The sequence below is a fragment of the Onychomys torridus genome, chromosome 1 (assembly GCF_903995425.1).
Source record: "Onychomys torridus chromosome 1, mOncTor1.1, whole genome shotgun sequence".
In the NCBI taxonomy this organism is placed as follows: Eukaryota; Metazoa; Chordata; class Mammalia; order Rodentia; family Cricetidae; genus Onychomys; species Onychomys torridus.
The window spans coordinates 180,085,370-180,229,548 of NC_050443.1; the positions used below are offsets into that span (position 1 = coordinate 180,085,370).

Sequence of the window (144,179 nt, forward strand, 5' to 3'; positions counted from 1 at the left end):
CACAGCCAGCTTGTTGGGTAACCCTGTATCCCAGCTAAACCAGAAGTCACTGGGATGTTCTCACCTGAGCTGCATATATGCCCCAGGCCTGGTGGAAGGAGGGGAGCCTGGGAAGGCCCCTCTTGAGATCCCAGCAACAAGGCTAAGGAGAGAGGCAGCATGCACTCCAATAGGGCCCTGCATGCCCTGTCTGCTAGACCTACCAGAGCACTCAGCCTCTTCCAGCAGCCACCAGGGACTCCATCATGTGGACCTGGCATTCTGTGTCCCTCTCAGCCCTGCCCCAAGTCTTCCTCTGTAAAGAGAGCTCAGGGTACAGTGTCATAATTGAATAAAAAGGTCACCCAAAGTGCAAGTCTAATTTTGCCCTGAAATGAGAAAAATTAAAAGATGACTTAAGAATTAGTCTTCAAGCAGGTTGTAGTGTCACACACTTGTGATCTCAGTACTTGGTAGGTGGTGACAGTAGGGTCAAGTAATCAAGGCAGTCTGAGCCATATGAGACCTTGTCTTAAAAAAGAAAAAAAGTATTCAATTAGACATTATAGAAACTGGAACCTGAGACTTGATCCAGCATCTTTGTCTCCAAGAGGTAGGCTTGCTATGCACAACTGAGCCATAAGGAGAGAGGGGCTGAAGAGTAGGTGCTGGGGCTACTACACATGTACAGAACCAGAACCTCAGCCATGAGTAACAGGCAAGGAAGCCACACCCTCATAGTGACAGCTCTGCACACAGGAGCTCAAGAGCTCTCTTCTTTGGCCAGTGAGAAAACAGAACAGCTAGATGGCTGGGGTCTTGGCCAGGCAAGACTAAGGCTTGAGACCCAGCTCTAGGAAACACAGCTGTCACTGGGTGGAATAGCTGGGCAGGCCAGACCTCAATTTGTGGGAGACTCTGGACTCTCGCAGTAAGATGATCTTAGATGCCTGTAAAGGAAACTTGGGTGGAGGTGCAGCTGGATCACTGCAGTCTGCCAGCAGGATCTTCAGGGAAAGGAGTGGTGAGGTAAGGTGGCTTTCCCTATTTCCCTGACCTCTCTCAGGCTTTCACCCTTATATCTAGCTCCGTGTTTTTTTATTTAATAAGACCATTTAGAAATTCATCTACACAAGTTCCTGTTTCCTCGCGCCTTATATACCTTTCTGTGTCCTGCCACATTACTTCCTGGGATTAAATGCATGTGTCCTTCTCAAGCAAAGATGTGAGATCTCAAGTGCTGGGATAAAGGTGTGTGCCACCACACCTGACTCTTCCCAGTGAGGCCTTGAATTCACAGAGAGCCAAAAGATCTCTGCCTCCTGAATAATAGGATTAAAGGCATGTGCTACCACTGCCTAACCTCTGTGTTTAATATAGTGGCTTTTCTGTTCTCTGACTCCCAAAAGTTTATTGGGGTGCACAGTATATAACCCAACCACAATGGGTTTATTTACTTATTTTTGTTTCAAATGCTATTAGTTCCCCCATAAGACTCCTGAAATTAAATGTCACTGATCATAAGAGGTGTTTCCTCAGCCCCAAAGATTAAACATTCAATAACTAAAAGCCATTGCCCATACTCAAGGATAGGCCTTGGTAGAACTATAATAAGATGTGGGTGATTTTGATTACCATGACAATTGCCTAATCCAGTACATAGAAGATGCTCAGTAAACATTCATTGAGTTAAAAGAAAATAAGACTCTAACTTTAACTTTCCAAAAGAAAGTTAAAAAGCTATGTGAATAATGGGCTATGGCTAGACAGCATAGTAATTTGTTTTTTAAACACTTACAGGAAACTGCTTTCTTCTAAAGAAAAAAGCCTTCTTCTATGCCTGCTGATTGTAGTTATGGTCATTTTCTGCCAGTTCTGGGCAGGGTGTGTCCCCTGTGCAGTGGAGATTGAGGGTGGGGTCACACAGCTCCGGTTTGCCCAGCTCCCTTCAGCATTCCGTGCTCAGCACCAGGAAAGTGATCCAACTGCTATGTCCTCACTCGTCAAAGCTCTCTAGGGATGCAGACACCACTGTGCATTATGCATAGGTATGGAGAATGGAGCAAAAGAAAGCAACTTTTAGCACACAGCACCATGTGGGGACATGTGGCACACTGTGAGGAGGACAAGGGCACAGGGCTTATCATTAAGCTCTCATTAATAGCCTGTATAGAGAACTATATACTGCTCAGAACATACTGAGACCACAGCGGCTCCTCCCTGTATTATGTGGCTGGTGGTGGGTGGGCCACCTCTGGCTGTCATTAAAGCCTACTGTGCAGGGAAAGAATCTCTGATTGGGGCCAGTCACCTGCCCCTTCTTTACCCCCTTGGCCTGGCTCCTACCCTGAATAAGATGTCCAGTCTTCTGAAAGCCAGGGACACTCTGCATGGTGGACCCTATCCAAGGCTGCAGGCCAGTCCTGTGAGCACCTGCTGTGTTGGCTGCCAGTATACTCTGGCTGCTGCCTGGAGTTGGGAAATGTGTTTTTCACCTTGTCAGGAAGCAGGGCAAAAGCAATTTACAATGGTCAGCCAGAAGCGACACACAGCTAGAGGTGTTTGACAGTTCATTAAACAGTGTGGACCAAGGCTTCCAGACATGTCCACACTGTGCATTGGCGTTCACTCATCCAGAATTGGCAGGGGCTGTGAGAAGACTCTTGGGGTTCTTTGCTGGTGAGTGATTAAGGATCAGGGGATCATAGAAACTCAATCTCTGGGCACTGCATTCTTTCCTCACCAAGTCATAGAGAAGCTCCGTTCCTTAGAACAGCAGAGCAGGACAGTGGGGTCTTTATATGGAACTATGAAGCCATTAAGAGAGATAACTTCTGTTGATTGATGGATCTCATTTATTGGAAAGTCTTTCCCATAAATGATACCACCCAGCAGGTCGTCTTTTGCCCAGGATCATTTCTATTTCCTTTTTTTTTTTTTTTTTTACCATGAGTCAATGCCAAGGGCTCCCTCAAAAGAAGCCTTGCAAGAAGCCTCCAAGTAGTCTTCAAATTCTCTGTCTCTATAACTTTTGAGCTAACTAAATCTGTTCTTTATGATACACTCAACTTCAGGAATTTTGTTGTTACAACACAAAGAGGGCCAAGACAGGGAGCAGCCTAGAAAGTGTCGCCTTTGTTTACAATGAGATTGGCAAGTAGCCGTCTTTAGATGCATTTATTCATTTGCTCACCCTTATCAGAACTGCTCTGATATGGGTAACAAAGACCCCACTAATGGGGAATGAGTAATGTGGGAAGCAGAAGCCCCCAGAAGCTTTTCTAGGTGTCTCAGGATACAGAGCCTACAAGCGACAAAAACCAACTCATCTTTCAAAGTGAGTGAAGTAGGAAAGGCATGGGTACTAAGGAAGAATGGCAGTCACTAAGGACAAGGCAGAACTGTAGCTTTCAGGAGTGCCAGTACCAGACAATGCCAGGATCTTCACAGCAGGAGTCCAGCAGTGTCCACTCCTGGCAAGGGCTGGCTCCTGCTATTGACAGAGTTCAGCCCCTAAACAGCTGCAGCTCCAAGAGAGAAGCCAAACTGGCTAGGATCACATGTCTATCTGCTGGTTGAGAGAGGCAGGTCCCCTTCACCAATCATACCCACATAGCTATGTGAATAGAAGTACTGCCAATTAAATGACATGAAGGGCAGGGGAGGCCAACTTCACTCCAATGTTGGTGTCCTCTACCATAGCTAATTTCTTTTATTGAAGCACAGAGACATGGAAATGTGGTGGTATTGTGTTCCCCGAAATATTGTGCACCCTACTAAACTTATCTGGGGTCAGAGACAGAACAGCCACAATATTAAACATAGATGATAGGCAGTGGTAGCACACACCTTTAATCCTAGCATTCCAGAGGCAGAAATCCATCTGTTCAAGCATACAGCTAAGCATGGTGACTCACGTCTTTAATCCCAGGAAATGATGGTAGAAAACAGAAAGATATATAAGGCATAAGGACTAGAAACTAGAAGCTTTGGGCTGGTTAAGCTTTTAGGCTTTTGAGCAGCACATTTCAGCTGAGATTCATTCTGGATGAGGACACAGAGGCTTCCAGTCTGAGGAAATAGGATCAGCTGAGGAACTGTCAAGGTGAGAAAGCTGTGGCTTGTTCTGCTTCTCTGATCTTCCAGCATTTACCCCAATACCTGGCTCCGGGTTTGATTTTATTAATAAGACCATTTAAGATTCATGCTACATGAGAGGTCAGAAAGGTTTGATGACTTACCTGGTGAACTAACGGTAGAGCCAGAATCCCAGTGTGAACCTGACTCTAGGATTGGCCCTCCATGTAATAATGCCCTCCCTCTCCTAAGGAAGCCTGACCTTGGCCTGTACTTCGTGCCCTGTGCTCAGCAATCCATGACTAGCCTTTCCAGGGTGTGCTATTTTCTGGCACTGGACCTTAGTAGTCTCTGGCCTCACTGAAATTGTGCTCTGTACAGTCCTGTGGAATGCCTCTCCCTCCATGTACCCACAAAGTCTCAGCAGTTCGTGTTCCTGGAGTTGTGCCCATGCCAATGGATACCCACATGCTCCAGAAAAGAATTTGACATCACTGCTGCCATAGTTGCTGTTATAACAGTGACAACCACCGCTACTACTGTTTCTGGGATTGCCATTTCATAACTAGTTACTATTGCTAGCACAATGGAGACCCTGACAGCAAAAGTGGCTACCACAGTTAACTAATTTTTCATTCTATTGGGTATGACAAATTTAAATCAATAGTTATATACATTTTGATTGCCTTTGAAAGTTATAAATTTACAAACTCAAGTTCCATTTGCTCTTGGGATACCATCTTACAAGAACTCCAGTTTGTAGTAAGACTCGTTAAGGGAATGGCTCAGGGGAGCGCTTACCAACCTAAGACGAACGCCTGTGTGGCCTGAACAGGTAGGTGTCTCCATGACAGGTAGGGTGACCTGCTGACGTCCCATGCAATCTAAGTCAGAAGCTCATTTTTTTAGTAAAAGGGGTGGGGGGAACCTGTAGGTCCCTGGCCCTTGTTTTGGGTAACTGTTGCCTTGCTTGCCGACCTTGACCTTGATATCGTCCCTATGCTAATTCCCTGCAAAATTCCACCCTCCTGAATGCTTAAGGGAAGCTCCTTGTCTGTGTATCCAGTTTAGATGCAAGATTGTAAAACATCAGGAGCAGGGGTGGGGATTTAGCTCAATGGTAGAGCAGTTGCCTAGCAAGCACAAGGCCTGGGTTTGATTCTCAGCTCCCCCCCCCAAAAAAAATAAATAAATAAAATAAGGTTCTCCCATTGTGCTGTAAGCCTGTATTTAAGACATCCTCCCTCCTTCAATAAACGGCATTCAAAAAGAAGAAGAAAGAAGAAAGAAGGAGGAGGAGGAGGAGGAGAAGAAGGAGGAGGAGGAGGAGGAGGAAGAGGAGGAGGAGAAGGGATCAAGATCATGATGGGGAAACCCACAGAGACAGCTGACCAGGGCTAGTTGGAGCTCACTGACTCTGGACTGACAGCTCAGGAACCTGCATGGGACTGAACTAGGCCCGCTGAATGTGGGTGACAGTTGTGTGGCTTGATCTGTTTGTGGGGTCCCTGGCAGCAGGACCAGGACTTATCCCAGGTGCATGAACTGACTTTTTGGAACCCATTCCCTGTAGTGGGATACCTTTCTTAGCCTTAATACAATGGGGAGGGGCTAGGCTCTCCTTCAACTTGGTATGCCAGACTTTGTTGACTACCATGGGAGGCCTTAACCACTCTAAGGGGTGGATGGGGGTAGAGTGGGAGGGAGGTAAGGATGGAGAACTGGGGTTAGTATGTAAAATGAAAAAAAAATTAAAAATAAATAATTTAAAATAAAATTTAAAAAAAAAGCAACTTGGGAAAGGAAGGGTTTATCTGGCTTGCACTTTCACATCACAGTCCATCATCAAAGGAAGTCACAGTTGGAACTCTAGGCAGGGAACTGGAGGCAAGAACTGAAGCAGAGGCCATACCAGAATGAGGCTTTCTGGGTTGCCTCTCATGGTTTGCTCAGCCTAGTTTCTTACACACCAGCAGCACCTGTCCAGGGGTGGCACCACACCCAGTGAGTGAGGCTATCCCACCTCCGTCCTTAAGACCCCACAGACTGGCCTACAAACCTGATTTTATAGAGACATTTTCTCAATTAAAATTCCCTCTTCCGAGATATGTCTGGGTTTCTGTCAATTTGACAAAAAAAAACAACCAGCATAATATGTAGCCAAAAATATCCACACATTTAAAAAAAAAAAAAAAAAGTACTCTTAAAGCTAGGAAATAGAACCCCAGAATAAGTTTCTCTGTTGGTTTTTAAGCTATTGTCAACAATGGTAAAGACTGTTCCTATATATTCAGCAAGATCAGATTATTGACACCAAAAAAGCTGAAAATGCATTATCAAGTATTTGAGAAACACCTCAACAAACCAGGCAGTTGGAACTGAACATTTCTTCTAGAAAGCATAGCTATTTTACATCCTAAGGTATCAGTAAGTGAGATAGCTTTTTCAGGCATAAAACAAGCCACTAAGCAGCCTCTAAAATCAAGCCTTAAGATAAATTTACCTTAGAACCAAAACATTGAGATCTTTGCATAAAGACTAAAAGAAGGAGTTCCAGAAATAAAACATTTTTAAGGGCTCAAAGTGTAGTTCAGTGATTCTCAGCACTACATAAAAAACAAAAATCCTTCAAAACTAACTTTTTAAATTTTTTAAATGTTTGTGTCTCATTAATTTTTTTAGTATGATGTTTTCGTTTACAAGTTTTGAAATAATGAAGTGTGCTAGCTAGTTTTGTGTCAACTTGACACAGACTAGAGTCATTTGAAAGATGGGTACTTCAGCTGAGAAAATGCCTCCATAAGATCAGGCTGCAAAAAATCCTCTAGAGCATTTTCTTAGTGATTGATGGGAGAGGGCCCAGCCTATTTTGGATGGTGCCATCCCTGGGCTAATGGTCCGGGTGTGGTGACATATTGTATACCCTACTAAACTTTGCCTGAAGTTCAGAGGACAGAACAAGTCATTGGATTAAACATAGAGGCCAGGCAGTGGTGGCGTATACCTTCAATCCTAGTACTTGGGAGGCAGAGATCCATCTGGATCTCTGAGTTCAAAGCCACCCTGGACTATATGAAATTGACTAGTCTAGGAGAGAAAACAGTGCTAAGCAGTGGTGACACACACCTTTGATCTCAATACTTGGGAGTTGCATGCCTTTATTTCCAGGACTAGCAAAGTTGAGACAGGAAATTATATGGGTGGGTGGAGAAAGGTATATAAAGCATGAGGAGACAGAAACTAAAGCCTTTTCAGCTGAGGAAGCTCATTTGGCTAGAGGCCTATTGGCTGAGGCTCTTTCAGGCTGAAGAGAGGGTGAGGTAAGAGGTGGCTTGCTCTCCTTCTCTGATCTTCTGGCAAAGTTTATTAGGGTATACAATATACCACCCAATATACCTGGGTTCTATAAGGAAGCAGGCTGAGAAAGCCATGAGAAGAAAGCCAGTAAGCAGCAGCCCTCCACGGCCTCTGTATCAGCTCCTGCCTCTAGGTTCCTGCCCTGCCTGAGTTCCTGCTTTGATATCCTTCAATAATTGACTAGAATTTAGAAGTATAAGCTATAACCCCTTTCCTCCCTAGTTGTGTGAAAAAAGTATGACACAACACACATATCTACTTACCCCAGACAGGGATCCCAGGACAGACCTGTAAGAGATTAGTATCTGCTCAGGACTTCCAAGAATAAGTTCTCAGAACAAAAGAGATTTATTTGCCCTAGAGGGACAGAGGACAGGAAATAAGAGACAAAAGACAGGAGATTGAGGACAAGGGAGAAGGGGAAGGGAACAAGGGAGAGGGGGCAGGGGTATTTGTCCTGGAGGGGAACAAAGGATGGTGTCGGACAGAGAGGAGATAGACAAAGCCCATAATAAGCAAATGACAGTTTATAAATGTAAAAAGGGGAAACCCAGTGTTAGGATGAGGTGTTTAATTGGGCATGTTAATTAGGTGAGCCCAAAGGGGCTTTTGACTGATGGGCTTTGATAGCTGGAGGAAGTGGCCAAATAAGGGAATAGACCTTGGTGGCTAGCTTTAGGAATGTAACCTAGCAGTTTTGGGAAAGGCAAAGGTAATGGGAGAGAAAGGCAAGGCCTGCCAGAGCCATGTGCTCAGTGGGCTAGTGTCCCTTCAAGACCAAAGTACAGATACCACCAAAGTCCAACTTGGTGAACCAGTGAGTTTTATTGGAGTTACTTACAGAAGTAGAATGACAGACAGCTGCAACACCAAGGTCCACTCCAGCATGGGTGACAGTTCACAAAAGCTGGGAAACCTGGAGCACACTGCACAGCCTGCAGACAGCTCAACAGGCTGGAGACTGTCCTTTCCAAGTGACTCTGGTCTAAACCTCTTCTACTGTTGAGCTGGTTTCTATTTCTTCCAGGCAGCTGGTCTGATCAGTCTTCGTTGCATCCTCCCCTCACCCCCAGCTTTTTTTGTAGCTTCACTTGTTTGAATCTTCTTTGCAGCTTAGCCCTTTCCTCTGAGGGGGGACCCTTAGCTTTTATTGTTTACTCTGGCAAGGGGGGGACCTAGGGAATCTGGCCAGTTTTAGGGACTTTCTGAAGATACTTTGAGTTTTTACCTTTTTGTTTAAAGAGCTTCCCTGCAGGATGGAATGTTTTAATCTTGGAGGAAACTGCTACACACCACCAACTTGCTTGATTGGTGTTTCAACATAGCAACAGTAACCCTCAAGGTTTATAAAATAGTTTGTGTGTCCAAATGCATTCTGTGTACATATGCAACAGTTCAAAGTCATCAGGGGACAATGCTGGGTGTGGCTCCCCGTCTTTCATCTTGTATTTTTGAGATGTGGTCTCTGTTTACCACTATAATGCCAGGCTAACTGGCCATCAAGCTTCCAGGGATGATTCTGTCTCTACCTCCCATGTTGCTGTAGGAATGCTAGCACAGACAGCTTTCATAGGTCCTTAGCAGTCAGACTTTGGCCTTCACACACACATAGCAAACTCTACTGGGTGATCTCCTCAGTGCCAAATCATGTTTGAATCGCATGGCTCTCACTTAAATTTTTAGCACATCCCTTTAATCCCAGCAAGAGGGAGGCAGAGGCAGGTGGATCTCTGAGTTCAAAGCCAGCCTGGTCTACTGAGTGAGTTATTGGACTGTCAGGGACCAGAGAAACCCCATCTCAAAAAGCCAAAAAATCAACAAAAAATACCATTTTTTAAATAAAGAATAGTCTTAAAAGATACAAATACCACCCACAATAGTTCAAAATATTCTCTTTTTGTGTGTTTATGTAGCAGTATATGAGTACATGTTTAAATTTAAACAATTTGGGGGCAGATAGATGGCTCAATGTTGAGTGTATACTCCTTTTGCAGAGGACCTGGGTTTGGTTCCTAGCACAGACATGAGACAATTCAAAACTGTAACTCTAGCTAAGTGGTTCTCAACCTTCCTAATGCTTCAATCCTTTAATACAGTTCCTCACGTTGTGGTGACCCCAACCATAAAATTATTTTTGTTGCTACTTTATAACTGCAATTTTGCTAGGTATAAATCACAACTGTCTGATGCAACCCCTGCGAAAGGGTAGTGACCCACAGGTTGAGAACTGCTCTAGTTCTACATTAGGGGTTCTCTCCTGGTCTCTGCATGCACTCTATGCACATGGTACATACAAACTAATGCAGGCACACACATACACATAAGTTTTGTTAAAAAATATATCCATAAGTACACACACTAAACACTCCATGGAGCACAAAGGCAGGTGACAGCATGTATAGAGCATTTGTGTCTCATGATTATGTCCTTAAAAGAAAATTCTCCATTCCTAGGAGTGGGGAGTCATACTGTCTTTTCTGTGCTGTGCTTTTAAATTTAATTTTTAGTCCATCTGGGCTTTCGTTGATAAATGGTATGACAGCAATCAATTTAATTTTCTCTAGCAATTTTCAATGAATAACTCCTCATAGCCAGAATAACTCTTAAAAGCCAGTGTTAATGTATGCCTTCATTCCTATTTTTACCCATTTCCCATCACCCTGTCTATGTTTATACCATTGTAACTGTATTAAATTTAATTGCATTTTTGAAAAATATGATGTATCTTTTTGGTACAGCAAGTTCCTTCTATTTTTTTCTTCTTTCAGTGGGCATTTTCCTATTTTCATCTGTTTATACTTCCATATGAGGTTTTAAATTATATTAAAAACAAGACTTTTGGTCTTCGGAATGGCTTTGTATAAATTCATATATTAATCCAAAAGGAAATGGCATGTTTACAACTGTCAAAATGTTCTTATTATCAAAAGCTTATAAGCTTCTGGGCTCCTCCACCAAGGAAATCATGCCCATTATATATATGCCTACAGCACATTTATACACATACCACGTACTCTAAAGCACATGTGCACATACTACACCTACAGTACATTCATACATACTTTATACATCCACAGTACATGTGTACACATATATTACCTACAGCATGCATACACACACTACCTACAGGACACATTCATACACTGTTCACTACATCTACAATACATGCTTACATAAACACTATATACACCCACAGTTCATGTCTACACACACACTGTAATGCCTAAAGCACATATAAATAGTCACCGATCTAAAGGTTAAGGCTAACTATGTCTGAGTTGTGGCTCCATGTCACAGAGTGCCCTGTAGGTGGAACTGAGCATCCATGTTACAACAGTGAACCAGGTACCACAGCCAGGACATCTACATAAAACTTATAACAAAACAAGTTTAAGGACATATGTACAAGATTTATTTTCCATTAACCACAATGTTTTAGTAAGAATATACACCTAATACAGAAGAGTGATTCAAAATCCATTAAACGTTTATAAGGAGAGCACAGGCCAGCAGCTTTATGCCCCAGCACAGTAAGCGCTTTAGTCTTGTTCTGTGAATGAGTGAGTGGCAAAGGACAGTACCAGACTTGCCATGCCTTATGACAAGTGGTCGGGAGACTGGACAGCAATGCTGTGCTGGTGGGTGGCAAAAGCTTTTGCCTGCAAGTGATCTCCAAATTTTGTGTAAGCATTTGTTTGAGCCACAGTTCCTCAGGACTTGACATTAAATAATTTCTCTACAACTGCATGGCTGTACCATTGACAAATAAGACTAAGAGGAGCCAAGGGCACTGCCAACCTTTCAACCAAACACACCCTAGGAGAGCATCCAGTCTTGCTGCACTTAGTACAGTCACAATATTTAAGACACACAAGAACCAATACAAACTATTTTCGAAACCACTCAACTCCTAATCCCAGAGTCATGTGGACGACTTTCCCAGAGGTGTAACCCATCAGCACTCTTCTAACAACGAATCAAGCCTGAAACGAAGGTCTTTGCAGCAGAGCACAGATCTGTAAAATAACAGGCCCTTCAGTGAGGTGGCAGACCCAAGCCACTGGCTCTGGAAAGAGGTTCAAGTTAAGGTCTCAGCTAGTGCGGAAGGAGGAGGCAGTGACCGCAGTTAAGCAGCAGAGGGACCAGAGAGGAGGTGTTTCCTTTGGGAAAGAACAGGTACCTCCTTCCCAAAGTCCTGGGGGTCAGAAACCAAGGCAAATTTCTATGTGGTAATGAAAGCACAAGAGCCATTTCTCTATGGACTGCTGCAACCCCTGGTCAAAATGAACCTCATTTTGCACACTATTACTGAAAGCACTCATCACAACAGAAAAGGTTCTCTATACTTGCTTCAGGTGTCAGTTAATTGTATCACATTCCAACCTTGAATTTTAACATTCCCTTAAAAGACCTACACATGGATAAAAGCAAATATAATATTCCAAGCTAAAAGCTCAAGGGATACACCATAAAAAACAAACAAACAAAAAACTCTAAATACTCTAACAGCTGGATAGCTAATACCGGGTTTTTGTTTTGCTTTTTAGTTGTTTCTTATTATCTCAGCTTAGTATACTCTATGAATATACATTCATAGAATAATGCTTAGTTTAATGTTGGCTGCTTAGTAAACAAATGAATCTTAGCTCAAGGGAAATTCCTTCTGCATACTAACTGGGGGAATAATACCACTATGTGAGAGAAGAAACAGGAGAAAAAACAAAACAAACAAACACAACCTCAATAAGACAGCAAAATCTGGAAGGTTATTTACTCTATTTACAGGGAGAATCGGGAGGTTGTTTAAACACTAAATGCTCCTCTTTCCATTACCTGCAAAAACCAGTTTTGTTTACAAGCTCACCATGGCCTTCGCTAGTATGAAGCCTCTCGTGCTGATAACCTTTGATGCTGTTTGGTCTATACAGAGTATATTGAAGTGAGGAGTGTGCAAACTGTTCCTGAGGAATCATTCATGTGTGCAAATTTGCAACCTGACAGAAAGCAAACGGGGGGGGGGGGGGGGGGGCCGGCGGCGGCACGGGAGCAGCTACGCAGATCTAAGCACTAGAGACATGTATGTAGTGTCATGACCAAGGGCACCTATTCCTCTGCACTCAAACCAACTTCATCCCAGCAAAAGAGAGAAAGTGAACCAGAAAAAAGGACTTTTCCAGAAGTTTCAGTAACACACACTTTGTGGCTTTCTTTTAAAGGCCTACTTTTAGGCAAATGTACACACTTGCCAGTTTAGTCAAATCAACTGCATTATACTGACTGGCTAACCAATCTCCACCATTTGGCCTTTGAGGATCTGATTAAGAATGTAGTCCTCAGCAGGGGTAGAAAAACTGCACATCTCACTGGCAAGAACACATGAAAAGAAAGTGTTTTCTGGAAATACAAAGTGGGAGAGAGCAGATTTTATTTCCTCATAGTTGAGGACTACAAATTCTGTCAAGATTTCAATTAATAAGCAAAGCCAATTTCACCTTGAGTGAGTTTTACAAACTATGCTTTTCAGTATCAGTACAGTTGTATCCAGCTCTGACTCAGAATTTCATAGGCTTTCCTCTAATTTGTGCTAACACAGAATGCATATGATTATATCTCCATTAATTTAATAACACAAAAGCACACACTTTAATGCCAATTTATGTAATATGATGCTTGTATAGGGAAAGTTCTATTGGAGAAAAAAAAGAGAGTACTCTCTTCCAGTGGAGGTGGGAGGGTATAAATTAAGACACTGAACTACTTACTTATGTCTCAAGAAATGTTCCAACTTTACTATTGTCAAAAATATTAAAGCCATGTAGGAGAAACCAGTATCAAATTACATTTACAACCTTGTGGTAAGCATTCCAACAGAAAAGTAAACTTTGGGCTTCTTGATAAAATGAAAATTTCCCTTGACATTAGAGCAGAAGAAATTGAAAGGCCTGCCTGTCCCTGCTCAGGGTTCTTCAACATAACCCAAATAAAACGAAGCCAATTAAAGTCCCAACAAACTACCAACTGCAGAGAAGTACCCAAAAGAGCCAAGCTGTCAGCTCTTACTATTCTTCCCCTAGACCATCATTTACAAATCCAGGACTGCTACCGGGCAACATTCTTGCCCCCAGTGTACCATTTCTAACTCTTCTGCCCACTGAGTTCGAAGTAGTAGCCTGGGGAGGCATTCTCTGAAGGGTCAGAATTACTGTCAGCTAAAGTCTGGTAGCACAAAGCCAAGGCTTACTTCACAGTCAAGCAAAACTGAGAAGAAAAATATTTTTCCCTCATCATGCCTATGTTTGTTTACCATTGAAAAACAGCTAGAGAAAGCTTCAGACTTTTGTGAAGATGTAAAGAGCACTGTTGGTGTAGTGAAACAGACAATACAGCTTTATCACAGCTGAAGGAAGCCTTCAAACACCAGTGCAAACTCTCCCCTGCTGTACTCAAATATCAAACATGATGTTTACAAGATGCAGGGCAGAATTGACCTTTTACAAATACTAAATGCACCCATCAAAACGAGATGGACCAAGAACTATTTACCATTTTTGGCTTTAACTACTATTTCTCCCTAGAGGGATCCAGGTAACAGCTCCCATAGTTGGGTAATCTCTACAGTATCACAGACCAGGACTCCACCCACACTAAAGACTGGTAAGATCAGGTGAGGTGCCGGCAGAAAGGAAACCACTCAGTAAGAGTTGGTCCCCATGAGAAGTGGGACAGAAGGGTGAATTCTGATCTCTGTCCATTTTCTCAATCAGGTCCTGCTACAAAGCCACACCAGAGACCGTGGTAGGCCAGTCTGGGATATCAACTTCTCCAGGAAGCATTGTGAGTTTGATAACAGAGTCACACAGTTGCAAAGTGCACAAAGCTCAAGGCACAGAGTTAAAAACATGAACTGATGGGGAAGTTACAGTGAAAGCAATTACTAGCATTTTTCTCCATTAAGACTAATGCTAAACATAGACCAATTCTGAATTTAAAACAGATTGTTTGGGGCATGGGTGAACACTGTATTGTAACATCTGCTTGGTTTTAAAGCAAAGATATCTTGAAATGAGACACCATGTGCCAACTCCACAAATGAACAAGACAAGTGCTTAAAAAATAATAGTAAGATTCTATCGTTCTTGTATTTTGGAGGAAGCTGATTTGCATGTTGGGCTTCACTTAGCAATGGCCGCTCTCCAAGACACTTGCTCTGTAGATAAACTCATTAAAAGATTGTCCCATTTCAAAATCACCCCCAAGTCTAGCAGCAATTGTTTTTTGTTAGTTCTTGTTTTTGAAAACTGAAAATCAAAGAAAGAAGTGTGGCATCCTCTCTGAGAACAGCCTTTTGACAGAGCTCCTGAGTGGTGCAGGCCCCACTGTGCCTGGAACAGTTTCTGCAGCTCCAGTGTCTTCTCTCCAGGAGAAAAGTACTTCAGCAGTCACTATCTATATCCCCTGGAACTTGCACAAGCAGACGGACTGTCTGAAAAAAAAAAAAATCAGACAAAGAAAAACCATGAGAGACAGAGAGCACTCTGTTCACACAAAGCTCTATTTCTCTCCTGATCCCCATCTCCTGGTGTGTTTATTTTAAAAACTTTGGAAGATAACACAGTTCTGAGAGAACTGAAAAGGAGCCAATATCACCAGGAACTGATCTTGAGGCATTATCCTAAAGAATCTTGGTGGTCTCTTGGCACCTGCTTAAGCCCACGGCCAGAATGACCCCAACTTTACAAGCCACACTGTGCCATCTAGACCACCACCCCTACTCACATGGTCTCCATACTCATCCTCAGACGCTGGCCCACATCAAAAATCCATCAAAACAGGAAAGAAGCATTATCACTTACTATAAGCCAACTCATCCCCAGCTCTTTTCCGGGACTGGTCACCTCTAGGGATAAGAAAAGAGTTCAAAGAAGTCAACAAAACTGACTGGTTTCTTTACATACAAAGCCTGCAGAAATAAATCAATGTGATAGCAGCAGAAACAGCAAATGCTTCAGGTTCTAACCCAACAGACTGTTTAAACAGACATTAAACATCAGCTGAGTCATTTACCCCGAGTATTCTTACCTCAGGGGTATATGTAGCCTGTTAAATATAGAAAGTTATTAAATGAAGGATCATCTATAAAGATAGTTTACACTGAGTACTAGAAAGGTACAAACTAAAATATGTCTTTGACAACAACGATGGATTCTGTTAATATTATCTCCAATATTCTGCACATACTAGTCAAACTTTAAATATCAAAAAGAGGGGAGTTAAAAATCTTCCCCTCATGCCCCAAAGTGAGACTCTCAAAGCCTTTAGAAGTCAGAAACTGAGGTACTTGAAGACCCTCGAGTGGAGAGCACAAATCTTCAGATATAGTGCCCAGCCTAGCCTCACAGGCCTAGAGGCAGTCAAGTTCTGTACTACAGTTAAGAGAAGAGTGGTTGTGAATAGGCCTTGCCTCGCATGAATCACACTCTGACGTTCTGGCTTCAGACACTAACCCAAACTCCAATGCTTAACCAATGAGCAATAATGGCTCCACTTACTTGCTTCTCAGCCAAGGGTACAATCATCCCTCCTTTCTGAAATACTTTTTTCTTAGCTTCTTCTGACCTTCTCCCACCCACTGTTGGTGTCCTTTGTTGGCTCTGCTTAACAATGTCATAGGCCACCTTTTCTTCTCCATACACATTCTTCTCTCTTTTCTAAGATGCAGACCATATCAGTCTGTGGCTCTGAGATTTACAGGCAGCTCTGATTTCTCTCTGAGATCTGTAGGTTCAGCATTCTCATCATTAAATACACACTGAAATTTACCATACCCAGAACATAATGTCTGTTCAGCTCCATCCCCAAACCTTATATTATTCTTGACAAAGAGCCAGAGTGAGCTTATATAAGGTATAAATAAGATTACTTCACACCTCTGATTAAAAGTCTTCATAACTTTTCATTACAGTTCAAAATCAATTCCAATTCATTTCTCAGCCAGTGTCATGGCTCTGGACTCTCTCTCCCACCTCATTTTCCACCCCTTATTACCTCCACTCACTTTTGGGGTGATTATCTTTTTCTGTTTGCCACTCTCTTCCCAAGGGAGTCATATCCCCTTGGAGGCCAACACCATATCACTGATTACCCTCAACTCTAATTCACTCTCTAAATACTCTTCACAGTGCTTTTTTTTTTTACATGAAATTGTACATACTTTTACAAGTTTATTATTTGTTTGCCAAAAGTAGAGCACAAGTACCACAAAAGTGAGGACTTTGCCTGTCTTGTCCACCCTGGTGCCTCAGCCTAGCACATAAGAGACACTGGAAATGTATCTGTTGAATTAACAAATTGGTTAATAATTCATAATCTCAGATAATTACTAAAATGCTGATCTGAGCATCCCACATTCCAATTAACCAAACAATAAAAACAGTATCTGATTACTAAACCAATGCTAATTTTGAAATACTGTAAGATTTTGAATAATTTTCCAGATATTCCAAGTTTATTTTTTCTCTCATTTGCTTCTAACAAAGACATCTCTTGCTAAGCTAAGGATCCTTGATGGTTGGCAGAGAGGTCATGATACATGACTGAGAAGTATATGATTCTTTACAGTGAGCATCTAGAAAAAAAAAAATCCCACTGTATTCTCCAGGAACAGTCCTGAGAAGCCTAAAAAGATATCCAACTTTATGCCCTACCAAAGCCAGCAAAGCGACTTATGTGGTTATAATTCTGATTAAAACTGAAGATACAAAACTTTATATCTGGAACCTCTACTTCTAAACAAAGCATCCAATCCTACTTCTTCACTGGTTAGATAGAAACAGAAGATGTGCAAGTAACAGGGGTGAAATGCAGATGTGAAAATAGCAGGCATAAAGAAAGTAGCTGTTGTAGATGCACAATACTGATTTGTGAAGTCTGCAGCTGTACAATGTGCTCTGCTATGAAATGAAAAAGCTCAAATTCAGGAGCCACTCTCTCAGCTAAAAAACTAACAAAAAACACCAGTATCTTTACAAAGTTCTACTGTATTCCAGAAACCAAGGTCACTTCTTCTCAGACGGAACATCTTATTTGCCCTTGTAAAATGTCTGGTGGGACTCTAAGCTGGCCTGAATGGTACACTCCAGGCCCAAGGCTCATGTTTTCTGTTTCCCAATAAGCTTAATCTCCACAAGGTAATTTCTGACAGCACACACCAACCTATCCCCATCTCCAATCAATACAATTACCCATAAGAAAGAAAGATCATGATAGGCTGAGCTTTCATATGTCTATTCTAGTTTTGAAATAAGTCTTCCTTGTACTTCATGCATCTAAAGATCTACTGCAGAGGATAGATCTGAATACATTTGCATACTATGTAAAAACATTTCAAAGACTTTGACACAAAATGAAGAGCTTGGAATACCAATAAAGAATCACAAACTTGGTAAAATAAAACTCACACATTACTGCTCATGCCCAAATAGGCAGTAAAAGAGTTATCTGATAGCCGGTATATTTTGGGTTTTTCTTCCCTTTCATATCAGTGAATGTTATTTTTTTCTAAAACAATCCTAGCTAGATAATGACTAAAGAGAACATTAGTGTGATAGGGTATTACACGGAATGCCCATGACACAAGCAGAGACAGGCCTTTTACAGAGGCGAAGCATGGCAGTCTTTTCTGATAGGTGATTAAATAAGCCTAAAAATGGGTTATAGGATATCTGCTTTGGCAGGGCCTACTCTGTTCAAAGTACCTGTCAGAATCCTTTAGAAGGCAGAGTTTAATCCTCACAGTAAATGTGTCCTACACAGTGTTAACTATAAAAGTGGCTAGATTAAGTTTGTGTTATAAGACATTTCAATTTTACTACCTTTTGGAATACAACCTAATGTTTAAAACTCAGCCAGAAGCTGTTTTAAAGAACCCCATTATAAGTAATAAAAATTCTAATTTACACAAAAAGCCCAAGGCATTTCCCTGATCCCCTTGGCAGCACAATACTACAATAGTTCTTTCAAAGCAAAAGAAATACTGCATGATGGTGCTTCCAGGGTCAGTTACTCATCTCATCTCAACCCAAGTCTGACTTAAAAGCCACAAATCCAGCAGCTCCACGCCCTGTTCACTTGTTTTAGTGCCCACACTAGGGCCAAGAGACAACTCTGGAAGAACCTCAACAGCTCAGTGACAGACACAAGAGCAGGTTTTAAAAAGGCAGAACTTTAAAGGGGGGGATTAATAAACTAATGTCTAAAATTAATTATTTTGCATTTATTGATAGGTATTTAGGATTGAAGAGATAGATCTGTGGTTAAGAGCACTTGGCTCTTGCTGAGGACCTGGGTTCAGTTCCTAGGACCCACACGTTGACTAATAACCCAATCTGTAACTCTAACACTAAGGGGATCCAATTTCTTTTCTGGCCTCTGTGGGCTCCTGGATATGTGTGGTACATATAAACACATAAATCTTTTTAACAGTGAAATAAAAGTATCTAAGGCAAAATTTAATTATAATTCAAACTACATTAGTCACAAAAACCTTTACCTAGTATAGTTACACAAAAATGTAAAACCACTTTCTCGTGACTGAAAGCAAAGCCAACAGATCAACTGAGGAATATTATCTTGGACTAGGAGCTAATATCTTCCCTATATAAAGAGCTTCTAGAAATCAAGGAAAAGACTAATAGAGAGCAACAACAAAGGACATAAACAAGCAGCTAACAGAAAAACAAATGCAAACACATGCTCAGCTCAGAAATGCAGATTTAACTTATTCTGAGTACACTTTTTTAAAGTACAGTTATACGTATGTACACAGTATATGTATGGATACAAAAAGCATATGCAAAATGGCAGTATTAATCACATTTCCAATTATATCTAACCCTTGACCCAGCCAAGCTATTTCTGAGATACACATGCAACAATCACAGAATAAGGTATGGCTTTTGGTTTTCCATTGCAGCTCTGTCTATATTACCAAACAATTACTAGGGCCTAGTTAAGTAACTAGTTAAGTCAGTACACCGTCTAATAGTCTAATATAGACACATAGCTGAATATGTGGGGGGAAAAGAATAAAAATAAGGGAATACTTTAAGTTTACCTGTATTTATACTAAACAACAACAACAAAAAACCCACCAAAAAAACCACTAGAAAGAATCACAAAAACTAACAATAAGGGTTACTTAATGGATTGGGGTAGACAGTGAGACAAGTTTTTAAAATGAAAATGAGAAGGAGGGATTCCTGAGGTTCCATCTCTAGCTAAAGAGCTATTGGCAGTTGATGGATGCTAGGGAAGGCGGAGTTACTTTTCTTTGGGTGTGGGACTGGCTGCAGACAGGCTGCCCATACCCTGTACGTAACCGTACACTCATGTACATAAACAGCACTAATTGGACTCTGGATTATTTTAAAAACAAACAAACAAGAAAACCATGAAGTTGAGAGGGAGATGTACCGAGGAGTTGGGGGGGGGGGAATAATAGGAAGATGGATATAATTAAGATACATTATACGCTTGCATGAAATTGTCAAAGAATAGGGCATTAAATAGCTTTACTCTATACACAAAAAATTTTAATAATGGGAGATACAGGATGCCTCAATCTCAAAGAGAAAAGCCATCTACATATATTCAAGCAACACCCATCTGCACTGACACTTCTGATGTAAGCTACTAGGGAGAGAAGTAAATGGCCAGTGGAATTCTCAGTGCCCCCACCACCTTACGACTACAGATGTCACCAAAACCACAACCCCAGGCAAAAATAAAGTCCAATCTGTGGGCTGACAAACAACAACAACAACATTTCCTTTCTTCCCTAACCAAAAACAGATTAAGTAGGCAACCACGGCAAGGGCTGTTTTGTTTTGTTTTGTCTGTTTTGGTATGTTTCTGAAATTCAGTTTGGACTCAATTTTTTTTTTTAGAGGAATGTCCATCTCTGTCCCACCAAATCAACATTCAATTTATTGCTTGGGTCTTCTTTTTCATAAGTTCTCTTAATATTAGGAATTCAGATACCAGAAGATACAGGAGACAGATAAACAGAAAAATTATGAAAATATAAGTTACTAGCGTGTCCTTGGACTTCCTAACTTAAGCAAGTACCACAGGAAATTACCAGACCTTTATATTATTTCATTTCTATTTAAAAAAAAAAAAAAACTGTACTTTCTATGATTTCTCTGAGGTATGGTCATAAAAAGGAATTGTGTTGAGGAATATTATTTTAAGGTATGTTACTTTTGTTTATGTTGCATTTGTTTAACTCTGTGAAGCTTTGTTGCTGTGCCTGTCTAAAACACCTGATGGTCTAAAAAAGAACTGAATGGCTGATAGAGAGGCAGGAGAAAGGATAGTGGGACTGGTAGGCGAAGAGAATTAATAGAATGAGAAATCTGCAAGGAGGAAAAAAGAAAGAGCCAGAGAAGGAGGAGGACATCAGGGGCCAGCCACCCAGCAACATAGCAAGCCAGGGAGTAAGAAACAATGAAAGGTATACAGAAATAGAGAAAGGTAAAAGCCCCAAGACCAAACATAGATGGGACAAGTTAAGTAAAGCTGGATAGCAACAAGCCAACCTGGGCATTCATAATTAAGAATAAGCCTCTGTATATGTATCATATTTTCTTTATCCATTTTTCAGTTGAAGGGCATCTAGGTTGTTTCCAGATTCTGGCTATTACAAACAATGCTGATATGAACATAGCTAAGCAAATGCCCTTGTGGTATGATTGAGCTTGGGTATATGCTTAAGAGTGGTGTAGCTGGGGCTTAAGGAAAATTGATTCCCAATTTTCTGAGAAAGCACCATATTGATTTCCAAAGTGGCTGTAGAAGCTTGCATTCCCACCAGCAATGGAGGAGAGTTCCCCTTGCTCCACATCCTCTCCAGCATAAGCTGTCTTCTGTGCTTTTGAACTGAGCCATTCTGACAGGTGTAAGGTGGTATCTCAGAGTCGTTTTGATTTGCATTTCCCAGATAGTTAGGGATGTTGAACAATTCCTTAAATGTCTTTCAGTCATTTGAGCTTCCTCTGTTGAGAATTCTCTGTTTAGTTCTATAGCCAATTTCTTAATTGGACTGTTGGGCATTTTGATGTCTAATTTCTTGAGTTCTTTATATTTTCTGGATATCAGCCCTCTGTCAGATGTGGGGTTGGTTAAGACCTTTTCCCATTCTGTAAGATGTTGACCATGTCCTTTGCTCTACAAAATCTACTCAGTTTCAACAGGTCTCATTGATTGTTTCTCTCAGTGTCTGTGCTAATGGTGTTATATTTAGAAAGTAATTTCCTGTGGCAATGAGTTCAAGACTACTTCCTACTTTCTCTTCTATCAGGTTCAGAGTAACTGGATTTATGTTGAGGTCTTTGATCCACTTGGACTTAAGTTTTGTGCATAGTGACAGATATGGATCTATTTGCAGCCTTCTACACGTTGACATCCAGTTATGCCAGCACCATTTGTTGAAGATGCTTTCTTTTTTCCATTGTACATTTTTGGCTTCTTTGTCAAAAATTATATGTTCATAGGTGTGTGGGTTAATGTCAGGGTCTTCAATTTGATTCCACTAGTCCACATGTCGGTTTTTATGCCAGTACCAAGCTGTTTTTATTACTGTAGCTCTATAGTAGAGCTTGAGGTCGGGGATTGTGATGCCTCCAGAGGTTGTTTTATTGTACAGGATTCTTCTGGCTATCCTGGGTTTTTTGTTTTTCCATATGAAGTTGAGTATTATTCTTTCCAGATCTGTCCAGAATTGTGCTGGTAATTTGATGGGGATTGCGTTGAATCTGTAGATTGCTTTTGGTAAGATCGCCATTTTTACTATGTTAATCCTGCCTATCCATGAGCATGGGAGATCTTTCCATTTTCTGACATATTCGTCAATTTCTTTTTTCAGGGACTTAAATCTCTTGTCATATAGGTCCTTCACATGCTTAGTTAGAGTAACCCCAAGGTATTTTATATAATTTGTGGCTATTGTAAAGGGTGATGTATCTCTGATTTCCTTCTCAGACTGTTTGTCTATTATTATACTACTCAGCAGAGAAAAACAATGACATCATGAGGTTTGCAAGCAAATGGATGTATCTAGAAAAAATCATGCTAAGTGAGGTAACCCAGACTCAGAAAGACAAACATGGTATATACTCACTCATAGTAGGATACCAGATGTAAAACAAAGATGATTAGACTGCTACTCACAACTCCAGGGAGGCTACCTAAAAAACAGGACCCTAAGAAAGACACAGGGATCACCCAATGACAGAGAAATGGATGAGATCTACATGAATAACCTGGATGTGAGTGGGGGTAATGAAGGGCAAGGTTCGAGGGAAAGCTTAGGGGAGCAGGAGATCCCAGCTGGATCAGGAACAGAAGGGGAGAACAAGGAATAACAGACCATAATAAATGAAGACCACATGAGAACAGGAAGAAGCAAAGTCCTAGAGAGGTCCCCAGAAATCCACAATGATACCTCCACTGTAGACTACTGGCAATGGTTGAGAGAAAGCCTGAACTGACAGAGTCTGGTGATCAGATGGCCAAACACCCTAACTGTTGTGCTGGAAGTCTCATCCAATAACTGATGGAAGTGGATGCAGAGATCCTCGGCCAGGCCCCAGGTGGAACTCCAGGACTCCAAATGTCGAGAAAGAGGAGGGACTGTAAGAGCGTGCATTGTTGAGACCAAGATTGGAAAAAGCACAGGGACAAATAGCCAAGCTAATGGAAACACATGAATTATCAACCAAAAGCTGTGGAGCCCCCAACTGGATCAGGCCTTCTGGATAAGTGAGACAACTGAAAAGCTTTAACTGTTTATGAGGCCCCCAGGCAGTCGGACCTGTCCTTAGTGCATGAGCTGGCTGTTTGGAACCTGGGGCTTATGCGGGGACACTTTGCTCAGCCTGAAAGGAGGGGACTGGACCTGCCTGTACTGAATCTACCAGGTTGAGCTGAATCCCCAAGGGAGTCTTGGCCCTGGAGGAGATGGGAATGGAGGGGAGGGGCTGGGGGGAAAGCAGGGGCGGGAGGGGGGAGTGCTGTGGGATGTTCTGTATGTCAAATGTGTTGCTCTGATTGGTTAAAATAAATAAAGTGCTAATTGGCCAGTAGCCAGGCAGAAAGGATAGGTTAGGCGGGACAAGGAGGAGAAGAATTGTGGGAAGTAGAAGGCTGGGTAGAGAAACACTGCCAGCCGCCGCCATGACAAGAAAGATGTAAGGTACTGGTAAGCCATGAGCCACGTGGCAACTTATAGACTAGCAGAAATGGGTTAATATAAGATATAAGAACTAGATAGCAAGAAGCCTGCCACAGCCATACAGTTTGTAAACAATATAAGTCTCTGTGTGCTTACTTGGTTGGGTCTGAGCGACTGTGGGATAAGAGAGATTTGTCCTGACTGTGGGCCAGGCAGGAAAACTCTACATACAGGGGGAGGACAGGGGAACCCATGGCTGATATGTAAAAATAAAACACAAATATAATTTAAAAAATGAAAAAAAAATGAATAAGTCTCTGTGTGTGATTTATTTGGGAGCTGGGTGGTGGTGCCTCCCCAAAGGAGTAAAACAAAAACAACAGAACTGCAAACATTTTAGAAAAATAAACACATACACCAAAGATAAGAGAAGGGAAAATCTGGACATTTATAAAGAGATATTCTAAAGAACATTGAGATTTAGAGAAAACATGACAATAATGTTTTTCATCGTGTTCAGGATTAATGTTAGAGACTCCAAGCTGGAAGGCCTTGTCCTACCTAACTGTCCATGCTTCAAAAAGTACACAGAAATGAACAGCTTCCACTAGTCAGCACACAGTTGAAAATGTCCAGACAAGGAGTCCACAGCCCCACCTCTCGGACCGTGATTCTTGGCACTCTCTCTAGCCAAGCTAGGGAAATGCGCTATATTGTTGTTAAAAGAAAAGCCAACGTGCCTGGTAAAACCGTTCTGTATAAGTTCTCTTTGAAGCTTCTGATCTTGAGCAGCATATTCAGAAAGTTCAGATTCCACAGCTGGAGGCAGAATGTTTGGAATAAACTTAGAAAACAAAGTCGGAGCCATCTGAACCCATTCTGTGAGGAGAAACATATGATTCATTAATAATAACAAATGAAAAAGCAAGTTTCTTATTTAAACAACAAGAATATATATTAAATCAAATTTAAAAAAAATTAGTCTGGCCCTATTTTGGTGAACACACAGACACAAAAATTTCTTTCTAAAAAGTATAAAGAAAAATGGATATTTTTACATTATTGATTCAAGAAAATCGAATAAAAATCTATAACCTTTTAATAGATCTTGTAAAAGATGTGGGAAAACACAAAAGAGAATACTAGGCAATTCAAAGTGGAAGAGGATGTGGAGAGAAGCAGCTTGACGGCAATACCAGCTCTACGAGCCATTAATTCAAACAACAAACTAGTCCTAGAACACAGCACTTCAAAGGAAATAATAAGTATAACCCAAAGAGAAAATAATCCAAACACAGGCAAGGAGGTGGAGAACCAGTTAGTGCTTTGGAAATAAAAATCTATTTTGATTCCTGTTAAATTCCAGCTCTGTGTGGGAGGAGGAACACAACAGTAAAAGAGAATTACATGGTTATCAAGAGAAAGACCAACAGAATAATCTACAGAAAATAAAAGGGCAAAGAGAGGCCATAGGAATGTATTTCCACCAGACATAACAAAAACTTATATTAGAGTGTTTGTACCAATCAAGTTTAGAGATGAGTAAAGACAGGAATGGGCTGGGTGGTGGCGCACACCTTTAATCCCAGCACTCAGGAGGCAGAGGCAGGTGGACCTCTGTGAGTTCAAGGCCAGCCTGGTCTACAAAGCGAGTTCCAAGACAGCCAGGATTATAACACAGAGAAAGCCTGTCTCAAACAAACAAACAAACAAACAAGACAGGAATGGATTATTCGAAGAAAAGGTCTGCAGTATTACATAGGCTTGATAATATTAATATTAAATTAATTATTCAAGGAAAAACACACATGCATATGGTCCTCCATTCAGAGATGGCACTGCTATCTGGCCTTCCATGAGCACTACTGAGCCTTTCCCAAGTACTTCAGGTTAGAGCTTTCAAAATGTCCCCATTATAAACGTTCTAGCTGTTTATACTGAAAAAACAAACAAACAAACATGAAAATGCCAATGCTCTGTAAAGCCAGTAAGCCCACTTTAAAAACTGCAATCTGAATCTGAAAGCCTACATTTTTTATTCTGTGTGGTGGTGGTCAATGGCAAGTAAAAAGTAGAAAAAACGATGTCCAACTAGAGAAGAGCTAACTGAGAGGAAACTGGCAAGAGCTGGGAACACGCAGGCCAGCCTACACTTCCCTTTCAGTGTCATGGCAAACACTGTCAGTGGTCTGCCCCTCCAGCATGTAGCTTTAAAAAGAGTCATTAGAGTGTTCTGGAGAATGACTAGCAAATCTCTCTGAGGCTCCAGAAGCCAAATCCTTTCATCAGGTGGTATAACTTCAAGTACATTAAAATAAAGATAATGAAACAAAAGTGTGTATGTTAGACGAAAAGAGGCAGAGTAAGGTTGCTGCAGCTGCTTCTAAAGTGAGTTTCTAAAAACTCAGATGGAAACTTAACATTAATGTCAAGTCCACCAATTGCCAGTGGGTGAAGGCATGAATCTAAGGCTGAAAACCTACCAAGATGATTGAAATGTGGCACACAAAGACTAACATTATTGGGGACACCTGTGGCAGAAGAAGCAGCTTCTATGTTTAAAATTCGGTTTTTGTAATATTCCAACCTTAATCTGTCAGATGACTAGAATTTTACTAGACTAGGAACATAATGGGCACTGGCAAGACATGGAAATGTCAAAACATGTTTAATAGCGTCTCTGAAAATGCCTAGGGCAGCAAAAGGTTAGTCAGTGATAAAATTCACCTTTTGAAAAGGACAATTCTCAAATACAGAATTCTCCTCACAAGGAGTATAAATCCTATTACAAGAGCTCAACCTGGATAAAACAGCATTTAGATAAACAGGCATCTCCAATTTTTTTCTACCTATAGTGATTAGCTTTATTCTGTAATTTTGCTGCATGTGTGAAAGGCCATCCATGGCTGATAAACCTGCCTACTTAGGAGGCAGAATTTGTCATACTACACTGGAAAGACTTCTAAGATAAAAGAAAAACATCATTCATAATCTAATGTACAAAAAAAAATTCATGAGGCATCTTAACACTACAGGCAAATGAAATCCAAATATCAGAAAAACTAGAAAAAATAGCTTACTAGAAAATGTAATAAAATATTTTTGTAACTTTATAAAAGTAGTTACTTTATACAAATGATTTCTGTTAAAAAAGAATAGAACTCAAGACCAAAGCCAAAGTTAGCTAATAAACATGAACACTCTACAAGTCACTAATCATTTTATAGTAGCCTGAGAAAGAATAATTTCTTATGGTGGCACACGCCTTTAGTCCCAACACTTAGGAGGCAGAGGTAGGCAGATCTCTGAGTTCAATGACAGCCAGGGATATAGGGAAACCCTGCTTCAAAATAATAATAATTTCTTGAATCTGCTTCCTTAATACCAGTTTCACTTGGTTCTTAATTTAGCAAGCCAAATTTTAAAGTGTCTTTTAAATTAATTATCAGTTATTAATTTGTTATAATAATCATTAAATTCAAATGATGAGTAACTATAGTTAAAATGCTTATTATTGGTGTCAGATTAAATTCTTTTTCTTTTTTAAAAGATTTATTTATTTTATGTATATGAGTGCTTTGTTGAGTGGTTGTGAGCCACCATGTGGTTGCTGGGAATTGAATTCAGGACCTTTGGAAGAGCAGCCAGTGCTCTTAACCACTGAGCCATCTCTCCAGCCCCCAGGTTAAATTTTCCATTCACATTTTATTTCTTTGACTCTTCAGATTTCACAAAACAGTAATTTCTTAAACAAACAAACAAACATTTTTTTGTGTTTACTGACTGTAGGACAATGTTTTACACTAAGGTTTCTACAAGCTTCTCCTATAGTCATGTTATAAATGGCTAGATAACTCAGTGGCAAGCTTGAGGCCCTACAAAGGCTCTTTGGATTGTTTTGCATCTAACCGTGCTTTTACTATGAAGTAGGCACACTACGGTCATTTACAGGCCTTGCTTGTGAATATAGCTATTGTTTATGTGTCTTCCCTCAAATCCTCATGACACAACTTTATCAACTGTTCTAGATCCCTTGCCAGTTATTAATGAACTAGAAGATGTAATTTGAGTGTGTATTCCTACACATCTGACAGGGTGAAATAAAGGAGAAACTCCATAACAACAAAGACAAAACTAACACCAAACACGAGATTCATTTTCTTGCTTTGTTTTGCAACACAGTCTAGCTATGCGGCTTTCAGGCTGGCTTTAGACTCACTATCCTCCTACCTCAGTTCACAGATGATGATACTTTCAAGTGTCAGCACACATAGGAAATGCATCAGCAAATTATTTTCTGGATTTCTCTCTACAAAAACCAAAGCAGCTGCTTTTCACTGGTAGAAAATGAGTTCCAAGTGAGTTCTAAACCAACATTTCACACATATTTGAGTTCTGGGATTTTTACTACAGTAAACCCAAATGCCATTTGGCCTTATGAAGCATATAAAGAACCACTGCTCTTTTGGATAAGGCTGTAATAAATAAAAACACAGGCCCAATCCCAACAGAAATGACAGGTGTTTACCTGGTCTGAGAGTGTACAGGCCTTTCACAATATTTGCCATAGTTGAAGGTGTGACCTGAAATGGTGTTGACTGGGCTTCTAAAAGTAAAGCTGGAATAAGAAGAAAAAACAGGTAAAAAAAAGAAAAAAAAAAAGAAAAAAAGAAAAAAAATAGAAACAAAAAAGAAAAAAAAGAAAGAAAAAAGCATGTAACACTTGCTAACAGTAAAAATGTCTCTCTATTAGTATTTCTAACTCTGCATAGGTAAATACCACAGGAAAAGAGCAGCACAAGACAGGTCAAGAGCTTACACACACAAGGATACAAAAGCCTTCAGCACAGCACTCAATAAAACAGGAATCTGCACTGCTTTGCTGCAGTAGCAAAGCAGTGCAGAAGAATCAGAGAAGCAAAGCCTTCTAGAAGCAACGGCACTGGGGCACTCATTTGTGTGGGGAGAAAATGACACAGGACCTTCTTTCTTCAAATCACCCTCATCTAAAGTGCTTGGATCAGAAGTTGTCTTGGATTTTATTGGCTGCACATTCCTAATGCAACAAATCTGAAACACTAGAATTTCTGTCACGTCCAAAAAGCTACAGATTTCAGCTAGGAATGGTGGCACACGCCTTTAATCCTGGCCCTCAGGAGGCAGAGGCAGGCAGATCTCTCTAAGTTAGAGGCCAGCCAAGAACAACATAATGAAACACTCTCCTCATCAAACACAAGTAAATTAGAGATTTCAGAGCATTTTGGATTTTCAGATTAGGTATACTCAACCAACAGTAATTTTATTAACTGTATCAAAGCCATAGTTCCATCCTCTTGCAAAAAATCTTCCTATGCAAAACACTAGAGAAGATCACAACTCACCTTTTCTACTTCAGCAACTTTGAAACTAACCTTGACTTCTGACTCTGAACAGAGAATCAGCTTCTTTTATATTATCTACATTTTCTCTATTTTTAAAACAAGTAATTATTTCAATAACACTTCTATTATATCATTAACAGATACTAATTTCATGTTTATGGGCAGAGCAAGTGCTACTGCACTGAAACAGTTCATTTTAAATTTGTCTCTCAAAGATTAAAACAAACAAAAATACCCACTATGGAAATATTTACTATCCAAAACAAAGAGGGGGAGGGGGGAATAAGAAGAAAGAGAAAACTAAATGGTGGGATTTTATATAAGCCAGGTTTGTATTTAACTATGTTCCTTTATCCATGTCTTTTTGAAAATGGAAATACTTCCTTACTTCAAGGATTTGGTAACTTTAGACACAGGATGTGACTTACTATGGAATTTACTAATAAAGATCAGAGGTACTTTGCTTATCCTTCTCATCTTCTTCTCATCCACATAGAGTTTCGATTTTGAATGACGAATGTTAAGGATGACAAATGTGAACTGTCATAAAAATATACTTTACGATACTTTAAAATCTGTTTAAAAACTGAAGTTCTAAATGTTGTGTTCTGAAAGCCTTAGGTACTCAGCATGTACCCCAAATATAAGTGCTCTTTTTTACCTATCTATGTTCCTAGTTTTTGATCAATTCCTGAGGCTTTCATACTCTAACCACATACTCAATATGTGGCTAAGTATTGACCTCTGCCAACAGTCCCTACCATAATTTCTATGTCAACCTGACAGCTATGAAGAAATGGCAAATTTTAAAAAGACATAGATAGCACATGAAGTGTGTAAATATAATTTGGGGTGAACTAACTATAAATAATTATATTCAAGAGTAAATATTACTACAGTTTGTTAGTGTTTGCCTACCATGTACAAAGTTCTGGGTTTGACCCCCATGTAGTGGGTAGCCCTTCCAGCTTTGACCTGGAAATACCACCCCCTTTGATACTTTGGTAACTGTCATGCCCATAAGGCAGAGCCGAGAGAGGATCCCTGAAGACCCGAGATCCGGATAGGGGAGCTCTCTAGGTTCCTGGACCCTGGATGCTGGAGGTAGACCAAGCAGAGTTCTCCAGAGAACACCACTAGACTGTGCTACACCTTTCCCAGACCCTGTAACCTATCTCTTCATTTGTAAGTTACCTCACAAAATAAACCTCCCTTTTAACTATGTGGAGTGGCCTTAATATACACAACATAAACCAGGCATGGAAGGTGAAAGCAAAGGGGTCAGAAGTTCAAAGTCATCTTTAAGAGTTTCAAGCCAGCCTGGGCTACAAGAGACCCATCTCAATAAAGCAAACAAAACAACACCTCCAAACAATAAAGGGTTATCAAGAGCTGATAAAGTATTTTAATAATTTGCTAACATCCTCTCTTCTCTATCTACACACTTCAGACAAAGTAAGTTTAAAGGATTTTCCAGATTTTTTTCCCTAAAGAACTGGGACTTACTAAGGATGCAAGGGGATGGGGTGTTTACTGTACTCAGTAAGTTCTGGCCTTTGCCACCTTTCTTTGCTTTCACTGGATGAGCATTTCATAGGGTTGGGAAACTTGTATCTCCTCTGAACCCTGTAATCGCTCTTCATCCACCAAACACAGACACACTTGTTTTACATGGACTGGTGCAAGTAAAGTGTTGTTCTTAGTAATTGGTTTCTTCTGAAAGCCATGTATCTAAGAACAGCGTGCTTCAACAATCCTTTTACTCACAGAAGTATGTCAATCATAGGGGGGTTAAGCCTAGGCATAGACCTGTTATGACATTAAACTCTTAAGTATCTTGCTGGGTCCTGAACTCCTCTGATGTTTCAAATGTTCCTTGGTGCTAAGATCTTGCACAGGATTTTTAAATTTCGTTATATTTATTTATACTGTATAGTGCACACACATGCATGAATGCCACAGTGCACATCAGAAGGTCAGAAGACAACTTGTGAGAACCACTTCTCTTTCCACTCTCCTAATCCAAGGACTAAGATGGTAAGGCTTAGCAGAAAGCAATCTTACCTATTTAGTCATCTTACTGCCTTCATTGTCCAGGGGATTCTTTTATTAATTGGTTCTAAAAAACGAAAACTAAAACTATATGAATTTAAAAAGTGTCAAACTACACGTTTCTAAAAATAAAATATAGACTCCTAAGGAAATTTAAGTATAAATATTTGAAACAATCTGCAAAGTAAACTACCTTTAACTGCAAAAGTCAATACATTATACTTTCTCTGGAAATGTCCAACCTGATTACTACATATTTATTGTGGCATCTGCTCAGTACATTACCATGCAAATACTTTAATTAATGTAAATCCTTCTAGTTCTACATTCAGTTTAATTCAAAGTGAAAACAAATTTCTGAGGAAAGCAATTTTGTTACCAGTCAAAACCATGTCACTTTACTTTCTAAGGACACATGTATGCAAAGATCATACACAGTGCTGATGGGAAACTAGCTTCACCTACAATAACAACACTTACTGTTTCTTAGTCACAAATACTAATTCATGAACATGAAGACATCAAGTACCAATTTGTTTTTAGCACACAGGATTTTATTTTCTTTTGCCTTACTAGTTTAAGATATGGAATCTCACACACTCGTTTGAAATAATTCCCACTGAGAGATGGGAGTCCATGATCAACCCCCTCAGCCCCAGAAGTTTAGGCTCTGTGACTGCTCACCCAATAGAATGCAGGAAATTTATTCTGAGCCCAGGACTTTAGACACGGTTTCCAAGTTTCTGTTTTCTGAATCTTGGAAAATTCACTGTTGGAGAAAAACCTAAGAAATTAAAAACCACACTAACTTAGCAGTCATGTTAGCCAACAATAGAAAGCGCTTGTTGGGCTACATCTGCCAGTATGTTGCAGGGCAGATAAAATGCCTTACCAAGTCCTTTCCAGATTACACAGCAAATTAAAAGATGCTGCTGGTTAAAGCCACTATGTTTCCACAGTGAATGGAATAGTAGCACATTCAAGTGTGTTAAAGGCCAAAGGAAGGAAACTAATATTCAGATTTTTAGAAAATCAGATACTAAGAATACTTGTATTACAGCCACTAGAGTCAAAACACCAACTCCAAATCACTGTTGTTTTGACTTCATTTTTATCTCTCTGCCTCAATTTCTATGGTAATAACCACCTACCCTATAGTGTCAAAATATTTAAATAATACTTGTAAAATATCTAGAACAGGTCCTACTACATGTAAACCGTGTGTGTGCCTGTTCAAAAACGTTTATAGAGCTCCCTTGTCCTGGGACACAAACCAGTGTGTCCAGCAGCCACTTTCTGTGTCTTCCATCATATGTACAATACCTACTAACTGCTCACTAAATATCTAATGTGTTTAGTTTTATCCAACTTACAAAAATTTAAGGGCTTTTTCTACTTTCTGGAAAAAAGATGTATCCTTCATGAAAATCCCAGACTAGAAAACACTTAAATCCAATCTAAGTACAATATTCTCTTCAATATTCTTTCCATATGGCCAATAAAGTTAACTTCCAAATTATTAGCAAGTATAAAGACATATTTAGAAAGAAAAATACATACTTCTATCAGACATAGTATTTCTTTATAAAATTTTAACAAAGAAGAAATTATGCTTTAAAAAGTTAAAAACAATGTCAGTACCAAAGGCTAAAACCAATGGCTAGAAGCTGGTGCAGTAATATTACCTCTGTAATCCCAGAAGTTGGAAGGCTCAGGCAAGAGGATTCCTTAAAGTTCTAAGCCAAGATGGGCTAAGCAAGACCCTCTCTCAAAACCAAAACAAGTAGGTTAACATATAAAAATTCTTCTAAGTATCTGTCCTGTCTTAAAAACAATGCATGTTATAGGTCCAAGTTTCTGGATCTTCTGGGAGCAAAATGATGTCAACCAAATCTACACTGCGTGAAAACTGTGACTTGCAAAAGTAAACTGGTCCAGTATATAAATTCTTTCTCTTAATTTAAAATCAAAAGTGACAAAAAGAGTTTGTGGTCAAGCTTAAAACAATTACTTTGTAAATTTCAGTAAAACTTCTATATGGCAGCAACTAAAAGATGGGGGGGAAAAACCTACAATCTACATTAGTACCAATTACTAAATACTGATCAAAACAGAGCTTTTTTGAAGGTGCTGAGTAACAAGTGATGGTATACCTGGAGTGCACTTGAAGAGGGATACTCCTTTAGATGAAGAGGAAACAATGCCACCTATTGTGAGCCAGGAATGGGGAAAGACTGACTGGGCTTGGCACCTGTATCTATACAGCCATGGTAATATTTTACAAATGCTAATCCACAGGAGGCTAGCTGCTTGCTAACATGGTGAATATCAGCCACACTAGACTTATAGTAGAAACCAGACAGAACCTGTGCTGGCCTTCAGACACCCAGCACTCCTTTGAGAGTCAATGATACTGCAGTTATATGTGACCCTGCTAATCATACTTCTGCTAGGTGAAAAAATGGCAACACAGATCATACCAGGCACAAGACACAGTCCAATACAGGACCTGCCTAAGTATCTCAGAACAGTGGATGATCTGTAAACCACAGTTTAATCCCCAGGTGTCTCTCTCTCCCTACAGACTGAAGTAGGCTTTACAACATCCTGCTCTCTGGTTCTAAAGATGTCAATACTGGAGTTAGAAGACAATGTTCTCAGATGAAAGGAAAGAATAACACTGAGATGGAGAAGAAAGGGAGGAGGGAAAAAGGAGACCATGGCTAGTGCTGTTTCACCCCCACAAGAAGTAAAATTACTTACGCATTAGGCTGTAAATGTGCTTTTCTGCAACATGTTCCGTAAACAGCTTTATAAGATCATCTTTTAAGTCTCTGTTAAGCTTAGTTTCTATGTAAAACTTATTCTGAAAGAAAAAATAAGTTTTTATATATCAACAAGGGAAAGTAATCATTTCCATGAGTGGGAGAACTAAGTGTTGTTTTAGGAAATAATGTATAAATGTATTGATTTTTGAAAAACAATAAAATAAAATTACCCAGCAAACACTAAAACCCAGCCATTCCTAGCCACCTGTCTTTTTGGCAAGAGGTTGAAAGGTTGGAAGATCCAAACAATCACAATCACAATATGGAGCCACACTGTGTGCCATGTCCTTTAAGCATTCATTAGAAGCATCAAAAGGCAATGCTGAAATTCAGGTAAGGCATTCCTAAGCATCCAGGCTGAGGGCTGGCAGTGGAAGCTACCAGAAAGAGTCCCTGTAAACATGCCCTTCAGCAATGGTCAGTGTACCAAATTCCAGATAACATCTCTGCTTAGAGGCAGACACCCTAATCAGGCTGAGAGCAAGCAGTCCTTGAAGGGAAAGTTGTTTCATTTATATGCAAAATAAGATGAGCTGTATGGTGTACAGAAAGGGACAAAACAGAACAACACCCTTGGGAACTGCCTACTCTCAAGGACTCAAGGTCTGCTTCCTTATTTACCTGAGTCACTTTGAATCAAGTTTTCTCTTTCTTTCAACCAAAATCAGCCTAACTAGGAAAAGAACAAACAATCTAAAAATATTACATTTGTTCATGTTTAAATGCTAGCTCAATGCCAAAGAGTAGAAAACAAACCGCTCACTCACTCTCTAGGTTCTGAATAGTGTTTTCCCTTCAGAAAAAAAAGGCTATAAAAGTCAGGCAGTAGTGGTGCAGGTCTTTAATCCCAGGCAGAGGGAGGTTGATCTCAGTGAGTTGGAGGCCAGCCTGGTCTTCAAAGCAAGTTCCAGGGATAGCTAGAGCTGTTACACAGAGAAACCTTGTCTCAAAAAACAAAACCAACAACAAAACAAAAACTATAAAAACAAGATGTACATGGTTAGTTAAAAACTACAACCATGCCAATAGGTGTGCAATCAAAGCTGATCCTGTATTCTAGCTCTACATGAGTTTGAGAAATTCTAGAAATAACATTTTGAGTCTTCCAAGGCAATTTTACCAAATCACATTTATACTCTAAATTACAGGCCTGTTTCTCTACAGCTTCATCATAAATGAGTATTTCCAAGAACTTTTTAAAAAGTAATTTTAACTTGTATTTAACAATGATGTTGGATATATTTTCCTTTTTTATGCTATGTATTTTCTGTGAACTATCCAAATTCAATTCAGAAAACAGTATTGCTGACCCTTTCCTACGTAATCTAGGAAAACTAGTTAGCAAAGACAAACCTGTGTCTTTGTTTGTAAATTTCCTACAAACTTCTCCACCTATTTTTGATTTGGGTATTTTGCTGAACAAAGGTGTTTCATTCTAGCATCAACTAATATTCTCCTTCCTGAAAAGATTTAAAGGTTTTCTCTCTGTGAAAATGGGACTTGTGGGGATAAGGGTTTGTGGGGGGCAGCACAAAAAGGAGATAAAGGATTGGAGGAGAAAGTAAACTATATATACTATACTTTATATAGTATGAAATGTGAAAGAACAAATTTAATAAAAGAAAATTATGAGGAGGGGAAGAAATGCCTTTCTTCATTCTCAAAATTGGGCATAATTTCATCTCTTGTGGTGGTATTATATTCCCCAAAATATTGTGCACCCTAATAAACTTATCTGGGGTCAGAGAACAAAACAGCCACTAGATAGAGGCCGGAAAATGGTGGCATACACGCCTTTAATCCTAGCATTCCAGAGGCAGAAATCCATCTGGATCTCTGTGAGTTCAAAGCCACACTGAAAACAGCCAGGCATGGTGACTCACGCCTTTAATCCCAGGAAGTGATGGCAGGAAGCAGAAAGGTATATAAGGCGTGAGGATGACAAACTAGAGCCTGGTAAAGCTTTTAGGCTTCTAGAAGCACAGTTCAGCTGAGAGGCATCCAGTCTGAGGAAACATAATCAGCTGAGGAATTGGTGAGGTGAGGAAGCTGTGGCTTGTTCTGCTTCTCTGATCTTCCAGTGTTCACCCTAATACCTGGCTCCAGGTTTGTTTTTATTAATAAGAATTTTTAAGATTTGTGCTACAGTCTCTCTCTCTCTCTCACCTTCACTCTAAGGCTTATTCCATTTAGATGTGCTGTAAAGAGTAAGGTAGTGATTAGACCTCCTACTCTCAACTGCAGGTTCATAAACACAACCATCTTTAATCTGACTCAGGAATGGAAATTAAAAGAAACAGTAAAAGAAAACCAGGACACAATTAACCCCACATGGTTTGGGAAAGGTAAACAGAGCTCTAACTTACCATATATATGAAAAGAGGCACGATGCTCTGCAATGCTCCCATATACTGTCCCAGAGCTATATTAAATCTTTCGATATAGAGGTCTGGAGGGCTGGCCTGTAAGAAAGAATATCAACATAAACACTCTGAGAAACCAGGTGAAAGTCCCTCTTGAACCTCCTGCAATACAAACCAGCTTAGAAAGAATCCAAATTCCCAGTAAGAGGGTGATGTGGAGAGTGTGAGTGTGTGTGAATGAGTGAGTATGAGAGAGTGTGTGTGTGTATGTCTTTAAAGTACTTTAAAGTCAGTTAAGGTTTCTTTGATGCAAGTCAGTTTAGTCACCTTTAAAAACTGTATAACTTTAAATTATTAAGATTTTAATAAATCACCATTGAATTAGGGAAGATGTTCCCTATAGGAATCAAACTACATTGGGCCCTGAATTGGAGGGAGAGGGTGGGGCAGGGAATTCAAGCACATAGAACAGGCTCAAGGTACTACCAGAGGGGCTGAAAAGATGCCCAGCAGTTAATTTGTGCTTGCGCCTCTTGCAAAAGGACCCAGGTTCGGTTCCTAGCACCCACATGGCAGCTTACAACCATCTGTACCTCTGGCTTCCACAAACACTGTACACATAAGGTACACAAACATACAATCAAGTAAAACACTTACACACATAAAATAAACCAATCTTTTTAAAAAGATACTACTGGAGTGGCTAATAATTTTTATAATATTAGCTTGGTTTCTCTAGCTAACAATCTCTCAACATGAGAAGGAAGGACTCAAATGACTCACATACACCTGCAGGTCTAGACTGCAGTACAGTATAATGCACACCTAACTTCACCACTGCTACAAAACATTAAGTCACAAAATTAACTAAGGAACCTCTAGAAATTTACTGTATGCTGAATGAACATGTCTGGTCTCCCAGTGTAGCTGTATCTGAAATAAGGAAACAAGATTCCACGAGGTCATAAGAGCACAGCCCTCATCCTACAAGACTGTGTGCCCTTAAAGTGATACCAAAGGTCTTACTCCCAAACCTTAACTATCAAAACGTGGCACAGAAAGGCTTTGGTGAAAATGCTTCTGCCTACAAGTCAGCAAGAGTCCTTGACAGGAACCCCTAACCAGAACTTGACCTTGAACTTCTCAGCTTCCAAACTACTATAAGAAATAAGGCCAGGCGGTGGTGGCACAAGCCTTTAATCCTAGCACTCGGGAGGCAGAGCCAGGAGGATCTCTGTGAGTTCAAGGCCAGTCTGGGCTACAGAGTGAGTTCCAGGAAAGGTGCAAAACTACACAGAGAAATCCTGTCTCGAAAAACCAAAAAAAAAAAAAAAAAGAAAAGAAATAAGTTCCCCAGTCTGTGTTATCTTTGCTGTGGTGCTATAAGTTAAGATGTTATGTTTTATTAAAAAAAAAAAAATTCATGTACTATTTTATTTTATTAAGTTAATTTTAATATTAAAGCCTAAATGAAAGGGTAATTTATGATTAAATTATTAGCAAATGATAAGATACACATGTTCAACCAAAAATTAATTCCTGGGTCAGGGTGTTGAGAAGTGGGAATGTATAAAATACAAAAACAAAACTCATCCCACATAAGGCCTGTCCTTTGGAAATTTCACCTGACAACCAGACCTTAAAGACAATATCTCGCTTTCAAGTTCTGCTACACTTAGACTCCTAAGTAACAAGTCCAACAACATAAAATTAGGGGCTAGAAAAATGGCTCAATGGTTAAGAGTGCTTGCTGCTCTCCCAAAGGACCTAAATTTGACTCCCCAAACCCTTGTATCAGGCAGCTCACAACCACTGGTAATTCCAGCACCAAGGATCCCAGACCTCTTCTGGCCTCTCAGCTAGCCACTCATCCATACACACAAACAGATACACATAAAAAATAAGAATATTTTTAAAGTGAAATTATAGAAGCCATGTATTAGCTATCTGAGAAATGTTCAATGTTATAATACTCTTAAATGTTTTTAATTTTTTAAAATTATAATTTATAAAATACCTCATAAATGCATACACTTCTACCTAGAAGCTTAGAATATATCTGGGGAACTGTTTCTACTTCATCTTCATTACAGAGTACTTACAATTGTTCTCTTTCCATTTCTTTTCCTAGTCCTCCTAACTGCCTGTGGAATAAAGGTTTTCTCCAACATACATAGGAGGTAAACAGCTCAGAAATACTTAACTATTTGACTGTGATCCCAAGTTAAGTTTAACATGCACTAAGACTCAATCAGATCCTAGTGACTCTGAGATATTTTGTACTGAAACTCCCTTCTTAGTACTCTCAAATCCCCCACTTTTTATTCTAAATTCAGACTTCTTAATTTAGGACACATTGTCTACTTTTCTGCTTCTGCATCCTACATCCTCTTATATACTGCCCAGCCCATCACATGGACAAACTAGCCAATACCAAGTAGTATCAATGCTCTTTTGTCTGCCCAAACATCTCTTTTCCTACCCCTCACCAGACTTGCTTTATTCCTTGAAGATATGTAACTTTCTCAAAATATCTGAGTTCCATGGCCCTTCAGTGAGTGAGGCAACTCACTTACTGCTCCCACTCATCTCTTCCACTAACTGCAAGCCCCTGAGGCAAGATCTGTGCCCTACCTAATCCTCTCCAATCCGACCAGATTGCCTGGAAAACAGGGGAAAGAGACATATATTATTCAAAGACAGAGTCTTTTGAAATCTAAAATTTATATATGAATCTAATATAGCACTGTTTAAATCTAAATTTCTATTTAAGTGCTAATAAGGCTTTATGGTACTGAGTAACTAATTCATCCCTTTGAATTTCAGTTTCCATACTGAGGAGCAATACCCACCCTACACTATTTCTAAGAATGTGTCAAGAATCAGACAAACGACCTCACATCTATATGAGTTGAAGTAAACAGCAACCATGTACCTAATGCTTAGAAAAATCCAATAATATTTTAAAAAGCAATCTTTGTCAACCAGAGAACTTGGGGGAAATGGTTCCACATTACAGACAAACCTAACCACTAGAAATGAACAGACTGGCATGCATCATCTTCCTCAAAGCAGCTTCAAAGAACTCAGGAAATGATATTCAGCATTCAAAGAAGTAAATTTTACACATATAGAAGAAAAAACTCTGAAAAGCTGTTACATTAAAATATTTTTCCTTTTCATAAAAGGACACTTCGTCTAAGAGTTAAAAACATGAACATTGATCAAAAAGCACACTTAACAGAAGAGAGAATAAATAAAATTGAGCTCCTTATTTCTTTACAAAGTCCCCAAGCCTTAAAGGTTAGGAGTATTAAAAAGTACTTTTTGTGCTGAATCAAATGTCAGAACACTTAGCCTTTTTACTTCTACATTTCATGCAGCACTTACTCAAAACCTTTGAAATGACAAGACTATAAACTTTGACAGTCTGAGAAAATAAACTCCATCTTTTCCAGGAACCTAGAAATGAATGTTCCTCTTTAAAAATCTACATTCTGTATTACTCTGGTTCCCATTGGGGAAAATGCTGCCTAGTTTGAGTTTTACTATTCCAAAATAGTATCTGGCTTAGTATCTGGCTAGTAGTATCTAGATAGTATCTGGCTTAGACATTAATTGGGAAAAAAAATCCCTTGCATCAAACAAGAAAAAGCAAGCTGTGGGAAAAATTAACTGCTGCCATAAACTTCCTCCAGTTTTTAAGGAAAGTGGTGCAAGTGCTTGGGCTGAACCAAGAGCCTCTCCCAGTGCCAGAAAAAAGGTGCTCCACCACAGCCACACCCTCAACCAGTTCAAATGGGTTTAGAGTTTTACTTTCACTTCTTCCTCCCTGAAACAACTGCCACTTAATTCTTTTCTATCCTTTCTACATATATTGCTTGTAGAAATAAGGGTCTAATAGCTCTTTACACAAATGTTAAGTTATACTAATACCAATGTGTACTTTTTCTAACTATCTTGGAGTAGGTTTTATTCTATTGAGTCTAAAACATTTTGGTCTCTAGAACCATTTACACTATTAAAAATAACTGAACATGGAGCTGGAGACATGGCTTGGCAGTTCGGAGCATTTACTGCTCTTGCAAGGAACCCAGATTCAGTTTCCAGTACACAACGGCATTTTACAAGAGACCTGATTCTGACTTCTTAACCACACAGGTTCCTGCACACATGGTACACATAAACTCATGTGGGTGCATAAGTACACATGAAAATAATAAATGATAAATCTTTAATCCTAAAGGCCCCAAAAAGCCTTTATTTGTGGGTTACATCAAATATTTTTTTTCTATCTGGAATTAAGAGGGTATAGTGAAGAACACCTGTACTCCCAAGGAGGCTGAATCCCTTGAGCCCCAGAGTTTGAGAACAGCCTGGGTAACACAATAAGAATATACGGTCCAAAAACAAATAAAACTGGACTTTACCAACAGGGTACTCTCAAGCAACACTCCAACTCTTAACCATGAAGAACCCAGACAGCAAGGTGGATTTAGTAAACATGATACTACCATTCGCCAAAGCATATACAATTCCTAAAACCAAATTATAGACATTTTAAGGTGAGTAACTTGGTCAGCAATGGTGTTTAGATAGGCACACTAGTTCCCAACACATAACTCTACTGCCAAGCTCAAGGCTGGGACAAATGGACATTTGCCATTTACTGATTGAGAAAGTATGATAAGGCAAAGCCCAGAAATAAAATGTTCAGCACTTACTAGTACCCTTTGGGTACTGCTGAAATGGGAAAAGAAAATCACTGAGACTTTGAAACACAGCAGGAAATATCCATTTGTGCAAACATGGAGGGTGTACAGGAACAGACCAAGGCACAATGAGCTTCAGATATTGCAGACTGGGGGTGGGGGGTGGGGCGCTTCACAGATGAGGGTCCAGAGAACAAGCCCCTCAGTTTTCAAGGGACATATAAAGCCAAGGGATGTGAATTCTATAGTGTGTCAAGAGGAAAACCAGATGAAGAAGGATGTTTGTACAGCAAATGAGAGGAACATTTTGTGTACCACAAAAGTCCAAGAGCGTAGGTCATCACATGGAAAGACCATTCAATTCAAAATAAAGGCGGCTACACTTTGTTTTCTCATCACTAAGGTCTTCAAAAGTACACCATCGCGCCAGGCGGTGGTGGCGCTCACCTTTAATCCCAGCACTTGGGAGGCAGAGCCAGGTGGATCTCAAAACCAAAAAAAACAAAAACAAAACAAACAAAAAAAAAAAAACTACACCATCGCACACATTTCTCACATAAATTTGCTGCTATCAAGAATCTACGAGCTGCTACTCTGCCATGAGTCTAGTCTCTTTGGCTGTGGCTGCAGCCAAAAATAATTGTCACTTCAGTGTTCCCAAAACCACACAACTGCTTCATATCATAAACAGCTGATAGCACTGTTGCTCCAGGATGGACTCTGTCATACACCAGACCAAAAAAAAAAAAAAAAAAAAAATGCTTTGCAATACTTAAAATCAACATAGATGGAGACTTTTATAAAAGACTTATTATGTTTTAGCAAGAATCTTAAAACGTCTTATTAATAAAAAACAAACCTGGAGCCAGATATTGGGGTGAATGCTGAAAGATCAGAAAAACAGAACAAGCCACAGCTAACCTCACTTGGTCAACTCCTCAGCTGATCCTGTTTCCTCAAACTGAAAGTCTTTGAGTCCTCATCTGAATGGATCTCAGCTGAACTGCTGCTAAAAGCTTAAAAGGCTCTAGTTCCTGGTCCTCATGCCTTATATACCTTTCTGCTTCCTGCCATCACTTCCTGGAATTAAAGGAGTGTGTCACCATACCTGGCTGTTTCCAGTATGGCTTTGAACTCACAGAGATCCAGATGGATCTATGCTCCTGAATGCTAGGATTAAAGGCGTGTGCTACCACTGCCTAAACCTATGTTTAATATAGTGCCTGTTCTGTTTTTTGACTCCCAGATAAGTTTATTGGGGTGCAGAATATATCAACCACAATTATGTATACAGTGTTCTGCCTGCATGTGTCCTTGCAGGCCAGAAGAGGGCACCAGATCTTATTACATACGTATGGTTGTGAGCCACCAAGTGGTTGCTGGGAATTGAACTCAGGACCTCCAGAAGAGCAGTCGGTGCTCTTAACTGCTGAGCTCTCTCTCCAGCCCGAGATTTTCATTTTTGATAAAATTATCCAATTGGCACCATCCCAAGGATGTTGTTGTAAGTTTTTACTCTTTTTTTGGGGGGGAGGGGGGGCTGCCACCTAGCTCCCAAATAAATCACACATGGTGGCTTATTCTTAATTATGAATGCCCGACCTTAGCTTGGTTTACTTTCTAGCCAGCTTTCCTTAACTTAAATTATCCCAACTACCTTCTATCTCTGGGCTTTTCCTTTTCTCTAACTTCTGTAAATCTTACTCTGTGGCTTGCTGTGTAACTGGGTGGATGGTCCCTGGACTCATCCTCCTGCTCTGGCTGCTAGATCTTAGATCTCTCCTCCCAGTTTTCTCCTCCTATGTATACTCTCTGCCTGCCAGCCCCATCTAGCCTTTCTTCTTGCCTTGCCATTGGCCAGTTCTTTATTAGACCCTCAGGTGTTTTAGACAGGTACAGTAACACAGCTTCACAGAGTTAAACAAATGCAACATAACAAAAGTAACACACCTTAAAATATTCCTACTACTGTGTTACAATGTGTACCACTGATAACCCTTTATATGACTCAATATCTTAGGAAGTTGATACATTGCTATGCTAAAACAAGTTAAATTTAAAAGTTAAAATAAATCTTTGAATGGCGGTCTATTACATTATGTTTACAGGATATATTACACAATGCTTTTCAGGGAGAGGATAAAGTTGAATAATTTTTAATAAAATTTTTCTTAGAAATATAACTATGAACATCTGAACATTAAATGTATAAAAAAGTTGATTAGTCCTAGAACATTTTAATGCTTTCTAACTTTTTTTTAATGGTCTGAGGCATATAATTCTCATTCCTTTGTACATGAATGTCTATATTCTTAAAAAAGTAAATAATTTACATATTTAAAAATACAAATTAATTCTAATGTGGCAATCATAGTCATTACATATGAATATACTTTTTATGAAAAATAATCTTCCAAATAAATCCAAATGTACTTAAGCAACTTTGGCAATTATTTTGACATTTTAACAAATCTCTTACAACTTAATTCTTGCATCTGCTTCAATAATCAATTATTATGTTTCTTGAAGGAAGAAAATTTAACTTCAGAAATTTGTAAATGGGGAGGGAGGAGAGAAAGCTCTGAATAGCCTTTTTTCTCCCCTCCCCTCTCCCCTCCCCTCCCCTCCCCTCCCCTCCCCTCCCCTCCCCCCTTCTCTCTCTCTCTCTCTCTCTCTCTCTCTCTCTCTCTCTCTCTCTCGTTTTTTTTGTTGTTTAGTTTGAGACAGGGTTTCTGTGCAGCTCTGTTTGTCTTGGAACTTACTCTGTAGACTAAGCAGGCCTCAAACTCATAATCCACCTGCCCCTGCCTCCCAAGTGCTGGAATTAAATGCATGTGCTGCTGCCACAACCACCTGCCCTCAGTAGCCTTTTCAAGACACAACAAATACTTTCTCAGAAGCTTAACAAATGATCGTTTCTTAAAAATTTGTTGCAATGTGAATTAAGACTCCTGAAACTACCAATGGGCACATTAAATATTACATGGATCTCTGGTTTATCTTCTACTTAAAGTCTTCAATTTACAAATTTGTTACCACAGCACATTGGCCACTGGAAAACAATCAGTTACACAGATCTTCTAACTGCTGACACATTTCAAGTACCTAAATCTCAATAATCAGTCTGTTCTTCATCCACTCATTCTTCAAGTAAACATGGTGTTCTATAGGAAAGGGTAGTTTTCTCAACACTCAGACCATACTTCAGTGTATAACTAAGCATTCAAATATATGAGACTGTAGGAGCCATCTTATTTAAACCACCATAGCTACTATGAAGATAAAAACACAAAGGAAATGTGGAAAGCAGCATTCTTCGCAGTCCCTTTCTTGAGGACATAAACATTGTTCATAAATCTGACTTCCAATTTTTAGACTATTAGTATGGGGTCTGAATAAGTAGATTGTAGCATGAATCTTAAAGAGTTCTTATTAATAAGAACAAACCTGAGGCCAGTTATTAGGGTGAATGCTGGAAGATCAGAGAAGAAGAACAAGCCACAGCTATTTCACCTTGCTAGTTCCTCAGGTGATCCTGTTTCCTCAGGCTGGAAGCTTCTAAGTCCTCATCCACATGAATCTCAGCTGAACTGTGTTGCTCCAAAGCCTGAATGCTTAACCAACCAAATGCTTAACTAACTACATGCTTTTTACTCACTTAGTTCCTGGTCCTCACACCTTATATACCTTTCTCTTTCTGCCCCCACTCCCTGGGATTAAAGGTTGGGTTTCTGGGATTAAAGGCATGGGTTACCATGCTTAGCTGTTTCTAAAGTGGCCTTGAACTCAGAGATCCACCTGGCTCTGACTCCCAAGTGCTGGGATTAAAGGTGTGTACCACCACCGCCCAACTTCTGTTATGGCTTACTCTTCCCATTTTCTAGCCACCATTTTTGGCTTTGTTCTAGTGGCTGTCTGCTCTCTGACCCCAGATATGTTTATTTCAGGGAACACAGTATTTCAGGGAACATAATACCCACCACAGTAGATAGTTCATTCAGACTTCTTATAAGAACAGAAGTTCTTAAAGTATGCACCTTTGAATACAGAATTTTTTAAGTACCTCAAAGTCAAACTTCAATAAAATGAGTAATTCTTACAGTTCTCAAGACACTCTTTTCGAAGACTGGATCTTGTTACATAGACCAGGCTGGCTGGAAATTTGCTGGACTGAAACATGCAGTGGTCCTCCTCCTAAGCCTCCCCAGTGGTAGGATTACAGCATGTGTCAATCATACCCTACCATGTAAGATATTCCTAAGTGAGACTGGATGAGTTGTTTTGTTTTCTAATTCACACACATACAAGTGAAAAAAGCTCTAGCAATTTCACCCATCACTGCTTACATCATCACTGCAAATGTTAACAAAATTACAAGAGGAAATAATACAAAGTAGAAAACCAGCTTTGATTCTGCAGAACCCTTCAACAAGTTTCAGAGCCCCCAGAAGTACTCAATGGGTATGTACATTGAAAAACTTCTATTCTTGTAAATAAAATGTCTGAATGTACTATCTATTTACTTATTCAGAATATCATACTTACTCACACCTATAGTCTAAAAGATGGAAGACAGGTTTATGAACAAAGTTTATGTCCTCAAGAAGAAGACTGCAAAGAATGCTGCTTTCCACATCTCTTTTATGTTTTTATCTTCATAGTAGCTATGTGGTTTAAATAAGAATGGTCCCTATAGGCTCATATATTTGAATGCTTAGTTACCAAGGAGTAGCACTATTTGAGAAGGATTAGAATGATTAGGAGGTGTGGTCTTGTTGGAGAAAGTGTTACAAAAAACCCACACCAATCCCAACACTTCTCTCTGCTTGCAAATCATGATGTAGCTCTCAGGTATTTCTCCAGATCACATCTGCCTGCAACCATGTTTCCTGCCATGATGATAATGAACTAAGCCTCTGAAACTGTAAGCAAGTTCCCAATCAAATGCTTCCTTTTATAAGAGTTGCTTTGGTCATGGTTGTCTCATCACAATAGAATAGTGACTAAGACAGTAGCACCCCGGACTTGATTTTTCTTTTGTTTAACGTATTTGAGTGTTTTATCTGAAGACAGCAGTGGAGGCAAGAAAAGAACCCCTCAGAATTTGAGTTACAGATGTTTGTAAGCAGCTATGTGGGTGCAGGAACATGAACCTAGGCCTTCTGAAAGAGCAATGAGCACTCTTAACCACTAAGCTCTCTCTCTAGCCCAATATTCATGTTTTTGAGTATCAGATATCCAAGATTTCCTCCTCTTAAACCTGCCATGTCTAACCAGGTGTCATAGTTAAGGTTATCATAGCCATGATGAAACACCACGATTAAAAACAACTTGGGGAAGAAAGGCTTTATTTCACTTAAACTTCTAGGCTAAAAGTCCATCACTGAGGGAAGTCAGGGCAGGAACCTAGAGGCAGATGATGCAGAGACCATGGATCAGTGCTGCTTATTTGCTTGCTCTCTATGGCTTGCTCAGCCTGCTTCCTTACAGAACCCAGGACACCAACCCAAGGACAGCATCACCCACAACAAGCCTGGCCCTCCCCCAATCACTAATTAAGAAAATGTCCTACAACCAGATCTTATGGAGGCATCTTCTCAATTAAAGTTCCCTATTTTCACATGACTCTAGCTTGTGTCAAGATGACAGAAAACAAGCAAGCACACTAGATGAACTAAATTCTGAAGACTGACAAACTCCACGAAGGAAACGATGAACATACAGACTTCTTCCTCCTTAATAGTGGTAGCCATGGATTCAAGTTAGAGAACAAATGAAGGTACTAGTTAATCATTACTGGCCATTGTGACCAACAGCATAGAATTCCTCATAGTTTCCAACCTGCAACTCACACCTGCTCTCCCCCGGAGTCTGAGAGTGGGATAGTTACCTGCGAGCCTCTGTCTCCTAATGCTTAGCAAACATTACTTTAGTCCCAAGTTTTTTTGTTTTGGTTTTTTGAGACAGGGTTTCTCTGTGTAGTTTTGGTGCCTGTCCTGGATCTCACTCTGTAGACCAGGCTGGCCTTGAACTCAGAGAGATCCTCCTGCCTCTGCCTCCTGAGTGCTGGGATTAAAGGCTTGCACCACCACAACCCAGCTCACAAGTATTATTTATTTCATGTGTGTGGGTGTTTTGCCTGCATGTATTTCTGTATACTATGCATGATCCCTTAGAACTGTAATTACAGAAAGTTGTGGACCACCATGTGGGTGTTACAATTCAAACCTAGGTCCTATGGAAGAACAGCAAGCATTCTCAACTGCTGAACCATGCATGGCTCCAGTCCCTAAGTGCTTACTTTATAAAAGAAAATTTTTCTTATCTTTTGAAACAAGTATATAGCTACCTCAAAACAAACATTAAAAAAATACTATCTGTGATCTATGGAAACCAAAGAGATGGCTCAGAAATAAGGGGCATATATTCTTCTTGCAGAAGACCCAAACTTTGGTTCCCAGCACCCATAATGTCTGGCTTACAACTGTCTAACTCAGCTCCAGGAAATCTGAGGGTACCAGCACACATATGCACATACTCCCACAAACATGTAACATATACACATAACTTAAAAAATAATACATCTTAAACTAAGTAAAAGAAATTCAATTTATAAATGTACTCTACACATTCTGATAATAAGCAAATAGAGGTATCTGCTGTCTAAGTTCCAAGTTCAGGATCTGCCTCAACTGAAAAAAGCAGATGCCTCAAGAATCTCAGCTGTATAGCAACTTACAGAAAGTCACTTCTGAATCTGCCTGGGAAAGATTACACTAGGCCTATGACAGAACAGGTTAAAGCGAAGTGTCTACCCTCAAAAGCTCATGATAAATATTAAAACTACTGTCTGAATGAGCACTTGTGAATATGGCTGAGAGTCAGTATCTCACTGACAAATTCTCTTATAAAAACAATTTGTGATTGTTTAGATTTAAAATTTAGATTTAAAAACAGGGGAGGGGGGCACTAGAGCGATGGCTCAGTGGCTAAGAGCACTGGTTGCTCTTCCAGAGGTCCTAAGTTTAATTCCCAGCAACCACATGGTGGCTCAGAACCATCTACAATGGGATGTGATGCCCTCTTCTGTCATGAAGATGTATAGGAAGACAGAGCACTCATATACATAAATAAATCTTTAAAAAAAAAAAAAAAAGACTTCCAGATAACTTACTCAGAAAAGCCTTCAGTATTCACAAGTGAATGATTTAATAATTGGTAATGATATCTATTTTGTTTGAGATCTAGGAAGAAAGGGCACCAGGCAATTTTCTTTTAAGGTAAGTAGAGGAGTGTGTGTTTGCCTTTGACCACATGTGCATGGGTTCCCATGGAGTTTAGAAGAATGCATCAGGACCTCTTAGAGTTGGAGTTACAGGCTGTTGTGAGCTGCCCAATGTAGGTGGCAGAACCATATTCCAGTCCTGCATGAGAGCTACAAGTACTCTTAATCACCAAACCTTGTCTCCATCCCAATAACTTTATTACCTAAAATCTTCAGTCTAGTAAGGAAAAAAAAACAGTATAAAGAGGTTCTTTGTTTTTTTGTTTTTAAGACACACTATGTACTTCAACAGAATTAAAAATTAAGAATTTTTTTTTTTTTTTTTTTTTTTTTTTTTTTTGCTAAGACTACTGTAAGCAACCAGTTGGATTATACTGCCATCCATTGGGCAAAAAGCAAATAGCAATACAACACCTGCCCAGATCTTAACACCAAGACATGGCTGGCCCTTTACTGGCAGATGGGTAAGAAGACTTATTTATGTAAGTCAGTTTTTGTACAGCCTGAATAAAGTTCAGACTAATTATGGCTTAGTTTCAACTAATTTCATTACTGATTGGTTTGTCAATTATAGTAACTAGAAACCAAGATATATTTATCTTAAAAGGTACCAAAATTACTAGTTTTATTATATTGTATACCCAGTCAACTTCTTTTTAATTAAAACAGCTGATAAACACTTCTATAAAGTGCTGTTTAGAGGGGGCTGGAGATATGGCTCAGCAGTTAAGAGCTCTGACTGCTCTTCCAGAGGACCCCCAGTTCAGTTCCCAGCACCCACATGGCAGCTCACAACTGTAACTTCCAAGATGACACCCTCATACAGACGTACATACAGGCAAAACACCAATGCACATAAAATATAAAGAAATAAATTTAAAGTTCTGTCTAGAGATTTAAGAATGAAAACTTTTACTATTCCCCCACCCCTGTTTTTGGTTGCTCCTTATCAGGACCTGAAGGCAGCATTATCTGTGCTGTTCCCCCCACTTCGTTATTGTCTTTCCCTGGAAACAGTCTCTGCTTAAACAGCTTCGTAGGTAATACACAGTATAAGTTCCAAATGATTGAAAATGAGCAACTGTTAATGGTCAGTGACTATGAACTACATCAAAAGCCATAATGCTCAGGTGGTTAAAGTGAAGATATACTTGCAATTCAACCAAGTACATCAAACTTATCAACAAAATTGCTTGGGGAAAAGTGCTTCACAGCTGTTTTAATAGATTCTGCATCACACACACAAACTCACTCACTCTGTCTCTGTCTGTCTGTCTCTCTCTCTCTCTCTCTCTCTCTCTCTCTCACACTCACACACACACACACACACACACACACACACACACACACGTCAAATTTAAGACAGCTTTAAAAATAGAATGTTATAGTCATTAAATTAAGCTACATTACCAACTCATCTTAAATGCTGTTAATTTCAAATGTATCACTGAAAGCAAGGTGGGGGGAATTCCAGTTACCTACAATAAAGTTTAAGCAAACAGTCATCTGTCTTTACAACGGAATATCATTTGGCCATAAAAAGGAATGGGGTACTAATCAAGTGTCACTAAGCCTTGAAAACATTGTACTACCCGAACCAGAAGGCTATATATATACTGTGTGATATATTTGTCTGAAGTATCCAAAATAGGCAAAATCTATAGAACAGGTTCAGTGGCTGCCAGGAGCAAAGGGGAGGAAAACAGTGACTGCTAAAGAGTAATAGATTCAAAAAGCCAGCTCATGCACCAGGGATAGCTCCTGGTCCCACTTCCAGGTGTCCCACAAGCAGACCAGGCAACGAAACTGTTGCCCACATGCAGAGGTCCTAGTTTGGTCCCATGCAGGCAGGCTCCCTAGCTGTCAGTCTAGTGTCCATGTGCTTCCACAAGTTCAGGTCAGCTGTCTCTTGCTCAGCCTTGTGTGTGTGTGTGTGGCGGGGGGGGGGGGGGGGGGGGGGGGGACACGGGGACGGGACGGGACGGGGGGGGGGGGGGGGGGGACGGACTGTGGTTGGTATGTAAAATGAATTAAAAAAATAAATTTTAAAAAAGACTAGTAGATTCCTGTAGCAGGCTTTTTCTTTTGGGCCACCAACCAGCTCCCAAATCATGACACTGAGACTTATTATTAGTTTTGAATGCTTGGCCTTAGCTTAACTCTTATTTTAATCTGTTTCTCTTTATCTACGTTTTGCCTCAAGGCTTTTTACCTTGCCCTGCCCCTTCCCCTTTATATCTTTCTATATACTTTCCTGCTGGCTCCATGTCTGGCCGGAGGCCTGTCCCTCTCTTTCTTCTTTGTTCTCTTCTTCTCTCTGCCTTTGCCTAGATTTCTGCTCCTACTTATTCTCTGCCCACCAGCCCAGCTTATCCTTCTTCTGCCTAGCTACTGGCCCATTCAGCTTTTTATTAGACCAGGAAGGCAAGGTGAAACAGCAATACATCTTTACATAATTAAACAAATGCAACATAAACAAATGTAACACACCTTTATACAGTTAAAGTAATATTCTGCAGCATAAACAAATGTAACACATTTTTACATAACACAACAGATTCCTTTCAGTTGGAACTAGCACGTCCTGAAATTAGTGGTAAGGTATGTGTTAACAAGGAGATATTAGAATATGTGACCTTATCTCAATTAAAAAAAAAAAATGAAAAGGCAAAACACTGCTGTGCAATTCTCAGGCAGAGTTCAGTATTCAAGGAGCCTTGAACTCCTCATCAAAGGCTATGGCCTTGCTCTTGAAAATGGAGTCAAAGGGCTAAAAAAAAAAAAAAAGGTAGCATAAGAAGTATGAAAATCAAAATGGACTAGGGGAAAGTATGAAGCCAAGATACAAGGTATCTTTTCTTATTGTCTAGTCGAGCATCCAAGGAGGCTTAAATTAATGAGATGGGAAATAGAAGATAAATTTGAGAAATTTCACAGCGGAGAAAATTAGCCAGGACTTGGAACTCAGTTTATCTTCCTACCCTGTCACTCTTCACATTTCAGAATATTAAAATGACCATTACACCTTTTCCTTAAAAGAAGCTAAAGAATAAAGCCATGCTGTAATTTTTCAGTAACCCTAGCTTCTAGGTACTAGCAAGGCCTAGCATACAGACACTAAATATTTGTAAAATCAAAAATTCTAAAACATTGACTTTCTATTTTCCCACCTCTAATGAGCACCTAACATTTTCTTTAAACAGAAATGATCTGTAGGTTCTACAGCTGTATCATTTCTAATAACTCTCACTATGTAGCCCTAGATAGTCTGGAACTATGCGACCAGGCCAGCCTTTCTCCTTTCTATTACCAACTGGTCCATGGTTTCATCAAGACCAGGGCCAAGAGTATACCTTAGTTTACTCAGAGCTTGGCAAATTTAGAAGCCATTGTAGTACATAATCATGTATTATTTAAAGACGAGTAGGGCCTGGGAACACTGCTTTTTCTAGGAGAAAAATTAAGAAGAGTCCCAGTAAATTATTCACACAAGTTGAGATCAAGTTTTGTCTTGTTTTTATGTGTATGAGTGTTTTGCCAGCATGTATGCGTATGTGCCACATGCAAGCCTAATGCTCAAAGCTGTTTAAAAAAAAAAAAAAGCATCCAAATCCCTGGAACTGGAGTTACAAACGATTGTAAGCCATCATGTAGGTGTTGAAAATGGAACCTGGGTCTTCTGCAAGAGCAACAAGTGCTCTTAATCACTGAGCCATCTCTCTAGTCCCTAGATCAAGTTTTAATACATGAGTTTGGATGCCAAATTTATGAAAAGACATCCTCTTTTAGAGGTTTTTATTTTTTAGATTCTAGAATTACAGATGACCTGTCAGTCCACCACAGTCAGCACTTCCTCATATCCCATCCTTCCTACTCCAATCCATCTTATGACACTGATCCTCTAATACGCAACTCCTGGCATTCAAGGGCTTCTACCATCTGAATCTAGTCTACCTTTCCCCTGCCAACCCCACCGGAACACCCTTCCCTATTTTCTTCGCAGGACTACTCCTTAAGACCTGGGCAAGCCCACATCTCTCACAGAGCAGCCTCTGCCCATCAAGTCCTCTTCTCCCCTCTCTGACGAATCTTCGTTGGTGCTGCCTTCTTCTTCACTGCATTGGTCAGCTTTTGATTTTAAGCAGCATGTTCCTTCTGCTCTGAACCACGGTTATCTGGGTGGCTGTGGGAGCCCGTTTTCAGGTTCCTCGTTGCTTTACCCAGCAGGTCCACATAGAGGATGATTAGGACCATGGGCCTGAGTACAGATGTCTGAGATGGTCTGCACTTGGCTGTGCTTGGGGGGGAGGATTGGGTCTTTTGCTCCACCCCTTGGCGTCTCTATAAATACCCTGGGGCAGAGACACTCAAGGCTCTTAGAATAGGTTCCAGGCCCTCTCAAGGCTATCTTGTATTTCCTATCTGTTCATTTCCACAATCTAAATCCTTCTATTTAGTATTTCCTGCTGCTTGCACTCAAGAAAACTCTGAGGAACTGTGGGGTTGATGGGTAAACACCCCGCAGGTGGCTATAAACAATGCAGTGGTCTAACAAGCTGGCATTGTGCTTTCATGCTTTCTTTAGGTCTCATCTGTTGTTTGAGATAAATGCTAAGGCCTTTGTTTTCCAAAAACTTCAGTTTTCTAACCTAGCATTTTAAATTTTATTCTAAATTATATTTTCTTAAAATAAACACCCCCATCTTCTGTCTTGTTTGTGATAGAGCCTTTGCTGTTACTGTCATCATTTTCTTAAATGATTTTATTTTTATTTTATGTGTATTGGTATTTTACCTGCCTGGGTGAGGGTGTCAGGTCCCCTGTAACTGGAGTTGCAGAAAATTATGAGCTGCCATGTGAGTGCTGGGAACTGAACCCAGGTCCTCTGGACAAACAGCCAGTGTCTTAACTACTGAGCCATCTCTCCAGCCCCATCATCATCATTTCTGATGCACATCAGACTGCCTGGCCCATGAGCCTCCAAAGATTTTCCTGTCTTCCACATCATTTCCCTATAGAAGCACTAGTGTTATATGTCTGGCTTATGAATGAGCTCTTGGGACTTAAAACTCCCCATTGAGCCACCTCCCCAGTGTGATGGTATTGTGTTCTCCAAAATATTGTGCACCCTAATAAACTTATCTGGGGTCAGATAACAGAACAGCCACTACATACAGAGGCTAGAAAATGGTGGCACTCACACCTTTAATCCTAGCCTTCTGGAGGCATGGATCTCTGGGTTCAAGGCCACCCTGGAAATAGCCAGGCATTTAATCCCAGGAAGTGATGGCAGAAAGGTACATAAGGCATGAAGAGCAGGAATTAGGCTGGTTAAGCTTTCAGGCTTTCGAGAAGCAGTTCAGCTAAGATCCATTTGGATGAGGACTCAGAAGCTTCCAGTCTGAGGAAACAGGATCAGCTGAGGAATTGGCAAGGTAAGGTGGCTGTGGCTTGTTCTGCTTCTCTGATCTTCCAGCATTCACCCCAATACCTGGCTTTGGGTTTGATCTTATTAATAAGAACTTTTAAGATTCATGCTACATCTGGCGCCCAATGTTTGTGGTATGGATTCATGAAAAAGCTACTTTCCTGTGGCATTGCAGGCCCCAGGCATGAGCTACGTGTTGCCGGTTGTGGTGGTGCACGCTGGTAGTATTTGCTGAAGGAGGCAGAGGCAGGAGGATCCCAAGTTTGAGGCCAGCCGAGGAGGCTTTCTAAGGAAAATTTGCAGCCAAGGCCAAGCCACAAACGGTGGTGGGACCATGGAGGCAGTGACTGCTGTTCCAAGTTGCTGGCTCCTTCTCATCGTGCTGGTGACTGCAGTGATGCTGCTTCCTGGGACAAAGGGTTTACTGCTGCTTGATCAGAGAAGAATTGCCAGGACCATCATGTTACAAGAAAGCATCGGCAAAGGTCAGTTTGGAAAAGTTTGGCAAGACAAATGGTGGGGAGAAATTGCTGTGAAGATATTCTCTTCTAGGGAAGAACGTTCATGGTTCCAAGAGACAGACAGACATCAGACCGTGATTACTCCAAACCACATAGGAAGCACAAAAAAATTCTACAGTGAACCATGGCCACACTTAACAGAAACTTTGAAATCTACAACAGGATGATGGGACCCCATAGCAACTGACGATTCCACATGGTCTTGGACGACGATAATACCATTAAGCTGATTAACACCACAGAAAGATCGGCTTTGGACTACAAACTGTTCAAGACAATTTTGAGATGGCTAGATAAGATGATCCAGATTCATAGACTACTCAAACAAGGACGTGAGACAAGCCCTGCACTTTCTCATTATGCAGCGACTGGACAAATGATACACGACTTGACAATTAACCTAAAAAATTTTCTTTTCAGGATTCCCTAAAGATGTCTTCACCCACATCCGCCCCAGAACTCCCATCTGGCCCAGTGGGAAGGCTCCCCTTTTCCAACACCAAAGGCAGACCCTGAAGTCTCCACACCCTGCCCCCACACCCATTTGCCAGAGACACCAGCCACTTCCTGAAATGCAGAGACCAGCCCCCGGCTCCCATACACCCTGGAACTCCCATGTGGACCAGAGAAACCCTCCAGTGGACACTACAACCTCAACGCCTTGCCCATCTGCTGGAGACTCCAGCCACTTCCGGAGACTTAGAGACCAGTGTCCAGCATTCCATCCTGCTCTGGAACTCCCATCTGGACAAGAGGAGCTCCCATCTGGACAAGATAAGGAAACTCCAGGGACTTCCCGAGACTCAGAATCCAGCCCCCCAGCTGCTATCTGGCCAGCACTCTCATCTGGACCAGAGAGAGGCTCCCAAAATCTGTCAGGTCTGTTTGGACCAAGTACACTGATAAAACCAAGAACGAATCCACAAGGAGATGGGCAGACGCCAAGGCAAAAGTACATACAACAAAACAAACAGCAATATAGCATCACCAGAAACTAGCCCTTCTCCAACAGCTAGACCTGAACATCACGGAATGGAAGAAGAAGAAAGAAGAAGAAAGAAGGAAGAAGAAGGAGAAGAAGGAGAAAAAGAGAACATCCTTATAAGTAACATCATGAAGAGGCTAGAGCCTTTTATAGAAGAAATCACAAATAAACTGGAGGAACAGATAAACAAAAAATGGGAAGAACACTATAAAAAACTAGACGAAAGGACAATTAAAGCAGAAGAAAACAATAAGTCCCTGAAAGAAAATCATGAAAAAGCAAGGGAAACAGTAAAAATGAAGAAGACACTAGCAGAAGGAATGCTGGAAATAGAAAATCTGAGTAAACAAACAGGAACTTCAGAGGCAAGTATAACCAACAGAATGCAAGAGATGGAAGAGAGGATCTCTGGAGTTGAAGATACAGTAGAAGAAATAGATTCATCAGTCAAAGAAAACACTAAAACCAACAAAGTCATGACCCAAAATGTCCAAGAAATTTGGGACACCATGAAAAGACCAAACCTACAAATAATAGGGATAGAGGAAGGAGAAAAATACCAACTCAAAGGCACAGAAAATATATTTAACAAGATCATACAAGAAAACTTTCCCAACTTAAAGAAGGAAATGCCTATGAAGATACAAGAAGCCTATAGAACACCAAACAGACTAGACCCCACAAAAAATTCCCCACGCCTCATAATAATTAAACAACAAAATGTACAGAATAAAGAAAGAATATTAAGGGCAGCAAAGGAAATAGGCCAAGTGACTTATAAAGGCAAACCCATCAGAATAACACCCGATTTCTCAATGGAGACTTTGAAAGCCAGAAGGACCTTGAAATGTAATGCAGACACTAAAAGACCATGGATGCCAGCCTAGACTAATATACTCAGCAAAACTTTCAAATCATCATAGATGGAGTGAACAAGACCTTCCAAGACAAAGCCAGATTTAAACAATACTTATCCACAAAACCACTCCTACAAAAAGCACTAGAAGGAAAATTCCAACTTAAGAAAGGCAGATACACCCATGAAAACACAAGCAATAGATAACACCACAGCAGTAAACCCCAAAGAAGAGAAGTACACACACACTACCACCAAAAAATAAAAATAATAACAGGAACGAACAATCACTGGTCATTAATATCCCTTAATATCAATGGACTTAATTCACCTATAAAAAGACACAGACTAACAGAATGCATAGGAAAACAGGACCCATCTTTCTGCACCATTCAAGAAACACACCTCAAATTCAAAGACAGACACCTCCTAAGAATAAAAGGCTGGGAAAAGACTTTCCAATCAAATGGACTTAAGAAGCAAGCTGGTGTAGCCATCCTAATATCCAGCAAAATAGACTTCAAACTAAAATCAATCAAAAGAGATGATGAAGGACATTACATACTCATTGCAGGAAAGATCCACCAAGATGATGTTTCAATTCTGAACATTTATGCCCGAAACACAAGGGCACCCACATATGTAAAAGAAACATTACTAAAGCTTAAATCACATACAAAACCCCACACATTAATAGTGGGAGACTTCAACACCCCACTTTCACCTCTGGACAGATCAACCAAATTGAAACTTAACAGAGACATAATGGTCTTAACTGATGTTATGGCTCAAATGGACTTCATCGATATTTACAGAACATTCCACCCGAACAAAAGAGAATATACCTTCTTCTCAGCACCCCATGGAACCTGCTCTAAAATCGACCACATACTTGGCCACAAAGCAAATCTCAACAGATACAAAACAATTGGAATAACCTCCTGTGTTCTATCAGACCACCATGGTTTAAAGTTAGATTTCAACAACAGAAAAAACTACAGAAATCCTACAATCTCATGGAAACTGAATCATGCTCAACTGAATCACCAATGGGTTAAGGAAGAAATAAAGAAAGAAATTAAAGACTTCCTAGAGATCAATGAAAATGAATACACCACATGCCCAAACTTATGGGACACTATGAAAGCAGTGCTAAGAGGGAAATTCATAGCAATGAATGCCCACATAAAGAAGCTGGAGAAATCTCACACTAGTGACTTGACAGCACACCTGAAAGCCCTTGAACAGGACGAAGCAAGGTCTCCCAGGAGGAACAGAAGCCAGGAAATTATCAAATTGAGAGCTGAAATCAATAAAATAGAAATAAAGAGAACAATACAAAGGATTAATGAAACAAAGAGAAGATCAACAAGATAGACAAGCCCTTATCCAAACTAACCAAAAGACAGAGAGAGAGAGCATTCAAATTAACAAAATCAGAAATGAAAAGGGGGACATAACAACAGACAATGAGGAAATCCAGAGAATCATCAGGTCATACTTCAAAAACCTCTACTCCACAAAACTGTAAAATCTAAAAGAAATGGATAATTTTCTGGATAGGTACCACATACCTAAGTTAAATCAAGACCAGATAAACCATTTAAATGGTCCAATAACCCCTAAGGAAATAGAATCAGTCATTAAAAGTCTCCCAATCAAAAAAAGCACAGGACCAGATAGTTTCACTGCAGAATTCTACCAGATCTTCAAGGAAGACTTAATATCAATACTCTTTAAATTGGTCCACACAATAGAAGCAAAAGGAATATTACCAAACTCCTTCTATGAGGCTACAATTACCCTGATTCCTAAACCAAAGATGCAACAAAGAAAGAGAACTACAGACCGATCTCCCTCATGAACATTGATGCAAAAATACTCAATAAAATTCTGGCGAATAGAGTCCAAGAACATATCAAAACAATTATCCACCATGATCAAGTAGGCTTCATCCCTGGGATGCACGGGTGATTCAACATACGAAAGTCCGTCAATGTAATACACCATATAAACAAACTCAAAGAAAAAAACCACATGATCATCTCACTAGATGCAGAAAAGGCATTTGACAAAATCCAACACCCCTTCATGATAAAGGTCTTGGAGCGATCAAGAATACAGGGAACATACCTAAACATAATAAAGGCAATCTACAACAAGCCAACAGCCAACATCAAATTAAATGGAGAGAAACTCAAAGCAATACCACTAAAATCAAGAACAAGGCATACTTGTTCAATATAGGTCTTGAAGTTCTAGCCAGAGCTATAACACAACATAAGGAGATTAAGAGGATACAAATTGGAAAGGAAGAAGTCAAGCTCTCCCTATTTGCAGATGACATGATAGTATACATGAGTGACCCCAAAAATTCAACCAAGGAACTGATACGGCTAATTAAAACCTTCAGCAACATAGCAGGATACAAGATCAACTCAAAAAAATCAGTACCCTCCTATATACAATAAAACAGGCTGAGAAGGAAATCAGAGATACATCACCCTTTACAATAGCCACAAATGAAATAAAATACCTTGGGCTTACACTAACTAAGCATGTGAAGGACCTATATGACAAGAACTTTAAGTCACTGAAAAAAGAAATTAAAGATGTCAGAAAATGGAAAGACCTCTCATGCTCATGGATAGGCAGGATTAACATAGTAAAAATGGCGATCTTACCAAAAGCCATCTACAGATTCAACACAATCCCCATCAAATTACCAACACAATTCTTGACAGATCTGGAAAGAATAATACTCAACTTCATATGGAAAAACAAAAAACCCAGGATAGCCAAAAGAATCCTGTACAATAAAACAACCTCTGGAGGCATCACAATCCCAGACCTCAAGCTCTACTATAGAGCTACAGTAATAAAAACAGCTTGGTACTGGCATAAAAACCGACATGTGGACCAATGGAATCGAACTGAAGACCCTGACATTAATCCACACACCTATGAACATATAATTTTTGACAAAGAAGCCAAAAATGTACAATGGAAAAAAGAAAGCATCTTCAACAAATGGTGCTGGCATAACTTGATGTCAATGTGCAGAAGGCTGCAAATAGATCCCTATCTGTCACCGAGCACAAAACTTAAGTTCAGGTGGATCAAAGACCTCAACATAAATCTAGTTACTCTGAACCTGATAGAAGAGAAAGTAGGAAGTACTCTTGAACACATTGGCACCAGAGATCACCTTCTAAATATAACACCAGTAGCACAGACACTGAGAGAAACAATCAATCAATGGGACCTGTTGAAACTGAGAAGCTTTTGTAGAGCAAAGGACACGGTCAACAAGACAAAGTGACAAATTCCCTACAGAAATGGGAAAAGGCCTTCACCAACCCCACATCTGACAGAGGGCTGATATCCAGAATATATAAAGAACTCAAGAAATTAGACATCAAAATGCCCAACAGTCCAATTAAGAAATTGGCTATAGAACTAAACAGAGAATTCTCAACAGAGGAAGTTCATATGGCTGAAAGACATTTAAGGAATTGCTCAACATCCCTAACTATCTGGGAAATGCAAATCAAAACAACTCTGAGATACCACCTTACACCTGTCAGAGTGGCTAAGATCAAAAACACTGAAGACAGCTTAGGCTGGAGAGGATGTGGAGCAAGGGGAACTCTCCTCCACTGCTGGGAATGCAAGCTTGTACAGCCACTTTGGAAATCAATATGGTGCTTCCTTAGAAAATTGGGAATCCATCTCCCCCAAGACCCAGCTCTAGCACTCTTGGGCATATACCCAAGGAATGCTCAATCATACCACAAGGGCATTTGCTCAGCTATGTTCAAATCAGCATTGTTTGTAATAGCCAGAACCTGGAAACAACCTAGATGCCCTTCAACTGAAGAATGGATAAAGAAAATATGGTACATATACACAATGGTATACTACTCAGCAGAGAAAAACAATGACATCATGAGGTGTGCAGGCAAATGGATGGATCTAGAAAAAATCATCCTGAGTGAGGTAACCCAGACTCAGAAGGACAAACATGGTATGTACTCACTCATAGGAGGATACTAGATGTAAAACAACGATGACTAGACTGCAACACAACTCCAGGGAAGCTACCTAGGAAATAGGACCCTAGGGAATACCCAGGGACCACCCAATGACAGAGAAATGGATGAGATCTACATGAACAACCTGGACGACAGTGGGAGTAATGAAGGGCAAGGTTCAAGGGAAAGAAAGCTTAGGGGAGCAGGAGATCCCAGCTGGATCAAGAACAGAAAGGGAGAACAAGGAATAATAGACCATGATAAATGAAGACCATATGAGAACAGGAATAGGCAGAGTGCTGGAGAGGTCCCCTAACATGCACAATGATACATCCTCTGTAGACTGCTGGCAATGGTCGAGAGAAAGCCTGACCTGACCTAATCTTGTGATCGGATGGCCAAACACCCTAACAGTCTTGCTGGAACTCTCATCCAATAACAGATGGAAGTGGATGCAGAGATCCTCAGCCAGGCCCAACGTGGAGCTCCAGGTGTCCAATAGTTGAGAAAGAGGAGGGACTGTAAGAACGTGAATTGTTGAGACCAAGATTGGAAAAAGCACAGGGACAAATAGCCAAACGAATGGAAGCACATGAATTATGAACCAAAGGCTGTGGAGCCCCCAGCTGGATCAGGCCCTTTGGATAATTGAGACAATTGAATAGCTTGAACTGTTTGGGAGGCACCCAGTCTGTGGGAGCAGGACCTGTCCTTAGTGCATGAGCTGGCTGTTTGGAACCTTGGGCTTACACAGGGCACTTTGCTCAGCCTGGAAGGAGGGGACAGGTGCTGCCTGTACTGAATCCACCAGGGGAGTCTTGGCCCTGGAGGAGATGGGAATGGAGGGGAGGGGATGAGAGGAAGGTAGGGGTAGGTGTGGGAGGGGGAAGGACAGGGGAACCCATGGAAAAAAATTAAAAATTAAAAAAGAAAAAGATGTCTTCACACCCAGAAAGCAGGAAGTAATTTTAAGAAGACTACGCTCATATTCCCAAGAGGTGGCGTGGGTGTTTTTTGGTCATTTGATGGTTTATGGATAATTGTCATTGTTTATGATGGTTGGTTAAGCTTCAAGCTTTCAAAAAGCAGTTCAGCTGAGATCCATTTGGATGAAGACTCAGAAGATTCCAGTCTGAGGAAACAGGATCAGCTGAGGAATTAGCAAGGTGAGGTGGCTGTGGCTTGTTCTGCTTCTCTGATCTTCCAGCATTCACCCCAATACCTGGCTTTGGGTTTGATCTTATTAATAAGACCATTTAAGATTCGTGCTATACCCCAGCCTTGTCTAACATTTCCAACATTTACTTTCAATTTTTCTGTTTCCTTATCCATATCTTTCATCTGTGCCTCTTGGCAGCAACATTTGGTAGAGCTGCAGGACTCCATGCTTCTGGTTACTGCTTTTTCTTATGCAGCACTTAGCTTTTAGCATTTCATATAATGATAGACGAATGAAGTTTAAGTTATTACTATCCTATGCCTCATCTATTCTTTATGCCCTTTTCCTCCCTTTCTTGGTTTGATTAGTTTGAATTACTATATTTTCTCCCTCTATTATCATGTTATATTTACTCCACTTTGTAGGTTACCCCAAGTTTACAGTTTGTATCTTTGCCTTAATTTAGTCTAAAATAAATTAGTACTTTGCTACTTTCCAAATAATACAGTGTCCTTAGAACATCTTAAATCAATTTGCTTCCAAACCCTTATATATTATTGTCATGAGTTCTGGTTACATGTATCTTTTATACCCTCTAAGAAATTAGCATCATTTGAGCCAATGAGATGGCTCAGTGGATAAGGGTAATTGCTGCCAAGCCTGAAGACCTTAGTTTGATCCCTAGTACTGGCATGGTGAAGCTAATCGACTCCTGCAAACTATTCTGACTTCTCATGTGCACTGTAGTATGTGAGTCTTCCCTACCCTTCCCTCTCTCCAGATGGCTCTTTATGTCACATACATATACATACACCAGTAAATTAATGTAAAAACAGAAACATAATTTACATAAACATACCTATTTTGTTATTGTTCTTCACACCAATATGAATCACCAAATTTTCACCTATAAACATCCTTCTATCATAAGAATACTCTTTTTTTCCATTTATTAAAAATAGATTCTTTTCTCATACAATATATCCTGATTACAATTTCCTCATCCTCTACTCCTCCCAGTTCCTTCCCACCTTTCCTCCCCTCTGGATCCACTCCCTTTCTGTCTCTCATTAGAAAAGAACAGGCTTCTAAGAGATAACAAAATATGACAAAATAAAATATAACAAGATAATGCAAAAACCATTACATCAAGACATATTTCTATCAGAAGAATGCTCCATAGTATTTCTTTAAAGAGACTAATGGTGATGAATTATCCGTTCTTATCTGATATTTCTTAAAACTTTACAATTATCTAACTCTCCAACTCTGGTTATTTCTGATTGAATGCCAGACAATGATTATGAAAATTATTAACGATTCATGCCTAAGGAAGAATTATTTTCTCCAGAGAGAATCTACTTTGTTTCTCATGACTAAAGGTGCTAGCAAGTCTAGACCATATTAAGCATGAAGAAGTCAGTCTACAGTTTGTCATTCTTAGTGTTACTGGGATCTATTCTTCAGTTTGATGAACTTGGATGGTCAATATTATATCTTCCCCTCAAGTTCTATTAACTTCAACAGTCCAAAGCTGGGGGTGCAGCTCAATAGTAGAGTCCATGCACATATTTTGGAATACAGTGGTCTCCTCCCCTTCCAGAATAGGTAGGTGACCCTAGCAGGCAGATGGTTCACATGTCAAGCTCCTCTCTCATAAGTTTCCTCATCTCAGACATCTGCTCTCTAATTCCTGAGTTTTCTGTTGAGTTCTGGTCTTATTTTTGAAAACTGTTCAGCAGAAGTGAACAAAAACACATCTTCTTATCAGGGACATCCCCACTGTACCTAATAGAATACCTTGCATACTTAGGATAGAAAATGCTAGCTACATCAAATTTCCCAACAGAAATGCTTGCAACTAATAAACCAATTCAGTTGTTTTTTTGTTTTAGGGTTATTTTTTTTTAAATAAAGACTAAGAATTTAACTATAATTACTTGAAACAGGTGGTAGAGTCTTTAAGTTTCTGAACAAGAATATATAGCCACAAGCTAGGTATGCATGTGGTGCACAGCTTTGATCCCAGAATTGGCAACCAGAGACAGGTGGATTTCTGTAAGTTTGAGACCAGCTGAGATTACACAGTAAGGTGCTGTCTCAAATACAAACACATACACATGCATGTATGCACACCATAGAATATATGGTCACAAATTAGGGATTCTTAAGACATTATTGAACTGGATGAAGAGCCTTTAAAGGCAAACAAAAGAATACTGCACTGGAGCAGGAATTAGTATGATAGCCCACTAACTGATCGAACCTGAAAGCAAAAGAAGAAAGAGGACCCAAATATGAATGTGAGATCTCAAGCCTGAGAGGTGAGTTGAATAGAGGAATTCCAACTTAGCCATGAATGTGACATATCTATCAGAAGTAATTTGAACTCAGCAGGCATTTTGAAAGTCCTGCTCCGGGCCCTCAGCCCAAGCATAGTGATTTCTATAAATTTAAACAGAACTTTGCAAAACTAAACAGCTAGGCCAGGAATGGTAGTGCACACCTTTAATTCCAGCACTGCAGAGTCAGAAGTAGGTAGATTTATCTGAGGCTAGCAAGTTCCAGATCAGTCAGGGCTACATACTAAGATCCTGTCTCAGAAACAAACAACAAAAACAAAAACTATGCAGATTATTTGCTAAATTGGTAAAACAATTTTCTGTATATAACTAGTTCCATTAATGAGAGAATAAAAAAAAAAACTAAAAATTCAAACACTCTGGAGATACAGAAAAAAATTTTTTAATCTGAATTTCCTTATGGCGTTTAAAGAAGTCAAAAATTATAGGAAGAGGGATTAAAAAGAAAACTAGCCATGCTAAACAGTCACAACAATCTCAAATAGAATATAGATAACCATCAAGTGAAGCAACAAGTGAGAAGAATACTAAGTGGGTTCAGCTATTTGTTTCACCAATTCAACAACAAGCAACTTTTTAAGTTATCGAAGAGGTAGAAGACACTATTCCAAAATGAAAGGTGTATGTGTTTTAAAACAATGTTAAGATTGTCAAACCTAAATATTTTTGTAGGGTAGCACAGACTAATTTATTAAGATTTGAAAACAATGTTCTCTAGCTTTTAGGTCAATACCAAAAATAAATATAGAATGCTATTTCACAAGCACTTTTGAATGTCTCCAACAGAATGTGCCTTTAAAGATGGATAAATAAGTCAAACCAGTAGCTATTTTAAGATGCCCCTGACAGAGGCTGATGCCCTGTGGGTCCAACCCATTGATCTGTCAACTGCAATGCTCAATCTTTGCTTGTATGCCAAATGCAACTCATCCCACAATACTACTATGGCTCAAGAATTTTAAAAACCAGGTTGCAAATAACATGCTCCATCCAAATACAATGTCTTGCCCTGTAAGACCTGTCATAGTCTTCTGGTCCCCATGAAAACTACCTAAGCTACCTAGAAAACTACCTAGAGAACATGAAGATCCGTTATCAAAAAACTAGTCATGATACTTTTACTACTGGTACAAGTCAAACTCAGTTGACAAGCATCCACTCAAGTGTTTTCTGAGTTATGGTTGTGCCAGATATTAAGGCTAAAAAGAGAAACATGACAGAGTCCTTGCTTCCCATGAGCCAGAGAAGTAGTTGGACATGAATACAAAGACCATAACACAACCACCACAGCCCTAACAGGCTTGTTACTAGGAGTCCATAAACAAATGCCAACTGTTTATTCTGTTTTGTTCTATTCTGTTCTGTATTGTTTTGAGGGTTGGGCAAGAATTCCAGGAAGGCTTTCTATAGGTGAACAGAAATGAATATAATACTGAGAAGATTTTTGCAAGGCAGGAAGCAGAAGAAAAAAGGTATCTTACAACTTAGTATAAAGGGACCACAGATATTTCAATAAAGCTACTTCACCTTAATGTTGAACAAGATGACAAGATGATTTTAACATGTTTAATAAAAAGGCCTACAACTAATAAGTGACAAAGCTGGGACCAGGGTCTGAGGTCCCCATTTTTTTTTTCATTTTTATTAAGAAATTTTCTACTCACTCCACATTCCACCCACGGATCCCCCCCTCCTCCCACGCCACTCCGCATCCCCATATCCCCCAAATTGTGGTCTCCCATGGGGAGTCAGCAGATACCGGCACACTGAGCCTAGGCAGGTCCAAGCTCCTTCCCACTGCACCAAGGCTGTGCAAGGCATCACACCAAAGGCACCGGATTCCCAGAAGCCTGCCCATGCACCAGGGATAGATCCCGATCCCTCTGCCTGAGTGCCGCCCAAACACTTCAAGCCAAACAACCATCTTCTGTATCCAGAGGGCCTAGTCCAGTCCTATGGGGGCTCCACAGCCACCAGTCCACAGTTTATGGGCTTCCACTAGTGTGGCCGGTCATCTCTGCATGTCCTCCCATCATGATCTCGATGTCCCTTGCCTGTAGTTACCTCATCAATTGAATTCCCGGAGCTCAGCCTGGTGCCTGGCCATGGATCTCTGTATCTGCTTCCATCAGTCACTGGACAAAGGCTCTATGATGACAGCTAGGTTATTCACTAGACCAGTCACCAGAGCAGACCAGTCCAGGCACCCTTTGGACCATTGCCAGCGGACCAAGGTAGGGTCAACCTTGTGGATTCCTGAGAGCCTCCCCAGCACCCGGCCTCTTCCTATTCCCATGATGTCCTTATCTATCATGGTATCTTCCTCCCTGCCCTCCCACTCTGTCCCCATTTTGTTACCTACTTTAGCTATTTAAAACTGGTTACCATCTTCTAAAAAAAGTCAATTAAACATTGGCAGGGTGGGGTGCGCCCATAATCCCAGCACCTGGGAAGCTAAGGCAGAAGGATCACTGGTGGCCTGGTACAATTATAATTCAGCAGGTGTTTGTTAGGTGAAGCCCAGGTGAGATTGTCTCAAAAAAGCCAAGAACTAGCACAGCTCAGTGGGGGAGCACTTGCCTACATGCACTGACCTGCTGTGGATATCGCTCTATGTAAATAAAATTCTGATTGGCCAGTGGCCAGGCAGGAAGTATAGGCAGGACAAGAGAGAAGAGAATTCTGGGAGGTGGAAGGCTCGGGTGGGGAGATACCACCAGCTGCCGCCATGACAAGAAAGAGATAAGGTACTGGTAAGCCACGAGCCATGTGGCCAAGTATAGATTAATAGAAATGGGCTAAATATAAGAGTAAGACTAGACAATGGTAGGCCTGAGCTAATGGCCAAGCAGTTTAAATAATATAAATGTCTGTGTGTTTATTTCATAAGTGAGTTGTCGGACTAACAGAGCTTGGTGGGACCTGGAGAGAAGCTCTCCAACTACACTGTCCTGAGTATATGATGCCCAGAACATCAAGGAAAAAAATTATAAAGAAAACAGTATGTTTCAGATTCGTTGGGATGTGTATGGCCTGTAAAAATAAATCCCCTGGTTTTACATCATATATAACTTCACATTTACTGACAGTTTTTTAAATACTAAAAAGAGCACAGCAACTTTATCTTGTTTTAATGTTTAATAAGTCCTTCCTAATAGGAAGTTAAAATTTAGTTTTGTAAAATGTTGTATTAGCTGGATGACGAATCACAAACTCTGACACAAAAATGAAATTTGGGAGTCTAACCTGGTATCTTTACAAACAACAAGATGACATTACCGACCAGATTGATTGTTCATCCAAGTGTTATTAGTTTAAAGGCTACCTAAAGATTAATCGTTCTCAATCAAAAGGACACAGGACAGACAGACCAAAGCAGCAAGCTGCCTTTAAGGAGAATTTGAGGAGAAAGGTGAGTCCAGAATTAAAAGCAAACTATTTAAGGCATAATAAACAGTTTTGGGGTTACATGTTCAACTGACACATGATACCCAGGCAGTAAATATATTTGTTAACAATTATGGTGTATTCAGTTACAAAAAGATGAAGAAAATAATAGGCAAAGTTGTATATTTTATAAAATGTAGCTCTGTCAATAATTGAGAAAAAATAAGGGAAAAAAACAAAACAAAAAAAACCTTGAGCCAATGAGGTGGCTCAGCATGTAAGACACCTGACACCGACCCTAATGAACTAAGTTTGCCCTGGGATGCACACAGTGAAAGGAGAAAACCAACTATAGCAAGGGCACCCCGTGGTACATGTGCACACTGCCCCCCAAACACACACAAGATAAAATGAAAAGAAAAAAAAAAAAACAAAAAAACAAAAACAAAAACAAAAAAAAAAACCCAAGGTGAGTGAGGAACCATTATCAAAATTATCAAACACAGCCTACTGTTGGAGCCATTCCTCACTGTAGAGTGAGCCCTGGTCACCTACTTGCCTGAGTTTGTAAGCCCTGTTACTGCTACACCAGAATCCAAGTGTGACCTGGCTCTAGCATGAGCTAGTATCTGAGGTCAGGCACCCCACTGAGTGTTTTCTGCTGTTTCCCAGGTGTTAAGATCTTCTGTAAGGGTTTGCCAATAGCTTCAGTTGTTCATACTACAAGTATTAGAAACTAGGAGGCAAACCACTCACTCTTGAAAGCTAACACAAATTCAAAAAAGAAGTTAAAATATATTGGGTCTATTTTTTTTTTTAATTTCACCAGGTAGTAAAGTTAACAGAGAACATGGTTTTAAATAAAAGAAATGCTGACATTGTATATCAGTTATGAACTGAAATATATTCCAAATAAAAAGTTCCATAATTTATGTCAAATTTACAAACAATTTATTCTACAGATTAGATCATTTAGTCAGTTATCCAACTAGAAAGTATATACTTGTGTGGTAAATTAAATTAACAAGCTCCCAACTGTTGATGAAACAGCCGAGTTCCACCCCACCACAAACACCAAAGCAGCAAACACTGATGCACTCAGCTCCTTACCTGCAGCTCCTTGGAGACTCGCTCTAAGTGACTGGTTATCTTTTTAATCAGATCACTGTACATCTGTTCCGAGTGCTGCTGGCATACACACTTATATACACAACTGCAAGAAGAAACAGGCACAAAAACCAAGTCAATGAAGAAGCATTCCCCACAATCCCATGTTAAAGCATGCTTTCAAAATAAAACTCATCAACCTACAATAGGTGATCAACCAGACTGGAAGAAAAATCTACCCTCCCCAGTCAGTGTTCTGATGGGAAGAACACTGCACACTAACTTCAAATGACCTGGACAGTACACATTAAATAAGCATAAGATAATCCAAAATGAGGATCTATAGTCTGAATGTGGTAACTCCTTATAAGTCAGCTTCTCTCTCACTTTTTTTTTAAAAACTTGTCAAAATAAAGGAGTGATAATCAGAAAAGAAAGTTTCTGACTCACAAAGGTGTTTACAATACATCCATCCTCCTTGTACACCAGTCATGAGAAACAACATGGCTGTCACTTCTTCCTGTCACTGTGTTGATCTCATTTCCCACCCCAGTTCCTAATCTACTGCTTCCATTTACCGAGAGCTAGGTAACAAAATGCTGAAGAGAGTTAGAACTGCATATTGGTAAGCATTAACAGGACTACAAGTAGGGTCTCCTAAAAACCATGTATTCTTACAGCAAATACTCCACTAGTTTTTCTCATTGGCCTTGGAGGTTTTTCATTGCATATGACAGGCAAGCAAGCAGAGGTGGAAGTTAATAGTGTGGTATATACTCTATCTTGATTTGAAAATCACTTCTAGACCAAACCTCCAATCCACTAGGTGGAGAATTATATACGTCCAACTTCATCTTACATGCTTTATATATCACATTCATGTTGTCAGCAATCAAATCCCATTTAAACTTGGACAAATTAAATGGTAACTTACCTGTAAATCTGTTCATAGGATATAGGTATATAATCACCAGGACTCTGGGTTAAAAGTTGATCTATGGCACCATCTAATTTTGGCCAGTATGTGCTCTTATAATCTTCAATTGTTATAACATTCATTACTACAAATAGAAGTAAAATAAGCATTACTATATGCAACATGGAAATACAAATCATAACAAGTGTATACTCATTAAAAAAATCTATCCTTTTATAACTTACCCATCCCATTCCAATTTTAAAAGAGACAGAGAAAGTTAGGAGATGGAGGCAGTGGCAGGCAGGTATCTCTGAGTTCTAGGACAGTCTGATCCACATAGCGAACTCTGAGACAGCTCAGTGACACTGTCTCAAAAAAAGAATAGGGGGGAAGTGAGGAGGAAGAGAGAAGAAAGGGAGAGAAAGGAGATAGGGGAGAGAGAATGAGCAGAAGAGAGAGAGCATAAGCATACACGCACACACACCCTAGTCAGGATGTTAAGCAGCCATTGGCTACTTTCTCAATTTGCTGTAAGTTTCTATCATCAATGAAGCATTCTCAAATACAGCCTAACCCTCAAATATAGACTGTCACAATTATGTGATATAATGAGCCATCAATGAACTACAAAGTTCCAAGAACTATGGCCTTCTATAATTAATCTTAGCCTGCTTTCTTATAGAACCTAGGACCAGCCCAAGGATGACATCACCCACTATGGACTAGGCCCTCCCCCACTGATCACTAATTGAAAACATGCCTCTCATGGAGGCATTTCCTCACCTGAGGCTCCCTCCTCTCTGATGATTTTAGCTTGTGCCAAGTTGACACACACAAGCAGCCAGTCTACCACCCTAGGCTTGATTAGAACACTGGAGTTGGAAGAGACCCTAGAATCTGTTCAACACTCCCTTCACCGATGACCCTCAAAACTGCTCAAGTTTGAGAACCATGGGCCCACATCACATACAGCTCTGTGTAGCCAGGAAAGTCATACCTATTTTCTTCTCTGGATTGCTAGTAAGTGGTCTGTCATCTTACACTGTCGTCAATTAAATGTAGAAATATATCAAAGACAATAATAAAAGAGGAGGCAGAAGTGCTTTCATACAAACTCACCAAAGTTTCACTTGGTACCCCTATTCCCCACCAAGAAAGCTACCTCAAATAGTATTGACTCTCTGACTTGGTAATGACCATTTTAAAATAAGCCAAGCTTAGCAAGCTAAATTACATCTAAAACACAGCTTTTTAAATTAACTATAACTCATGACTAGGTACCCTAGGCTATTCATGACAGTGAGATACATCTGCTCCTGGCAGCACCAATTTACTTAAAAAAAGGATGATGGGCATCAAAGAACCTCCATTTGGAGTTTGTTTTTGTTGTAGCAAAGCTAGCCATTTGGGCAAGAAACTGCCCTTGCCTCAGCTGCTGACAGTATGCTGTCCAAACGAACAAGTAGGACACAAAAGGCGGCAACTGCCGAACTTTGCCTAGATAAGGTAGGAAAGTCTTTCAAAATTCCTGCTTCACAGAAAAGTACGTCAGATATTTTAGGCACGTAGACCAAAGTTGGATGCCCTAATGTTACAGAGGAACCCTGGGGTGACTGTCCAGACAGCCAGATGTCTCAGTTGTTTCTTAGTTTTGGAATTTGCTTGCTCTGCACTTCTGTTTACTCAGGTAATATTGTATCCTTCTCAGGTCTCTGACGGGGTTGAATATTAGATAGTTATAATTACAGTTTTCCTCAGTTATGATAAATAGTAAATCAGGTACAAAAATTTGGACTCACCAAGATAGGATAGATAATAGAGTATTTTCTCTGAATTTGCCAAATACAAATGGACTGGACATTGTAAATGTAATTCTTACTTGATAGTTTTTCTTATTGTATATAGCTTTACTGTATTAGAGTTAAAACCTTTCCTTTTTATTTAGACAAAAAGGGGGAAATGTTGTGGGATATATGTACATTGTGTGAAGGTGTGTCACTGTGGTTGGTTTAATAAAGAGCTAGATAATAGTTTGGCAGGAAGAGGTTAGGCAGGACTTCCGGGGACAGAGAGGGCTCTAGGAAGAAGGCGGAGTCACCAGGCAGACAGAGAAGAAACAGGATAGGCAGTACAAAGTAAAGGTAACCAAGCCACGTAAAAGAACGTAGATTAAAAGATATAGTGCTGTTGGATGGTCTGTATGTCAAATGTGTTGCTCTGATTGCCCAGTAGCCAGGCAGGAAGTATAGGTGGGACAAGCAGAGAAGAGAAATTTGGAAAGCGGAAGGCTGAGGCAGAGAGACATTGCCAGCCGCTGCCATGACAAGTGAGACATGAGGTACCGGTAAGCCACGTGGCAAAGTATAAATTAATAGAAATGGGTTAATTTAAGATAAAAGAAGTAGAAAACAAGAAGCCTGCCACAGCCATACAGTTTGTAAGCAATATAAGTCTCTGTGTGTTTATTTGGTTGGGTCTGAGTGGCTGTGGGACTGGCAGGTGAAAGAGATTTGTCCTGACGATGAGCCAGGCAGGACCAGAAAAACTCCAGCTACAATATAGGTTAATTTAAATTATAAGAACTAATTAGGAACAAGCCTAAGCTAAGGCCAAGCTTTCATAATTAATAGTAAGTCTCCATGTCTTTTTTAAAAATTTTTATTTATTTATTCATTCATTCATTTATTTATCTATCTATTTATTTATTTTTTGTGCCAGCAGGCTGCCCAAACAAAAACCTGTTTACTTCAGGTGGAATGGACCAGGGAGAAAGTGAATGTTTTCTAAAAGAAAATCATCACTTGTTATCATAGCTTGTTCATCTCAGTAACAAGCCAGTCAATTGGCATTACTCAAAACATAATATCAGGCAGCACATTCTGTTCCCTCCATCAAAGGGGGCTGACTGAACTCTTTGAAGTACTAGACAGAGGAGCTGAAGGCCAAGAATAAAACCTTCAGAATGGGAAGGAAGTCCTTGGGAATAAGTGGAACAGATGGTCAGAATAAAAACAAGATATGTATTCTGTGGTGATATATTGTGTATCCTAATAAAATTTGCCTGAAAGATCAGAGGGCAGAACAAACCACTAGATGAAACATAGAGGCCAGGCAGTGGTGGCACACACCTTTAATCCTAGCACTGAGGAGGCAGAGATCTGTCTGCATCTGTGAGTTCAAAGCCAACCTGGACTACAAGAGATTGATTCAGTCTAGGAGAGAAACACAGCCAGAAAGTGGTGGCACATACCTTTAATCCCAGTACTTGGGAATCACATACCTTTAATCCCAGCACTTGAGATCTCATACCTTTTCTTAGGAAGCACACATGCCTTTAATCCCAGAAAGTATTGGCTGGGCAGAGAAAGGTATATGAGGCATGAGGAGACAGGAACTAGAGGAGTCCTAGAGTAAGATGTGGCAGTGACTTGTTCCTTTGTCTCTCTGATCTTTCAACATTTACCCCAATATCTGTCTCTGGGGTTTTTTACTAAAAGACCATTTTAGCAATTAGAGCATTCAGGCAAATTGTATTTGGGTACACAATATATCACCACATTATTCTAATAATCAAATGGGAGGGGTATTTAAGAGGCAAAACCCTACCTTTAAAGGGACATATTGGCTAGGGTATAGCTTAGTTAGCAGGTAGAGGACTCGCCTAGCAGGCACAAAGCCCTGGACTGATCACATAGAGCATTAACTAGATGTGGAGGTGCACTCACTCCTGCAACCTCAGCACTCCAGAAACAAAGGCAGGAAAAGAAAACAACTTCACACAGAACTGTGACACTTAGTTTTTTACTAGGAGAACTAGCTGGTTTAAAAAACAAAAACAGTCCATTGTAAATAGCCTGCTCCTGAGGAGAGAAAATCTAACTCTGAGCCACTTACCTTGTAAGATTTTGATTTGCCAACAGAAGAGAGCAGCTTCCTGAAACCTAGTGAAGTTACATTTCTTTCTACCTGGACAAATTCTATGAAAAAGGCTTTGAGTATTTGGGGACTTCTAAGTTTGACGGTTTGGAGACACTATAAGAGAACTTAAAATGCCTGCTGTGGATACTATGAAGTCACTGTTCTTATAGGTTCTAGAGTTATATTCACATAAACATATCGCCAGATAACACTGGCATCTTGTTTTTATTCAGGTCCTTATTAATACATTCCTTAGGAGTTCTGTCCTATTCAACTGCTCCCCAAAATACACTGGTCTAGGAAAGGCTGCAGCAAGCCAGCTATTTGCTACTATCTAACATACTTTGCTTCAAATGAAGTGCTCTTCCCAGACACTGAAAGGTTGTAAACATCATTACTGTTCTATTGCTTAGAACCCATTTCTGCCCTAGGAATAGACTAAGAGAGTAGGCCCACCTCCAATAGAAGATATTTTAAGAAACCAACACTCGATGCAGTGGCTACTAGCAAGTTGGAAATATCTGTTCCTACAGTACTGTTGTGTACTGCACAACACAGCTCTACAATTCTATCATCACATTTCAACTTGAGACAAAGCTGTGAACAAAAACTCATCATGACAGCACATGTATGAAATGGTCAGAGTTATCATGACATCTATTATGGTACCAACTCCAACTAATCCAAACTCTCACCAAAGTCAAAGTACTTAAAATAGGAAATCTCTTCTCAACTACACTAACTTCAAGTATGCTGATGCTTTAAAATTCTTTATTGTCTCCTAACATTTCAACAGGTTGATCACTCTTTAGCATTGAAACCAAAGATGCCTGAGTTCTGAAGATGAAACAAAGACAGGTGCTGAGGTGGAGATCAACAATAAAAGGAATGTTCAAGTCCAACCAAGAGAAATAAGTAGACTACTTCCTGCTCCATTTATCCACTCCTTCTTTTCCTCAGAATGAAGATCCTTCTCTTGAAAACTGAACATCCCCAGAGATAGGCACTCATATACTAGCATTTGGCAATTCTTTAATAAAACAGCAGGTTTTGTATCCAATCAACCTAAAGTGAAGCCAACACTTACAACTTGGCAAGGCTGTCTTAACATAGAAGCAATCCAGGTGCTTCTAAAATTAAAAATACAATCAAAATCTAATAGAGATAAATAATCAGGAAACTCAGACAATTAAGGGAAATACAAGACAACAAAACCTAGCTAACTGACAGAAAAACTGGAAAATCCACATGACTACCAATAATTTGAGAATGAAGAGAATCTGAAAAATGTAAAGAGAAACCAGATACTGACATATTACAACATAAGAAAGTATCCCATAAGCTTCCTCAAGAATGAAAATCAAAGCAGCATTTGATGCCATTCATTGTAGACAGCAAGCTTAAAGTCAAGGATAGAACATTTCAAAAGTTCCAGGGCAACTTCAGTTAAGAATTCTTGTGACACCTGGAGGGGAGGGGGGGGATGATATTCTCCATCTCAACTGCCAATTAGGTAAGTATGAATGCAGCCCATGTTAGCCAGGCAAGATCTAACATTCTTTATCAGGAACCTACTAGAAGACTTCTTCAAACATGCATGCACACCCAGACAGCAATGTATCACAAAAAAATGCAGATGTAACCATAGAGGCTGAGGGTGTAGTTGAGCAACCATTGTTGCTGAGGGTGTAGTTGAGCAGCAGGGCCCTTGCCTAGCATGCATGACTGGGTCCAAGGTTTGACTTTCACCATCACCAAAAAATAGAGAGGGAACAGAGGAGAGGAGAAAGGCAGAGAGAGAGGGTGCAGTCACTATATCTACTTGGGAAGCTGCTCAGTGACAAGTATACCTTAGCCCTAAGGAACCAAAAGGAAAAAGAGGACTGGAGGCTTCATAAGCAAAGATCAAGCTATTAGAAGTATAATCAAATGACGCTGTTGAAAAGTTTTAAGAATATGTTCAAGCCACCCATGTTAGCACATGCTTTTAATTCCAACACTTGAAAGGCAAAGGCAGGCAGATCTCAGTAACTTCTGGGCCAGCCAGGACTAAAGTGAGACCATGTGTTAAAATAAAATAAACAAAAAAATAAAACCGAGTATGTTCAACAAAAGTATGTCAAAGTTCTAGATCAAAGAGAATGTAATCTGAGTACTTTTTTCGGCCCTTCAGTGACTATCAGGTCTTCTACGAGAGTGGCAAGTGCTCTTAACCACTGGTCCATCTCTACTACCCTCCTAAACTTGTATTATTTTAATAACAGCAAAGTTTTATTTTTTTATGAAACTACTGTTTTAGGATTTCCAATATTCTAAGGTAAGAGAAATGAAAAAGTTTGAGTTCAAACCATTTATCCTCCCTTCAACCGCAAATTTATGTAGACTCCAATCCCTAAAGACCTCTAAATATCTGAAAACCCTTCTCCAAAGCTCTATCTCTTGTCTACAATTGTTACAGCCTCAAAATGGTCATTGTCTTTACCTCTCTCCACTCACACTAAGACACAACAAGGGCACTCACTCCCTTAACACTTAGTGGAGTGGTTCCCTTTCATATCTAACCATTTCTATCTATTCAGGTTTAGTTTGTGCCACTCCCTCCTTACACCCTGTGCTCCCAAAATAATCCTGGGTCACAGGATGCTTCCTCTGCAAGGAAATCTGAGTCCAGCTACTCCCCACTTCTCATTCTTCTGGCAAACTTCTCTTCATATTTATAAGGATTCTCTCTCTCCTTCCCTCCCTCCCCCCCTCTCTCTCTATATATATACATATATATATATATATATATATTCTATGCTATCAAGTATGTACACAACTTAGCATCTAGTCATAACACACCAGCATTATGTCTTTTCATCATCTCACATTAATTTTGTCTCATTCCACAGCCTCATTATGAGAAGCTGAAACACTACTTTAGCAAACAATAAACACTTCCTGAATAAAATACCATTCAGACATCTAATCACCACATCTGTAACTACATATTTGCAAAGGGACAAGGACAACAAACTTCACACAGTGTGCAATGTGCATGGTTTACAGCTCAGTTTACAAAAGAAGTAAGCTTTTTACTTCTTTTGAAGAAAAACTTAGTGTTTTCTTCAGAGATTTAAAATTAAGCTTTAGATACAAATCAAAAGTGGGTTTGTCTTTATCAATGACATTTTATGTGATACCAGTTTGTAAAAATCAAAAAGGTAAAGTAAGAACCCCAATAAGATCTTGCAGTTCAGCTGATGGATCATATTCATGGTGATGCTTGCCAAACACAGTAAGCTAGAAGGTAACAAGCCAAACACCACATCTGGAGTTTATCAACCCATTTGCATATTGGAAGACAGGCCCTTGACAACCAAAGAACAAATTTAAAGTTTAGTAAAATCAGTTAATACTTTCAATCAATTCAAAAGTTAATACTAGAAAAACAGTAATTTCACTAGATTCAATTTGAAATATTATAAATTGTCTGCTCACCTAGGGGCAAGAATTATTGGTGATGTGGGTTACTAAGTCTCCTCAGAGCAAAGATGCCCACTGTTGCCCTCTGGCAACTACACATCCTCTCATATATGTGCACATACACCTACACCCACACCACACCACACACACACACACACCACACACACACACACACACACACACACAGTCTCTTTACACTTTGACACATCAGCATCAGTCATAGCAAGACCCTTCCACCCATTAAGCCATTCATTCAGCCATTATTTGTGCTGACACACCTTTAGTTCATCACGTTCTCTAATATACTCTGGAACTTCTCTAACATCTATGGAATGTTAACAGATGTAGACATTCTGATAGTGTCTTAGTATGGGTTTCTATTGCTGCCACAAAACACCATGACCATAAATCAAGTTGGGGAGGAAAGGTTTATTCAGCTTACACTTCAACATTGCTGTTCACCACTGAAGTCAGTCAGGGTTGGAACTCAAACAGGGAAGGATCCTGGATGTTTATTGTTTACTGGTTTGCTTCCCCTGGCTTCCTCAGCCTGCTTTCTTATAGAACCCAGGACTACCAGCCCAGGAATGGCACCACCCACAATGGACTAGGTCCTCTTCCATTGATCAGTAATTGAAAAAAATGCCTTACAGCTAGATTTCACAGAGGCATTTACTCAACTGAAGTGCCTTCCTCTCTGGTGACTTTAGCTTGTGTCAAGTTAACACATAAAATCTGCCATTACAGATAGGCTACATAAGATATGCTAATCTGCTGGGCAGAAGTGGCGCACACCTTTAATCCCAGCACTGGGGAGGCAGAGGCAGAGGGATCTCTGTGAGTTCGAGGCCTGCCTAGGCTACAGAGAGAGTTCCAGGAAAGGCGCAAATCTATACTGTTGGGCCCTGAACCCTGTTCCTTGGGTAACTGTTGCCTTGCTTGCTGATCTTGATCAGATGTCCTCTCTATGTTAATTCCTTGCCGGTTTCATTCCTCCTAAACAGCTTACTGGAGGTTCCTTGTTTGCATGCGTATCCTGCATATTGGTGTAATGCTACAATGTAAAACATCTGTAGCGAACTTTTGCCCTCCCAGGTTCTTCCACTGTGCTGTAAGCCTGTATTTAAGGCCTCTTCCCTCCTTTATTAAGGGCATTTTAGTGAGACGAATGACCCGCTGTCTTGTCTGTTTTAATCCTCAGCCCCTCGCTTGGACATGGTGAATGGGTAGTAGCACAAGCACTACAAGTGGAGGTTCCACTGAGATCCAAGAAAGAAGGGACACATGGAAGGACACCTGAAGAAAGGCTGGTCAGCATTTTAAAAGAGCAGGTGAATTGTTGTGGGCGCAACTAGTTCACAGTCGCTCCTAGAGGAGCAGTTAATTTGACTGCTGAAGCAACAGGTCATAACCATTAAGAGCAGGATGGCTAAAGATTTCATTCAGATCCTCCAGAACGTTAGTCCCTGGTTTCTGGTCTCTGGGGGATTTAATATACCAGAATGGGAACAGGTTAGGATTGACTTACAAAAATGCTTGCATAAAGAAGGGCCTGATTCCATAAGCTTAGCTACTTCCTCTTTGTAGTGCTTGGTTAAAGATGTGTTGCTTAGTGATAATGTCAAAGATCAAGAACAATTAACTGAAGCTAAGGCTGTGTTGGAAAAGGCTCAGGTAGCGAAGGCTTTCAGATCCCTTCAGACTTCTGATGTTTCTGACTCAGCAGAGTCATCTTCAGAAGGTGATGATGTAAAAATCAGATTAGAAAAGGATACTAGATGCTTAAGAGGGAAATTACAAAAGATTTCTTACAAGGACAGACCTCCAGCTCGTAACCCTGACTTTTGCAGTACGAAGGTCCTTCCTTCTGCTCCCATAGAGGGGTTAACCCAGTTATAGAGACTCAAAACGCTCAAGGTCAGAGGCAAAGGGAACTCAATCCCCTAGATTTTAAAACCATCAAACAGCTTAAGGAAGCTGTAATGTCATATGGGCCCCATGTTCCTTTTACCAGTTATACTTGAATCTTTTTCTGCCTTAAATTGTACCCCTAGCGATTGGATGCAGCTGTGTTGGGCTGCGCTCTCTGGGTGGGAGTGGGGGTGTCTGATTTAATTTGGAGGAGTGACTTTCAAGAACATTGTCAAACTACAGCTAATAGGAATGCCACTGCGAGCTTTCCGACTCACAATCTTGAGATGCTCACGGGTTCGAGGCAGTATGCCATTTTACAAGCATAGATTTTGTATGATCCCGCAGTTTATGCTCAGATTAGTGTAGCCGCTACCAGAGCAGGGAAAGGGCTGCCTAATAAAGCTGTTGGTGAACAACTATCTAAAGTCATTCAGGGGCCATTAGAACCATTTGCAGAATTTGTAGATTGTCTGCTTCAATTAGCAGGTAGAATATTTGGGGATGTTGATCAAACCATGCCTAGAGTAAAGCAATTCAGCCTTTGAAAAATGCCAGTAAGTACTGCAAGGAGGCCATTAGGCCCCATAAAAATAAGAGCTTAAATTATTATCTTAAAATATGTAGAGATATAGACGGGCATCACATCATGGGACAGCTAATAGCTTCAGCCAGCCATGAGGGGGAAATATTCTGGAGGAGCCCACCAAAAAACCTGTTTTAGATGTGGCCAGCAAGGTCCTTTTAAGAAAAATTGTTCTCGAGCCCAAGCAGTGGCTAAGACACCGGAACTTTACCCCCGATGTCAAAAGGGCCATCACTGGAGTAATTAATAGGTGCCGATCAAAGGTTGATGCTCAGGGAAATCTGTTACCGCCTTTGGGAAACCGGCAGCGGGGTCCACTCCAGACCCCACACAGCCAGGTGTACGGAGCCCTGGATATACCTGTCCCAGCCCCAGTTTCCCACCATCCTATGCAGTTCGTTCCTCACAGAAATCCCTTTCTGCCCAAGACCTTATCAGAGGCACCCCTGGAAGCAAAGGATTGGATCTCTGTACCTCCGCCAGAGCAGTATCAACACCTCAGATGGGCCCCCAAGCTCTCAGTACTGGAGTCAAGGGTCCACTACCTGCAGGATCTTTAGGACTGATTCTGGGCAGGAGCAGTGCTGTTATGCATGGTATTATAGTAATTCCAGGAGTAATAGATAAAGACTCTGAAGGAGAAATAAGAATCATGGTTGAGGCTGGTAAAAGGATGACAGCTATTCCCCAGGGTGCTTGCATTGCACAATTGCTTTTGATGCCTCGATTTCAAACTAATAATCCTTTTCTTAAATCACATAGAGGTAAGGGGGATTTGGCTCTACGGGCCCTCTAGCCTGATGGATTTCCACCTTAGAACAAAGACCCATGCTAAATTTTAAAACTAATGATCACAATTTTCAGGGTCTTTTAGATACTGGTGCTGACATTTGAGTTTCTCTATAAAACATTGGCCCAAAGCATGGCCCCTTAAAGATTCCACCTCTAACCTACAGAGTATCGGCACAGCTCAGATGCCATTACAAAGCAGGCTACTCTTAAATTGGAAAGATAAGGAAGGTCATGGAGGAACTTTTCAACCCTTTGTGCTACCTAACATTCCAGTGAACTTATGGGGACAGGACGTGTTACACAGTATGAAAGTAGTGCTTACTACACAGCCTGTACAACAGATACCAAACAGCCAGGGCTACTGCCCAGACAGAGGCTTAGGGAAAATGCTACAAGGAGACCCACTACCTGTGGCAAACAAAAGCTGTGTTTCTAGATGTTCTGGGGATACTAGAGGATTAGGGTCTTTTCCATAAGGGTCACTGCACAGCAGCCTCCAATAATACAACCTATAAAAATCACTTGGAAAAGTGATGACCCGGTATGGGTGGAACACTGGCCCCTTACTAAAGAAATATTGGAGGCTGTGAATACATTAGTTAAGGAACAGTTAGATGCTGGACATATCATTCCTTCCACTTCACCCTATATTTGTTATTAAAAAGAAGTCAGGAAAATGGAGGCTATTACAAGATCTTAGAGCTGTAAATAAAACCATGCTTCTCATGGGAACAACACAGCCTGGTTTGCCTGCCCCTGTGGCAATTCCTAAACATTGGCATTTGTGATTGACTTGAGGGATTGTTTCTTCAACATTCCTTTACATCCCGAGGGCAGTCCTCGCTTTGCTTTTAGTGTTCCATCAAAAAAATCTCAAAGAGCGGGTTGGGGATTTAGCTCAGTGGTAGAGCGCTTGCCTAGCAAGCACAAGGCCCTGAGTTCAATTCTCAGCTTAAAAAAAAAAAAAAAAAAAAAAAAAAAAAAAAAATCTCAAAGAACCTTATCAGAGATATCAATGGGCAGTTCTGCCCCAAGGAATGGCCAATAGCCCTACTATATGTCAAATTTATGTGTCTTTGGCCATAGCTCCAGTTAAAAAAGCTTTTCCAGATATTTATATAATTCACTATATGGATGATATTTTATTGGCTGCTGAAGGCAAAAAACAAAACAAAAACAAAAAAACTTGTTTTTGATGCCTTTTCTAAATTATAAGAGGTTCTTAGCCTGGCTAATTTATAAATAGCCCAGAAAAGGTACAGGTATCCTTTCCCTATCATTATGAATTGTTACACAAAGGCATACATCCATAAAAGATTACTCTGCATATGGATCAGCTATGCATGCTTAATGATTTCCAAGTCTTTCTGGGAGATATTCAATGGCTTCGGCCCACTTTAAAGATTCCAACAAGTCAACTTTGTCCTTTGTATGATGTCTTAAAGGGCAACCCTGATCCTTTATCTCCCTGTGAATTAACAGCTAAGGGCATACAGCCCTACAACATGTGCAAGAGGCCCTGGAACAGGCTCATGTGCAATATATAGATCTTTCTTCCCCTTACTGTATTTGACATTTTGTTTTTCTCATTCACCTACTAGAATGTTTTGGCAAACAGGTCCTATTCTATGGGTACATTCCCCAGCCTCTCCAGAGAAAACCATTACTCTTTATCCTCAGGCTGTTGCTCAGATTATATTTAAGGGAATCAAGTTCAGTGTTCAAACTTTTGGTAAGGAGCCAGATATTGTAGTGACCCCATACACCCAGTCTCAAATAGCATGATTGCAAGCTAATGATAATGACTGGACCATATTGACATGCTCCATGCAGGGGCCAGTTTGATACTCACTACCCCTCCAACAATGTGTGTCAATTTTTAAAATTGCATCCTGTTGTATTTCCCAAGATAGTACAGATGATTCCTATTCCTCAGGCCCGTGTGGTATTTACTAATGGCACTTCACGTGGTTTTGCTGTGGTGGTTTCTGGCAACATAGTGAAAAGAATGAAATTCCAGGGCAATTCTGCCCAGATGGCAGAGGTACAGGCACTGTTGCTTGCTTTACAGATGTTTTCTGACGAGCTTATAAACATTTATACTGATAGCCAATATGTGGCACATGCCACTGTGCCTTTGGAGACAACAGCCTACATACCATCCATCTCTCCCATTCATGAATATTTATTGCAAATGCAAGGACTCATTTGGTCCCACTCACATAACCTTTATGTGGGCCACATTAGAGCTCATACTCAATTACCTGGACCTCTAAGCGAAGGTAATCAGTGGGCTGATGCCATTACTTGTATGGCTATCACATTTAATTTGTTCTGCCTTTGAAAAGGCTACTCAGTTGCATCAACATTATCATCTTAATGCTGGATCTCTCCGTCATCATAAGGGCATAACCTGAGAACAAGCCATCCAAATAGTTAAATCACGTCCTATTTGTGTTGAATTTTTACCTGTTCCTCATTTGGGAGTTAATCTCCGAGAACTTGTACCTAATCATGTGTGGCAAATGGACATCACACACATGCCTTCCTTTGGAAAATTACATGTATCTATCAATACATATTCCTCTCTAATTTTTGCCTCTGCCCATTCAGGTGAGAAGGCTAAGGATGTAAAGAATCACTGTCTTCATGCTTTTGCTTATATGGGAATGCCAAAATACATAAAGACTGATAATGGTCCCGCCTACAGCAGTACGGGGTTTTCAAAATTCTGCCAAGATTTTTCTATTATTTCTCTACTATATTTCTATTATTATTTTTTTTCTATTATTAATAAGACTGGTATTCTCTATAATCCTCAAGGACAGGGTATAGTAGAACACTGCCATCATACCTTAAAAACATATTTTGCTAAAGTAAAAAGGGGGGAGCTAGGGGCTCATCTTTCCTCTCCACATTCTATTCTTTCCCTTGTTTTATATATCTTAAATTTTTTATCGATGGATTCTGCTGGAGTATCCACTGCAGATAAGCACTGGAGGGCTCCTGTTGCAAATCATCCTCTGGTGCGATGGAAGGATCTTTATACTGGCACTTGGAAGGGACCCAATCCAGTGCTTGTGGGGCCCGGGGATCTGTTTGTGTCTTTCTGCAGGACAATGAGGTTCCTCTTTGGATTCCCGAGCACTGTGTGAGCCCTGTGGCTGCTGCCCAATCCTAACATGGCAGAGACCTATTGGGCCTTCATGAAAAAGTCTCCCCTTCTGATGCCAGTGGGGATTGAGAGCCCAATACAGCCGACTTTGACAACCATTAACATAAGCCTAGGAACTGTAGACATGCAGTTGGATTCTTCAGAAGGTAATGAATGGTAACTGCTTTATCAAGAATGTTTAAGAATGTCACCCAGGCACCTTGGAGATGAAAGGGTAACCCTGACATTTGGTAGTATGGTCACTGACCTCCATTTGTTAACAGTACCATAACCAGCTAAGCCTTTTCATTTTTCGCAATCATCTTCAAGCTAGTGTAGTACCTACCTTTTCAGGAATGGCCCTGTGCAACATTTATGGTCTCCTGGAATTCATCTAGCCCCATTTGAAGATACCTTAAAATTTGTGAGCCTGGGGACTGGACCTGCCTGTATTGAATCTACCAGGTTGAGCTGAATCCCCAGGGGAGTCTTTGCCCTGGAGGAGATGGGAAGGGGGGGGGGGGCTGGGGGGAAGGCGGGAGGACAGGGGAACCCATGGCTGATAGGTAAAATTAAAACACAAATATAATAAAAAAAAATTTCATATTATAAAAAAAAAATTGTGAGCCTGAAATGAGACCATTACTTCTGCTCCTTGTATGCTGTCTCTGTTTTTCTTTGTGGTTCTTAATTGTTCTTTTGCAGAGCTGCCAGCTTAAGTCATGCTGGGATCAAGAAAAATGGGCCTTGGTGGTTCATGTTCCTGGAGTTGTGTCCATGCCAGTGGACCATGGCAGTAGACACAGATGGTACTCACATGCTCCAGAAGAGAATTTGACTTCACTGTGGCTGCTGTTGCTACTACAGCAGTAGCGGCCACCGCTGCTACTGTTTCTGGGATTGCTTTCTCACAGTTGGTTACTACAGCTAGTACAGTGGAGACCCAGGCAGCAAAAGTAGCTACCAAAGTTAATTACTCCTTCATTCTATTGGGTATGATAAATTTAATTCAGCAGTAATATGCATTTCAATTGGCTTTAAAAGTTATAAAATTAATAAAACTGGAGTTCCACTTTTTTGTGATATCATCTTACGAGGACTCCAATTTGCAGTGAGGCTTGTTAAGGAAGGGAATGGCTCAATTGCCCTTAGCTACTGGCTATGGGTGGGTTAGGACTTCTGTTGGTCTTTCCTGTGTTGAACCCACAGACTGCAAGCCCAGAGCCACTTTTAGATCTATGGGAGCAGTTAACTCTGCAGCTCACACACCTGTATGATAAATGAGTATTCAATGATGAGTAATTCCTGGGGGCACCCATCGACCTAAGACAGGGGACCTGTGGGGCCTGTCAGGTGTCTTGATGACGGGTAAGGTGATATGCTGACATCCCATGCAGCCTAAGACAGAAGCTCATTTTTCTTTTTTAGTAAGGGGGGAATCTGTTGGGCCCTGAACCCTGTTCCTTGGGTAACTTGTTGCCTTGCTTGCTGATCTTGATCAGATGTCCTTCCTATGCTAATTCCTTGCTGGTTTCATTCCTCCTAAACAGCTTACTGGAGGTTCCTTGTTTGGTATCCTGCATATTGGTGTAATGCTACAATGTAAAACATCTGTAGCGAACTTTTGCCCTCCCAGGTTCTTCCACTGTACTGTAAGCCTGTATTTAAGGCCTCCTCCCTCTTTCCCTCCTTTATTAAGGGCATTTTACTGAGACAAATGACCTGCTGTCTTGTCTCTGTTTTAATCCTCAGCCCCTCGCTCGGACATGGTTAACAGGTAGTAGCTCGGGTGTTGCACTACACAAAGAAACCCTGTCTCAAAAAAAAAAAAAAAAAAAAGTTATGCTAATCTAAACAAAAAAAATTTTTAAACCATCTTGTTTTTCTGTCTTCTCTTTCTCTCTACAAAACAAAGTAGGATCTAAAATAAGCTCTTCTCAATAAGATCACATATGAAGGACCACAAGAGCCAATCTCAGCCATTAATATTGTTTTGGGAAACTAGCCCCAGGCTGCACCAGGGCTGAAAGAGTATGCCCAGAGTCACAAACCTAAACTTTTTCTATCTAAGGGGTAGGAAAAGAACACATACGTTGAAAGCAACTCTCTTTATTCTCGCATGTTGCTCTCTTTTCTCATGTTTGCTCCTGCTTTTCTTTGTTCTTACCGATAGATAGATAGATAGATAGATAGATTGATTGATTGATTTCAATAGCCTCTTTCATACTGAATATACAGTTACATTTTAAGGTCACATTTCAGTAGACAATAACAAACAGAGCTATCCCGATATATACAAGTAATAAATCTCAACTTCTTAATTGGCTATAAAGTACAACTACAGCTGCAAATAAATCAGTCATTACATTATCTAACATTTTGTGATAAGGAGAAATGGCAGGCTTTCTAGAAATGTTTTCAGAAAAAGAGCTGTGTCATAAATGCTTTGGTAGGAACTCAGGTTTGCCTTAATTTTCTTAATATGAGCTCACTAGGGCATTCTCCAATAGCACAGTGACAATAAAAGTGTTTTTAAATTGTGAAATATATTTTCCTATCATGTGTATAACTTCTGATTACCTAAGAACAACAGTAACCCTCACTAGGGGTGAGAGTCAAGTTGTTTTCTATAGCTTTGACTAGTCAGAATATATTTTTACAAATTGAGGTCAGGAATGGGTGCAAGGACTAAATCATTTGCTAGCTAGTAATAACTGGGCTATCTTTGTATTTGTAATCTAGCTAGGTAGCTCAGCTGTGTGACTGTGATAGCAAGGCACCTGTGTAGACAAATTTCTAAATGGTCTTATTAAATAAAAAACAGAGCCAAATATAGGGGTGAAAGCCTTAGAGATCAGGGAAATAGGAAAAGCCACCAGCCAACCTTACTCACCAACTCTGCAGCTTCCAAATTCGTCTTTCTTCCTATCTACCCATGACTTTATGTGCCTTGCTTTTCTGCCCTCTTATTGGCTCTTCTCACTTCCTTGTCACTGCCAGTCTGTACAGACCTCCAGGCCTCTATGGTTGGTACTGGGATTAAAGGCATGTGTCACAGACGCTTGGCTCTGTTCCCTAGTATGGCCTTGAATACACAGAGACCCTGCCTACTAAGTGATCAGATTAAGGGTGTGTGCTGCCTGACTTTGTTTACTTAAAATGGCTGGCCTTTTCCCCTGAACTCCAGGCAAGCTTTATTTATAGCACAAATAAAATATCACATTTCCCCTTTTTTTGATATACTGTGTACCCCAATAAACTTATCGGGGGTCAGAGAACAGAATAGCCACTAGATAGACATAGAGGCCAGAAATAGTAGCACATACACATCTTTAATCCTAGCATTCCAGAGGCAGAGATTCATCCGGATCTCTGTGAGTTCAAAGCCACACTGCAAACAGCCAGGCAAGGTAATACACATCTTTAATCCCAGCACTTGAGATCCCATGTCTTGCTTGGGAAAACCACATGCCTTTAATCCCAGGAAGTGATGGCAGGAAGCAGAAAGGTATATAAGGCATGAGGACCAGGAACTAGAGGTTTTTAAATTTTTAGACTTTATAGCAGCAGTTCAGCTGAGATCCATTCAGATGAGGACTCAGAGGCTTCCAGTCTGAGGAAACAGGATCAGCTGAGGAGTTGACCAAGTGAGGTTAGCTGTGGCTTGTTCTGTCTCTCCGATCTTTCAGCGTTCACCCCAATATCTGGCTCTGGGTTTGTTTTTATTAATAAGACTTTTTAAGATTCATGCTACACACCTGGTCTAATCTAAAACTCTTTAGAAGCTTTGTGTCACCTAATGATTACAAAAAACCTGTAATTCTCAGCATAAAGATTAAAGGAATTTAGCCAGTCTGGACTCAACTGTTTTCCTATGTCAGCCTGAGCTCTGATATAAAACAGTTCTCAGGGATTTATAATTCTTGACTTGTGCAGTATTTCTTTGTATACATATTTATTCATCAAACTCTGTGTAAGCTAACAATATTAATATTAGATGGGCAATACAGTTTAATGAGGAGTCATCTTTTAGGCAGTCCACAGAATAAATGCCCATTAAGATTGAGATGTAACCATGATATTGAGACATTGCAGTGCAGCTGGTGGGGAGATTCCACAGCAGTTTTTAAACACGTGAAATTACAGACAGAAACAAACAATATTCAGAGACCATGGCCTAGTAAGCCTTGCTTGAAACAAGATTCCTCCATCAAAGAATTATTCGTCTGGTCAGTTGACATTTGAATTATTAATTGTCATCTGCTGTATTATGCCATGGACTATGGCAGTCTGGAACTTCCAGCTCATTCCTGCTTGATCTGGAAAGCCCCATTCCTCTCTCCAAACCCTGCCCTCTCAGAGAATCTCCAACAAAGAAAGGTGCCAAAAAGCCCAGTCCCACATTCTTGGCGGCTGTGGTAGCTCCTCCCCATAAGTTACCAGCAGCCCAAGACCCCTCCTAAAGTGGTCAGTTTTTGACCATACTTGGGCACAAACCCAGCTTGTGAAGGACATGTCATCACCCCTCACCGATAGGGTATATTTGCTCCCTGCTTTAGTTAGAGGCCTCATGACTTCTCTGACTTCAATATCTGGGGCTGGAAGGCTCACCTAGGAGTTGCTTTGCTCAAATAAACCTGTTCTTTTGCTTTTTTAGTTCGGCTTGATCTGGCTTACTACACTGGCAAAGAAACCTATTATGTTACACAGAAAGACTATTAAATATAACATGAGCAAGAAAAAGAAAAACATAACAAAACAACAAAAAACCTTTGTTATTATGTAAGCCCCTAAGATTTGGAGGTTATTTTCATAGAAAGCTAATTTTAAATGGGAAGTTAAACAAAAAATTTGCACTTTCCAAATTAGGTTCTGCCAAAGGGACACACTTTAGTGCAATCTGGAAGGCTAAATCAACACTTAGGGCTTTACAGTACTACTGATCTTTCTGTAACACTAACATGAGTATTTGTGGCAGTCAAACTCCAAATTCCAGGGCCTCGGGATGAGACAGTTAGGGTTGCAGAGTTGATGTAAATGGTGACAAGGGCAGCAGTCCACTCTCTGGAATGGTCACTGACTTCCATCCTTCCAACTTGCCAGATATTTATAAAGCACCTAAGTTCCTGTAATCAATCCTCTCCTCTGGACACCACAGTTCTTGCACTGAACTGTGACTGGTAACTGGTATTACCTATAGGAAACTGGCTCAAAGGCTCAGAGCTAGTTTTGGTTTTCTCTTACAATTGAGTTTTACAGCAGTGATGTAAAACTTGCCACCATTTTGGAAAAAGCTCTAGCAGCACATGGCATGCAGCCACAGAGTTAAATTATCACCTGTGGATATGTGAAAGAATTTCTACCGAAAATAATCTGGTGGGCTGCTGAGGCAGTTACAGAAATGAGAACTACAAAGACTATGAAATCTGATCAGAAGTGGGAGAGCCTTTTCAACCGTCCAGTCCCAAATAAACACACTTATAAAAGAATTTTATATTAATAATAAATGCTTTCTGATAGCTCAAGCTTTTATTAACTAGCTCTTACATTTAAATTAACCCATTTCTATTCATCTATATATTGCCCCATGGTCTGCTGTGGCTTACTGGTTGCTTCTTGGGTAGCTCCTTGTGTCGCTCTCTACTCTCCCCTCTTCCTCTGAGTTCTTAGTTTGATTGTTCTGCCTAACCTTATCCTGCTTTGCCATAGGCCAAAACAGCTTTATTATCAACCAATGAGAGCAATACATATTCACAGTGTACAGAAGGACCATCCCATAGCAAGTAGGCTTAAAAATGTCTGGTTCATTTTGGCTCAAAGCATGTAAGACCTTTGCAAAACTCATCAAAGGATCTCTTAACTATTAGAGGCACTAGGCTAACATACAAAATATTTATAGACAGAAAGTCTTTAATATTATGGAATTACAATATGAATTTAATCCAAAGTCTAAACACACCTATTAAGGAAACTAAGTACAATACCTGTGATATAACAGAACCCTGAACCCCAGAATGAAGCCAGCATGTTGAAAGCTAATCAGTCTGAGAGCCCAAGATATCTCCAGGCCTCTAGCTAGAATCAGACTTCACAGAAAGAGCAAGTGCCAAGAACAACGAAAAAGAGGTGAGTAACATTCCATAAAAACTACAGGACTTTAATACCTGACACTGGCAGAAACCTGAAAATGCATTGGGAATGGATCCCAAGGGCACCAAACACTAAGAAAGCTAACTACAGATAAAAGTCCTTAGAGGTAAGCTTACTGAAGATTCTATTACCATACCACCTAGGATTTGCTCAATTAACAACATCTGGACTTGATGTCAGCCCGCACTACAGTCAGAATTCCCAAGTGAATCTGTATAAGCAGATCAGACAATAAAAATGAACAGATCAGTGAGCATGCATACATGGCAATAAAAACTATCTTAGTGGGCTGACCTGATAGCTCAGCAAATAAACAAACTTATCCTGCAAGCCTGACACCCTAAATCCAGTCTCCAGAACCCACATAAAAATAGGAGAGAAATAACTCCATAAAGTCAATATCCTGTGAAATACACACACAGTTTTTAGAGAACTATCTTTGTTCAAAGAACAATCCAAAAAAAGAAGTTAACAGTACTTGTGACAGAAGCAATCTGTCAAATGGAACTTGGGTGGGGGAGATAATCTGACAAACTCTAAATCCAGGAAGCTCAGAAAAACCAACAAGAACAAACACTTTTAGAAAAACTAGCCTTCAAGAAACATCACAGTCAAATTGCTGATGCTTAAAAAAGATAAAGCAAAGCTAGGAATGTGGTGGTTTAGTTTGTAGAGTGCTTCAAAATGCCCTGGACTGGAGAGTCAGCTGCATAAACTGACTGGCACAATTCCAGCCCTACCAGGGTGGAGGCAGGGGCATGAGATGTTCAAGGTCATCCTCAGTTACAAAGTGAGTATAAAGACAGGGTGGGCCAAAAGAGATCCTGTTAGGATAGACAGATGGATGGATGAGTGAATGGGTGGATGGGTAGATGGATAATAGATTTTAAAAATATTAAAAGTAGCCAGAAAAAAGGGAAGTATCACAAAGAGAGGAACAAAGACTATTCAGACATTCAAGAAAAAAAACACAGACTACTGGAGGGAGGGGGCTCATGACCCCCACACCCTTAGTGGAAGCTATTGATAAAGTCAGTTTTCTTTGAGGGTGTGAACTCTAGTAGGCTGATAATGCTCTCCAATGGGTGGTGACACTATACTTATAGTAGTACTGTACTGGGTGGGTTATGAAAAAAGGTACACATTAAGTTGGTAGGAGGTGGAGATACGGAAGTGAATCTGGAAGTAGTTAGGAGGAAGGAGTAGGAGGTGAATATGATCAAAATACATCGTATGCATGTATGAAATTTTCAAAGAATAAAAATTGATTTTAAAGGAACAATGAAGGTCAAGAGACAATGGAAAGACACTTTAAAAACGATAATTGGGGAAGTTATACATATAGAATTCTATATCCAATAAAAATATTCTTAGAAAATAAAGACTTCTACAAACAAGCAAAAGCTAAGTCCAAGTCAACAGAACCACATTTAAAAAAACATTAACATGCCAGTAAGTAGTTAATCCCAGAACTCGGGAGAAAGACACAGGAGAAACTCTGAGTTCGAGGCCAGCCTGATCTACAAAGCAAGTTCAAGGATGTTCAGGGCTACACAGAAAAACTTTATCTTGAAAAACACATCCAAAAACAAAAAATTTGGCAAAAGTTTTAATGGAAGCTCAGAACTAAAGAACAGAAACATAAAGGATAATATAAAAGATTTCTTTCCCAGTTGTCTTAATCACTGTTCCATTGCTATAAAGTGACTCCCTAATCAAAGCAACCCTTAGAAAGGAAAGCATTAAATTGAGGGCTTGCTTACAGTTAGTCCATTATCACCATAGTGGAGAACATGGCTGCAAGCATGGCACTAGAGAATTAGGTGAGACCTACATCCTAATCTACTGGCAGAGACCGAGACTGGACCGGGCATAGGCTTTTACCACTGACACACTAATTCTAACAAGGCCACACCTCCTAATCCTAAACCTCAAAGTGCTACTTCCTAATGACTAAACATTCAAATATATGAGCCTACAAGAGCCATTTTTATTCAAACCACACTAGTTTTTGACTATTTAAAAAAAAAACAAATTTCATCTTATGATTCTAGAATAGATAAGCACAAAGACATAAAACAGACTAGAGGATTCCAGGAGCTGGAAGTATAGTTGGAAGATTTCCTGTGTCCTGGCCTGCTGGTGGTCAGGACAAATCTCTCCCATTCATGTCCCCCAAGTAAACACACAGAGGCTTATATTAATTATAACTGTATGGCCATGGCTCAAGTTTTTTGCTAGCTAGCTCTTATATCTTAAATTAGCCCATAACTATTAATCTATATATCCCCACATGTTCCGTGGCTTTACCTGCATCCCATTACATGTTGCTCCTTGAGCGGCTCAATGGCATCTCTCTGCCTCTCCTTTCTCTTCCTGTCTATCTGTTTGGATTCTCGCCTGCCTCTAAGCTGCCTCACCATTGGCTAATCAGCATTTTATTTGTCAACCAATCAGAGCAATACATTCACAGGACACAGATATTTATCAACCAATCAGAGCAACACATATTCACAGCATATAGAATATCACCCATCAAAACACTTAGATACACCCCCTCCTGGGACTGAAGTATCAGTAATTCAAAGTCATCCTCAGCTACAGAGCTGCTAGGGTTAAGTTTAAGGCCAACCAAGGCCTTTAAAAAAAGAGGATTTTGATTATACACACACATACACAAACACACAACACACACACACACACACACACACACACACACACACACACACACACATCAAGAGCTAAAATAGACAATGGACTTCAACCTTACAGTAAATGTAAAGAGCCTTCAACAGGGCTTAGAGGCTGAGGGCCCATGCCTTTCATCTCAAAGGTAGAGGAAGGCAGATCTCTGAGTTCAAGGTCTATGAGTTCTAGGACAGCCAGAGGAACAAAGAAAAACTGTCTCAAAAAAAAAAAAAAAAAAAGGAAATGAAGGAAATGGAAAGGGGAGGGGAGACCACGGGGAGGGTAAGGAGATGGGAGGAGAGGGAAGCAAAAGAAAAAAGAAAGGAAGGGCAGATGGACAGGGGTTGCCACAAATAAATCTTACAAAAGCAAGATCCAACCACATGTTGTGCACAAGAAATGCACTTTTACATTAAAAACAAATGAACTAGAAAAGACACAGCATACAATGAACATGAACATCTCATATACTAGATACTACCAGGGATAAAGACAGGCATTCCATCATGATAAAACATCCACAGTCCATAGCACAGCAATCTCAAAAATGATATACCATATAAAGGGATTAATGGACAGAACTGAAATCTATACATATACAGTCTGTTACGTTCTTACAAAACTGCCAAAATAGCAAGAGTAGTTTTTCAATATTGCTGACACAACTGGACATGTATATGGGGAAAAGAGAATGTCAATCTCACGCTATACACACATATCAACTCATAATTCAGACCACAGATTAGAAGCTAAGCCCACAAAACTTCTAGGAGAAATTTTTCCTGACTCTGGATTACACAATATTCTCATGATACAAAAAAAAAAAACACCAAGCCTCATAGGCCATAGAAGATAAAACTGATAAAAATCAGTTAACATCAAAACTAAAAACAACTACTCTTCAGAAAACACTAAGAAAAAGACAAATCAGGGGAGAGAACATTCAGAATGCCTGTTATCTGACAAAACATGCACTCAAAGTTCACACAACAACAACCCAAAAATGAGGCAGATCTAAACAGTCTTACACAACTGCAAGAAAGACCAGAAACCACCTGAAAAAGCCAAAGGCACATTCAAATAAAAGACACAGCAAAACCTACTACTGCCCACTCTGTCAGGATAAACTTTACAACTGACAATATGGAGCCGTTGGAGACCAGCCAGCACTGTCTACAAGTACCAAAGCAACAGGCACTAACACAAAAATTTAGTTTAAGTTACTGAGTTTGTCAAACAATTCAAATGTTGGTGTTATTTAAATCGAATTTCTACATTAAAATGGAGAAAAAGGCATTCTTATAATAATTTTACTCAAGAACATGGAAACTTGAGCCACTTAACTAGAATCCTCTTTAGTTCCTTAGTAAAGTTTTACTGTCTCTTCTTAAAAGACTTGTGTATTCTTGCATTATTTTACCTATAGACAGCATAATTTTGTTACTATTACATAGGCATCTATTTTTGATATATTGCTACTAGTATAAATATTAACTTTCCCAGGTTGGTCTTCAACCTAACAATCCATCTCACTGAGTTTCTTTTGTGATTTCATTGGTTCTTGACAAATGACATTATTGCCAAATTCTAAAGGGCTTGTTTTGTTTTTTGTGACAGGGCCTAACACTATATCACCTTGGCTGACCTGGAACTCATAAAGATCCACCCCCTCTCAGGGGGATTAAAGGTGTGAGCCACCACCATCATGCCAGCAACCAAGATTTTTCTTAACATGTTAAACAGTAATAGAAATTGTTGTTCGAATCTTAGATGACCTTTTAATAAAAACCCAGAGCCAGATATTGGGGTGAAAGCTGAAAGATCAGAGAACTTGAGCAAGCCACAGCCAACCTCACCTCACCAACTCAATTGAACTGCCTTAGTTCCTATTTCCTCACGCCTTATATATCTTTTTCCACCCAGCCATGTCACTTCCTGGGATTAAAAGTGTGTGTTTCCTAGTACTGGGATTGAAGGTGTGTGCCACCACTGCCTGGCTGTTTCCAGTGTGGCCTTGAACTCAGAGAGATTTAGTAAGATCTCTGCCTCCCGAGTGATAGGACTAAAGGTGTGTGCCACCACTGTCTGGCCTCTATGTCTAATCTAGTGGCTGGCTCTGTCCTCTGATTCCTAGGCAAGTTTATTAGGGTATATAATATATCACTACAGAAATAGGGAGCATCTATGGCTGGTCACCATCTTATAGTGAATATATTGAAAATTTCTCTATTATTATTACTGCTAGCTACAGGTCTTTGGTAATGACTTTTATATAGTTATCCTGCACTTTTTGCCTTACTAGTTTTCATCATAAACTGGTGCTGGCTGATTAGCGTTTTTAAAAAAAAAATCATCAAATCATGTTTTTCCAATCTATTGAGATAAATTACACAATATCAATATTGAAAAAAAAAACCTAGAACAAACTGTTGAATCATGATTCTTTTGACATGGTTAAATCTGCTGAGCTAATAATATACAGGATTTTCATTTATATGCTAATAGTTGTAACAGATTATGATAATACCACTAAGATTACAAGCATCACCCAAAGATCAGCTTTGAACTACAAACTACTCAGGACAATTTTGAGATGGTTAGCTGAGATGATCCAGCCTCACAGACTACTTGAGCTAATAGGTGTAATACACCTATATATAACCTTATCTAGTTTTAGAATCAAAATTTCACTAACCCCATAAAATGGTCTTGAAATTTTGGCTTTGTCTTGCTTTTGTGCCCCATGTTCCAGAATTTATAAAAAGGGAGGGTTATTTAAATCTGACGGAGTTTGTATGCCTGAGTATCTGGACCAAGAAACTTGAAAGGGAAAGTCAGCATCACTACTACTACAAGTCTAAGCTCAGTCCAAGCTTTCAACTGATAACTGTTTTGAGTTACTAGTTGCCTAACAACCATGTATTTCATCTACCTTTTTAAATTTATTACCATATAGTAACTTTTTAAAATCTAATGTTCTATTTTTATTTGCAATTTTTTCCCTGACCAATCTTTAACAAGTCTGCATAGCTTACTACCCTTTTTGTTTTGTTTTACAACAAGCTCTCATGTTTCACAAGCTGGCCTTCAATAGGATATAAAGCTGAGGAAAATGAAATTCTCAATTCTCATGTTTCTACCTCCAGAATGCTGGGATTACAGTTGTGAGTCACTATGTCAGGTTTTATAAGGTACTGAGATCAAACTCAGGGCTTCCAGCACGCCAGGTGAGCACTCTATCAATCCAGCTGCACTCCTAATACCCCAAACTTAGTCATCTTTTCCAGGGATAACCTTTTGGTTTGGCAAATCCTTTCACTCTCAGTTTGACTGATGACGTCTACTCTTTATGCTCATTTCTTAATGAATCAAAGACAGTTTACTTAAACATTAATCCAAACTTCCTTCACCATTTAAGGTAAATCACATTGCCATTATAAGGTCTATTTTCACAACAAAACTTTCAACATACAAACTATATTAAATAAATGATAGTCTTGTCTATGTATAACAGGAAACAATCATAAACCTTCCTATCGACAACCACACAAAAGTGTCTTTGCCTAAAGCAGTATCTTAAAGGCATGTAAGGTTGTGTGCTATTCCCATAAAATTTTTTTCTAAGGTTGTGACTACACATCTGTACCAGGTCAAATAATTTTCTCTTCACCATTAGGTGGGCAATTACTGTTATAGCTTAATAAAATTGGTAACAGGAAATAAAATCTCCAGTTGCATTACCAGATGTCATTTTAAACTTTCAGTTAACAAGGACCTGGCTATCACTAGTGATCATGTTCTTTTTACCACACCACCTCCTAGGGCTAAAAACCACTACCCCATTCTTTTCCTAGCTATGGAAGCACATCACCTGACATTATTGAACTACTTTTTGCCTTCAGTCTGCAACTGAATGTTAAGGCAGATCGCTAAAAAGTTCAACATGGGGCAGGGCCCTGCATATGGCCGCTTGAATTGCTTCTCTGAAAAGTGATTTGATGCATCAGCTTAAAAATAGTTGTAGCAGTTCCTACTGTATAAAGAACTCAGAATTCCGTGACAGGATGCAAAATGCACAGCGCAGAGAACAAAGTGTTGATATAGGACAACGTTCAGATTCCTGATTTGCTTAAAGTACAGTGGCTAAGTACACAAGACAAGTTGTCAAATTTCTTTGCTCTCTGGCTGAAAAAAAAAAAAAAAAAAAAAAAAAAAAAAAAAGACCTATTGCTAAGGAAATTCAAGACTGTCTTAATTTCCCCCCATCGCCTTGTAAGGTGCAACTTTAAAGAGGACGCATGAGAAAAGAGTTTACTAATGTTGAGAGATGGTCAGGCTTAATAAAGACCTTGTCTGAAGCATAGTGCGCAGGTAAACGAGCAGCCTGAGCTGGTCGGCCAGACACTGGCAGCAGACACGGAACGAGGGTAAAGGGTAAGAGGGAAGAGAGAGACCTAGGCCTGGAACAAAGGAAGTGGAGCACGCCCAGAGCTGCTGGGGGGGGGGGGGGGGGATTCGGCGAGCTGATGTGGAGAAGCAGCCGAGGCTATGGGGAAAAGGCCAGACTCACGGAACTTGGAAGTGGAGGTGTTGATGTTGATGGTGGAGCTCGGTGTGGGGGCGGGGGCCACCTTGGCCACAGCGGCGGCCGCGTCGCAGCTCTTCAACATCATGATCACCCCGCTGGGCTCTGGCAAGGGCGACGGCCCCATCGGGATCCCCTCCTTAGGGCCCTTCCTGTCCACAGAGCCCGAGGGCACAGCCAGCAGCTGGCCCCCCGGGGGTTCTCGGCCAGGATCCGAGATGGACGACGAGGGAGGCAGCGGCGGCGGCGGCGGGGGCTGCCGGAAGTTGTCTGCGGCGGCCTCCCAGTTGTTGTGGTTCTGGTCGTCCATCATTGCCTCGTAGGTGAGCATCTCCTCTTCCTCCATGCTCTCCTCCATCCTGCCGCCCCCCCCCCCCGCGGCCTCCCAGGAACCTGCCGCCCACCTCAGCCCCCGGGCCCAGGAGCACAGCAGTCGCCTCGAGTTCACATCGCCCAGAGCCCTCGCGGGCGCGGCGGAGGAGCCAGTGGGGCGCCCGAGTGCTTTCGCCCTCCCTCAGGAGGACTCAGCTGGAGGAACCGCTGACTGCGGTGGACACTCCCGGGATCTAGTTCTGAGCAGCAGCCGCAAAGCGGCGACGTCCCTCACGACATTTTACAGCAGCTTCAACAGGCGTTTGGAAAGGGCTCTGGGGGAGCGGCCAGGAAGGCACGTGGTGCAAGGACCGGCCCAGAAAAAGCTGGGCAAAAAAGGGGCGGGAGTTATGAGTCAACTCCACGAGCAACAGGACCCAGCCGCCACCCCGAGCTCTGCTTAGGCCAGGTGTCGAGACCAGCATCCACCGCCCCGCCCACATCCGGCATTACGTGATAAAGGACTGATCTACGCACGCGCGTTCTCTAACTTGTTGCCAGAACTTCTGGGACCCTGGGTTTACCCGGGAATGTGTGAAAACTGCGGGCCTTAGCTATTAGGGGTATCATGCCCTGTGCTGGCTGACCTTTCCGTAGGGTTCCCCAACCACTACCTACACTTGCTTTTTGCCACCCAGCCTTGGCCTCACAGCCTCAGCCTTTGCTTGGGGACAGAAGTAGAGGGTCGCAGCAGGCCCTCCCTGGGTGCAGACTCTAAATGGGATGGACTGCTGGTTGTGCCTTTCCTAGCCCTTGGTACCCAAAACTGAAAAGTACAGAATATTGCTTCAAGAATTGTACAATACACATTCCTTCCAAGAATATGTGAAACATTTACGAAAGATAAATATGCTGTGTCCCCAAGCAAGTATCTCTGCATGTCTAAGGACTGACATCATAGCAACCACATTCTCTGATCACTGTGCAGTTAGAAACCATAACCGAACAATAACTAGTAAGTCCCTGTTGTATTATTCTTTTGATCAACTCATGGATCCGAAAGTCATAAAACTTTTAGAACTAATGAGATTGGTACAATCGTGGTAAACTTTTCTCAAGGAGTTTTTCCCAGCACACTAGTAAAATACTAAAGTCTTCATGTGTATTTTGTTAAGATACTCAACATATAATATGCTTTCATTGGTTAAACATCATTATGGAAAAACCTAGAAACAGGCTGGACCAAAGAAATCATAGGTGGTATGGGTTAGAAACTTTAAAGGGTGATAACTGGTTGACTCTTAGAACTTTGTGAGCCATTGTTAAATTATACTTTAAGGCATATTATGCATTAGTAGTTATTAACTTAAAACCACTGCTGGTTTGTTCAGTATTTAGATACAGATGCAACAATTATAGGAACACTGACCCAGCCGTGGGCCCAGATTAATAATTACTATACCCTTCCATAGTCCCAGAAGTTAACCTCTTTGTTTGGTTTTTCTGTTTCTGTTTCCTACTAGGATGTGAGTTTTATTAAAGCAGTAAAAATATAGCTATAAAATATATTTGTAAGTTTATATATTTAGAGAGAACACCAATTTAAAACATACACTGTTGAGGGGACAAAGGTCCTTGTGCCACAGAGAACTAGGAAAACTAGGAATGTTAAACACACAGGAATGTCTCCTCAACGGAGGAAATAAAATACTTGCATTTCACCCAGAAAACTGTGAGTGGATGTTGTTAACAACCTAGTGACCTTTTGCTATGTGTAGAGCCCGACTTCACTCAAATCCCCCAGAGTGATTATCCCAGAGTTTCCCTCCCTAGACCTTTATTTTCAGCTCCCAATTAATAGAACCCATCCTTAGGGGGGATGTCACATGTACTTTATGGCCTGATGATCTCTATGCCACAACCAGATCTTAGGCCTTGAGCTAAAGAACCCATCTTCATAATTACATGTGCTTTGCAAAGGAGTTTCTATGTAGTCATGCCTTAAGCTTTATTGTGCATCTGAAATTGGATGCCTGGAAACATTTTTTCCAAATTCTACTTTAAATAATTTAAATATACTGACAATAAACTGCCTGGCATCAGACTCTATAAGTTTGATACAGACCTACTAAGTCAGTCTGAACCTAGTTTTCAATCTCACCTCTTTGTGGTTCATTTCCCTGCCTGCCATGACATTTATAGGGACCCCCATAAAACACTATTTTTTTGTAGACAGAAAAATGTTTAAACCCTTAATGATTAACAAATAAAAACATTTAAAAACTATAAATTAGGATAAATTTAAAATGTTTGTATTGCTTTTCAAAAAAGGAAATTTATATTAAACACATGGATCATTTCTGATCTAAGCATTGCTTTAACAACTTATTTCAAAATTCCATTTGCTCTGAAAAATATAGTTTCTCTATTTTGGAATTAGTGAAAATCATCCAAAGAACCAGTATCCACAGATAAGAGGCCTAATTTGTCATTACTCTAAATTAAACACCAGTTAATGAAAGTCTTGATTTCAAAATAATTAGTAATTCACTTATGGCAAGAAAATTAACTCTTGACATAAATACATTATGTATGACTCTTTTACTTATTTACCTGGCCTATCAAAAACATCAGATGTGCTCCATAAGTTACAGCCAGTCATATATCTTACCATATATTTTATACCTATTTTTATTTTATCATAAAAGTATTTATCAAGGGAGGAAAATGAGACCTGTGTTATTTAACAATTTGTTGACTGAATGTTTAACATCCAAATATTAAGCCACACAGATGGGCCTCCATGATAATTGTTGCTGCAATTATTAGCAATGGGCCTGGGGAAGAGACCAGAGAAAGAGAGGGGCTATGCATGTGAGTGCTGGAGCTTCCCTCAAGAGCTTGTGTAGAGACAAAGGTGATCCAGGAAAAAAATGAGAAGGGGGCCATGGCCTCACGACCAAGAGATGGATACTTTGAAGAGCTGGGGAGAGGGCATGACTGTAAAACCAGGTGACATCACTCTGAGAAGGCAGGGCAGAACACCCCTGTAGTTAAGCTTTAGGAAAGAAACAGAAAGAATGGAATGGCAGCAAGGACGCCACCATCACACCTTCCTTTGGGGGAGAATACAGTATGCCTTCAGGAGATAACAAGGGAGGCAATACTCAAAGGATTGTTAAATTCAAGGTAAGACAAGGAACCTGGGAGAAGTAATTGAACAACAAAAAAATCCATAATAATGAGTGAGAGGGCTGGGGAGATGTATTATCAATTAAGAGCACTTTGTTACTCTCACAGAGAACCTACATGGCAGCTCACATCTGTAGCTCTGGTTCCAGAGGATCTGACACTCTCTTCTAGCCTCTGTGGGAATTGCACATACATAGTTTTGATGTAACCGTCTTGTTAAATAAGAAACAGAGCCAATTGCAGAGTTAAAAGCCAAGAGGTCAGAGCAGTACGTGAGAGCTGAAAACCTTACCCTTCACTGCTGCTCTGTCTTTCCTCTCCGCAAGTGACCTACTTCCTGTGTCCTGTCTTTTATATAGACTTTCTGTTCTGCCTTCTCATTGGTTGTAAACCCAGCCACATGACCTCCTCATCACTGCCTGTCTGTACAGACCTCCAGGTCTTCTATGGTTGGTATTGAGATTAAAGGCGTGTGTCTCCATGCTGGCTGTATCCTTGAAAGCACAGAGATCTCCCTGTCATGTGATCTGGATTAAAGGTGAATGCCACCACTGCCCAGCTTCTGCTATGGCTTGCTCTGACCCCAAGACAACTTTATTAATATACAAATAAAATCACATTTCAGTACAAATAAAGTATCACCACAACATAGTGCTCAGCTATACATGCAGGCATAACACCTATACACATAAAGTATTTTTTTAAAAAATAAAGTAGGCTGACTATGGAGCAAGAGTTCTAGAAGTCACAATGAAAGGGAAGGAGCATGCAAGAGAAAAAGAATGAAAACTTGCATCAGGATTACAGGAAAGTTTGGAGATGAGAAATGAGAAATGTCTTCAGGGTCACTGAAATTCTGGTGATGAAATACTGGAGTGATACAGCATGCCTATTCCAGGTGGCATTTCAGTGGAAGAGGGTACCCAGACTAAATGCAGCTCAGCTGTGGCCTGCTAGGTCTGGTCTGATGGAATTGAAATGCAAGACTGGTCTTCTACCATCAGCCAGCACAGCAGGTGCCACAGTGTCCATGATTGGCACCACTGAGCACAAGACACCTGACTTTTCATGACCAGTCAGTTCAGGCAAGTTTCATCAGCATCCCAGGTGTTTGGACCAAAATGCTTTGTGAGCTTGGCTCCAACACTCCCAAGGGATTAACACTAGGTAGAGGCCAGTGTTCCTTTTATAGACAATACTGATGATCTGAGAGGAGTTGTTTCTATCTTGTCATATGGAAGAGGAGGCCCATATAAATGAACCATACAAATTGGGGTGATTGCTGGAAGATCAGAGAAGCAGAACAAGCCACAGCTTCCTCACCTTGCCAATTCCCCAGCTGATCTTGTTTCCTCAGACTGGAAGCTTCTGAGTCCTCATCCAAATGGATCTCAGCTGAACTGTGCTGCTCAAAGCCTGAAAGCTTAACCAGTCAAAAGCTTCTAGTTTCTGGTCTTCACACCTTATATATCTTTCTGCTTTCTGCGGTCACTCCCTGGGATTAAAGGCTCACTTCTTGGGATTAAAGGTGTGTGCTGCCATGCTGTTTCCAATGTGGCCTTGAACTCACAGAGATCCAGAGGGATTTCTATCTTTGGAATGCTAGGATTAAAGGTGTGAGTGCCACTATTTTCTAGCCTCTGTATCTAGTGGCTATTCTGTTCTTTGACCCGAGATAAGTTTATTAGGTTACACAATATTTTGGGGAACACAACACCACCACACTAACCCCAGATATTTCCAACTTTGGTGCAGTACTGTCCCTGCCAGCATACAGCTCAGCATTGAGAGCATCCTTGTCATATACTATTGTACTAGTACATATAGATGAAAATTCCATGTTTTCTCTCCTGCTGACTCCATGCCAGACATTCAGCTAAGCATGTTCTAAGGACTATCTTATTTAATCATCACAAGAAGCCTAGAGGTACCTGGTGAAAAGAAACTCCTTGGGAGAGGGGTAAGAGAAGCTGGAGCGCAAGCACATCCCATTCCCCTTGGCCTGTCTTAGCAGGTGAGACCAGGATCCAGGGTGAAGGGCTCTTTTCCCTTCTCTTCTTCAATTTTCTATCTTTCCACTTTTAGTCCCTACTATCTGCCATAGACCTCAGGAAACTATGATCTCCAAGATGAACTCAAGGTTGAATGCCACTAAGGGTTGACTCAAGAACAAGTTTGTAGTGGGTAGCCATCCCAGCATTGGCCTGGAAGTTCCAACCCCCACTGAGGCTTCGGTAATGGTCACGCCCACAAGGCGGGGCGGAGGAGGAAGCGGAAGACCAAGGATCGGGAAGAGCTCTCTCTCTCTCTTGGTTCCCGGACTCTGGACGCTGGAGGTAGACCGAGCAGAGTTCTCCAGAGAACACCGCCGGACTGCGCTATACCCTTGCCAGACCCTGTAACCTACCCCTTCATTTGTAATTTACCCCACAAAATAAACCTCCCTTTTAACTACGTGGAGTGGCCTTAATAATTTAACCAATACAAGTTGGTGCTGCAATTTTGACCAAAGAGTCTAGAGAGGTCTGTAGAAGCCAACAATACATATGAAGAGATATGAGACAGGAATGTTCCCCTTTGAGGAAAAATATTGGGCCAGGGCCAATCATCAAACAACACAGTAGGGTCAAGCCTGAGATTGAAACCAGCACTTAATAAGTTTGCTGCACAAAAAGATGGAATGTGTTTGAGGCACAGATGTTTCAAAAGTGGGCCAGCCAACCCTGGAACTGGCATATCTCTCAACATCTTACTGCATGAGATTTAACCCCCCCTAGGGTCTGAGCCAATTCCAGTTGGGTCTTCCTTACCGAGAAAGCCTTTGCCATCAATGGGATACATACCAGGTCCAAATCTGGACCAGACTGAGGGTGCCCAAGAATATCCCAGACCTGTAGACAAAATGAAATGTGGAACTTTCTCAGAGGCCAGGAAAACTGTCAGAGCATTTTCCTATCAAGCCTAATTGAAAACAGCAGCCCCTTAATCTAAATTTATAGCATAATCAGCCTTCTGGTTACCTAATCATAATTAAATTAGACTGGTAGTATATTTCATATATACTAGTTAAAAATCACAGAAAGGAAAAGCTGCATTTGCTATCTAGTTTTTCCTACTGCTTCCTCCTGGAATAGGGGGTGAGAGATGCCAGGCCTGCAAAGTGGGTTTGAATCCTGTCTCTGCTGGGAATGGCTGTGCAACTTGAAGCAAGTGCCTTAGCCCCTCTGATTCTCTCTGTCTTCTCATCTATCAGATTGCCCAAATCAAAGAGACTCTTTTGGAGACAGCATATGGCATTACACAAAGGGTCAGCATCACTTAGTTTTGTCTGTTCCTGTGTGTGTTTACATGTTCATGGAGGTGCACACATGTGCAGGTATGTGTGTGTGTGTGTGTGTGTGTGTGTGTGTGTGTGTGTGTACTTGTAGGTGCACCTGTGTGCTGAGGCCAGAGGTCAACCTCAGATATTATCCCTTAGGATGCTTTATCCACATTGGTTTCTGATATGGGGTTGCCCATTCAGCTAGAGTAGTGGCCAACCATCTCCAGAGATTCATTTGTCCTCACCTCAGAGCATGTTACAACACCTAGATATTTTATGAGGGTTTTGGAAATCTCAGGTCATTCATACTTATTCAATAAGCAGTATAGTGCCTAAGCACCTCCCAAATCCCTTTCTGCCTATTCGTGAATATCATATAACTAAAATTATGCAGTAAGTGTTGTTTTGTGTCTAGTAAAAAGCCTGTGCTACTTTTTTATGTTTTTACATAGGGTCTCACTGTTGTCCTGGATGGGCTTAAACTTAGAGCTTGCCTGCCAATGCTTCCTGAGTGCTGGGATTAAAGGCATGTACCACCATGCCTGGCACAGCGTATGACATTTTTATGGCATCTTATTGCCAGGAAATTGATGAGCTCAAAGTAGCAAAGATTTTGACTGTTCAAGCATTAAACAACTTGGGTGGTGGGGGACCTGCACAGGCAGGAAGCCAGTTTATGAATGCTGTGCATCTCTGACTAGGACAAACTTTCCAAAACTCACTTTGTATGTGACTCCAGAGATGCTTAGCAAGAAGAAATCTCCTAGAGTGAAGTCAGAGGCATAAGGAGCAGTGGACCTGAGATCCCTTCTCAGGATCGGAGATAGCTCTAAATTAGGAATTTCCCAGTCATCTACTCCATACCTGCCAAGCAAAATCTCAGCTATCCAGGCCAGTGGTCTCTGTATACTGCTAAACCTCTGTATATCGAACTTTACCTGGAAGTTTGTTTACATCATTAAAAAGGAAGCCACACTATCAGCCTGGAGTGAACTGCCCATTCACTTCAAGAAGGAGATGAGGAAGATGGGGAGGTGGTAAAGTGCTTGCTCAGAAGGTTGGGGACCTTAATCTGATCCCTAAGTCCCACAGAAAACCTAGGCACAGTGTCATTCACCTGTAATCCCAGTGCCAGGAAGATAGGAGGCTCTCCAGGGCTTACTGGCCAGCCAACCTAGCTAGTCAGTGAACTCCAGGTTCAGAAAGAGACCTGGCCTCAACATTAAGGTATAGACTGAAGAGGACAACTAATGTCAACCTTGGGCCTCAACATACATGTGTAGCTGCACACACCTGTTTTCCTCCCATTCCTCTCCTCTCTCCCTCTCCTCCCTTCCCTTTTCCCTTCTGCCTTCCTGTAGTGGGTATTCATTCCACCTATAACCTTGGGGTACCAGCCCCTAGGGTATGACCTCTTGGCTAGCTTAAGACTTGAGGACTGAGGAGCACGTACACAGTCCCCTTCTCTCACAAGCTCTTGGATGGTGAAGACCAGGCCAGGCAGCATGAGAAACAGCATGAGACCAGTTTTCAGCTTTCCAGGGACTCTGCAACTGAAATTGCCATATCCTGTATCAGTGAGCTATAATCCCTTAATGAACAGATTCATTATCAGTAATCCATGTGTTTTCTTTCCTTATATTACCTTCCCTTCCCCCCTCTCTCTGTTTCAAGACAGAACTTATGTGCATATGCACAGGGCACAAATAATGAACATATATGTTCAAACATGAGGAAACAGCAGAAATGTAAACACAAACATTGATTACTCACCAAAGATACATATGCCCCTTCTAGAGTGTGGGGTTTGCATGGGAGGCAAACAGCAGCTTCCTAGCCAGGACTTTGTGTTTGAGTTTACAGGAGTGAATAACATCTGGCCTGTTTAACTGTCTGCAGACAAGGTATGTTGCTTCTGGAAACATCAGCTGCTTGCATTTTAGTGAAGTTCAGTGATTGCTTCTTGTGAGTGGCAGAGATCTTTATTACACTTGGGCAAGAATGCTTCCCCATAAGACAGCAGCTCTCAGCCTGTGGGTCACAACTCCTTTGGGGTCAAACAACGCTTTCATGGGGGTTGCCTGAGACCATTAGAAAAGATACTTAATTACGATTCATAACAGTAGCAAAATCACAGTTATGAAGTAGCAACTAAAATAATTTTCTGGTTGGGGAATCACCAATGTATGGAAAAGGGACTGGCTAAAGAAACCCACCCTGGCCCTGGAGCCCAGAACTAGAGAAAGACGGCTCAGATCAGGGCAGAAAGAAACACAGTTTGGCTCAGTCAGATCAGAGCCATCTCTGTCCCTGGCCAACTGACTTGTGAAACCAACCAATCACAGAGCAGGACAGTAGAACCCTGGGCCCCAAGTCAACCCCTAACCACCCCCAAGACTTCCTATGTAAACCTCCTGCCTGGTCAGAAAAAAAAAAAAAAAAAAAAAAAAAAAAAAGGCTGTTCTTTCTACCCTGGTAGAGGCAGCTACTCTCCTGGACTCCTCCTTCCCAAATAAATTTCTTTCTCAAATGAGTTTTGGGTGTGAAGATCTTCCTTCACTGGCATAGAGAAGATCCTTGCTGAGATGTCCCCCAGTAGACAAAACAAGGGAGAGCTGAAAGAGCAAAGCAAAGAAGAGCTGAACAGAAGATCTTTGCTGAGGCATCCCTCAGTGAACAGAGCAAGAGAGAGATGAAAAAGTAACACCTTTCTCCAGAACCAGAGGAGATTACTACATTTCTGAAGGGGTTCCTTTTTTTTGCAAAGTGAAGCAAAAGAAGCAACATCTTAGGCCAGAGAAGCAGAGCTCTGCTAGGAAGCTTCCTTAAGTGGGGGCTGAGCAAAGCTCAGCTGTAGCGGATCTCCAGGAGAGGAGCAGGGTTGCTCTATCCTGTGGGGAGACCATCCCCATCATACCAGGTATATCCTGACTTTCCTGAATAGTCAGGATACCCTTCCCTGCTGAAGTAGTTCCAGGCCTGACTTTCCCAAGAAGTCAGAAAAATTTCCCTTCCAGGGTTGGGCTTCTTCTTTGCAGTTCTAGCTGTCAGAGCTGTGCTAAACAGTTCCAGGTGTCCGGGACACCTTCAGGGCAGAGCTGTTTTTCTGAGCAGCTTGAGATGTCCAGGATACCTAGCTCTCCAGGGATGAACTACCTCCTTGCTGTTCCAGCCATCAGAGCTGTGCTAAACAGCTCCAGGTGTCAAGGACACCTTCAGGGCAGAGCTGCTGTTCTAAGAAGCTCAAGGTGTTGCCTGACTCCCCAGGTAGTCAGAACTCCTTTCCCCAGAGTTGTTGCAACCAATTTACTTACATTCTTCGTGCAAAAACCTGAGGCCAAACCCACTGAGTTGCAACCAATTTACTTACAACCACAACATGAACTGTTTTAAAGGGTCAAAGCATTAGGAAGGTTGAGGACACTGCCATAAGAGCAGTCCAATTAAGGTTGACTGCAGAAGACTCCAAGGATTCACAAAAGGGAAGAGCCACAAGATCCAGTCTATGGATGAAGCCTAACCAACCAGGAATATGTAGCTAAAGTTTTCCTGTGTCCCAGCCTGCCAGTGGTCAGACAAATCTCTCTCACCTGCCAGTCCTGCAGCCACTCGGACCCAAGTAAACACACAAAGGTTTATATTATTTACGAACTATATGGCCATTTGCTCAAGGTTATTACTGACTAGCTCTTACACTTAAATTAACCCATAATTTTTATTTATGTTTAGCCACGTGGCTTGGTACCTTTCCCCAGTTCTGCCTTCACATCTTGCTTCTCATGGCAGCAGCTGGCAGTGTCTCTTGACTCAGCCCTCCTGTTCCCAGAATTCTCCTCTCTCTCTGTTCCACCTATACTTCCTGCCTGGCTACTGGCCAATCAGCTCTTTATTTATTAACCAATCAGAGCAAAACATTCACAGCATACAGATATCCACAGCAGGAATAGCCACTCATTGTGGCATAAACAAGCAGCTGAGGTAATGGAGGTCAAAGCTTTATCTATCATAGCAACTTCTGTCAACTAATGCACTGCTGAAGTTCTCACTCTGAATGCTCGGTTTCCTGGTAGAGTTATAGTGCCTCTCTTGCACACCTTGAATGTCCACCACTTCTCTCATTCAGGAAGTATTTGTGGGTTGCAGTAAGCAGAAATACCCAAACCAAATGAAACACACTTGACCAGAAGACTGCTGAGACCAGTGAACTTTGGAGATAGAATACAATATACATCTGAGACTCCTAAAAGCTATCAGATATATGGCAAAGTTCTTGATTTCCATTCTTTCTTTCCTTCCTTCCTTCTTCCTTCCTTTCCAGACAGGGACTCATGTAGCCCAGGCAGTCCTTAAGTGCTGTTCCACCTGCCTCCACTTCTCAAGTGCGGGGATTGTATGCATAAACCACCATGCCCAGTTTGTGTAATGTTTATAATCAAACCCAGGGCTTCATGCACACTACCTACTGTGCCACATCCCTAACCACCTAAGTTTTCATTGAGCTGCCATTTTTAAATAGGTTGACATTGAAACCTCCAGTTTGCTGTGTATTCAATATTTATTCTAGGGAAACTTGGGGCACAGCTCCATTTCCTTGTCTCTGACCCTTGGTAAGGATCCTGATGTCCAGCCACAGGGAATCAAAGCTACAACTATCATTCAGGCAGGTCTATGTGGTCTCTGTCCTCTGAGCTTCTTCCTGCTGAGCTTGCTAACCACTCTCAATGGTCCAGAACATCAACTAGAATATGCAGATATTATCTGCCATCCTCTCCTATTGAGTATAGTCCACACCTACTCATCACCTGGAACTCATTGCCCTGTGTGGCTGGCTTCCTTTGGAATGTGTGCCTAAACTACCTCCTAGGTATCTAAATCATTCCAGGACAGATGAAGGACCTGGATCCACCATGTGACACCTTCTGCCTTCAAGAAAGTTATTTCACATCTCTGAGCCTATGCTTACTATAAAATGAGTAAAATGGCACTGGCCACATCAGCACCGTGTGTGTGTGTGTGTGTGTGTGTGTGTGTGTGTGTGTGTGTGTGTGTTAAGGAAATTGAGACTCAGCGTGAACTCTCAGTGGTTCTTAGACTTTCACCATTTTTTAGGAAAAGTGCCTTTCCCTATCACCACACTTCAAAATCCAAATTCCAGGAAATCAAATGACCCCTCTTCAGGGACATCCCACCAACCCTGGAGGGCCACCTGACCAGGACAACAGGGAAAAAACACCAGCTTCATCCTGTGGAGATTTTTCTCAGATAGATACAGGGACTCTTTTCAGGTGCAAACCTAGCTCCATGTCCCCTCCTTGAACAGGTAACTAACTGTCTCTGGTGTCCTATTGTGGTCACTGACAGCTTTTTGCACTGACAGCCCTGCCTTGTATATTCTGTAGTCTTTCTCTGATAACTGCAGAGACCTGAGCAAGGGGGCCCTTGTTCTTGTGATGGGGACATGTCTGGTGAGGACTCACTTAACCAGACCTTGGGGATCTCCTTCCTCCTCTCTGAGAAGACATGAAGGGGCATGGTCTACCTTGGGGAGCATCTCTCCTTCCTCCAGCATCTTGGGGGTAGGGTATCTTAGTGTGGTTGTGTGTTCGCTATGGGGGGGGGGAGCTGCTTATCATGCCTTCCAGATGCTGATGGTTTATTGGATGTAGACACACATTTTCATGGACCCAAAGGTCATGGTCCCTTCTGCCACCCCTCTTTTGAGCACCCTGGTTCCATTCTACCACCCTCCCAGAGCTTCACCAGCTAGCAGGCATAACCTGAGTTATATCCACAGCTGTCCAGAGCTGAGGGTCTTTTCCACTGGAGGCAGCTGTTCCTTCCATGTACTTGAATGCACAGTAGGCTCATACAACTGGGTTTCAGGTCTTGCCAGCTTAATGGGGCATCATAGAACTTGCTCCTTAAGCTTTTTGCTAGCCCTATTCCCCCTGCTTAATGGAGCAACAAGAGATTGGCTCATCCAGGGTCTGAGCCCTATCTGATCAGCCTACAATGACAATCCCCTGCCCTCACCTTGGCAGCACCCCAATAATTCCTACCAGGAATTTTTTACCAACCTTCCCTCTTTACTGGGCTTCAATACAATCCAAGGTGCAGCAGCTTATATACACACTTTGGGGAGGGAAATAAACACCCCCTCTCCAATGAGGCATACATAGAATAACTTTCTGTCCTCATCAGCCCAAGACCCAGGTCACTGGTAAGTCTCACTTTATAGCTTGTCCTTAAATGAAGCCTTCCTTGATCTTCTGATCAAAGCTGCCAGCCCAGAGTGTGTCATGGGCAGTGAGCCATAGATGCCATGAGTGGCTTCAAACACAGGGATGGAACAAAATCATTGCTTCCCCTCTTTCCCTTTTTTTCATTAAGCCTTCAAGTAGAAGGAGAATAAACTGAGTCATTGCATTTAACTTATAGGAAGTACTCCCCAAAGTGTGAAGACTTCCCTCTTTCTGATGGCAAGAAGTTAAATGTGATGGCTGGAAGTGCAACAGCTTAGACTGTCATCTAGACTGAAGAGTCTCTATTCCTGACAAAGAGGAAATTAGTTGCCTTTATAATCCTTGACTGCTGATCTCTGTCTCATTCACATGACTTCTCAGGCTTTCTACTTCTCATTGCCAAATCTCGCCATGAGAGTCTAATTCTGAGTCTGAAGCCTCTCTTCATTGAAAAAAAAAATAATTTCTTAGATTATTAGATCGAAAAGGTGTCTGGAGAGGAAATGGTGTTTGGGACCTTATTGTTTTTCTTTAAAGAGGTTTGTGCATTAGGCATGATCGCCCTCTTACCACCTGGGGCACCTGCTTAATTAACCCTTGAAGAGGGTCCTCACAGGTTTCAAGTCAGTTGAACATGGTAAGAATATGTTAGACTTGCTATCACTTTGAACTTGAGCAAGTCACCAATGTTTCTAACTTTACTATCCTGTTTTATGAAATAGTGAAAAGAGAGGTTTGAAAAATAGCTCAGTGGTTAAGAGTGCTTGCTTTTCTTCCAAAGGGCCAAAGTTCAGTTCCCTGAACCCATGTATTACACACACACACACACACACACACACACACACACACACACACACACACAATTAATATTAATAACAATAACAACAACAATGCCTGTCTTCAAGAACTGATCTTGCCTGGTGTGGGAGTGCATACCTGAAATCCCAGAACTTAGGAGTCAGAAACATGAGGATCATAATTTTTCAGCCAGCCTAGGCAATGCCAGAGACCCTGTCTCCCAAAATACTAAACTGATTTTTTTTTCTTATTTCTGTGATAGGGTCTTCCTATATTGCCTAAGCTGGCCTAGAATTGAAGATCCTCTTGCTTCAATCTCCCAAGTACTGCGATTACAAATCCAGGCCCTCTAACAATTTTTAAAGTATTTTAAGAGTGTGTATTGGGTGGGGGTGCTCGTGAGTGCAAATGTACAAGAGGACAGAAGAAGAAGATATTGTAGCTCCTGGAGCTAGAGTTACTGTGAGGTATCCAACATTGAGGGGCCCAAACTCGGGTCCTCTACAAGAGCAGTGAGTGCTCTTAACCTCTAAGCCATCTCTCCAGCCCAATCCAAGAAATTTTTTACGCCATAGCTACTATATGCATGACATGTTGTTGAAGATAGGATGGAGAAAAGACAAGTAAAACTTTTACTTTCGTGGAACTTGAGGTTAGTGGGGAGAAATGGTCAAGAAAGCACATAAACAGGACCCAGGTATGGAGCTCCAGGACAGAGTGCCTCACATGTGTGAGGTCCTGAGTTACAAGTGTCGTTGAAGAAAGGCAAGATAGATCAAGGGACAGAGCATGCTGAATCAGACAACAGAAAGGAATCTGGGAACCACCAGTTACCAGGAGAGTCTTCCTTTGGAAGCAGTCAGCAAGGACTGGAGGTCACCATCACCAAAGCCCAGTAGCCCAGCATGTAGCTTGTGCACAGACTCTTCCTAGCTTTCCAATCTGTGCTATTTCTGTGCTTCCAAGCCTGAATGGAAAGTAGGATTGACAGACAGAGGGCTTTACATAGACTGTCCCAGCATAGTGATTGGCCATTCCTGCCTGGCATAGGCCCCTCCACCGAAGCTGGTTTTAGTTCTTCATATAATGGGCACCACCTGGGTCCCAGGGATTGCATCTGTCATCAATTAGTTCTAAGCCCAAGCTGGAACAGCATCCTGGCTCCCCTCTCAGCTACTGGCTTTGGAAGCAGCCAGATCCTGGCCAGGTGTTTTTGTTTTTTTTTTTTTTTTTACTCCTAATGACCTCTGTCAGTGACCCCCATTGTAGACCCACCAGGCACACAGCTGTCACCATCATAAGCAACCTGGTTCCAGGGCAAAGTGATCAGGTGTCAACCTTCACTGTGTGCCCTAAGGACCTGGTGACTAAGGACAGCTTAAGCAACAGAGAAAGGATGAGCATGCTATTTCTAGCTTCGACAGATAAAAGCACATTCCATGTGGAATGATGGATTGCCTAGAATCTCTGGTAATGTGTGCAATACTTCAAGGCTGCTTGAAAACAGGTGGATGGGAGAGATTTCATCCCTACTTGGTTGTTCTAGTGGTCTGATCTTGGGCAAGCAACTTACATTGCATTCTCTAAGCCTTAAACGCCCTATTTTAAAATGGACATGAAAAAGAACTTACTGCATATGTGAAACGAAGATTAAATAAAATAATTCATGCAATGCACTTAAAAATATTTAATGTATGTCTTCTGGGACTCATCTTCATTCATTACCTCAAAAGTATTTTTAAGCCTGCACTATGTGCTAGAATAAACATTCAGACATGTCCAACCTTTTAGCATGACAATATATCTCCTACACAGACCATTCTTGAGATGACTGCCCCCCTGAAAAACAAAATCAATCATGTACACACAAAAAAAAAACCGTAGTATTTTTAGTATGTTTATGATTTTGCTTGAACTGAATTCATAGTTGTCTTCAGCCTCATGTGGCTTGTGGGCAATAGGCTGGATATATATGTCAGCTAGTCTCTGAGGATGCAACAGGAAAAAAAGTTGGAAGCAATATTGAAGGTCCTCATATTTGCATACCATGCATTGTGTGAGCTTCACAGCATTCAACCTGGGCTGAAGATCTCAGGCTGGGCCTACACTTCCCCTGTATGCCTCAGTTTTTCTGAGTAACCAAAGCAAAGCACCCCAAAATGTAGTGACTTGAAGCAATACATGCTTCTACTTTTTCCTGACTCTTTGGGTGATCTGGGTAGTTGTTGTGGACTGGGTGATGCTGTTTACAGCTGGTGGTGGAGGATGGCCTCATATATAAGCCCTAGGCCCCAGTATAGATATATGCAATCATCTTGCCACAAGGCTCTCAACCTCTGTGGAGCTGTGTTGTCTGACACCAGATGTCAAGAGGTTCCACAGTAAGGTGGTCTCCAATGCCTAAGTACCCTCCAAGCCTCTGCTTGCACAATAGTTTTGTTTCATTGGTCATAGCAAATCACAAGACTAAGGCTAGAGTCCTCTATAAGGGGCATGGAACCAGCAAACAAGAACAAATGAAGTTTTTAACTGTCATGGTTAAAACTGGGGACCACTTAGGAAGTGGTCCATGACAGACCACTCCTTTCTATGTCCTCCCTGGCCCTTGGTGCTTTTATGTGGAGAAAGAAAGTGATATTATTATTTATTTTGCATGTAGGTGTGTATGCAGATGTATAGGCATACATTCATAGCTTTCTTTGATCGGTAGATAAGAGGATTCTCAGTCACCCATGGGTGTCAGCTAGAATATTAAAGGACTGAAAAATATAACTGCTTTCTTGTTTTTTAAAAAAATTATTTATTTTATGTTCATTGATGTTTTGCCTATGTGTATGTCTGTGTGAAGATGTTAGAGCCCCTAGAGCTGAGTTGCAGACAGTTGTGAGCTGCCATGTGGGTGCTGAGAATTGAACCCTGGTCCTCTGGAAGAGCAGCCAGTGCTATTAACCACTGAGCCATCTCTCCAGCCCACTTTCTTGGTTTTTAACATCAAAGTCCTCATACTTTTCCTAAAGCCCAGGAGATCGTATTGAGTATCCCATTTGGAGACAATGGACTTGCTCTGCCAAGAAAAGTATGTGGTTTTTCATACACTAAAATTGGAAACATTTGTAGAGAAGGCTAAATAAATAGACTGCCACACAAGCACAAGGACCCAAGTTCAGGTCCCCAGCACTCACATAACAATCCAGACATGGCAGTGTGTGCCTGCACCTTACAGGCAAGTCCCTGAGACAATGTGGGAAGAAAGGCTTATGGTAGTAGATACCTGTTTCTGTGGGGAACAGAGTCGCAAGCTGAGGAAGAAGTGGACAATGCTCCTCTGGGAGACACCAGAAGAGGTTACTCCCTGGCCCTCCAGGCACTCCTGCTGTCACCTGGCATTCCTTGATTCTACTTCTATGTTCCACCCTGGCGTTACCTTTCCCTAGGGCTGTCATCTCCCCTACATCCTGGGAAAAGAGGCCCTGATCATGCCTGTTAAGGACTGTAAAAATAATTTATTCCTTGAAATGTCCATATATGTATACAATATATCCTAATCATATCTGTCCCCTCTCCCCTATAAGAGATTTTCTTAATATAGATTTATTGATGTAAGAAGACCAAACCCTAAATGCAGATGGCACCATTTCACCTGGACTACATAAAAAGGGAGCTGGGCACAAGCATTCATTTCCGCTTCCTGACTGTGGATGCTCTGTGACCAGCTGCCTCACACTCCTGCCACCATGTCTTCTTGTTACCATGGACTCTCAAACTGTGAACTAAAATAAATGTTTCCCCCTTAGGTTGCCTTTGTCAGGATAGTAATTTATTACAGAAACAGAAAAAGAAACTAATACATACCACCCCAACATAATCAAAGAAGAGAGGAAGAAGGAATGAGGAAAGATGAAGAGAAAATGAGGAGAGAGAGTGTCAGAGAAGGGAGGGAGGGAGGAGAGAGGGAGGGAAAGAGGGAGAGAGGAGGGAGGAAGGGAAGGAGGGGGAAGGAGGGAGGGAAGGGAAGGGAAGGGAAGGGGGAAGGAGGGAGGGAAGGGAAGGGAAGGGAAGGGAAGGGAAAGGAAGGGAAGGGAAAGAAAGGGAAGGGAAAGGAAGGGAAGGGAAGAGAAGGGGGCATAAGAATCTGTTTGCAAAGATGCCTCTGAGATTTGATATAAGGGTTCTACACGGCCTGTGTGTCTCTGTGAGTCCTGTCCAGTGATGTAGGGCCCCTAATGAATGATTCCTTAGATTGATCCATAAACACAAGATGAGTACCAAACAACTACCAAGCCTCCTGGGAGCAGTTCATCCTCCCAAATAAAAACTCCAAGTGTGTGGCCCTAGAGATGCCCTTGGTGGCCTAGGGGAGATTACCCTGTTGTATCTAGTGGCAGCTGAATTTTTAAAGGCAAACTCAGTTCTCAGGAGTCTCTTTCTCCAGCTGAGCATCCCACTCCACTCTGTATTCAGTTTCTTTAGGTAACACACTGTCATTAGATGTCGTCTAAGCTTGCTGACTATTTAAGTAACCTGATTGTTCTGCCCACATCCTGGGCTCATCAGAAAAAGTTCAAGGCAAGCTAGCATTCATTATCTGAATCGCAGGCCACCCTGTGGACTTGCCCAGCTTTCTCCTGCCTAAGTGCTACCTCCCTAGCTCTTCTGTAGAACACCTGTCTTCTGCTGACTGCCTGGCAAACTGCTCACCTTTCAGCAAAGTTCAAATGCCAGTTGCTCTACAGATCCTGCCTTGGACACTGCTACATGAGAAGTGGCTGAAGCTGGGCTAGCCCGGTAGGGGACCACACTCTGTCACCAGTGAGGTAGGTAACAGTGGCCAAAAAGTTTAACTTTTCTGAGGTAAGCTTCAGATTTCTCCCACTTGTAAAATATGAATCCAAATTATAGCTCAGAGATGTCCTGTCTTGGGCTTATGCTGAGGCTGAACTGAGCCTGTGTAAGAGGCCCAGGCATAGAACAGGAGCCTCTGCAGGCCCCTGGGACTGGGCATCTTGCTATGAAACCATAAAACTTATAGTCAGAGGTTGGGGACATGGCTCTAGTGGTAAACTGTTTGCTATATGAATATGAGGACCTGAGTTCAGCTTTCCAGCGCTCGTATAAAACCCAGGCACATGAATATACACCCATAATTCCTAATACTGGGGATGCAGAGACAGAATGATCCATGACTATAACTCCAGTTCCAGTTCCAAGGGATCCAACACTGCTGGCCTCTGCAGGCACATGAACTCACAGGCCCATATTCACAAACAAATACTCTCACACACAACTAGAAGTAAAAGAAATATATCTTTTAAAAAGTAAAATATATATATATATATATATATATATATATATATATATATATAAACCATATTCACAAATAAAATTACCAAATAATAGATTTTAATAAGTATAAGATGTAGATGATTTAGGTTGATAGATGATGCTAACACACACACACACACACACACACACACACACACAAAGCTTCTAGACTGTACAACAACCCTTTTCAAATTTAATTGAGGAATTACTAGGCATAGTTAGAAGGCAAGTTTTAGTCTGTGGGCACCTGAGCACCTCATGTATTCCAAACAAGTTCCAGAATGTGTGGAAGCCACAGACCCCAGGACCACACTTACTGAGCCGCTACCTTCCTGATCATCAGGGAGAAAGCATAGTGCCTGAAAGGGGCTGCTATTCACCCACAGAGGCCCACAAAGCTGCTGGGAATGGCAATCTAGAAGGCTCTACATGGTGGAATTGAACAGTAATTCATTCACTGTTTAAAGCAGCTACTAACCATAAACCACGAGCATTTTCTCTGTCCATCACAAGTGTGTTTCTTCCACTCCACAAGCCAACACTCTCAATTGCTGACCAAGGGAAGCTTGCCTTTCCAACTTGTCTGAGATGGAAGGAAGAGGAGGTAAACTTGGAAATCTCAAGAGCAAAGACCTTCAGCTTGTAGGAGTTGTCTGGACACAAAGCAGCCATGACCAAGATCTCTAGGATTCCAACAAGGGTTTAGGGACAGTCATTTCTCTTCTACCATGGTTATCAGACTGCTCACATTAGAGAAACATAAAATCCATTCCTCTTCAAGGAACACCAGCTAATGTAACTCTGCTGTGGGGCATGCAGAGATGAGTCCTGTGGGATTCCTAAGTATACCCTGGAGTTGTTCCACAATTAAGAGGGCATTTGTTCTGTTGCACCAAGGAGGGGCTGCCACCCAAACAAGCCTATTCCATGAGCTCTACACCCTGTTCTCCACATCTGATCATTCCTTCTACTAGGTACTTGCCAAAGTTAGGCCCGCTCTTCCAAGCTCAACTAGAAAGGAATGTGCTATTCAAGGAGAGAGCTGGAACCCACTAGCTCCCAAATGTGAACTTGTCAAGACTATGCTCTGTCCTAAGGCTGATGCCTCCTGGTAAGCTCCCAGAACCACAGCCCTAGTGCATTGCCCCCATCAAGTCTGGGAAATGGAGACAAATTAATCATTAGGTGCATTTACACCCAGAGGATGAAGAGGAACCCAAAGGGACATGTACTGGAGAAGGCTCATTCATACTCCTGCAAAATGGACTCCAGCAATCTTTACCATTTTCTACCACACTCCCACACATCTTTGTGCTGTGCTCTGGAAATAAGACAAATGAAATATCTAGCTCATGTCCTCAGTTGACAATTCTGTAAAAGACACAATACAAAATGTGCTGTTTAGTTTCTGCCAACTTAACACACAAAAAAAAGTCATTTGGGATGAGGAAAGTTCAGATGAAGAAATGCCTCCATCAGATTGGCATATAGGCAAGTCTGTGGGCATCTTCTTGATTGTTGACTGATGTGGGAGGGCCCAGCCACCTATGGGTGATGTCACACCTGGTAAATCAATCCTGGAAAGTGTAAGAAAGGTAACTGAACATAAGCCATGGAATCTAGCCAATAAGCAGAGTTCCTCGGTCATTCCTTCTTGAGTTCCTGTCCTGACTTCCCTTCATGATGGACTGTGACCTATAAGCTAAATTAAACCCTTTCCTCCCAAAGTTGCTTTTTTTTTTTTTTTTTTTTTTTTTTTTTTTTTTTACCAGAGCTGAGGACTGAACCCAGGGCCTTCCGCTTGCTAGGCAAGCGCTCTACCACTGAGCTAAATCCCCAACCCCCCAAAGTTGCTTTTGATCAGTGTTTTATCACAGCAACAGAAACCAAACAGCTAAACCAGGACACAGACTTCTAGGAAATAAAAAATAAAGTTGCTCCTGCTCTAGTGAGGATTACTGATGGAGGACATGAATTTTACCTAGTCTTACCCATCATAATTTCATGGTCATATATTTCCAACTTTCCTAAGGATATCTCAAATATGGGAAAAGTCTTATAATCTAAAGAACAGGAACCAGAAATATTGTTTGTAGGCAGTCTTCTGTTTTTATAAATGTGGAATGTATGTAAAATTAACTGTATAGAATTAGAATAAGAGACTTGTGTATTATAAATACACATCCATCATGGGCAGCTCTGCACTCTTGGGAAGATTGTACACTATGTAGCAGCATCTGGCCACAGATTTAGTGGGGACTGAAACTCAGCTGTGTACCTTGGCATAATGTTATATTTACATAGAGGGGGGAAAACGAACCCCCTTTTCAAATTTTCACAAGATACCCTTTGCTGGTAGTGGTCTTAAAACTGAGAGATAAAAATTACTTCACATCAAGGGCTGGGGATGTAGCTCAGCTGAATACCATTACCAGAAGCAATTTAGAGAGAAAGGGGTTTATTTCAGCTTATAGTCCATCATTCCAGGAAAATCAGGGCAGGAATCTGGAGGCAGGATCTGATGCAGAGGCCATAAGGGTGGATGGGGTGCTGCTTATTGGCTTGCTTACCATGGCTTGATCAGCCTGCTTTCTTATAACACCCAGGACTACCAGCCCATGGGTGGCACTGCCTACAGTGAACTTGTCTCTCCCACATCAATCTTCAAGCAAGAAAATGCACTACAGGCCAGTTTGGTGGAGGCATTTTCTCAATTGAGATTCTTTCTTCCCAAAACAACTCTGTGTGTCAAGTATCCAGCACACATGAAAATGTTATTTGACTTAGCTCTAATATTAGCACTTTCTCTTTTTACTACTTCCCACTTGTTTTTAGTAAAGCAACATCGGGAAAATTCAATGGTGTTTTGAAGTAGGTGCGCACATGCTGTTGAACAGAGCTGTGCCAGCTGTGGGCTGGCAGGTAGCACCACCTTGGGGTGGGTCAAGTTATTGTTTCAGTAGCCAGCACATGACAGTCTAGGTTTGAGCTACGAAGGCAGATTAGGTGTGTCTATATGCATGACATTAACAGAGGACAATGCTAATACTCACACCAACATAAGGTGGTGCTATAGAGTGCTGAGTGCCCCTTAAAGATCTATGTGTCAAGGGTTTGGGCCCCAGACTGTGGCACCATTGGCAAGTAGTAGAAACTTTAAGAAATGAGGCCTAGTAAAAGATCTTTAGGGTATGTACCCTGAAAGGGATAGAAATATCCCAGCCCTTCCTCTTTCCCTCATGTTCCTTTCCTGACCATGAAATGAATGATTTTGCTTTATCAAGCATCTTCTCTGTGATCCTTCACCTCACCACAGGCTCAGAAGTGACCGGACCCACCGATCATGGACTAGTACGTCCAACACTGAGCCAAATGAGATTTTCCTCTTTATAAGTCGGTGATGTCAGTGTTGTCACAGTGACAGAAAGCTGGTGTAGCAATTACCTCTCTTATTGCTATGACCAAATCCTATGTGAGAAGCAATGTAAGGGAGGAAGGTTTTATTTAGACTCACAGTTTGAGGAGATACTCCAGCATGGCAGAGTGGGAGATGGCTGATCAATACTGCATATGGGGTCAAGAAGCAGAGAATGGACAGGAAATGGGGTTGGCTATAAAACCTCAAGGTTCAGCCCCGTGGAGGAAGGGTCCACTTCTGTTAGAAAGGCTTCATCTCCTAAAGATTATACAATCTTCTAAAATAGGAAAACCAGTTGTGGACTGTTAAACACATGATCTATGAAGGACATTTCACACTCAAATCACAAGAGCCAGCTGACACCCAGTGGGTCGATTTCGGCTGCTGCTAAGAATTCTCACAGAAGCTACCTCAAGGTGTAGCCTGTGATGCTTGTTTCTCTGCTTCTCTTCTTAGGGAGGCCTGGGGTTCTCCTTTGTCCATTGCGTCTCTCATCATCCTTTGCTTTCTTGGAAGCAGTATACCGACCTGAGTCCTGACTCTACCCGAACTTCCTTCTCACGCTGCTGTCTGCCCCCCACTCCCCACACACGCTCTCACACTAGTGGCAGTGGTTGCTGTCATTATCAGAAGTCTTTCACTCTCTTACCTCCCTTCTTCTTGAACTTGACACCAGCACTCAGGCTTGGGCCTTCTACTCCTCTTTGACAGGCTCTGACCATCACCACTTCAGCATAGGACAGTGCTCATGAAACAGACCCCATTCCCAAGTCCTTGACAAGGCTCAAGCTCACAAGAACTTAGAACATGGAATTCACAGGGGCTCCAAGTAGAGAATAAATGAAGAACAAACTTTATTCCCAGGAACCATACCTGAGTCACTGCCAAGCTGCCTTCCTGGAGCAGCTCAGAGGAGTGAGTAGCAGGGGCTACTATTGTGAGGAAACTGCTCCACAGCTTCATGGAGTAGTTTGCCCTGTTCTCTCACCTCCTCCTTCTCTTCCTTTTCCAAAACTCATGACAGATAATTAGGTGGGCACAGTAATGACAGCAACCAGCCACAGGCAAAAGGCCAACGCCAGGCAGCAAACCCAGGGGGTCATTGCAAGACTGGGCACCTCACATTAATAGGAACTATGACCAAGACACAAAAATAACTGTAGTGTAGCCCATAGTTCCCCACTACCACCAGGTCCTGGTGGTTCTGGCCTCTGGTAACAAAGGGACAGAAAAGGGCAGGGAGCCTGCAAGAGAGCCACATTATGAAAGGATCCAGACAGGGTATTTCTCTTAGAGCCTGACCCACTCTCAGCCTCTGCAACTACCACACATGCCCCTGTCAGTCCCAGCTTGTGCCTCTGTCATATACCTGCCAGGTGACAGCCATTTATTTCCCAAAGCAGGCTGCCACTGATGATTAGGTCAAAGCAAGCTGGCAGGATGGATACAGGTGGTCACAGCTGCAGACAGAAGTCATCAGGGACAGTATGGATGACTTTCAGCACTGTGGTTTTGAAATAATGGCATAGAATACAGGAGCCAGACAGTGAGAGCCACTGCCATGTGGAACTTCCCTAACTCCCAGGGCTTGTCCTGTGGCCAGCCTCTCCATCTGCAGTGGAGGGAGGGGGGCAATAACAAGTGTGAATTCACAAAAGAGGAACAGGGACATATAAGGTTCCCAATCCTGGGGAGACAAGCTCAGGCCACTGTCACCCTTAGACACTCACCTCAGGGGAGGCGTCAGGAGGATAAGGCATAGCCTCTCAGCCTTGTCATTTCCTCCTTGGATCTTCCTAGCCCACAATGGGCCAGCAAGGAGGCTGGACATATCGGGTACAGCTGTTAGCTCTGTGTGTCCAAGAATGAGAACAAGGCCAAGCCTCGCTTACCAGAGATCCTAACATAGGCTTGTGATGTGGACTGATATCTGATGTCACTCTCCAGGCAGGGATCCAGAGACAAAGCTTGGTCTCTTGATGTGGCTTGGTGAGGGTATGGGGAAGAATGAGGGAGTGAAGTGAAATCCTCACATACTCTTAGTGGGTTGTATGTGCCACCAAATTCAGGGAGGCCAGAACTGGCCAAGCATGGTCATTCATACAAGCAGATATGTCTGGCTGAGGACTGTTCCCCACCCACCACAAGCTTCAAAAATTAGCACCCAAAGAAAGGGAACTACCCCAGTAGTCTTCATCAGATGGTATGTATCCTGGTTGGTTTTATGACAATTTAACAAAAGCTAGAGTTATCTGAGTAGAGGAACTTCAGTCAATATCAGATTGCCTATAGGCAACTCTGTGGGGCATTTTCTTGATTAATTACTGATGTGGGAGAGCCCAGCTCACTGTGGATGGTGTCACCCCTGGCCAGTTGCCCAGGCATGTTTAAGAAAGAAAGCTGAGCAAGCCCTGGGCAGCAAGCTAGTAAGCAGCATTTCTCCATAGCTTCTGCTTTAGTTCCTGCCTTGAGTTACTGTTGCATGACTCCTAAATATTTTTATAAAAAATTGGAGCCAGATATCAGAGTGAAAGCTGAAAGATCAGAGAGACAAAGGAATAAGCCACTAGAGAAACTTCTCACCTCACCAACTCCACAAATCCTCTGACTGAATGCCTCTGAGTACTCAGCCAAAAAGAACTAGTTTTTGTCTCCTCATGCCTTATATACCTTTCTCCACCCAGCCATTTCACTCCCTTCCTAGTGCTGGGATTAATGACATATGTGCTTCCCAAATACTAGTAGCAGAGGCAAGAGATCTCAAGTGCTGGGATTAAAGGTGTATGGCTCCCAAGCACTGGGATTAAAAGTGTATGCCACCACTGCCTGGCTTTGTTTCTCTCCTAGACTGAGTCAATCTCATGTATCAGGGTGGCTCTGAACTCACAGAGATCCAGATGGATCTCTGCCTCTCAAGTGCTAGGATTAAAGGAGTGGTGCCACCACTGTCTGGCCTCTATGTTTAATCTAGTGGCTTGTTCTGTCCTCTGATCTTCAGGAAAGCTTTACTTGATACACAATATATCACCACAGCTAGTAAGAAGGCTCATCTGGTCAAGCTTGCCACCAAGACTGACTATCTGAGTTAAATCCCAGGACTCACATAGAGGAAGGAGAGAACAGTCTCCCTAGTGTTGTCCTCTGACTTCCACACACACTCTGTGCAATGCACATTACCCCCCCTCAATAAATCAATGCACTAAAAATGAATTTATGGGGATGGATGGAGAGGTGTCTCAGTGGTACTTGCAGCTCTATCATGAAGACCTGAGTTTGGATCCTAGCACCTATGTGGGGTGGTTCACAAAAAGCCTGTAATTTTAGCTCCATGGATCTGACACTCTCTTCTGGCCTTTGAGAGCATCAGCACACACTCACTATACACACACTTTCATACTCACACATAAATACAATAAAAACCATTTACAAATGGATTTATGAACCCATTTCCTCTGGTTCCACTCCTCCTGAGCTAGTATACAGATACTAGGAAAGAAAGGTGTTCAGACTGGATGGGACAGAAGTTAGTAGTGATTCACAAAAAGCCTCGACACTCAAAGTCGGTCTTTGGAAGCAGTAAGCCTCACAGTGACTCTTGTATAATATTAGAAGGACCAGCCTTAATATTAATACTTTCCAGGGGCTCAGGAGAGAAACTATTAATGGTGAGGATTATTTTTGGGAAATAGAATCTCAACACATTGAGTTCTATAGTCCACTTGCTTTAATTCCTCTGGGATAACATCCTATATACACAGCTTCAGTTCTGTTCTCAGGCCTACCTCCTTTCTTGCCTGATTTCTCTCTATATTTATCTACTGCTCCCTCTAAGTTCTATCTTAATTCTGCCTCATCTAGGTCCTTTTCATCTTGTTCTTACCTAGCTAATACTACCCCATCTGACTCTTCCTCATCTTCCATCTCATCCACACATACTCTCTGGTCAAAATCCTCATTATTCCTCTCCGTTTCTGTCTCTAAGTTCTCCACGTTCCTCCTAAGTCTTCCAGGAATCCAGTTATAAACCCAAGCAATAGCAATCCCCTGGTTGAGCAAGGTCACCAGGCTTGAAATCTATGAGGCAAGAATTTTCCTCAGGCAGTGACCACCAGGTTTACAGTGTCAAATGGAGGGGTGATAAGAATCATATAGAGGGGCAGTAATTGTTAATTATCATTTGCAACCCAAAAGGGAAGTGACTAATAAATTAACTAAAGACTAAATTTGGGTAATATCTAAGAAGAGGGATCTTATGTGCTCAACTATAACCTTGAACGTGATTGGTAGAAAATGTTAAGAATCTATAAGTTGCTAGGTCAATGGGAGAAAATAAAACTGCCTTCTTTTTCCCTGTGTCTCCTATCTGTCCAAGCTATCTGCCATTTTTCCTGCAGGGTTGGGGAAAGTGTGCTCTGTCACTAGGCAACCTGTGTATAGCTAGATGGCTCTGGTGATAGTTAAAGGGAGATCTGGAACTGGAGGTAAGATTTCGGAAAGGAGGAAGTTAAGCTTAATTGACACATCCGCCAGGCCTTCTCAAAGAGGTAGTCTGGACACTTAAGAGAGTACAGAGGTGTCTCTGATAAGGTACTTTCCTCTGTCTGGGGATGGACCTGGCCGGATGCTGCCAATGATGACAATAATTACAGGGATGCTTGAACTGGGGTTCTGGCTGTGCATAGCTGTCAGCACACAAGGTTGTCTAAATGTTCCTTTAGTAGAGGGGAAATGGTGCCCAATAAATGATGGAAAAGCTACAATAGCACACAAGAAACTCGTAGCAGGAAACGGCTGATAATCAAAAGCCAAATATCACCAAGGCTCCTCAGCTTGACCTCTGGAAGGCCCTTGGCTTCTTCCAGGTATTGGCTTTGTTGTAATCAGCTGAAATCCTACTTGTATATTTTTGTGGCTTGCAGCAGGTGACAACCAAGAACAGACTAGCAGGTGTTTGGACGATTCTCTGCTTTTCAGATTTTCCCTTCTCATTTTTACCCCTCTGTTTTGCCATTTGTTCTTGCTGCTGCTCTATTTATCTATAAAATACCTCTTTCTGAAGTTCCTACTGTCCTAGGAATAGGGAGATGATGGGATTCAAGCACTCATCTTCTGTTTGGTTCTCATAAAGGAGAACTCTGACTCTAGTGTAGACATAACAAAGGGTGCACCGTGACTGGGTGTGCCCAGGGTTGCTGCTCACAGTGTTACCTATACCCTGTGGGGTCCAGGAGCTCCACCATCACCTGTTTCACAGTCAAGCTCCAGCCCCAGAAATTTGCCCAGAATTCTCACAGGACCCTTAACTTGATAAACCTCACTGAGGGCTCTCAAGAGGACCAAACAGTGAAAGGTCAAATGGTTTCTTTTGAGCAACTGGTGTAGGAGTAAAGAAACAGAATCCAGCAAAGGCAACTAACAGCCTTTGCTTTTAAGCATTTCCTTCCTTGTCTCTCAGATCTCATAAAATCTTTTCTTGGCTTGCTAAGTCTCCTGGTCCCAGAGCACATATCCTTCTTCTGGATGACAGTCACTGATGAATGGAATGCCATGCTGCCATCATTTCCCCCACCCCTCTGTTACAGCCAGGCAAAGAAAAAAAAACAAACAAACAAAAAAAACAAAAAGGAAGAAAGGAAGAAAGATCCAGAAGGATGCAATATCACTTAACAACAGAGACATTTAGCTTCCTGGACAGTTACCCAAAGTTCCTCTATAATGTTGGGGCATCCATCTTCAGCCTACAGGCCTAGAGTATATGGCAGACTTTTCTATGAAGCAGGAATTCTGAAGGACTGTCCTGCCTTGTTTTGGCAAAGTTTATCAGTCACTTTCCTCTGTGTCCTGCAGAATGTCTGGCAAACTCCTTTGTGAATCAGGAATTTTGAAGGACTGTCCTGCCTTGTTTTGGCTAAGTTCAACAGTTCTTTTTCCTGTGTGTTCTGCCTGTCCAGTCTGCATACCACATTGTCAGCAGTCAAAGGTAAGAACAGTTTCTTTGCCCAGTGGCTAACATTGCCATAATGAAAGCAAACTCCATAAGGAGTTTCTTCAATGCCCATCATCTCTGAAGTAATTTGGTACTGCCAGGAACAGATGTGTCTCATTGTCATGAAAAACTTTGTTAACAGTGTTTCACTGTCCAGAAAAGCCTAAGTTCTTAAAACATTTTAAATGCCATATTCTGTTGGTCTTTGGAGTGTTCAAAGATTACCTACCTAAATGAAATATTCCTTTGTAGACCTAAAAAATGTAACTATCATGACTATAAGTTATTATCACAGATGACTATTAATCTGTATTTATTAATTATATTTTACAATTTGAAATGAATTGAATAAACATAGTATCCTAAACAAGAGTAGAAATATACATACAGTATAACAAAATTAGCTTTAAATTTGAATCAATAAACTAAAATCCATAGCAATGTAAAATATTTCAAACAAGTTGTTGCTTTTTAAAAGTAGATTTAATAATCTTTTTATCCTATCATATCTATAACCTACATTTCTGGATCACTCTCAATTAAATGTTTTCCTTTATAAGAGTTGCCATGGTCATGATGTCTCTTCACAGCAATAGAAACCCTAATTAAGATAGCCACCATTGAAAAATTCCATGTGGGAGTTCCAGGGGCTTGACCCCTAACTTTTAGATGTGGAGGAAGACAAGACTTCATTTGGGATGCTGGTATGTAAATATCCTCTAGTATAAATGGACATTTCCTATCCTACACACCTGTTCCCAAATAACCAACACAGAGGCTTAATATTACTTATAAATGCTTGGCCAATAGCTCAGGCTTATTATTAACTAGCTCTTATGTTTTAAATTAACCCATATTCCTTATTTATGCTCTGCCACATGGCAGTACCTTTATTAGCATGGCACATTCATCTCCTCTGGCTAGTGACTCCTCACTCTGCCCTCCTTCTTCCCATCATTCTCAGTTTTGTTTTCCTGTTAACTTCCTGCCCAGCTACTGGCCTGTCAGCTTTTTATTAACCAATGAGAGTAATACATATTCATAGTGTAGAAAAGGATTGTCCCAGCCAGGCAATGGTGGCACACGCCTTTAATCCCAGCACTCAGGAGGCAGAGCCAGGCAGATCTTTGTGAGTTTGAGACCAGTCTGGTCTACAGAGCAAGATCCAGGACAGGCACCAAAGCTACACAGAGAAACCCTGTCTTAAAAAAACCAAAAAGAAAAAGGAAAAAAGAAGCAAGAAAGGGATTATCACACAGCATTTCCCCTTTTTGTCTAATTAAAAAGTAAAGGTTTTAACTAACATAGTAAAACTATACACAATAAATACAATAACTATATACAAATATATGCAATGTCCAGTCCATTTGCATTTGACAAATTCTGAGAAAATATTCTAGTATCTATTTTATCTTTGTGAATCTAAAGTTTTGTACCAAATTTATCTTTTATCATAACTAAAGAAAACTATAACTATCTTATCTTCAGCTCCATCAAAACCCCCAGAAGGGTGAAATGTTACCTAATGACAGGGACTTCAAGCTGCCTGGACAGTCATCCAAAGTTCCTCTGCAATGTTGGGGCATCCAACTTTGGCCTACATGCCTAGCCTGTCTAACCTGTGAAGTAGGGGATTTTGATTGACTGTCCTACTTTGTCTTGGCTTCCTATTAGTCCAGTTTGTACAGTAACTGTCAGCAATTGAGGCAAGGGCACTTTATTTGCCACATGGCTAGCTTTTGCCTTATGTAGTTTCTTTGATGCCTATCATCCTCTTTAAAGTAATTGGTGCTGCCAAGAGCAGACGTGTCTCACTGTTGAGAAAAGTCTGTTCTTAAAATATTTTAAATGTCATATTCTGTAGCCCTTTGGAGTGTTTGAAGATTACTTATCTATCTGAAATATATCTCTTCATGACCTTGAAAACCTAACTAACATGACTATAAGATTGCTATTATAGATATTAATATTAATCTCTTTTTCTTAGTTATATATTATATTTTCAAATAAGCTGCATAAACATAATGCCCAAAAAAGAGTAGAAATATATATACAGTATAACAAAATTAACATTAAATTTGTATCAATAAATAAAAATTCATACTAATGTAAAATATGTAAGGATAATAGTTGCTTTTTGGGTTTAAGTAGATTCAATAATCTACCCTTTTATTCTATCATTTATATATCTCTCCTTTTATTTTTAGAATGAGATCCTTGAATCTAATCTCCTTGTTTAGCTTCTTCCTGACCATTACCAATAACAATTTATAACCAACCTCCCTTAAATGATAATAAACATCCATAACCCATTTTGGGGGAATGTGAGCATAGTTTTCTAGGTTACTTCCTATTGACTGGCGGCACTGATAATCTTTGGAGAACCCTGAGAAAATTTAGGATTAGTGTCAAGTCCTGACTAGGGTATTCTGTTAGGCTGGATCATTTCAGCCAGCAGCCTTGAAGCTGTTCTGGATGCATAACTCAGAGGAAATTGCAACAGAGGTGCTCAGAAACATTGGATTATCTGGGCCATCTCTTCCCATAGGACATTTGTCAAGGCGTCTTCCTTGATCAAACCTTAATTTTCTTAACCCAGAATGAATCCAGAGCCTCTCATTTCCTGTGAAATAAAAGCAGAACCTCTTTATCAAAGTAACATATATTTTGACTTAAATTTTGAAGTCAAGATATTTTAAAAATATACAGGTTGGTTTAATCTAGCAGCTTTCATGATCAAATGTTGTAGAACATTTAAGGTGTGTTACCTTTGTTTATGTTGCATTTGCTTAACTCCGTGAAGCTGTGTTACTGTGCCTATCTAAGATACCTGATGGTCTAATAAAAAACTGAACAGTCAATAGCAAAGCAGGAGAAAGGATAGGTGGAGCTGGCAGACAGAAAGAATATAGAGAAGGAAAAATCTGGGAGGAAATAAAAATAGTAGTCAGAGAAGGAGGAGGACTCCAGGGGCCAGCCACCCAGCTACACAGTAAGCCACAGAGTAAGAAACAAAGAAAGGAATACAGGAAGAGAACAGGAAAAGCCTAGATGCAAAAGGTAGACAGGATAAATTAAAGTTAAGAAAGACTGGCAAGAAACAAGGCAAGCTAAGGCCAAACATTTATAATTAAGAATAAGCCTCTGTGTGTGGTTTAGTTGGGATTTGGGTGGCAGCCCCCCACAAAAGACCAAAAACTAACAACAACAATCAAATATCTTTTAGCAGTTATGATCTGTTCATTAGTAGTCAAAAAATTTAAAGACAACACAAAAACATTCAGTATCCCAGACTCTGTGTATTTTCCATCTTTACACTACTTATTTTATTTTTCATTACTCTATTCCTTTTTAAAGACTTTATTTTAAAACTATATTTTTCATCTAAAACTGTATATATTCTTTTTTCCTCTCTCTTAAGCTATGAATATTTTTTATAGACACTGTAACCCATTTAGAGGCTTTTTTGTCTGAATCTGTCCTTATTGCACATTGGTAACCTTTTCTGCCTGCATGAGCAAAAAAACTGCTATATAACTTAGATCACGGTGTGTTGGTTCTGGCTCCTCCCCCTTGGTAAGAGGCTACTCTCATGGTGATGGAGGTACATTTACCAACAGCTCTGAAAGCCATGTTTACTGCCCCAACTCTGGAAGTTTCTGGGTCCACACCGTCACTGAGTAGCATGCTGCTTGCTGCTCATAAACCCCATTTAAGTGTTTGGTAGCAGGGCCTCTAAAAAGAGCTGCCCATTTTTGCCACTAGCTTTGAGCCAGGAAGCCATCTCTTAAAGGAGCCATGCCTCTGCTCACTACCAGCAAACAGATCCCATATGAGAAAAATGCAGCTACCAAAAGCCCTGTTTGACTCCATTCTTGTGTGTCTAGAATTCTTTTTTAAGCTTTGTTAGGTTCTATGTGGAAATTTCAGCCCCACATTGAGCACCATATATAAAGATATTTCCTGTTCCAATCACCTGTTCCCAAATATTGGGTAGCTGCTTCCCAAATTACTGCACAGAGGCTTATATTAATTATAAAGGTTCAGTCAACACCTCAGGCTTATTACTAACTAGCCCTTAACTTTATTTACACCTTGCCATGTGGCAGTACCTTTATTAGCATGGCACATTCATCTCCTGCCCCCTTGCATCTGGCTGGCAACTCCTCACTCTGCCCTTCTCCTCATCATCCTTAGTTTGGTCATCCAGCCTAAACTTCCCACCTGGCTACTGGCCAATCAGTGTTTTATTAAACCAATTTGAGTGACAAATCTTTATAGTGTACAAGAGGATCATTCCACAGCACTCTAGCCATTCCTTGACAACACAACACACAAGTAGTTATGGACATTTTAAAGCCTTGCAACTAGGTTTTCCCCTCCTAAGCTCTGGGAGATGACAGCATTAAGATGTCTTTAGAAATCTCTGTGCTGCTGGAGTCTGGCAGCAGACAGGAGGTACAATCTGTACCTCTTCTCATCTACTACCCAAGTACAGAACCCTGTGGCCATCCTTAGTACTACCCAGGCCTGCTGGCAGCCAGGGTCTCAATACCGTTGGTGATGCCAGCCCTGAGGCTGAGGGCAAGTTCTACTGCTCACAGCCTGGCTGCATGAACAAGTCACCCTAAATGGCATAAATTTGCTCAGACATGGGTTGGCCCAGCAAAGACAACAAGATTCAGTGTCAGTAGCTGGACAAAGTCTTGGCCATCATGTCAGAAAGGAGCTAAAAGGGAGCAGTGTCCCCAGGGTAGAAGTGCTGCTTCTAGAGGATCAAGGCAAGAAAGAGAGGGAAGGATCTGTGGGGAGGCTCAGATCTAGTACAAACATGACAGAAAAGAGCATTTGTGGGGCTCTTCTAGAGGACCAAGGTTCAGTTTCCAGCCATATTAGATGGTTCACAACTAACTATCTATAACTCTAGCTTCCAAGGAGATCCAACCCCTCTGGTCTCTGCAGGCACCCAAATGCACATGTACTTAGCCACACAGAGACACACACATATGTACATAATCAAAAATTTAAAAAAATTTAGATTATTCTGTGTATGAGTATCTAGCCTAAATATATGTATGTGTACCACTTGCTGCCAATGGAAGTCAGTGTTACAGATGGCTGTGAGCCACCATGTGGGTGTTGGGAACTGAACTCAGGTCCACTGCAGGAAAAAAAAAAAAAGCAAGTTCTCTTAACCCTGAGCCGTCTCTCCAGCCCCTGAAATAAATACTTAAAAAAATAAATAAAGATCCTGTGTGTATTCAACAGCCACACTCTGGGTAGTTGAGGGGTCTGACTACCAGGTTCAAATAACCTCCAGTGACTTTGGATACACTTCATTTCTCTGTCATCTGGATTCCCTTATCTGAGAATCTGCCAGATTCAGGGAACCTCCCCACAAGCAGCTCAGGAATGACACTGGGGTCATTTCAAAAGGTGAGAAGGATTCAGTCTGGTCGCCAGGAAGAGAAACATCTCTTTTCTAAGGCTCAGGGGTGTTGAGCCTCAGGACACTACACATTCTTTGCAAACAGTAGGCTGAGAGAAAAACTATTTCCAGTCAGGACGAGACACATGGGCCAGGAAATAAGGAAGGTGAGGCCCAGACTGCTCAAACAGAAGTTAGAGGCTCAACTTCCAGCGTTTCCTCTTCACTGGGCTGGGTCACAGGCTAAATCGTGGGGCAGGAGTCTGGAATGATCAGCTTGGCTCTGTGAATGGCTGCTTGCCATGGCAACAGGCACTGCGGAGATCATCTCCGGAAATTCAGAGCCTGTTCTGTAGTTGAAGAGTTTCTCTCCATCCCGCCAACCCCTGCAGTCCTGCAGCCCACTTATAAAATAAACACACAGACGCTTATATTATTTAAACTGTTTGGCCTAATGGCTCAGGCTTCTAGCTAGCTGTTCTTATATCTTAAATTAACCCATTCCTATTAATCTATACTTTGCCACGGTGGCTCGTGGCTTACCAGATGACCTTACATTTTCCTTGTGATGGCGGCGGCTGGCAGCGTCTCTTTCCTCAGCCTTTATTTCCCAGCCTTCTCCTCTTTCTTGTCCCGCCTACCCTATGCTTCCTGCCTGGCTACGGGCCAATCAGAACTTTGTTTATTTTAAGCAATCAGAGCAACCCATTTGACATACAGAACATACCACAGCACTGTTCTAATAGGAACATGTTCTGATGGGCACCTGCTGCCCAGCGACACCTCAGAGCTCTTTACTGCGAGGGCAAGCTGCTTCTAGGAGGCCTTCCGGTGGGGATCTGGACTGGAAAAAGGTCCCACGCTCCCATGTCTCCTCAGAGCCCACTTTTCCTCCAGCCAGCTTTCAAATCATGTCCAGTCTCACATCAGCCGACAGTGGGTGTGAAAAAGCAAGCAAATTGGGCACAGAATCTGTCCAGAACCACCTCGCAGATTTCCCAGCCTCGGCCTCAGCTTCCGCCAGCAGAAGGCAGCAAGCTGGAGAATGCTGCCTTCCCGCTGCTTGCTGAGCCAAGCATTGCTGCTTCTCCTAGTAGGCTCACCCATTCATCCTTCCAATGCACCAGCAGCTCCAGCAGTGACAAAAATTGACAGGCTTTCCAGGAAGCAGTGGAGGCTGCGCTAGGCCTCCCCCTGGTGGCGGCGGTGAACAGGATGCATCTACCAGCACCTCTCTTCTCCTTTCCGCATTGCTGATATGCATGGCACTGATGCCCACTACCCCCAGACACCAGGAGGCTTCCCAAATGTCACCCTCTCAAAGTGCTATGACTCTCCACAGGGACTAAGAATAAAGATAGTCCGAGATGTCAGCATTCTCTGGATATGGCCTCCACTAAAGGGAACTCCCCAGTCAGTGTTCATTCCTGCTCAAGCTGAGTTATGGTCTTACCGTCTCACCCCAGGTTGGAACTTCCCTATTTTAGTTGACTTGGGCTATATAGTAAAATGCCATAAATGGGGTGGGGAGAGGGAGGTGGTCATAAACAATGGAAGTGCTTTTCCTGTAGTCTGGAAGCTACAGAGTTCAGTCAGGCTCCTGGGGGTTCTGTCTGATGAGGGCTTGCCTGCCTATTGCAGAAGCCTGTGTGGGGACTCTCTTGGATTCCTTTATGCAAGTGCTAATCTCATTATTGGGCTCTGTAACTATGACCAAATTACCCCCTCTCCTCTCCTTGGGATGAGGATTTCAATTCAGGAATTTAGGGGCAAGAGAGATAGTCATGTTCAGGTCTCACTGCACGCTCACAATTCGGTGTAGTCCTGTTCTTTCTCCTTATCTCCTATACTCCAGCCACCATTGTTCAAATTAAGGCTGGATCCACTGATACAGGGGACATTGAGAGGCAACAGAGCCAGGCGGTGGTGGCACACGCCTTTAATCCCAGCACTCGGGAGACAGAGCCAGGCAGATCTCTGTGAGTTCAAGGCCAGCCTGGGCTACCAAGTGAGTTCCAGGAAAGGCGCAAAGCTTCACAGAGAAACCCTGTCTCAAAAAAAACAAAACAAAACAAAACAAAACAAAAAAGAGGCAACAGATAGGAAAAGAAGGCTGTCCATCTGCAACCTAAGATCCAGAAACTTCAACCTAACTGATAAAACCCAAATGTTCTAGACACAGAGCTCAACTTCCTAGAGACTATCAAACAAAGCTCAACAGATGAAAGCACCTGCCACCAAGCCTGAGTTTGATCCCTGAGACCACAAGAAAGAAGGAGAGAACTGACTCCTGCAAGCTGTCCTCTGACCTCTACATGAGTGCTGTGGTTTGCACACACAAATGAATAAATACAAAAATGCTGTGGATATGACTCTGTATAAATGAAGTGCTGATTGGCCAGTAGCCAGGCAGGAAGGATAGGGTAGGCGGGACAAGGAAGAGGAGAAGGCTGGGAACAGGAAGGCTGGAAGGAGGCACTGCCAGCCGCTGCCAGGAGAAGCAACATGTAAAGACACCGGTAAGCCACAAGCCATGTGGCAAAGTATAGACTAACAGAAATGGGTTAATTTAAGATGAAATAAGTAGATAACAAAAAGCCTGCCACGGCCTTACAGTTTGTAAGCAATATAAGTTTCTGTGTGTTTACTTGGTTGGTTCTGAGTGTCTATGGGCCTGGCGGGTGAGAGAGATTTGTCCTGACTGTGGGCCAGGCAGGAAAACTCTAACTACACAAAAACAACAGAAAATGATTCCCAAGGCCAGAATGTCTGTGACCTTGAGTTTTATTCCATCAGCATTCCTCTCATCTCTAAATCGAACAACACACCTCATTAAATCTCCTTACAGAGCTATTGAGATGGCTCAGTTGGTAAAAAGTACTTTATTTGCAAACATTTAGTTTGAGCCCAAAATCCATATTAAAAAATAGGAAAAAAAAAAACCAGGCATGATGCATGCTTATAACCCCAGCCCTGGGAAGAGGAGACAGACAGATCCTTGGCCAGACAGCCCAGCCCCATGACATAGGTCAAGATAGTGAGATACCCTGTCTCAAAAATCAGTATGGAGGAGACTGAAAAGATGGCTCAGTAGTCAAAAGTACTGCTCTATCAGAGGACTGGAATTCAGAACCTAGAACCCACTCTGGCTGGCTCACAAATACCTCTAACTTCAGCTCTAAGAGATCTGATAACACCCTCTGACCTTCATGGGCACCTCCACACACATGTGCACATACAACAAAATACATAAACAAAAAGGACAGTACCTGAGGAACAATACCCCAAGGTATTCTCTGACCTTGCAGCACATACCCACACATGTGCAGCCAAACACAAACACATACCTATTTCATTTACACAGGAAATTCTTTACTGTAAGAGAAATAAATAACCAGTTCATATAATTTTTATTTAATTTTTAAACTTAAATTTTAAGCTTTGTTTCATCTTTGAACCTTCTTGTGAACTACATCCTTTGACTAACATAACTTTAAAAGCCCCCAAAACACACATACATAGCCATCATAGACACTAATGATAACTCTCTCCATGAGAAGCCCATATTTATGTCCAATTGTACTAAGGCCACAGCAGGTCTTTGAATTTTCAAAGCCTGCAGAAACACACTAATGTCCCAACTTCCTTTCTGGTGCCTGAAGGGCTGGCAGTACCCACTAAAAGCCTTCTGCCTCACAAGACAGAGAGCTGCTCTACAGATCCACCCCTTTTAAAAGCCAGTGTGGTACAGATACTGACTTGGAAACCTCCTGCAGTGACTAAACCACTGGTCACCACAGCAGGTCTGTGTACCTAAAGTCACTTCTCTAGTTTTAGGAGGGTCTTTCCACTTCTGACCCAGGTAGCTACCACTGACCCCCTCCCCAGCCCTAGGCTGCTCCCAAAGCATATATTTCTGCCTCCCCAAACTCTGGTTTGTGCCACCCCAATTGCTATAGGGTCCATGGTTGTTTCTTTGTGTCCATGTGCCCCTGCTTGACCATGGGACACAGACTCCACTATTCATCCCAAGGTGACTAAGAAGCATTGTGGACAGAAGATAGTTGATCCCCATTGTAAGATCAATTGCTAAACAGTCTTATTAATAACAAACCCAGAGCCAGATATTGGGGTGAAAAACTGAGTGATCAGAGCACTAGAACAAGCCATAGCCAAGCTCACCTTACCAACCCTCAGCCTCCAGAGAGCTACTTCCTGTATATCCACACCTATATGCCTTCCTGTTCCTACCATCTCACTTCCTCTCTTTGCCCAGCTACATCACAGGAAGATGGATGGATCTCTGTCTCTGGAATGCTAGGATAAAAGGTTTGTACTATCAGTGCCTGACTTCCATGTTTAATATAGTGGCTGGCTTTTTCCTCTGATCTTCAGATAAGCTTTATTTGGGTACACAAATAAAATATCACCACACTCCATTATCAGCTCAACTGGATTTGGGATCTTCTAGGAGATAAAACCCTGAGTGTGTCTACAAGAGTGTTTCCAGAGAGACTTAACTGAGAAGACCCACACTGAATGTGAGCTGGGATCCCAGACTGAATATAAAAAGATGAAGAAAAAAGTGAGCCAAGCATCAGAATCCATGTCTCTGTATCCTAACTATGGACTCATATCCAGTGCCTCATGCTTCTATCAACACAGCCTTGAGCTGCTCTCACCCACACCTTCCCTGCCATGATGGACTTTATCCTCAAAGTGCTAGGAAAATCAACCCTTCCTTCCTTAGGTTCTCATTACAAAGCCCATCTATATAGTCACATAACACACATCTGAACTTCCAAGGGGGGCCTAAAGCACACCACCTAGAAGGTGGGACAATCTCCCCAGAAGGTCAAGCACCCCAGTGCTTTATTTTAGAGCTTCACACTGGATTCTGCCCTTGTCTGGCCCAACTCTCTCATCTGATCATGCATTCTGCTTCACAAGTAGAGTTGGGCTGGGTAAGTCCAGGACCCTGGCTTGTAAACAGTCTGCTTGAAGCCATTAGAGGATCAAAAGGACATCAATCACAGCCCTCACAAGCAGGTCAAATGTTTGACCTGAACAGCACTTCCTGGGGTACAGGGTTCCAGAGAGTTTGTAGAAGTTCTGGAGTTGGGATCTCCCTAGTCTTTATTCTAGCCTACAGATACCCCTGTTTGTGTATCTGCTGTTGAAAGACCACAGGATGCTGTTCTTCTCAGAACTCCTTACCTTTGCTAGTTCTCTATAATTTATAAGCAACTGGCTATCAGGTCTTTGGGGATAGTGGCAAAGAATGGAAAGGGGGGTGTTTTTAAGGAGTCATGAATAAAAACTTGGCCTAGAGATGTAGCTCAATGGGTAGAGTGCTTCTCTAGTATGCTCAAAGCTCTGAGTTTTATTTCTAATCCTGAAAAAACTGGATACAGTAGCCCATGCCTGTAATCCTAGCATTCAAGAGTAGAAGCAGAAGTATCAGAAGTTCAAGGTCATCCTCAGCTACATGGTACATTTGAAGACAGCCTGGGTTACGATCTTCTTAGTCACCAGGTTCATAACTGGGATGGGTGATAGGGTATGTGTCACATGAACACAAAGAAACACACACACACACACACACACACACACACACACACACACACACACACACACTTGCAATCAACAGGAAATCAGGGGCAGCACAAACCAGAGTCTGGAAATGTAAACTATGGGGTGAAGCCAGAGATAACAACACTTTCTGAATATTAAGGGGGCAAGAAGACCCTGGCCAAACTAGACAAGTGGCATTAGCCACATGAGCCCACTGTGGTGGCCAACAGCTGTTTAAAAATAGTAAAAATAAATAAACAATAAAACATTAGTAATTTAAAAGCTAGTTGGTCCATACCTGAAGGCTTGCCATGTCAGGGCACCTTGTGGCTAACTAGCCTCTCTTTTCCCCACTGCCCTGTACCCATGCCTTCCTGGGAGCATTCTCACCCTCTGCCAGGCACCATCTGTGATGTCATTGCAAGGCTGGAGAGCAGCCATGAGTTGGCGCAAGCTGAGAGTGAAGATTATGGGCCTATGTGCTGGACCTGGCTCAAGGGACCTTGGCTCTCTCCTGATTTGATGGCTGGAGAGGGCTCCAGCTGCATGAAGAGTGGCCTCCCAGGGCTGACAGATGGGCAGCCCCAGGAGAAGCCACATGGCAGGGCTTGTTGTTAAACGCAGCTCATTAGATTTTATCCCCAAGATGCTGCCGACTTGGCAGGAACACACCTGTCCCCAGCAGAAGCAACCCACAGTGGACTGTAGTGGGGAGGTTAGAGTAGTGATGTACCTCTTCCAGACCTCAGAGCTCCTATTTCTTTTGGGATGACCTCAGGGAAAGCCTGAAGAGTATGTTGGCTGTGGCCAAGGGTCTTCATTTTCCAGCCTCCCCAGGAAAAGTGGAGCAGTCAAGGTGGAAAGAAAGCCAGGTCTCCCTACTGGCAGAGGCTGGACTCTAAAAACAACTACACCAGGGATGAACTAGCAATCACTTTAGGCAATGTAAACCCAAATCCAACATATGAATACAGTGTCAGGATTTGAAATATTGAGAATGTAACTATTTGTAACTGTGAAAGCCATTAATGGGCTATACAGACAGAAGGCCATAGTTTGCCAAGTCCTGGACTTTTTGTGGGTCAGGATGCCATCAGAAAAGGTCATCTGTAGATCTCCTCTAAAGTAGTGTTCTCTCACGAGGGCACTATGGAGGATTCTGGGGAGAGCTGACCTTGTAATACCTCTGCACACCAACCTCTGTGACAACACCTGCATTACTTCTCATTATTGTGACCAAATACCTGACCAGACAGGCAGAAAGTTTTATTCTGGTTCAGTTTCATGGTAGAGAAATCACATCAGTTGGACCAGCACCTTCTAGTCTCAAATTGCAGAAATGAGTTCAAAGGGTGCTTTGTAGGGACCCCCAGCAGTGCTCAGTCTTGCTGTTTCCCCAATCCCTGTTTACAGATATAATGGTCAGTGCTAGGTCAACCTGCCCAACTATCTTAAAACAACTCGATAATTTGTCAGGAATTACTTGTAGGTGGGCCCCAGGACCTAAGCCAGCCACATATGCAGCCACTTACTCCATTCTGGTTCCCTTATCACTAAATGTTATTACTCACCCTTCCAATTCTCAGAAAAAACAGCAGAAAGAGGTGTGAGTGTGACACCAGGTAAGCGGGCCAGAAATCTTTCCAGGGACACTTGGAGCCAATCCCTCACCTCACTTAGACCCATCTTCCCCACCTGTAAAAGGTGTAGCCACGTGCCCAGCTCATGTTGGTTGTTGAAGTACCCAGTGTTACTCATCTATACTTGGCTCAGGTTAGTCCTCAGTGGCAACTTATAGGATTCACATATGAAATGGCAGCGCAAAAATATCCAAAGACATGGACACAGGAGTAAAGGATGCAGAGAGAGAGAACTACCATGGGTGAGGCAGGGAGGTGCTGATCTGAGCAGAGTGGGGGACAGAGCTCATGGGATGACTGAAGACTGAGTTGCCACTGTACCTCATTTCTCAGGGCAGCACCCATGAGTCTCTGACATAAAGGTGAGAGAGACATGGAGAAGTATGTGTGATAATGTTAATAGTCAATTAGAACCTAGAATCACCTGAGAGATAGGCTGCTAGGCATGCCTACAGGAGGTTATCTTGACTACATTCATTGAAATGAGAATTCCCTAGGACTATGTATGTGGAGAAAAATAACAGCAGAAGCATGAATTCATCACTGTCTTAGTCACTGTTCTATTACTATGAAAAGACACTATGTTTGAAGCAACTTTTATAAAAGAAAGTATTTAACTGGAGGCCTGCTACAGTTTCAGAGGTTTAGTCCATTATCATCATGGCAGAGAGCATGGTAGCAGGCAGGCATGGTGCTGGAGAAGTAGTTGAGAACTACATTGTGATCTGAAAGCAGAGACAGAAAGAGAGAGATCAAGAGAGTGGGGGTACCTGGCTTTTGAAACCTCAAAGCCCACCCCCAGTGGCACACTTCCTCCAAGGCCACACCTACTCCAAAAAGGCAAACCTTCTAATCCTTTTCAAATAGTGCCATTTCCTGGTGACTAAGCATTCAAATATATGAGCCAACTTGGGTTCTGTTCCCAACACACAATCAGGCAGCAGACAACCACCTGTAACTCTAGTTCCTGGGAATCTGGCACCCTCTTCTGGCCCCTTCACATATGTAGTATATGTAAACTCATACAAGTATACACACACACACACACACACACACACACACACACACACACATTTTTTTAATGCGTATAGGTAGTTTGCCCATTGCCCATATGTCTGTCTGTGCACCACACGTATGCCTGGTTCACACAGAGGCCAGAAGAGGGCATCAGATCTGGAACTGGAATTATACATAATTGTGAGCTGACATATGGGTTCTGGGAATATAATCCAGATCCTCTGGAAGAGCAGCCAGTGCTCTTAACCACTTTTCCAGTCCCTACACGTAAATTTTAAAACATGGAAGTTGTTGTCTATTCTAATTTGAATATTTAATTTCTCCACAGTTTTATGGAGACAGTATTGAGAACTTCTTCCTGAAATGATGGTGGGAAGATGGTGGAGACTTTAGGAGGTGGGACGCAGCTAAAGGAAGATCACTGGGACAATGGCTTTGGAGGTTATATCGGGTTCCTGTCCATCAGAGTTAAAGAAGACCCTCTACCATACAGTTCTGCTATCATGATATTCTGACCAAGTACACAGGGCCAAGCAGCCAAAGACTGAACTCTTTACAAATCAATCAAAATAAATCTTCCCTCATTTATATTGTTTCTGTAGGTATTTGTTCATACCCATGATGAAACTGACTAACATATATCTCACATAACAAGAAGTCTGAGGGCAGGAGACTCAGGTAGTGGTCACATCTCCATGACATAGGACTACTTACTCTGGGAGCTTATTTCACTGCTCTTGCTCTCCTGGTTTTAAGATAGCTGTTGCAGCCATCATTCCCCCACAAAACACTTGCATCCCTGACATGGAGAGAGATGCTTTCTCATCTACATCAAGTTCTTTATAGTACCATTGGCCAGAACTGGGTCACATGTCTAATCCAAAAGCAATCTTTGGCAGAGAAGAGACACCTGAGCCAGAGTTTACCCTACCATCACCACTTGAGTGCATCATGCCCCATACCTGACCACAGTTAGAATCCTGTTGGAAGAAGGATGGTGCAATTGATGTGGTGGAAACCAACTGAAATGCCAGGCCTTACTAGAAATTTTGCTTTTTAGTCTCTGGATATTTCTAACCAGAGAGATCATACTGTTGAGACAAGTGAGTCATCATGCCCTTCTGACAGAAGTCTGGTGAATTAATGCTTCCATCCAAATTCCCAGGGAGATGCAGATGCATGGACAGGATAAGCCAATGAAATGTTGGGCTGTCCTTGGAAGGTTGGTTGTCATCACAGCAGGAGCTGAAAGACTGTTTATAGAGATGTGCTGGACTGGAGTCCCTTGCATAAGGATTTTGTAATTAATGGCTTTTATTCATCCACTCTATGATGGGCACTCTGCTAAGACACAACAGAAACAGTTCATAAAACACAAAGAGGAAAATCAAATTGGATGGGATGAGAGTGCTCTCCTGGCTCTGCTGAACACTGTTGAAGCCACCATGACAACAGACCAGGAACAGGAAAATACCAACATTTTCATTCTAGCTCTGGGCCTCGGGTACTTCATTTGTAAAAATAAGCTTTGGGTGTTAAGGTCAAAATCTTTGCAGTTCTGTCTTCTCTAACTACAACTTTGTACCACAAATGATAGCAGAGCCCAGAGGGCTGAAACCAGCAGTACTATAGACTATAGTCATTCTCTTTAGATTGATAAAAATAATGTCCTGCTGATAATTACAATATTACTGACTGTGGTGGTGGTGGTGACAGTGTTGATGATTGATAATGGTGGTAGTGGCAATGATGACAGTAATGATGGTGATGATAACAGTACTTATGATGATGACAGTGGTTGGGACAGTGATGGTTGGGATGATGGTAGTGTGTGGTGGTTTGTGTTCCCCAAAATATTGTGCACCCTAATAAACTTATCTGGGGTCAGGGCACAGAACAGCCACTAGATACAGAGGCTAGAAAATGGTGGCACTCACACCTTTAATCCTAGCATTCCAGAGGCAGAAATCCCTCTGGATCTCTGTGAGTTCAAGGCCACACTGAAAACAGCCAGGCATGGTGACTCACGCCTTTAATCCCAGGAAGTGATGGCAGAAAGCAGAAAGGTATATAAGGCATGAAAACCAGAAACTAGAAGCTTTTGGCTGGTTAAGCTTTTAGGCTTTTGAGCAGCAGTTCAGCTGAGACCCATTCGGATGAGGACTTAGAGGCTTCCAGTCTGAGGAAACAGAATCAGCTGAGGAACTGGCAAGGTGAGGTAGCTGTGGCTTGTTCTGCTCCTCTGATCTTCCAGCATTCACCCAATACCTGGCCTCAGGTTTGATCTTATTAATAAGAACTTTTAAGATTCTTGCTACAGTTGTGTTGATGGTAGTAATGGTAATGATACTTAACTCACTGAGTCCTTGCTGTATGATGTGCATCAGTGTACATGTTTGGTGTCATTTAATTTCTTCAAGAACTATAAACCATGTACTTTTAAAAAATAAAGCAACATCTCATTTAGTCTAGTCTAACCTCAAATTCTTTATGTATCCAAGAATGATCTGAAACTTCTGATCCTCTACCTACATCTCCTGAGTGCTAGGATAACAGGTTTGTGCCACCATGCCAGTAAACCAGTTGTTTTTATTATTGCCATGTAACAGATACTGCAACTAAGGTTTAGGGAGAGTCTTGGCTAAGGTCACTTATTATGATCTACTTATGTGTCCCTATCCTTAGCTCAATGTCCATATATTGAGGCCCTAAACCCCAGTGTTACTATTTCAAGTCACAGCCTACAACATAATTAAGGTTACATGAAGTTGTAAGTGTAGGCTCTAACTCAGAATAATTGATGTCCTTATAAGAAGAAGAAGAGATGCAGGAGGGGTGGTTCAGTAGTTAAGAGTACTGGTTGCTCTTGCAGAGGACCCAGGTTCAATTCCTAGCACCCACATGGCAGCCCACAACCATCTGTAATTCTAGTCCCAAGGGATCCAATGCCCTTTTCTGGCCTCCACAGATAATGTACACACATGGTACACAGATATCCATACAGGAAAAATGCTCATACACATAAAATAATTTTTAAATTAAAGGAAAAAACAATAGGAGGTAAATCATGTGTGGTCACAGTAAATTGACAGCCATCTGTAAGCCCAAGAGACTTTAGAAGCAACCAATCCTGCCTATATTTGACCTTGGGCATCTATAGTATTTGTCTGGCAGCTCCAGTTGACCAATAAATACCCAATGGTAAAACCAACATTAGAACCAGATGGTTAGGTTCCAAGCTAATATTTCTAAGAACCTCATCATCTATAATACAACCCTTTGTTTGCAGGGATGAGAAGTGTCTTTATGTCTGGGTTAAGTGTAAAATATAGTAGGTGCAAGATGATCACTTCTCATCCCATTCCCTCCTTCCTTTGTATTATGGATGATAATCTATTCAGGAGTAGCCAAGACCCACATTTTGGATAGAACTGGTCCCAGGGAAATATGAATGAGAACAGTGGGTGGCTTTCAACCATCTGGGTAATTTGCAGGGCTGGGTCATGCCTAAAATTGCGGACCTGGAAGAGATTTGGACAAGAAATGGACAACAATATCACCATCTGCTTCCATGGAAGAGTCTTGGATACCACTCCAACCAAACAGCTCTGAGTTTCACTTATGCTTTCCCCAAGGCGTGGGGCCTTGGGCAAGTCACTTCTGCCTCTGGGCCTATGTCTCCATCTGTCACATAGAAAGGAGCATCTGACTCGACAGTGGGCCTATGAGGATGAGAGCAGTTGCTAAATGAGAAGCTGTTTCACAGATGGTCTGAATTCAGTACCACTTAACCCCAGGGACTACCTAAATCTCCTTAGCATCATCAAAGAAAAGCCCACAGTTACAAATCCCCTGGCAGATACTGCCAGTAATTTCTGGAAGGAGCTGATTATAAATTATAGATCATAGCTTCTTGAGTCAACTGTGATTCTGGATCTTGCCCACTTGTCTACTAGGATCTGGGCTGACTCTCCTTGGAGTGCTGTTCATGGCCTCGGGGGTCTCTACTCCCCTGCAGTGGCTACCTCCTGCTCCAGATTTTCTTCCCAAAGAGCAAATGCTCCTTGCTCTGGTGTTGAGAAGATGCTCTGGAAGGACTCATAAAAAATGTCCTCCCATTGGACCCCAAGAGCTTGTAACCCCTACACCTGAGCCCTAGCCCCAGCTCCTCTGAGTATGTCCACCGTATCTGCCTCTATCCTTGGACAAAGACTCCTTATCAGGAAATCCAGGAAGAGAAACAGAATCTCTTGATGGCATTATATCTTTAAGACTAGGAGACTGCCAAAAGGCCAGTTCTCTGAAGGATCTTACCTGCCTGTGGGATTAAAAGAGGCTCCTTGGCTTCCACCCTGTGGACCCCACCCTTCCCACCTACCCTAAAGTCATGCTTCCAAAGCCATAAGATGCAGTGGAGTCCCTTTCCATTCCCCAAGCCTGCTTCCAGAAACCCAGTCAGAAGAGTAGAAGATCATTGGCCCATGCTGTCCCCTTTAGCTTTGTCTTTTGACAAGTTGTTCTTCCCCTCTGAGATCTTTCCCTCATCAGGAAATGGACTAGTAATGAATTAAGAATGAAGTTGCTGTCAACATCCACATCACCAATGATGTTCTGGGAATGAAAAGAGATGATGCACTAAAATGCTTGGCACAGGCCTGACAGGTGAGTCTCAATCACATCAGGTAGGTGATAAAGACTTGGACTTCCCAGTATACAAAACCTAAGTATGTGACAATGAAGGCTCCCTTTGTTTTTGTGCCTTGGACACCTTGATCTCTTCAGTCCTACTCAGAAAATGTGTGCAGGTGACCTTGAGAGACATAAGAGATGCAAAAGTCCTGAATCACCTGACTTTGGCCTTAGCCTTGGGGAGAGTAGAGAGCAGAGCTCAGCCTGCAGGGAGCACATTTCCTGGCATCAGCAATACTTCTACAGTCTTCTCCGGGACTGTATTCTCATCTTAAAGGCTAATGACATTTGTCCCCCCTCATTATCTTCATCACAAAGCCATGTGAAACCAAATAATATACTAGAGGGAAAGGCTTTGTATACCACTGTGGGATGGACCACTCAAAAGGTAATGTTTATGAGGATTGTTGCTACCTACGAGTCCACTCACCATAGCCCAGCCTTGTTCCTAGCAAGTTCAAAGACACTCCAGCTATTAAAAGTCTCCATTAAAAATAGCCAGATGCCATTCAATTCTTTTGCTTCATCTTTGTATGTAAAGTAAATAAAGTAAAATTATCCAACACGGGAGCTGGTAATGAAGTGCTTGATGGTAGGACCCATTTACCTTTTTTCCAATTTAGCTTTTTTAACCACCACTACAAATTACCCATTGCCACTTTTGTTGAATTAAATTGTAAGGAAAATTAGGAAACAGCTCAGATTTTAATCAATGTTTGCCTTGACTATGAAAAAAGAGGCTCCTCTTTCGCCTGTCTCTAATGAGAAGTGTTAATTATCTTGGTTACATGCTAGCAAATTAATTATGAACTAATGAAGTTAAAGGAGGTCATTTGTTAAGGGAAACTGATTACAAATTGTTAACTCTGGGGGATTAAGTGGAAAACCACTGTTAGAAAAATGGTTTTTAAAATTAGACCCAATATTTGATTTGTGAAGTTGCCCAGGAGACAGGATGCATAACAA

The 144,179-nt window shown here is 41.4% G+C and overlaps 1 protein-coding gene across 2 annotated transcripts; it reads right to left on the reverse strand.

Moving 5' to 3' along the window:
- Positions 1-10,802: 10,802 nt before the first annotated feature.
- On the reverse strand, positions 10,803-97,064 carry Cacul1 (CDK2 associated cullin domain 1). Of its 2 annotated transcripts, XM_036174444.1 has the most exons (9): positions 96,259-97,062; positions 69,040-69,166; positions 68,109-68,211; positions 36,272-36,367; positions 33,841-33,943; positions 28,173-28,262; positions 24,385-24,523; positions 15,267-15,310; positions 10,803-14,896 (listed from the first exon to the last, which is right to left on the reverse strand). In XM_036174444.1, the coding sequence occupies exons 1-9, from the start codon at positions 96,629-96,631 to the stop codon at positions 14,856-14,858; spliced, it is 1,116 nt and encodes a 371-aa protein (XP_036030337.1). In that variant the 5' UTR covers positions 96,632-97,062; the 3' UTR covers positions 10,803-14,855. The 2 variants fall into 2 exon arrangements, with proteins under 2 accessions (XP_036030337.1, XP_036030345.1); XM_036174452.1 differs by lacking the exon at positions 28,173-28,262 and having other exon boundaries at positions 96,259-97,064.
- Positions 97,065-144,179: the final 47,115 nt, after the last annotated feature.

Excerpts from the sequence above, each read along its gene's own strand:
- Cacul1 (XM_036174444.1), bottom strand. The coding sequence starts at position 96,631 with ATGGAGGAGAGCATGGAGGAAGAGGAGATGCTCACCTACGAGGCAATG. Across the intron at positions 68,212-69,039 it reads TCCTATGAACAGATTTACAG|TTGTGTATATAAGTGTGTAT; the intron begins GTAAGTTACCAT and ends TTCTTCTTGCAG. Across the intron at positions 28,263-33,840 it reads GCACATTTACAGCCTAATGC|CTTTACTTTTAGAAGCCCAG; the intron begins GTAAGTAATTTT and ends TTCTTATTCCAG.